Raw genomic sequence first — 144,179 nt, 5'->3', positions numbered from 1 at the left:
GGAAATTGAGACTCAGAAAGCAAATGACTTACTAAGAGCCTCCCAGATAGGAAATGACCAAGTCAAAGCTCAAACCCAGATCATCTTAACGTCAAGTAATTCACAAATGTACTCTACAAATACCCAGCACGGTGCCTAGTGTTGGGTGCCCAAGGGTAAGTAACTCATACCGTCTGCTTTAGGAAGCTCATGGCGATTAAGTAAATAAAACAATAGAATTGAGAACAATAGCTGACAATGTCTTCCTAAGCATCTTAACATTTGTAACTGTGATGAATGTGTATGAAATATATGAAAGCACCTTTCCAAAGTAAAAAGGTTAATTCAAACGCAGTTTATTTCATCCCTCACTTCATACATGACAGCAACTGAAAAGGGTCAGCTGCTCTTCCTACGGACTGGGACCAAAAAGCAATGAGTCTGATTTCTACAGTTTTCCAGGAAAATCATTCTCACCCCTTGAGTCGCTTCCTCACAAGTGAAGAAGGCAAGCACTGAATGATACCAACCTGCCACCTGCTGGAGCAGAGTAGAACTAACCCAACGTTCCAGGGCAGCTTGGTGACGGGTGTGGGCCAACAAACACCAGACAGCTCTTCCCTGCAAATCTTAGAGTGTGAACTGACACCTTGCAATGGCTCCCAGCCACTCCTTTTTTCAATAGACTAAGCTTGGTGAAAGAGAACACCAGGAAGCTTTCAGGAAAGGAAGTCATAAGAGATTTGCAAAGAGTGGAGTCAGACAGACCTAAGCACAAATCTAATTTCTCCGCTTACTAGTTGTGTCACTTTGAACATTATTCAGCCTCTCCAGACCTCATGTTCATTGTCTGTAAAATGAGATTACTGGCAATCAAATATATGTTGACTGAGAGAATGAATGAAGAGCATGCATGACTACATTTTTGTTGGCAGGATTAGAAAAAATATAGGTAAAGCACCTATTGTGTAATATAGCACCTGAGATATTATCAATACCGTAGACCTTACACCAAGGAAGAGAGACTGTTCTACCCACTTGACTGTATACATTTTGATAGGACTTTGCCATCCATTAGTGTGTGTCTATGAAATACTCAGAGACTTTAAAAACAAGTCTTGGGGGAATTTTTGGAGAAATAATCTATGGATTATTGTATTTAATCCTTATAACAACCCTGTAAACCAGATGCTATTATTCCCACATGTTGCAGATAAAGAAAATGAGGTTAAGGAAATTTAAGTGTAGTGGACACCAGTGGTTATTTACCCAATAACCTCCTTCCTTGTTGGCAGAGTTTAAATTTAATTCAAATGTTCATCCCTCCCCAGGTGGCTCTGGCTTGTACACAGATTCGAGAGGAACCCCATTCTCCTAGCTGGGGCTTGGCTTAGGTGGGAACAAGTGACCTAGTTATGTTCAATAATTCATGAGATGAGGTCTCCTGGGGGCTTCTGGGTAAGGATTACTAGCTAATAAAAAGAGATAAGCAGGAAGAAAATTTTCTTTTTCTTCCATTGGATGTTGTGTCTGGATGTGACTCAGGGAACCAAGAAAAGTAGCTAAAGATGATACTGATACATAAAGATGACAGAGTAGAAGGATGGAAAGAAGATAACATCTTCATGATGTTATGGAGACAATTAACCCACTCTAAAGACCTTGTAACTTGGACTTCTTATTATTTAACATGATAAGTTAGTCTTCTTGTTTAAGCCTTTGAGACTTGGTTTCCATTTACTTGCAATCAAAATCTTCGTAACAGATTCATTAAGTAACTTGGTGAAGGTCACAAGCCAGTAAATGACAAATCTAGCGCTTAAATTCCACACCCTCAGTCCAAGTCCCCTTGCTAAAAACAGGCCTGGGATCACAGGACTGGGAACCCTGAGTAGCATCAGGACCCTAGGTGCCTTGGGAGAGTCACTGAGTAGAAGGGGAGGAGACACAGAAAACTGGATTGTATCATCCCTGGGATGACTCTTATAGCCACTCCTGTTTCCTATATCAATGCTCTTCCAGATCTGAGAAACCCACCACCTTAAGAATTTCTTATCTACTCTTTTCCTTTCCACTTCACCCTCCCTACATTGCCCGTACAAACTTTCTTGCCATACCTCTGAGTTCTTAAGAGTTAATTGTTTTAAGTAACTTTTTTTTTTTTTTTTTTGCTGTACGCGGGCCTCTCACTGCTGTGGCCTCTCCCGTTGCAGAGCACAGGCTCCGGACACACAGGCCCCGCGGCCATGGCTCGCGGGCCCAGCCGCTCCGCGGCACGTGGGATCCTCCGGGATCGGGGCACGAACCCGCGTCCCCTGCATCGGCAGGCGGACTCCCAACCACTGCGCCACCAGGGAGGCCCTGTTTTAAGTAACTTTTATCTGAAAGTTTTAGGTCAGTTATGGTTATATGTGCTTTTCCTTTTAACCCCCGTTGAACCCTGTGAATTTGCCCAACTAAAGTCATGACAAGTTATGGGTTTTTTTAGTTTTTATATTTTTATTTTATTTTATTTTTTTGTTTGTTTTTTGTGGTACGTGGGCCTCTCACTGCTGTGGCCTCTCCTGTTGTGGAGCACAGGCTCCGGATGCACAGGCTCAGCGGCCATGGCTCACGGGCCCAGCCGCTCCGCGGCATGTGGGATCTTCCCAGACCGGGGCACGAACCTGTGTCCCCTGCATCGGCAGGCGGACTCTCAACCACTGCGCCACCAGGGAAGCACACAAGTTATGTTTTAAAATAATTTTCAGCAGAAAGTGCTGGAGCCACATGTGGTTTCATGTTTTTCCCTTTGAAAATGAATATGAAGAAGCATGAGTTTGATTCATTGTTATCAGGGTTAATCCTTTAAATTTAATTTTCATAATGTTTTCAAAGGTTAGAAAGTCATTTATGTACTGCTTAAGCTTCATCCTGAATGAATACTAATTTATCTTTTCTTCTTTCCCCTTACGTCCCACCCTAACCTCAGATCTTAGATGAGCTGATAAATCTGAAAAAAGGATTTAGGGCAATTTTTGTTATATTTTTCCATAAAAATAGTCCTGCAATACACAGCCATGGTGGAATAGCTGACATCATACTAACCCTGACTTCAAAAACAACTTTAAGTGTCAGACAAAATACATAAAACAATTGTCTGAAGGCATTGGAGACAACAAACACAGACAAGACTTGAAGGAAAGGCCACATTTATCTGAGATATTTCCCTGAAGACATTTATACATTGGAAAATGGGGGTATAGAAAACGACAGTCTTACTGGGCTGAAGAGGCAGCGGTCAGAGTTTGGAGTAGTTTAGAGTTTGCTACTAGAGAGCAAAGCCCTGGAACAATGAGAACATCAGAGAAGGAACCTAAAATTCTGCATACACATTTCCCTCAAATGATGGATTCCTAAGTTGAGCTTGCACAGGGTGAAACTAAAAGGCGGGGTGGGGGGGGGGGCGGGACGGGAAGAGAAGAAAGCACCTGGATAGCTAAAGAGCTGATCCAAGATTTCAGTAGTACCAGGGAAGCAGAAGTCATAATTAAAGCCTTGCTAAGGGGTAAGTATTTTGGTAAATATCCCAGGCTTTGAACTGAAATCTCAGAAGGGTCATGCCCTAAGAGTAAGAGCCATTCCTTAGGAATAAAAACCAATCTATAAAATTAGGGGAAAATTGAAATAAATTAGCCCAAAAAAAGCATAAAACCAAGTTTTCACAAGACTTGTCTATTTGCCTACAAGAAGAAAGCAACCTTGGAAGAAAGAAAACATCATCTCAAGTCTCTATAATTTTTCATTTATGACATCTGGCATTTAACCAAAATTTTCAATGCATGCAAAAAGATAATAAAACATTTAAAAACTGAATTACTGAAACCCAAATGAAAAATATATTTAACGGAGAAAGATTTATAGGCAAGTTAAATATTGACATGAACTGACAGGGAGTTTAAAATAACCATGATTAATATGTTCAAGAAAATGTAGGAAATGTTAGTCAAAATAGAAGAAAAGTTGAAGAATTTCAACAGAGAAATAACTCTATTTTTGAAAAAGCAGGCCTAACACAACATTGTAAATCAACTATACTCCAATAAAAATTTTTTTAAAAAAGAAAAAGCAAGCAACTAGATAGTAAAATTTTGAAAGCACCAAAAGCATCAATTATGTCGAATAAATCAAATGAAAGATGACCAGAAATTCTACACTGAAATATACAGAAAATTGCTGAGGAAAGTAAAAGAAAACCTAAATAAATGAAGGAATATACCATGAACATGGAATTCAAAGATGTAAGATTTTTAAGATATCAGTTTTCTCCAATTCATCTATAAATTCAAAGCAATCCCAATAAAGATCTCAGCAGTTTTTTTTAATTGGTGGAAATTGACAAGCTATTTGTAAAATTTATATGGAAGTACAAAGGACCTATTATAACTAAGGCAATCTTTTTTTTTTATTTAACAAATTTAATCAGTTATACATATACATATGTTCTCATATCCCCTCCCTTTTGCGACTAAGGCAATCTTGAAGAGGAAAAACAAACCAAATACCAAAGCTAGACTAATTTTAAAGTGTGGTCTTGGTACAAGAATAGACAATAGACCATGGAATAGAATAGAGTTTAGAAACAGATCCATACGTATATGATCAATCACTTGATTTACGACGAAGACATTACAGAAATTCAGCGGAAGAAGGATGGTCTTTTCAATAAATTGTGCTGGCTCAAATGGATAGCCATATGGAAAAAAAAGGAAACTTGACCCTTTTTCACACCATACACAAAAATTAACTCAAGATGGATCATATACTTAAAAGTATAAAGTAAAACAATAAAGATTCTAGAAGAAAACACAGGAAATATTTTCAGGACTTTGGGGTAGGCCACAGTTTCTTAAACAGAACACAACAAAATATCGATAAGTTGGATTTAATTGATAAATTAAGAAACTCCATTCAATGAACGACACTATTAAGAGAAAAGAAAAAGAAAACTTGAGACTGGTGCATGTGCATGTGCACACACACACACACATATACATACACATACCTGGCAAAGCATTTATATCTAGAAAATACTCTTCTTCAGAAATTCTACACAATTTTTTAAATTGGGCAAGAATCCTGAGCAGGTACTTCACAAAAGAGGATACCAAAATGGTCAGCATACAACTGAAAAGATTCTTGGCAACATTACTTATGAGGGAACTGCAAAGTAAACCACATCTTGATACCATATGTTGCTTGTAGTCCAGAAACATCAGTATTTCTCCTAGAGAAAGCAATTGCAAAACCACAGCTCTGAATACCAGAAAGTGAGTTAGAGTAGGTGTCAATAATTATAAACAGCCTAGTTTAATTTGAAGAGTGAGGTTTCTGTTAAAGATTTTCATCATGCAGTGTAATGAATTTTAATTCCCCATTGTCATTATGTCAGTTACACTTGCCAGCCTAGTACAAAATGTGAAAAGCTATAACAGAAACCTCACTGTTGGAATTAAACATTACTGTTCACAATTATTGAAATATGTCCAAATTCACTTTTTGATATTCAAAGTTGTGGTTTTACCATTGCTTTTTCGTGAAGGAATATTAGAGAGACAAGGCCACACAATCTTGCAAAATAACCTCTCCAAGATGCAGGAATTTAGTCTCATTAGATGTGATAACATTGAAAGAATGTGTCTATTTAGTGAGCAATGAGAGAGTCTATTTCTTACAGAGCAACAAGAAGAACTAGTATGTGGAAATACATAGCACAATGAAAATACATATGGAGGTTCCTTAAAAAACTAAAAATAAAACTACCATGTGACCCAGCAATCCCACTACTGGGCATATACCCTGATAAAACCATAATTCAAAAAGACACATGCACCTCAATGTTCACTGCAGCTCTATTTACAATAGCCAGGACATAGAAGCAACCTAAATGTCCATCAACAGAGGAATGGATAAAGAAGATGCGGTACGTATATACAATGGACTATTACTCAGCCATAAAAAGGAACAAAATTGGGTCATTTGTAGAGATGTGGATGGACCTAGAGTCTGTCATACAAAGTGAAGTAAGTCAGAAACTGAAAAACAAATATTGTATATTAATGCATATATGTGGAATCTAGAAAAATGGTACAGATGAACCTATTTGCAAGGCAGGAATAGAGACGCAGACATAGAGAATGGACATGGGGGGGAAGGGGAGGGTGGGATGAATTGGGAGATTAGGATTGACATATATACTACCATGTGTAAAATAGATAGCTAGCTAGTGGGAACCTGCTGAATAGCACAGGGAGCTCAGCATGGTGCTCTGTGGTGACCTAGAGGGGTGGGATGGCAGAGGGTGTTGGGAGGGATGTCCAAGAGGGAGGGGTTATATGTATACGTATAGCTGATTCACTTCATTATACAGCAGAAACTAACACAACATTGTAAAGCAATTACACTCCAATTAGAAAGAAAATGCGTAACATTTACACTCTCTGGGACTGAGACATTGGGTTTGGAGAGCTCTGGAAATGAAAAGCAGTTTGCACTTACATCCACTTGGTTTCATACAACTCTGGCCCCTCTGTGCCCACTGAACTTCTCCTCCATTGTCACTGGTTCTCAAAGTGGCAATCTCTATGATGTCTTATGACCTGTTAACTTCAGAAAGAGACTTCTTCCATTACCATATAGCTGGAGACTACTTTCCAAGTTCATTAGTACTGTATAAGGGAACATGCATGGGACTGAGAAACTGAAGAGCCAGCAGAAGCATGGGTTAAATCATTGTGCATCATTTAGCAAGCCATTACTCTCTGCCTAACTGTAAAATGGCTTAAAAATATCTGCTCCATCCTGTCACGTGCTACAACATGGTGAACTGTGAGGAAATTATGCTAAGGGAAATAAGACAAATATTGCATTATTCCACTTTTACAACATACTTAAAGTGGTTATATTTATAGGAAAAGAAAGCAGAATGGTGATTGCCAAGGACTGAGAGGAAGGGGAAGTGGGAGTTAATGTTTAATGGATATAGAGTTTAAGTTTTGCAAGATGAAAAAGTCCTGGAGATCTGATACACAGCAGTGTGAGTATGCTTAACACTACTGAATTTTACACTTAAAAATGGCTAAGATAGGGCTTCCCTGGTGGCGCGGTGGTTGGGAGTCCACCTGCCGATGCAGGGGACACGGGTTCGTGCCCCGGTCTGGGAGGATCCCGCATGCCGTGGAGCGGCTGGGCCCGTGAGCCATGGCTGCTGAGCCTGCGCATCCAGAGCCTGTGTTCCGCAACGGGAGAGGCCACAACAGTGAGAGGCCCGCGTACCGCAAAAAAAAAAAAAAAAAAAAAAAAAAAGGTTAAGATAGTAAACTTTATATGTTTTTACTGCAATTAAAAATAAAAGAAAAATGTGATAAAAATATAATATCTGCTCCCTGGGGTCTCCAGACCACAAGTGATTGTTCCTTCCTTTAAACAACTTGAGTTCTTAACTTGGGGCTCAGGATCCCCTTAGGTGTTTTGAGGAGATGCTTGAAACTTGAATGGAAAACTATTTTCACTAACCTCTAACTGAATGTAGCATTTACTTCAGTCACAAATCACAGTGGCAGTAGATGTAATGTGACTGTCACCAATAGAAATCACAAATATTTTCATATCATGTTTCTTATAGATATCTCATAATACTGTTCATGCTCAGCCCTATTTCAAAATTACTGTAGTTATCAAAGCTCCCACTAAATCATGCTATGTAATGTTTTAATACAGACGCTTATACACTACCATATTACAACATTTTAAAACTTTTTTTTTTACTATATTGCTATATAATAGGTTTTCTTTGCAATTGTACACTTGTTCTTTTATGCATTTATCCTAATAAGGAGTCTACAGGTTTTACTAGATTGCCAAAGAGTTCCCTGGCACAAAAAAAAAAAAAGAAAGAAAGAAAGAAAAGACTAAGACTCTCACCATAGCCTATTATTGACTTATTGTTTTGTCATGCTCATCATACAATGTGTCGCCAACATGTGTTATGTAAATGTCCAGACACCTCATCTAGACTGGAAGCCCCATCCTTCATAGAGCCTGGATGAATGTCTTGCATATAGTCAATGCTCAAAGTGTTTTTGTTGATTTATTAATAGTGCGATTCAGAGCTTAGGTCTGGAGATAGGCTACCTCTGTTCAAACTCTGACTCCTGAACCTTGGGCAAGTGACTTAACCCTTCCAAGCCTTAATATCCCCATCTGAAAATGGAGCTATTAATGCTACCTGTCTCCTTGGGTTCTTGTGAGAATTACATGAAACAATACTCATAAAGAGTCTAGCATAGCCTCTGTCCCATCATAAACTCTTAATACAAATTATCTGTTCTTTATAAACATATTATTATCCATGGGAGTTGTGAGTGAAATCATGAAAGCAAGATAGCAAGGAGGGATCATGGACATTAAAGGGAGGTAAAAGGTAGGGGAGAGGCAAAGATTTGGGTTGGCTCCTTCAGAGATTATTCAGACTTAGGGGGCCAAGCAGAGCAATCAATGCTTATAAGGGTGACTCGCACCTGGTGGTAAACAGATCTGTGTGTTCAAAAGTGTAATAAGTGATTTGTGTCCCCTCCTATTGCCTGGCTCTTAAAGTCACAGGTCCTTGTCTAAGGTATTATCCCCAGAAGTCACCTGTGATAATAAACTAATGTTGATTTCCACTCACAGAGCAAGAGGCCATAGGGAGCAGTGGAGAAAGCACTCACCTGGGTCAACACACCTCTGTGGTCTTGGTTTTCTCCCTTCTCAGAATGTGGGACTGTTTGCCCTTGAAGTTCTTTCTGCTCTAAACCTCTGTAATCCTCTGAAGGAATCTGTGCTTATTTGAGAGGATGATTGTATCTACAGAGCTGGGTCTTAGAATACCTGACCACTGCCATCTGACTCACAGGTGCTGGCCTTGAAGGGTAAGTATACCTGTCTAAGGGGCAGGAAGGCTTCTGAGCACACAGGACTTGTTCTGGAAAAGTGGTCCAGGGAGGTCAGAATGTGAGACTCATGAGCCAGCAGAAGAGGTGAATAAAATTGAAAATAGGACATCAGAAGATGAAAGATGGACAGGGGGTGACCAGAGACAGATGTATACTTAATTTATACCTATCCATGCATACAAAATTGGATTTTTAAAAAGAAAAAATATTTCTCATTTATGATTATTGGGGGAGTTAGGGGTGTAGTAGCTCATAGAATAGCTCATTTACAAAGCACGTTGGGATAGTGAATCAGGCCACGCACTCAACGAGTGCCCGATACCCATTTATTGATCAGTAGTCAATGAATGATCTTCTCCAAGTCAGTTATTTGGTTTTTCACTAAGAGAAGAACTTAAGAATTCTGATTTGGATCTCTATTTGCACATGGCAAGCATAGAATTTAATGCACATGAGTCTGTCTCATGCAAACAGAATTATGTAAATAGCACTTAATAGAGGCTGATTTCCTCTTGTGGAAATCTTCTCTCACTGCCAGAAGGGGATTCAGAAATCACCAAAGCCACCTCTTGTTCCCATCAAATATTATTGGTAGGCTAATAATGAAAATCGCTTCTCTCATATCTCAGCCTATCAAGCAGATAGCTAAAGGCTTTCCCAGTGTGTTTTTTGTATCTTGAATTATAACAGAGAGAATATGACAATGATACTCCTATGCCCGTAGAATTTCAGTTTGTTTATTTAACTGGGTGAAGGAAAGCTTTAGCCTGTTACCTGGAGAGTCAGAGATGAATTCAGATGTAGCCCTTGAAAACAATTGTTTTGTCTCCCTAAACCTAGCCGTGCCCCAAACTGCATGCTGCAAATGGAGTTCTCCTTTCCTCCTCATATCTCAGTTTTGGTTTCAATACAGTTTCTTTCCCTGAGGGAAAGAGAGGGAAATGTCAGAGTATAAGCTCTGGAAGCTTAAATCCTGATGATAGGTGAAATATTCCATCAAGCTAAACTTGCCTAAAGGCTGATCTATTGCTGCATGTATAACTCCTTCAGCAAATTTCTCACAGACAAATGGGACAAATTAGGCCAAGGAAGGATTCAGGCATTGTTTCACCCAGAAACATATGAGTTGGGTCTGCATGATACCAAAAAGATGGTCATGTTAGGGACCCAAAAGCCTGTCATCAAACAAGCTGTTTAACATAATGTAGATCTAATAAAATACACAATGGCTGACTAAAATTTTAATTTCCTGCTCTGTAAGCTTAATATAAATCTGTTCACCCCAGCACTATTTTCAGGGGGAAGAAAATAAGATTTCTTAAAAGTTGTGTCTTACAAAAAGACTGTGAAATCAAAAAAGGGATTGCTGTTAACACACAGCATTGCAAAACTTATCTGGCAAAACCTCATGTGAAAACATCCTTTTGGACAGGATATAAAGGAAACCGCCAAACCCTTGATGTCATTAAATTGTTGATGCTGTATTCATGCACCGCAGTGTCGCCTCAGCCAGCCAGGCAATAATCCAAACTTCCTTATTTTTCTTCCTACAAATAAAAGAAAAATGTTTTCTCTGATGATTACTGGTTTAGTTATCAACTCTCTGGTTCTGTTTGTAAAAGAAGGATGGTTAAGATAGCTTTTTGTTCTAACCTGGTTTATGCTTCTCTGGACAGTGGGATTTCTTTTTTTCAAGACATATGACAGGAAGAATTCAAGAGTTAAATTTCTCCCGAGAGGAAAAGGAGATTAGAGGCAGAGTTAAAGAGAGAAGAGATATATAAATGATACCTGAGAAATGCCAGACCGGCTTCAAGTAGGAGAGGATTCCAGCTGAACCCCATTTCTCTATTTAAGGGTGGAATCTGGGTCCTGTGGCCAACTTCATCAGCACCTCATCTCCCTGCCTTAATCTCCTTCAGAGAGAAACTCCTTTTAAAGCCCCTGGGTGTATTCATCCCGGCACGTAGAGGCCTGAGTTACAGGTCCAGACATCCAACCTCCGTTCAAGCTCTGTCAAGAGTCAGACCCAACCTGGACAGCTGGTGTATTAGCATAAAAATAACAAGGCAAGAGTCCTGAGTGATTTGCTGAGCAAATAATTCATTTCAGTTAAGTACTGACAGAGTATCTGCCATGTGTACAGAAGAAGGAGAACTTGAGCCCAGGTCTTGTGACAGCAAAATTCACCATTATTTCCACCATACAACATTGCCACGGCTAAACTGCCAAGGTCCCACCTCCACCCCTAAAATAATGCTGATGCTTAAGTGGTAAAAGCCCTGAGATTTGAGGAAAATATTATTTGAGCCTATATGTTTTTCATAGCAGATGTTCTCAATCAACTCCCCCAGCTATTGAAAACCTAAGTGTGGTCACTGGTGAAGTAGATCCTAACAGGTCCATCAGAACAAGTGCTTATCAGTGCTTATCTGTGCAGCAGTGCCTGCCCTCAGCAGCTATGGAGCTGAAATTGGACCAAGGAGAGATAGGGTAGTCAGGAAGGAAAGAGCAAATGTAGGCTTTTTTTTTTTTTCCTAAAAGTACATCAGGAAAGAAAGAATAGACCTGTTTGAAGAAACATCACAGTTTTGTTTTATATTGTATTTGTTTTTAAGAATTGAAAGATATGAGCATACATATAGGCTAGGAAAAAGAATCTTGAGAGAAAAGGATGAAGTTGCAAAAGAGGTGGAATAATTGATGGAAATAATAATAGTAAATGTACAAGAGAATTACTATGGGTAAAGCATTGCTCTCAGAGCTTGACATATTTAAATCAATTTAAATCAATTTAATTCACTCCAAAATTTTATGAGAAACTTGCTAGTAGTATTCTGATTTTACAGCTGAGGAAAATAAGGCATAGCTTGAACAGTGTCAAGTTACAAGATGGGTTTAAACCTAGCATTCAGGCTCTAGAGTCCATACTCTTAATGGTTGTGCAAATCTGCTTCTCTAGGGAAAGTTTTTATGTAGGTTGAGGTGAACTAATGGTAGCCTAGCAGAAGGAAATAAGAAGAGGCTAGGGGAAGGAACAGAGAAATTTAGAAGCATAGGAGAGAAAAGTTGAGGGCATTCACATTAGATGGCTATGCTGATTCTTAAGGTCCCTTATGTTCAAAATCAGGCTGTCAGCACAAACACACAGAAGGAAATCACCTCCTCACCTACTATGACAGGGTTCATTTTCCAATTAATCTACCAGCTACAATTATTTAGACAAATGTGTGAAAACTTGTGACTGGGCCACAAATCTAGTCTATAGAACTCATATATATTCTGTTCCTACCTGTTCTGATTCAGGCATACTTATCATTGGACATATTTTGGAAAGACATTAATATCCTGGGATCTATCCTGAGATTGTTCAGTTTGTTCTCTGATGTTTCCTGTGGAGAGGATCAAAGCTGTTAGAGCTATGTATTCCCCAAATTCTGAAAGTATGCTCAGTGTTTTCCTTGGAGAGGTGAAAGAGCAAGGCATTGATGAATCATGGGATGTGGCAGAATATGGTCACACCTTTGAGAGACTCTAACTCTTGAGAAGAACTCAGTTACAGAATTTTTTAAAGAAGGAGGCTGGCATGGAATATCCAGTGCTAAATGATGTGTTTCAAATGACAAGTGCTGGAGTAATTCAGAAAAGGTAGCTAAGAAGGTAGTAACTTACATTTATTGAGCTCTTTTAGGTACTTTACACAGAGTGATATGCTGGTAAATCAGTGCTCAAAAAAAAAAAGGGGGGGGGCCCAACTTGTAGCATTTGCCAGTTCCCATGGTGTAAATACTCCTGCCACAGCCAATTTCAAGCCATAGAATTCCTGACTGTCTTTCAGTCAGCCGGTAGGAGCCGGTAGGAGCTGACTCCAGCACTCCATCATTTTGTTATCCCATTTCATCCTCACAGCAACCTGTTAAGGTGGGTACCATTATCATCTCCAGTGTACATATTAGGAAAAATATTCAGAGGTTTCATAATTTGCACAGGTGCGCAGAGCTACAACGAAGCAGAGCTCTGAGGGCAGCTCAGACTGTGTGACTCTAATAACATCTGGCCATAGGCCTACCCCTTCTTTACCCTAAAAATAGCCATGGAGATTCAAGTCATTAACCAATCTCCACCTCTGGCTCACTTCTGTTACAGGTAGATTTTCTGAGAACCCCTGGGGACTGAGTTTATATTTCTAGGGTTTTACTGTTCAGTAGAGAATCTCTGGGTAAAAGCCCATAAGTGTGTATTTTACTTAATATTTGAAAACTATTCTAGGCCCTTGCTACACAAAGGATGAACCAACTACCAGCATCATCTGGGTACTTGCTAGAAATCCAGAGTCTCTGGCTCCTACCTAGATCTACTAAATCAGAACTTGTATCTTAAGACAATCCCCAGGTGATATGTGTGCCTGTTAAAATTTAAGAAACTTTAGCCTACAGGATCATACTGGGGCTTTCATGTACCAAGAGTGTCTCACATTGTATGCTGTTCTTCTTGCAGTTGGCAGGGGCTGGCACTGATACAACAGTACACTCGATCTTGTCCTGTCCCTTTTGTGGCTGTTAAGGGTACAGTCTATGGTCATAAAACAGAGTGACTCTATCGAGTGAGACTTTGGCCTCCTTAGCAACATTTCCAAGCAAACAGCTAGAGGTTTCTCTTCCATTAACCTGCTTAGTAACCTCAAATTTTGTTTTTCTAACTGTACAAGAAACTTTGGAGAGCCAAGTTCAACTAGATTTCTCACAAGGATTTCCTCTCAGAAAAATTAATGCAATGAAAATTATCTTCTGAACCCTCCAGAGTCTGCCAGGAAGGGGAGGAGGAGAGCAGTGAGATTGCTGGAGCCAGGCCTCTATGACATGTGCCAATTTAATTCAAACCACAGGGCTTCATTTGAACTTGGCCAATAATTCATGAGTTGAAAATAGAAGGAAAGGGTATGTGGCCAAAGTTAGAACTTTTTAAAAATACTTTTGAGATGTTCAGCAAATTCATCATCCACAGATATTTAAAAGCACTGTGGGTTGGGCTTGTATCAGATTTTCTTTTCTGTATTTTCCCAAATCCATTGCATTACTGAGGGAGTGGCCACAATCCAGATGCAATTGAATGTAAATCCTCACTCTTTCCAGTTGAGGTGGAAATCTAAAAACAAAACAAATACAGTTCAGAGAATGAAAAAATTTCAAAAATATCAACTCTAGATTTCAAAAGTAAATACCAAAATTATTCTAATGGGTGGACACCTATGGTAAGAGCATGTCTACCAGCTAATACTAGCTTAAATACATTCAACTGGAATAACAGGGTGAAGAACCCCTTTACATTTTTCATCTGGGCAAGGTAGGCAAGAAAACCTGCCTCTTAGAGAGGCAGGGAAGAGGGATAGAAGGAAGAGCATTCTCTCTGCCCAGTTATGGGGAGGGTCTTAACAGACGTTGGTCATTCAGAGATATTTCCTCAGGCTTCCGGTGAGCAAGAATAACATCCAAGGACTCTGAGATGCCAGAAGACCACATAAGAAGGCCTCCTAAATCATCCCTAAACTGAAAGCTTCTCATGAATGGGGATCACATCTCTATTTTGGTTACCACCATATCCCCAGCACCACGACCATTGCCTGATACACAGTCAGTGCTCATTAAATATTTATCATATGACTGATAAATAAAGTCATTGCTACAGATTAACCTGAGCATGCTAGAAATGCCTGATACTCACCAAATTCCCATCATGATATGCATGAAAATAAAAGTTTATAGTAGCCTAAAAGCTAAAACTAAAAGGAAAACATAGGACAAAGTCAGAAATGGGGGTGTCTGCACTAACCAGGAATGGGATTGTGTAGACTGGGAAGGGGAGGGGGAAAGGAATACTCACTGTGTAGTCAGAAGGCTTCCATCACCTACTTTGCCATTTTGCCAAAAGTTGGATTTGTCCATTTGGGCACTTGACATTTAGTGTTTAACAAACCAGTATCTGTTACTGGCTACTGACTATATGAGTAGCACTGTTTTGGCACTGTGAGAGACAGAAGACCTATCTTTCAGATCATACTTTCTGGGAACCTAAAACTTGGTGTTGGACTCCTGGGTTATATAACAATGATGGTAACAATGAAAATAGTGATAATGGCTTCTCTGAGTGCTTCAGTATTCCATGCTCTTCAGTGTGGCCATGCTTCCTTTCCTCCTTCTCTACCCTCTTTCAAACTGTGCCCCATCAATCCTGCTGAAAGTAAGGAATATGGCTCAGCCAGTCAGCTAAACAGCCTTTCCTAAAGATCACTCCAAGATCCTATAAAATAGCACGGTCCAATAGAAATAAAATGCAGGTCATGTGTGTAGTATTAATTTTTCTAGTAATCATATTCAAAAATAAGTAGAAAGAAACAGGTAAAATTAATTTTAGTGATATACTGTATTTAACACAATGTCTAAAATATTATCATATAATTAACATAAAATTTATTAAGGGAACATTTTGTATTATTTTTTTCATACTAAGTCTTCAAAATCCAGTATGTATTTTACACTTAAACACACCTCAGTTTGGACTAACCACATTTTAGATGCTCAGTAGTTGCATATATTAGCTGATAGCTACCTTATTGAACAGTACAGCTCTAGAAGCTCTGAAATGACCACTTAAAAGGATCCAATTAAAATCTCAAAAAAAAAAAGTCTTTGTAAGAGCACTAATCCTATTTATGAGGGCTCCACCCTCATGACCTAATTACCTCCGAAAGGCCACACCTCCAAATACCATTATACAGGGGACTAGGTATCAACATACAAATTTTGGGGGAACACAGACATTCAGTCTATAGCAAGCACTGTGGAAACTTGAAAAAACCTGAATTATTTAAGTTGGTATTGATTAAAATGATAATTGAAATTAACGTATCATGAATCTTAATGAAAAGTTTTAAATAAAGAAAATATTGACCAAACTACTTTGAGAATACAAAGTATTGTTTGTTATTGGCCTTTACGTCAATTTTAAAATAAGAAGGTTCAAAAAAATTATGTGCCAGTTACCATAAAATTTAAATTTAATCTAAATTTAATCTTAAATTTAATCTTAAATTTAATCTACACTTACCTGTCACCTTAGCATTATAGAGTCTGCTTAATAATGGGAAAAGTGATAGAATATTGAAAGTTTTATTTTGATAGATCCAAGAACTTCTGACTTTACAACCTTTTATTTGTTATAAGAATTTACAGATTTTAGAAAGTTTGTGGTAGAGAACTATATTTGTTCACTTAAAGTTGTAACCATGTTTGTTTTAAGAGATTGGTTTTTCTCGTGAGTCTTATGAATAATTAACCTACTAACCGATTTCTTTGGTCTACTTTTAATTAACCAAGGAGAAAGACTATGCATATCCTTCTAAAATCAGAAACAAATCTAAAGGCATTTTTCAGTAAAATAGTTAAGAGACTTCAACAGATTGCTTTAAAACCAATGCATAATCTCAGTTTTTCACAATAGCACTTTACATATATTACTGGGTTTTAACTCTTACAACAACCCTTCGAGATTAGTATTTTTTATCCTCGTTTATAACTGTGGTTAAGTAATTTGCTCAGTATCACAAAGCTAGAAATGTGCTGAGCTGGAACTTAAACTCAGGGCTGTGTCATGTCCAAGCCCCCATCACTGCCTACATAGCCGCCATTATAGTTCCCACTTCTGTAACTTGAGCACGTTGCGGAGAAGCCTCTGGTTTCACCCGAATAAAATGTAGGACTACCTAAAACCTCTCTGTAAGTGTATGCTAGGTTTACAACACTATCAGAATATCATTAAAACATAGCAGCACATCTGAAATTCTCAAATATATGGTTTCTTATTTACATGGGAAAATGTCAAGGTCATCAGAAGTCCTCACCAGAAAGTTCTTAATAAGGAATTACCCCAATAAGCGATGGTTAATTAGGTCCTAATGCAACATTGTCAGTGAACAAGTCATCAACTTTGGCAAGGAACGTCCTCCAGTGAAGTCCTTCATTCACTAAATATTTATTGGCACTTCCTCTGTGCTTCACTCTGAACTGGACTGGGGTCACAGAGTGGGCAAAGCAGACAAGGGCCCTGTCCGTAGGAAGTTTACCCTCTACTGGAGAAGTGTCTTAATTTGAGTTTTCCCAGAAGAAGATCCTGGGACAATGATTCCAATGCAAGTAGCTTACTGAGAAGTGCAGGAAATACCATGGGGTAGGAAAGGTGGGTGGGGAGATGTCATACAGGTAGGGAATGGCAGCCCATAAAAAGTGTGTTATTAAACCAGTTATCACAGGTGGTAGTGGAACTTATTTCTTAAAGGATAACATTGGGAAATGGTGTAAAACAGCACACCTCAGAATCATTACATCTAAAAGCAAGGCAGCTGGTGTGTATAGGCCAGCTCCCAAGGGTCACTGGTTGAGGGTTGCTGTGGGTCGGGGAACGGGGTGATTAGCTCCCTGGCACTTCTGGGCTAGCCCCCAGAGCTGGCAAAGTGATCTTCTGTATTCTGGAAAAATGCCCTCAGACCAAGACACAGACACAGATATTTGAAAGTCAGCTGAAGCGCATTGAAAAGTCTGGGGAACAACAGCAGAGACTACAGGGAGACAGATAATGAAGATATAATGAAGTACAAGTTAATTACAGAGAGTGACAGTTACAAGAAGGGAAAAATGAGGACATTTTATTAACTGTAATTAGGGTTGGGCAGGGAGGCAACTGCTGCTTTACATGGAATATGGAGGTTGGGTAAGGCCTCTCTGAGCCAAGACCTGGATGGTAGGAAGAAGCCCGCCATGGGAAGAGTCAAAGGAAGAGGGATTTAAACCAGCCCTATGCAAGGTGTGGGCCACAGCTGGTGCCAATCCAGGAACTGCTTGTCACCAGTTCGAGACAAGGTATGTTAAAAAACTGAGAGTACTTCTAAACATAACCATTTAGAAATTGTTACAGCAATTAGACATTGCCACACCTCCAAGCCTGTGGTAATGGACTTGTCTCTGTGAACGTGGTGTAGACCACTTTGGGTGCTGTCAAACTTGTGTGGAAAGCCACGCACAGTGGGATAGTGTTAAATACATGATAGTTTAAGGTTAGTTCATGCACTGTAATCTAATTGTGTATACAGATCTCAGAAAAATAAGCACTTATTTATTTTTCTTCTTTCCTTCCCCAAGCCCCTTCCCTCTGGCAACCACCTGTTTGTTCTCTGTATCTGTGTCTGTTTCTATTTTTTTATGTTTGTTCATTTGTTTTTTAGGTTCCATAGATAAGTGAAATCAATACAGTATTTGTCTTTCTCTGTATGACTTATTTCACTTAACATAATACCCTCCAGGACCATCGTGTTGTCTCAAATAGCAAGAGTTTTTTGTTTTTTTTAAATTTATTTTTGACTGCGTTGGGTCTTCGTTGCTGCACTTAGCCTTTCTCTAGTTGCAGTGAATGGGGGCTACTCTTTGTTGCGGTGCACAGGCTCTAGGCACGTGGGCTCAGTAGTTGTGGCTTGTGGGTTAGTTGCTCTGCGGCATGTGGGATCTTCCTGGACCAGGGCTCAAACCTGTGTCCCCTGCATTGGCAGGAGGATTCTTAACCACTGCACCACAAGGGAAGTCCTCAAATGACAAAAGTTCATTTTTATGGCTGGGTAATACTTCATTCTATAAATACCACATCTTCTTTATCCATTCATCTATTGATGGGCACTTAGGTAGTTTCCATATCTTGGCTATTGTAAATAATGCAGCAATGAACATAGGGGTACATGTATCTTTTCGAATTAGTGGGTTTTTTTTTCCTTCAGATAAATACGCAGGAGTGGAATTCCTGGATCATATGGTAGCTCTATTTTTAATTTTTTGAGGAATGTCCATACTGTTTTCCACAGTAGCTGTACCAATTAACATTCCCACCAATAGTGTACAAGCATTTCCTTTTCTCCACATCCTTCCCAACACTTATTATCTGATGTCTTTTGGATAATAGCCACTCTGACAGGTGTGAGGTAATATCTCATTGTGGTTTTGATTTGCATTTCCCTGATGATTAGTTACGTTGTGCATCTTTTCATGTGGCTGTTGGCTATCTGTATATCTTCTTTGGGAAAATGCCTATTCAGATCCTCTGCCATTTTTTAAATAGGTTGTGTGATTTTTTTTGATGTTAATTGAGTTGTATGAGTTCTTTGTATATTTTGGATATTAGCCACTTATTAGATATATCATTTGCAAGTATCTTCTCCCATACAGTAGGTGACCTTTTCCTTTTATAGATAGTTTCCTTCACTGTGCAAAAAAATTTTTAGTTTGATATAGTCACATTTGTTTATCTTTGCTTTGGTTTCCCTTGCCTGAGGAGAGATAGCCAAAAAAAATTACTACAACCTTTGTCAAAGAGAGTACTACCTATGTTTTCTTCACACTTATTTATTTTTAAAACTTGCTATTTTCAATCATTTTAATTTTTAACAAGTGTGTTTTAAAACATATTTTAGGATAATATTATTAGTTAAATTATAGAAGTAAAATTTATATTGTTTGTTCTTTCAGGTTTATTGAGGTATGATTTAGTAATCTTCTCCTTTTGGAGGGGTTTTAGTTCTCTGAGTTTGTCAAGTAAATAGAAAGTGTATAACCATCTCCACAATCAAGATAGAGAGTATTTCCATCACTCCAGAAGTTCTCTCTGGCCTCTTTGTAGTTTATTCCCTCCCTGCTGGAAAGCACTCCTCTGGTTTCTATCTCTGTATCTTTTGCCAGGATGCCTTATAAAGAGAATCATGCAGTATGTAGTCTTTTGTGTCTGGCTTCTTTCACTCAGTCAAGTGCATTTAAGATCCACTCATTTCTTGCATGTATCAGTGCTGCATTCCTTTTCATTGCCAAGTAGTATTCCATCATATAGATGTACCACAGTTTGTTCATTCATTTACCGGTTGATGAACATTTGGGTTGTTTCCAGTTTTGGGTGATAATAAAGTTGCTATAAACATTCACATATAGGTATTTGTGAAAACATATGTTTTCATTTCTCTTAAGTAAATGCCAGGGAGTTGGATTGCTGGGCCATATTTATGTTTAACTTTATAAGAAACAGCCAAACTGTTTTCCAAAATAGCTGGGTTATTTTGCATTCCCATCAGCAATGTGTCAGAGTTCTATCATCATCACCAGCACACAGTGTGTTTTTAGCTTCTTTAAAGCCATTCCAATAGGTACGTAGTGGTATTTCATTGTGATTTTAATTTATACTTTCCAATGAGTAATAATGCTGAGCATCTTTTCATAGACCTATTTGCCATCTATATCTTTTCTTTGGTGACATGTCTGTTCAAATCTTTGTCCTTTTTTAAATTTGGGTTTTTTTATTACCAGGTTTTGATAATTCTTTGTGTATTCTGGATACCAATCCTTTATCAGATATGTTTTACAAATATTTTCTTCCTGTCTGTGGTTTGTCTTTTTTTTTTCTCACCAGCATCTCTTAAAGAACAAAAAGTTTTTAATTATGACAAAATACAATCACAGTAGCTGCTGTGATTGAGGAAATAAATTTTTTATGTTATTAAATTTTAACTTAAATAGCAATATGTAGCTAGTGATTACCATATTGGACAGCACAATATATTAATGCCTAAATGTACTTTCAATGAACAATGTGTACATTTAAAAAATTCTTTGATTATTCTACATTTTGATTACATTTTTTGATGTAACTTTATGCTTGTTTGAATCTAATAATAAAGATTGGGGGTTGCATTCTGTAAATCTTATTTTTTCTTTTTCAATTATTAATTTTCATTATGTTTTATTAATGTATCAGTTCCATGATGCTTTGGAAATTTAAAACCCTGGTCCTTCACCACAGGTAGTCTGAGAAGCCCTGAACTAGACAGATGTTGTACATGGGCAAAGGCCTGTCTCCCTGACAGGGATATTCCTCTAACCCACAAAGTGGCATTCTAGAGAAGGAAGTGACAGATGGGGTAAAGGAATGAAAGACTATTTTAGAAAATGTGGTCAGAGAAAGCCTCTGTGAAATGGTGACATTTGAACTGGGGAAAGAGCATTCCAAGTGGTGGGATAAAATAGCAAAGTTTTGGGAGTTTGGGAAAGGGCATGGCATGTTCGAGGAACAGAAAGGAGACCATTGTGGCCGGATGTGAGAACAGAGGGAGGGTGGTGAGAGATGAGCTGGAGAGGCAGCACAGAGCCAGATTTTGCAGTCACACAGACCTTCTCCTCTCTTCCCCTCCTACGTTGTAGATAAGAATTAATGAACCACAGGCACCTGGGATGTGTGAAAATTGTGTGAATATGTCTGAATAAGGGCCTTATTCAAAACGCACTTGAAAAAAACAACCAAATGTTATCTTACACTTGGCTTTGGTTGTATAGAAAGAATTATCTCTATGTTTGCAGCCCGGGAAGTGGACTGAACAATAATAACTCTCACAAGAATTTAGGGGGTGGGGTCCCCATACTGCAGATTAAGACACTGAGGCTCAAAAAGTTATATAATTTGCCCAAATCACACAGTTAACAAGAAATAGACTCAAACTCATGTCCTTTCCACTCTATTTGACTGCCTTTTTTCAAAATGGGTCCAAAACAGCCCTTTTACAAATGTGAAACTGTCTACATTTTAATCTGGTTTTGGTAACGATATAAATGGGCACAGAAATATAACAATTATAGAGACTGCATCTATTTTGAGAAGTCCTCTATGTTAGTTTCTTGAAGCTTCTGTTACAAATTAGCACAAACTTGGTGGCTGAGAGCACAGAAATTTATTTTCTCACAATTCTGGAAACCAGAAGTTCAAAATCAAGGTGTCAACAGCACCATACTATCTCTGAAGGCTCAAGGGGCAATCTGTTCCTTGCCTCTTCCAGCTTCTAGTGGCTCCAAGTGTACCTTGGCTTGTGGCTGCATCATTCCAATCTCCGGTCACATGAACTCCACTTCACTATGTACGTCTCTTATAAGGACACTTGTCATTGAATTTAGGGCCCACTCAGATGATCTAGGATGAGTTCAACTTGAGATCCTTAATTTGATTACATAGGCAAAGACCCCTCTTCCAAATAAGGTCACGTTCACATGTTCTGAAAATTAAGATGTGGATGCATCTTTGGGGTGGAAGGGCACCACTGAACCCACCAGACCCTCCCTGTGCTTCAGCCTGGAAACTCTCCCCAAGCAATCAGTTGGGGACTCATCAGGCTCAGCTCTCTTGTTTCTCTTCTCCCAGGGATCTCTGGCCTGCACTGCCTGCTGTCTGAAAAATATCATTTCAAATATTTTGCTTAGTTTTCTAGCTGTTTAAGCACGAGGGTAAATCCAGTCCCTATTACTCCAGCATAGCCAGAAGCAGAAGCTGCACCAAAGTGAAGTTCATTGAGCATAGAGACGTTTCCTGTCTTACTGACGGCTGCATCATCAGTGCCTATCAAAATGATTGGAGCATAGTGATCTTTCCATAGCAACTGATGAATTAATGAACAAATGAATTAAAAGGAGGTTAATCTATTCAGTTGGCGGGAAAGTGCCTTTGGTTTTTAAGTAAAAATAAGAGACACATTTTTCATGTTCATCAAGAATTTCATTGAACGGCGTATTCACCCTTTTGTTCCACTACCTTCTGCCATTTTTCAGGCAACTTCATAATTCCATCTTCCCAAAACTTTTTATCTTTTTTGAGCAAAGAACTGTTCCAGCTGCCTTTTACAGTCTTCCAGGGAATTGAAAATTTTTCCATTAATAGAATTTTGTAAAGAGCGAAATAAATGGAAATCCAAAGGTGCAACGTTTGGTGAATACGGCGGATGAATCAGAACTTCCCAGCCAAGCTGTAACAGTTTTTGCCCGGTCATCAAAGAAACATGCGGTCTTGCGTTATCCTGATGGAAGATTATGCATTTTCTGTTGACTAATTCTGGATGCTTTTCTTCGAGTGCTGCTTTCAGTTGGTCTAATTGGGAGCAGCACTTGTTGGAATTAATTGTTTAGTTTTCCGGAAGGAGCTCACAATAGAGGACGCCCTTCCAACCCCACCATATATACAACATCACCTTTGGATGAAGACCAGCCTTTGGTGTGGTTGGTGGTGGCTCATTTCTCTTGCCCCATGATCTCTTCTGCTCCACATTATTGTACAGTATCCACTTTTCATCACCCATGACAATATGTTTCAAAAACAGAACGTTTTCGTTACGTTTCAGTAGAGAATTGCATGCGGAAATATGGTCAAGAAGGTTTTTCTCGCTTGACTTAGGTGGAACCCAAACATCAAAGCAACTTACATAACCAAGCTGGGGCAAATGATTTTCAGCACTTGATTTGGGTATTTTGAGGACGTCGGCTATCTCCCATGTGGTGTAACACTGATTGTTCTCAATTAATGTCTCAACTTGATCGCTATAAACTTCAATTGGTCTACCCAACCCTGGAGCATCGTCCAGCAAGAAATCTCCAGCACGAAACTTCGCAAACCACTTTTGACATGTTTGGCCAGTCACAGCACCTTCTCCACACACTGCACAAATCTTTTTTTCCCTTTTTTCCTCCGTTTTTACCTTTCTTGAAATAATAAAGCATAATATGCCGAAAATGTTGCTTTTTTTCTTCCATCTTCAATATTAAAATGGCTACACAAAAATTCACCAACTTTGAGAGAGTGGCATGGACATGTATACAGTACCAAATGTAAAACAGATAGCTAGTGGGAAGCAGCCGCATAGCAGAGGGGGATCAGCTCGGTGCTTTGTGACCACCTAGAGGGGTGGGATAGGGAAGGTGGGAGGGAGATGCAAGAGGGAGGGGATATGGGGATATATGTATATGTATAGCTGATTCACTTTGTTATACAGCAGAAATTAACACACCACTGTAAAGCAATTATACTCCAATAAAGATGTTAAAAAAAATTCACCAACTTTGATAAGTCTTTTTTTTAAATGCACGCTGATAATGACAGCTGTCACAATACAATCTAACAAAATTGTTTCAAATGAAGTTAAAGACAACTAAGTGCTGCTAGAGCCATCTTATGGGAAAAAACGAATGAACCTTTTGGCCAACCCAATAAATCCTTAACTTTGCTCAAATCCTTGATTTTGCTCATGTTTGGGACCAAGTGACCACAGCTCCTTTTACCTGAGTCAGTTGGGTGAGCTTAAGCCATCTCTCCTTAACTGAATATCTGCTAGTGTAAGCCAAGGTGTCTTCACCAATTCATTCTCGGCCTCCAAAGTCTGGCTTTCATGGTTAATGCAAAAAACAAATAAACAAACAAACAAAAAACACAGCACTGGGAAATTTAAAAAATTTATCTATGGAGCACATTTTGCGTAATGATTTATAAGAAGTAGGTTCTGCCCATATTTTAAATAAAATGAACACAGGGTGTTTGTAGGGGAAAGGCTGATGTCAGGAAGGTAAGTGGGTCCTAGTATTGTCACAGGGAACTGAGGCCAGCCAGTCTGTTGATGGGGAAAATATGAGAGGCAAGAGATAAGAAAGAAGCCTGTCTATTGAAAAACACAGTCCATATCAGTAGATCAAAACAAATGTGGCCATATACGAAGAAAAATGGTTTCTGCTTTTATTTCCATAGTCACACACTAATTTAGTTTAAAAAAGTTATTATCATTATCAACAGCATTTACAAGATCATCTTCTATATGACTCTTTGACTTATCCAAAAACCTGATTGTCTTGATTGTAGAGCTTTATTTTGAATTTATTATACCAGATTTTTAATAACAAATATAAAACAACAGGCTTGTTATAATAAGCCTAAAAATACAGAGGTAGATAAAGAACAAGATAGAAATCTACTTTAATTGCAATCCCCTGAGGTAACCAATATTAACAATATATCTTCATACATCTTCCTCTGTTCCTATGAACATACATGAACATGTTTACATATACAGTGGGTGGTTGCTGGTTTTATAAAGATGTGAACAAATGAAATATATAACTTTTCTCATTTAATAATAGATTAGAGTCATCCTACCAGATAAATTCATATAGATTTACTTCAGAGTTTTAAATCTAGAGTATGAGTTTACTACCATTTATTCAACTGCTCCTCAAATGATATACATTTGGTTGATTTGAGGTTTTTCCACCACATATAATACTTCACTAAACACCCTTGTGATTGTACACTGTTTTAATTTTATCGCCATGGATATCTGAGCCCTGAAATGCAACCTTTCAAACGCTACTTCCTTCCCCCCGTCCTCCCTGTCATTTGGAGAACAGAGCTGAAGGGAGACTAAAGATGAGCTGTGAAAGCCGGTAATTACTCCATACAGCACATGGCCAGCAGCCTCCTGCTACAATATTTACGTGCTATTCCATTGAGATGGCACTCTGCTCACATGACCCAAATGCAGTTCTCACTCCACCAAGAACACAGCTGAATCCAAACTGCATTGGCAGCTTTGCACATGCTCCGTCTGGCCCTGTGAATCCTCACTCACCCATTGAGATTTCTTTTGGTTTAAAACAACACACCAGCTGCTGAGGCTCCGTTACCTCCAGTATTTTCCTGGCCCAGATCCAAGGCAGGTGGCCCTCTATGAAAACCATTTTTCAAGGTTTGAGCTTTTTTTTTCTGTATTTGTTGGAGGAGAGAGGGTGTGTAATATTTACACGTGGGTATAGCTGATGAGTGAGACCATAGGAAGTAACTCTTTTTCCTGTTAGGTATTACAGGAATAACATTTACCTATTTCCATCATTTGCCTTGACAAAGACTGCAGCTCTAATGCACATTTAATTCTCAAACAGAGAGGCAAGGGATGCTGTAGCTGACTGTTGTGTTGACTGTAACGTGTAAGATGGTGTTTTCTCCTCTCTAGAGACCTGGATGCTTTTTGCCATTCTGATGGTAAATGATGAGACAGGCAACCATGGATTTCAGCACTCCATCTGTGTTTGATCAGCAAAAAGGTAAAAACGCTGCTTTAACTCACCCTTTGGTTCTTTGCATCTTTAGTCCAACGGTAGGGATTTGCAGTTGTACGGGGAGAGAGAGTAATGTGTGTGTGTGGTGGAGGGGTGTGGGTGTGTGGGTGTAATGTGGGAAGAGGATTTCACATAGGAAACAAACCTGTTCTAAATGTTCACTTCTCATCTGATAAGCATTTAGAAGGGAAAAATAAGCTTATGGTCTATTAGTCTTGCTAAAGTGCTCCTACCTACAAATTTTAAAAATTGGGTTTCAAGCACACCAGCTATTTCAGATAGTATCATCTTTATTCTCATTAGCTTTTTGTTCAAATCTTTAAAATATATACATTATAATAAGTAACATAAACCCAATATCTCATTGCTATAGTTTCATAAATATCTCTTGATTCCCTTCAGGAATATATGTTGCCCAGATTCATGCTGTAGTTGATATATTATCTCATCCGAGGTTGTGTAATGACTTATCACTATGTTATTATTTGCAATGAAAGGATATATCTTTCTTACTCATAATTCCCAGTGTGGAAGTAATTTTCCACACAAAACAATTGCTGTGAAATTGATCCATCCTTATAAAAAACATGTATTCAGCCATTCAGTCTGTGCATGTACATTTTGCATATGAAGTGTGTGCGTGTATGCATATATATACCTATGTGTAATTATGCATCTTTTCTCTGTAAGTACAGAAAATTTCCATTCTTTAAATGTAAGTAATATTTTAGAAGATTTTTTAAAAAAATATCTGATATCTAAACCACTTTCAATACCCTCTGAGTATTCCTCTGAATCCTAAGATCCTTTGGTCATTTACCTGTTTTGGCTACACCGTGAAAATGGTGGTCTGTGAAAGCCTCATTAAGAAAATTCATTGCTTCTTTCCTTTTCCCTTTTCCTGCTCTAGGCCATAGTGTGTTTACTACCTACCCTTCAAGCTACATCTGGTTTCATGGGTGAATTATTTCAGTTCAGTGCTTTGTAGTTACAGACTTACATTTAGATTTCTGAGTAACTACTGTGTGTGTGTGTGTGTGTGTGTGTGTGCATCTTCAGGATGTGCCAGTTTACACAGCATTGGGCTAGGAACACCATAGAGAAAGTGATTGTTACAGTTGTGCCCACATCCTTTGTACAGTTTGTATCACTGACGGCAATCAGCAAAAGTGACAATATGCTTAGATCCAAAGACCTCATACTGGCTAAAAAATGACATTATTGAGCTATGCAATTCAAAGAGAAACACAATGGGTTTATTTTTTAAGACTAATTTGAGGGAATTAGAACTGACTGCAGAACACTAGCCCCTCGTAATGAATCCATCTGTTCCAGTGTTGTGTCTCCTAACAGGACTGAGCCCAAAACATAGTTAAAATATTAATTTATAATATTTATTTTCTTATAGCACTTTTCATGTGAGCAATTCACAGCTATTTCTCCACCCTAGACCTGATTCTTCCCCTTGTAAGTTAACCCTCTCCCTGATACCTCCATCTCTATTTCTCAATCATTTCTCTCTAGAGGTGCTGTGGTATGGTGGAAATAGCATGGGCGACGTAGGTTAGAATGGCAGAATAACTACTTCTTAGCTGTGTGACCTTAGCAAGTTACCTGACCTCTCTGGGCCTTAATTGCCTCAGCGTTAAAATAAAGGAAACGATGCTCACCTAGCAAGGTTGTTGTGAGAATCTAAAATAATGTACAAAAAGCACCTGTCACATTGCCTGATATGCATTAACTACTTTCAAACTGTGGTTGCTTTTGTTATTATCGTTGCTGTTATAATTATTACCACCCTCGACTGTGAGTTCCTCAAATGTGAAAGACTATTCACCTCTCTATCTCTAGCTTGAATTTAGCAGTCCTCAGAACAAATGAGGGTTTAGTTAAGGCCAGTTGACTATACTACATTAATTATTTTCTTTAGAACTCCAGGGTACCATTTAGAGCAACCCCTAGAACAACAGTTAACTAAATGATACCTGAATAGTTCTATTATCACATTAACCCCTCCACCTTCTTAAAAGCATGAAAGGCCATAATAGGTTTAGACCATTGCATAGATTCTAAATACCATATTGCTGGGCAAAACCATGGTGAAGTGACTTTCTCTTGAAAAGTTGAGTATGGGTAGGGCTTTAGTAGAGGATTTTCCTTGAATTCCTAATATCTGGGGAATCAAAACTCTAGTGTCCACTAGCTTTACATGCAGATGTTGACAAAAGACATTACATCTGGAAAGATCTTAGAAGTCTTGTAAGACTGCTGCGATGGCATCGCCTTTATGGAATGTAGACATCAGCATTTAGGTACGACTTTGTGTCCTATTTTATTTTACCTTCAAAAGAAAAACACTATCAAAAACCAAGGAAGTCCATGGTGTTCTCCACAACTGGTTGGCATTTGACTACTTGTTTGAATTATGTATGGAAAGTCATTGACAGTATGGATTGTTCCTGAGGTTGGCTTGATTTTTGTTTTTGTTTTTATTTTTATTTTATTTATTTATTTATTTTTTGCTGTACATGGGCCTGTCACTGTTGTGGCCTCTCCCATTGCAGAGCACAGGCTCCGGACGCACAGGCTCAGCGGCCATGGCTCACGGGCCCAACCGCTCCGCAGCATGTGGGATCTTCCCGGACCGGGGCACGAACCCGTGTCCCCTGCATCAGCAGGCAGACTCCAACCACTGCACCACCAGGGAAGCCCCTTGTTTTTATTTTTGATTCTGAGTCACTGCATCCTCTACCAGCTGTTAATTCATCATGGGGTTGGGGGGGAAGGAAATGTTGCATTGCTGTTCGTAAGCTTTTTTATTATTTTTTTATTATAATTATTAAAGACTTGGCTTTCTCCTCTCATCACTGTGAGATTACAGATCTACCTGAATGAAATGTAACATTGAAAAGAAAAGAAAAACTTGGCCACATATAAAAGTCACCTAGACAGTTTTTGAAAATCCTGTTGCCCGGATTCCACCACTGGATATTCCATTTTATTTGGTGAGGGGCATGGCCAGACAAAGCTCCCCAGGAAGTTCTAATGTACAACAAAGATTGAGAACCACTCATTCCATCCATCCCCCTAAGATCTCAGATGGGAAAAGTGAAGCACTGAGAGGTTAAAATGGGGGCCAATTTGGGGCTTCCCTGGTGGCGCAGTGATTGAGAGTCTGCCTGCCAATGCATGGGGCACGGGTTCGTGCCCCGGTCTGGGAGGATCCCACATGCCGCGGAGCGGCTGGACCCGTGAGCCATGGCCGCTGAGCCTGCGCATCCGGAGCCTGTGCTCCGCAACGCGAGAGGCCACAACAGTAAGAGGCCCGCGTACCGCAAAAAAAAAAAAAGGAGGGGGGCAATTTATGATCATAACACACAGCTAATTAGTAACAGAGGGGACTGAGACCCAGGTGTTCGCTATCCAGACAGCAGACTAAGAAGTTTCTTTCCAAGGGCAATCTCTGGTCTTAACAGCTACTTTGAGGTGGAGGTAGGGCTCAGGCAGCTTTGGCTTATGGTTGCCCAGAGAATGGTCAGCAATGTGCACTTGGAAACTATGATGAATAATGACCTTCAGTTTGGCTCAAACCAAACCCAGGTGGATTTGGTAAGTCTGAGTCCCTCTAATTGCATTTTTCTATTTTTCTCTTTAGCAGAGGTAATAAGACAACTCCATGCCAGGGGCTTGGGGACAGATGGACATTTGCTCTAGTCCAGTCTCAGTCCTCATCCCAGTTGCATGGACTTGGACAAACTGGTTGATCTTCTCATCTGTGAAATGTGGATAATATTATACATTCACAGGGTTGCTAGGAGGCTTAAAGATTGTGTTATCTTCCTGGCCAAGGGGATTTGGGGCCGTGTCTCTGGCTTGCCCTGTGAAGCTGTGAGGGAGGAAGCCTGGGTCTTCAGAGCTCTCCACTCCGGCTTTGTGCTTCTTACTTTCACCACGGCAATATCTCTCTGGTCCCACGTGTTCTCCCTGGCTGTCTTCCCTCTCAAAGCCCACACGCAGAAAAGGACCTGTAGTAAAATCATTTACTACAGAACACAGAGGTTCCTACTGAAGTTGAGACTTCAGTTATGTAACCAAAGATCCCTGCATGAGGAGGAACCCAGGCCTCAGAGAGAAAATAGAAATGACAAGGGAGATCCCAAGGGCCTCACCCAGCCCAGCCCTGCCCCAGCTCTGTAAGAAAGAGGCTTACTGAGGAGGCTGAACAGTGTGTCTGCAGGCACCTCTGGGGGGTGTGGCCCACCCTCACAGGTTTTTCTCTGGTAGAGCTGTTGCGAGAATTCGAGAAGGGGCTGGGCCCTCCAGCCCAGATTTATACAGAGCATCGTGTCCTAGGGCTGCTCTAACAAATTACCATAAACTGAGTGGCTTCAGACAAGAGAAATGCAATCTCTCACAGCTCTGGAAGCCAGAAGTATGAAATCAAGATGTCAGCAGGGCGTGTGCTCCTTCCGAAGGCTCTAGGGAAGAGTCCTTCCTTGTCTCCTCCAGCTTCTAACTGCTGTGGCTTCATCACCCCAATCCGCCTGCATCTTCACATGGCCTTTCCCTCTGCATGTGTGTCTGAGAACTCCCTCTGCCTCTCTCTTATAACAATACATGTGCTTGCATTTAGGGCCCACCCAGATACGCCAGGATAAGCTTCTACTCTCAAAATCCTTAACTCAGTCTTTCAACGTGTGAGGTGACATGCACTCTTTTGCCATATGAGGTCATAGTCACAGGTCCCAGGGACTAGGACATGGATATACCTTCAAGGCCACCATTCAGCCTGCTACTTGGCATGAAAAAAGGTCAGATCTCAAGTTCCTTCTCAGAGGTATACAGCCTCATCGCTGGGTTTCTGGTAAAATCCATTCTCATTTAAGTCGGAAGAAGGGTTGGCATTTGGGAGGTGGGATGGAAAGGGCATAAGATAAAATGACAAAACTGAGGTTCAAGCCTAAACCTGCCTGACTTCAAAACCCATCTTTTTTTTTTACTGCAATACTCTTCCTTTTTTTTTTTTTTTTTTTTTTTTTTTTTTTGGCGGTACGCGGGCCTCTCACTGTTGTGGCATCTCCCGTTGCGGAGCACAGGCTCCGGACGCGCAGGCTCAGCAGCCATGGCTCACGGGCCCAGCTGCTCCGTGGCATGTGGGATCTTCCCAGACTAGGGCACGAACCCGTGTCCCCTGCATCGGCAGGCGGACTCTCAACCACTGCACCACCAGGGAAGCCCCGTATTGTGGATTTTTAAAGCTCCCACATGCAGATATGCTGGTTTTAATTTCCAACTTTTCATCCAAAATGGGAACGCCAAACAAAAAGTATTTAGAGTGCACAGATATGCACTTTGCTGAAAAAACCAAAGTTAAAATTCTGATGTGACAAAGGAAGAATGCCTCCAAAGGAAGAATAAGCAAATTTTCAAAGGGGTTTGGGAAGAAAGTAGAGAAAAGGCAGGCAAAGGAGACAGGAAAGAGAGGGGATGATTTGGGCTCAGCTGACTTTAGGCACAGACCTTGAATGGGATGAAACCCAGGAACACTGAGGAGAATTCTGTGATTGATTTTCAGATTGATGGTCCAGATACAGGAAGATTAGCTGCAGGTGACCATTCCAGAGGTTCAGAAGCAGATTATCTGTTGCCTGTGAGAAAATGCGCAGCCTTCTCCCTCTCTTGGTCAAGAAAGAGGAACAGAGGGAAGAAGTAACAGGAGAATTCTTTTTCCAATTTTCTTGCCCACTCAAGACCTAACCCGGGCAAACACGTTGACTGGAAGCCTGCCCCTCCCCCTCCTCTGCCTCCTTCTTTGTGCTCTTTGTCCTCTTTCCAGCACACAGGAACTTCCCTTCCATCAGCCAACTCCTGGGAAAGCTTGTGACATGCCAATCCACTCCCAGCCCCTCTTCTGGACCCAGCTAGAGGGAAGCCCCTGACTGATCTTATCCAAACAATTACCATTCACTGCCTTAGAGAACCATGAAACCGAAAGTGATTCATTGGATTGGGGTTGAGGGGAGTGGTGTCGTTGTCAGCATTCTCCACCATAGGACCACCATAGTGTCCTCGGGAATGGGGCCTCTTGCCTGACTATGCATCGAAAGAAGGAGAATCTGGGAGTGGTACGCAGAGGGAATGAAGGCCCACCTGGTGAGCCAGATCTCCTGAATCAACCCTGATGTTATGTCCCACAACTTGGCTAGATCAACTTCAGAAGGCAAATCCTCAGCTTAGCCCCTTGTCTGGAAGTCAGCTGGGTCACCACACTGAGCTTTTCCTACCATCTCTATTCATTAACTCCATATTTCTTTAGAATTATTAAACAACTGTGTTGATTAGCTGATATCCATAGATTTTCGCTTTGAGGCAACCATTTGGATGCAAGGATATTTTAATGGAGCCTAAGGAAGAACCACTAAACTTGTAGCTATTTTTATTCCCAAACAAGTAGAAAAAAACAAACCTCTCACCCATCGCAAATACAGGACACGGTGAGGAGGTAAGGGTCTAGATGCACTGAGGCCCAAGGTTGGTGTAAAAGATGGGTATGGGCTAGACACTGTATTGCAGAAAGACCACATCCACCCAGGAGTCATGTTTAGCACACTTGTAAGCCTAATAAATAGGTCCGTGTGCTTAATAAGGGCCCTAAATTAGTTTTCTCTATGTAAAATTTTAAAATGTCAGTTGCTTATTGATGAGGCCACTCTTGTTTTATTGGGTCCATTGGGGGAAGAAGTGAAGGGACAATGTTCCAGTCTACATGGGAACTATTTCCATTTCTAAAAGTATCCTCAGAATTTAAAAATATACACATATAACATTTAATAGCATTCTAATGCTTTTTTTAACTTTTTGTTTGAAAATCATTTCAAACTTGAAGAAACATTGTAAGATTAGTATAAAGAACACTGTCTTTGGGGCTTCCCTGGTGGTGCAGTGGTTGAGAGTCCACCTGCTGATGCAGGGGACACGGGTTCATGCCCCGGTCCGGGAAGATCCCACATGCCGTGGAGCGGCTGGGCCCGTGAGCCATGGCCGCTGAGCCTGCGCGTCCAGAGCCTGTGCTCCACAACGGGAGAGGCCACAACAGTGAGAGGCCCGCGTACAGCAAAAAAAAAAGAACACTGTCTTTTACCCAGATTCACCTGATAACGTTTTACCCCATTTGCTTTATTGTTAGCTCTTTCTGTGTGTCCATCTCTACATCTCTGTATCTCTCTTTCTCTCTCTCTCTCTCTGCCTCTTTCTCTATATGTATGTATGTATATGCTTATTTGTGTTAGTGTGTATGTGCGCATACATGTGTATGTACTTTTATCTCATCTGCCTGCATTCCAATTTTGTCTATTGATCCAATAATGTCTTTTATAGCATTTTACCCCCAGTACAGGATCCAGTCTAGGATTAGGTACTACAGTTAGTTATCGGGCCTCTTTAGTCTCCTTTAACCTGGAACATTTCTTTAGACTTTCTTTGTCTTTTATGACATTGACATTTTTGAACTTACAGTCTTTCTCTTATTTTAACACCAAGTTCCTCCTTATGGGTTTGTCTGACGCTCCCTCACAACTAGATTTAGATTATGCATTCCCAGCCAGAACATCACATGGGCGATGTATCCATCTCAGGTTATCACAATATGGTTTAAATTCTTTTAGATGGTAATTTGATGTTACAGGTGTTGCACTATTAGATATCAACTGGTTCTTACAGAGTTTTTTAAGTACTGGTGTTTCTTTCTAAATGTAAAATTAGCATCACCTTCTTCAAAATATTCAAGCAATACAAAAAAGAATTCAGTATAGAAAGTGTTGTATTCTCTTAACTAGCAAAGGGCTCTGTTCAGAGTCTCTTAGCCCCAGCCTGTTCCCAGCTTCTCAGCTGCCAAGATAGACCCTAGCAACTCAACCTCCATGCGGGGATGGGGAGTAGCTTCCAAATGGAGACAGAGGAGATCAGGCCAAGAATATTAACCAGTAGTAATAATCAGAAGAAGAGCGATAACTCTGGTATATTAAGCAGCTCCCATTTATTAAACCAGACACTGTGCAAAACTTTCATTCCTATCATCTCACTGGATCCTCAACACAGCCTGTGAGATAGATTCCATTTCTAGTCCATCTGAGGTTACATGACTTATCCAAGGCCACACAGGACAAAGGCAAAGCTCCCATTTTTAACTCTGGTTTCTGACCCCCAAGCCCTCCTCACACTCTTGTTCACCATGAAGTTATACTTTCTGGATTCTTATAACCCACCTCATCAATCCCTTCATGACTCCTAGCACAAAAGAAAATAAAGGTGATGGCAGCTAGGTTTGCTCAAGTCTCCCCAGGGCTGAGCTTCCATTTGCAATGAGTTCTGCCCAGTAGGCTCAGCTTAGTGACAGGCCGACCTCTTCCATGGTAGGAGTGGATCCAGTCTCCATGGCAACCTGCCTTTAAAGCAAAGAAAGACACCAGAATCCTAGGAGGAGGCTAAAGGGGTAGGATTCACTGGAATTTGACCTGTGGAACTGATGTGATGGGAATTGGGAATTTTTAAGGTCAGGTCTTGGCTTCCACCCCAGAAGCTTCTGAAGCCAGGTTCTTTATCATTTTCCTACTCAACCTATTTGTTCTGTGCAGCAACAGGTTAACATTTCTCCAAGAGACATTTCAGAGGGCCCTGACCCTGTAATCAAGGTCACGAATAAATAGCAACCGATAAAGAGGAAAGAGAATTATTTTAACCTTGACATCCTAAGCTTTGATCCTGGGTGACCCCAAGATCATTCCTCTGTACTCTAACTCACAACAGTAAATCAGAACACAGTTTTGTGTTAAAAAAAAAAAAAACCAAAATCAACAACAACAACGAAAACACCTTACTTTTAAGAATCATGAGAGGAACACCTGAAATTCATCTGAAAGGACATTTTAATCCTTCTTACTTAGTGCTATTCAAGTCAGCTGACTCAGCATGACCACTATGCAGAGGTCTGGGGATGGGCTCGCACTGTCTGCTTTCTGGTGGTCACTGCAGAAACCAGTCCAGATCCTGGAGGTGTTTTGTCTTAGAATGGTAACTTGTAGAATTGAAAGGAACTCAGTGAATGTGTAATCCAGCTCCCTCTCTTTTTACATGTGAACACTGAAACAGAGGGGTTAGCAGTGGTACAGTGTACTGGACTGTAATGGCCACCGGAGTCAAACCAAACAATTCAAGTCCCAGTGCTACCACTCTTTTTACCGACCCTTTCCAGTCAGGCCCCAGCAACGGTCCTTCTGCCGGTGTCATTGGAGCCAACAGAATGAGCCTGAGTTTGGTTCAGAAGTAAAGGGGAGGGCTTCCCTGGTGGCACAGTGGTTGGGAGTCCGCCTGCCGATGCAGGGGACACGGGTTCGTGCCCCGGTCCGGGAAGATCCCGCATGCCGCGGAGCGGCTGAGCCTGTGAGCCATGGCCGCTGAGCCTGCGCATCCGGAGCCTGTGCTCCGCAACGGGAGAGGCCACAACAGTGAGAGGCCCGCGTACCGCAAAAAAAAAAAAAAAAAAAAAAAAAAAAAGTAAAGGGAAGTTTTCTTCTTTGCTCAAAGAATGGAGAAAGGCGAACTCACTCTCTAGAGGACACGCTATCCCTACAGGCTGTGGGCGGGGCTGCTTTATAGGATCTCCTCAGCGCGGGGTGGGGGGGCGGGGGGGCGGAGCTCTCCCAGGGCAGGCGCAGCCGTACCGCTCAGGCTCCAGAGCGCAGGCTCCGGAGCAGCGTCTCTGCCCACGGCCCGCGGCCATCTTGAATTGAGGTGGTGTGTGCAACCGCGCTTCTGCCCACGCCCGGAGCTGAGGTGTCTCGCGCGGGCACTTCCCCCGAGGAGGAACTCTGGTCTGAAGTGCCACGTACCAGTACGAGGCCTCTGCACGCGGCTCCCTGTGAGCAAGTGAAACCAGACTAATCACAAAGGAAAAAGAAAAAAGGTTAGACTGTATTTTATTACCCAGATTCTATTTTTCCATGAATTGTTAGTGGGCTATGCTGGTGACACTTACTGTGTGACCCAGCTGTTTAACATCTCTATACCTCACTTTCCTACCTTGTAAATTAAGATGGTGCTATTACAAAGGATTGTTTATAAAGATTGAATTAAGGAATACATGCAAGGTACCTGCAACCACTGCTGGCCCATAGTAATCACTCAGTAACTGCTAGAGGGTGTAACGGGTTTGTTATAAAGATGGTTATAGGGCATCTCAGGTGGCGCAGTGGTTGGGAGTCCGCCTGCTGATGCGGGGGACGCGGGTTCGTGCCCTGGTCCGGGAAGGTCCCGCGTGCCGCGGAGCGGCTGGGCCCGTGAGCCAGGGTCGCTGGGCCTGTGCGTCCAGAGCCTGTGCTCCGCGGCGGGGGAGGCCACGGCAGTGGGAGGCCCGTGTACTGCAAGAAAAAAAAAAAAAAGATGGTTATAACAATCTTCAGAGGATTGTTAGAAAGATTCAATGACATAATACATACAAAGCCCTTGGAACCATGCCTGGCCCAGAGTAACCACTTAGCAAGTGCTAATGATTCTTATAGATGACTTACCTAAGGTCATATGGACAACTGGTCTTCCCTGGTCAAGAGAACATCCATCTCTCAAGTTACCTCCCCCTCTGTAATGAATTCATAGCATAGCACTCCTTTTTTAAATTTTATTTTTTAATTTTTTATACAATTTTTAAAGGCTAATTTCCATTTACATTTATTACAAAATATTGTCTATATTCCCCATGTGTACAGTATATCCTTGAGCCTATCTTATATCAATAGTTTGTACCTCCTACTGCTCCCCTCCTCCCCCCCACCCCCCCCCCCGTTAATCACTAGTTTGTTCTCTATATCTGTGAGTCTGCTTCTTTTTTGTTGTATTCATTAGTTTGTTGTATTTTTTAGATTCTACATATAAGTGATATCATACAGTCTTTCTCTGTCTGACTTATTTCACTTAGCATAATGCCCTCCAACTCCATCCATGTTGCTGCAAATGTCAACATTTCATTCCTTTTTATGGCTGAGTAGTATTCCATTGTATATATACACATCTTCTTTATCCATTCATCTGTTGACAGACACTTAGGTTGCTTCTATATCTTGGCAATTGTAAAAAATGCTGCTATGAACATTGGGGTACATGTAGCTTTTTTTTTTTTTTTTTTTTCTTTTTGCGGTATGCGGGCCTCTCACTGTTGTGGCCTCTCCCGTTGCGGAGCACAGGCTCCGGATGCGCAGGCCCAGCGGCCATGGCTCACGGGCCCAGCCGCTCCGCGGCATATGGGATCCTCCCAGACCGGGGCACGAACCCGTATCCCCTGCATCGGCAGGCGGACTCTTAACCACTGCGCCACCAGGGAGGCCCTACATGTAGCTTTTTGAATGAGTGTTTTTGTTATATTCGGATATAAACCCAGGAGTGGAATTGCTCAGTCATATGGTAACCCTGTTTTTAGTTTTTTGAGAAACCTCCATACTGTTTTCCACAGTGGCTGCACCAATTTACATTCCCACCAACAGTGTAGGTGGGTTGCCTTTTCTCTACATCCTTGACAACGTTTGTTACTTGTGTTCTTTTTGACGATGGCCATTCTGGCAGGTGTGAGGTGATGTCTCATTGTGGTTTTGATTTGCATTCCCAGATGATTAGCAATGTTGAGCATCTTTTCTTTTGTGTGTGTGTGTGTGTGTGTGTGTGTGTGCAATTGCTTTTATAAACAAATTTTAGGCTGGAATAAGGAGCTCCTAGTTCATCATGTTGGAGATTGTCCTTGCTGCTATAGGCTGTTGAAGTGTGCCTCCCTTATGATCTGGTTGATGTGGGAATAAGGACCTTGGCATACCGCATACTCCTCATATAAGGACTGAGGGGTACTCTTGTTGAGTTCAGCAATGATCTGGTTTAAGCTGCTTTCTGATACAATTACTCTCTCTGGGGAATTAACACTGCTGCTCCTGTCATTATCATTGCTTGAACATGCACACACTTTGGTTCCTCTTAGTGCTTCCTTCCTTATTGTTTTTCGTTGCATCCTGAGACTCCTGAAAAACAGGGTTTCTCTTACTCCTTTTGGACTGGGGAGAATGGTGATTGTCCTCTTTATTATCATTCCTTCTTCTTTTCTGCTTATTGTTCACTGACTGTGTTTCTGATTCCAACAGCGTGTCGGTAATTGGGTCTACATTCATATTTAGGACAGAGAATACATTAGTACTGGCCGAAGTGGCCCTGGCAATATTGGCCGAAGACGCAAAGCAGGATGATGGTGAGGACCAGAGATGGACCTAGTACAGGCCAAAGTTGCCCTGTAAAAACATTCTGTCATGGCATACCTCCCTAGTCCTGGCCCCCAAACCCTAGAAACCTTGAGTATCTTTTCATGTACCTGTTGGCCGTCTGCATTTCCTTTTTGGAAAAATGTCTATTCAGTTCTTCTGCTCTTTTTTTTTTGACTGCATTGGGTCTTTGTTGCTGCGTGTGGCTTTCTCTAGTTGCAGTGAGCGGGGGCTACTCTTCATTGCAGTGCACGTGCTTCTCATTGCGGTGGCTTCTCTCATTGTAGAGCACAGGCTCTAGGCACTTGGGCTTCAGTAGTTATGGCTCACGGGCTTAGTTGCTCCGCAGCATGCGGAATCTTCCCGGACCAGGTCTCAAACCCATGTCCCCTGCATTGGCAGGCGGATTCTTAACCACTGTGCCACTAAGGAAGTCCCTTCTGCCCAGTTTTTAATCAGGTTTTTTTTTTTATGTTGAGTTATATGAACTGTTTATATATGTTGGATATTAATCCTTTATCAGTCATATCATTTGCAAATATTGTCTCCCATTCAGTAGGTTGTCTTCATTTTGTCGATGGTTTCCTTTGCTATGCAAAGCTTTGGAGTTTATTTTTGCTTTTATTTCCTTTACTTTAAGAGACAGATCCAAAAAAATATTGCTGTGATTTATGTCAAAGAGTGTTCTGCCTATGTTTTCCTCTAGGAGTTTTATAGTATCCAGTCTCACATTTAGGTCTTTAATCCATTTTGAGTTTACTTTTGTATATGGTGTTAGAGAATGTTCTGATTTCATTCTTTTACATGTAGCTGTCCAGTTTTCCCAGCACCACTTATTGAAGAGGCTGTCTTTTCTCCATTGTATATTCTTACCTCCTTTGTCATAGATTAATTGACCATAAGTGTCTGGGTTTATTTCTGAGCTCTATATTCTTTTTTTTTTTTTTTTTTTTTTTTGGCTGCATTGGGTCTTTGTTGCTGCATGCGGGCCTTCTGTAGTTGCAGTGACTGGGGGCTACTCTTGGTTGTGGTGCACAGGCTTCTCATTGCAGTGGCTTCTCTTGTTGTAGAGCATGGGCTCTAGGCATGCAGGCTTCAGTAGTTGTGGCACGTGGGCTCAGTAGTTGTGGCTCACGGGCTGTAGAACACAGGCTCAGTAGTTGTGGTGCATGGGCTTAGTTGCTCCGCAGCATGTGGGATCTTCCCAGACCAGGACTCAAACCCGTGTCCCCTGCATTGGCAGGTGGATTCTTAACCACTGTGCCACCAGGGAAGTCCCATCTGGGCTTTGTATTCTGTTCCATTGATCTAGGTGTCTGTTTTTGATAGCACTGCTTTTTGTTTGGAAATTGGAAGGAGTAGAATTTGCCTAGCAAGAAAACCACATTAGAAAGAAAATAATTCCCAGAAAAGCTCACAGGTCTTGGAGAACTTCTACTTTCCCTTTCCTCTTTTTCTGGAGTTCTATCCTCTCAGTCTAAGACTTGCCTTCTAGATATAACTCATTCCATTGCTTAAAAGCCAGCCTACCTGTTAGCTTCCACTTTCCATGCTAGTGCCAGGCAGGTTTCTAGACTTTCTATGCTGTTCTAGGAATCGATCTAGTCTTGAAGCACAGTCTTACTTTTTAAATTATTATAGTTTCATAATGTTTTACGATTTGATAGAAAAATCCTCCTTCAATACTTTTTTCAAATTTTTTTTTTCAATTTTTTTTTTGTTTTCCTCTTTTTGTTTGTTTTTGCTTTTGGTGTAGTAATACATTCACACAATTTCAAGGTATAAAACAATGTACAGTGAAAAATCTCCCTTCACACCAACCCCTCCAGCCATCCAAATCCCCTCCTGGAAGCAAAACAATGTAAGCAGTTTCTTATATATCCTGACAAAGAGACTCTATGTATAGATAAGTAAATACTTAAGTATATTCTTTTTTTTCTTCTTTAAAGCATAAGTTTATTCATTTGTTTTTACAAATGAAAGTCAATATCATTTTTCTGAGCCCTCCCCCCCAAAAAACTGTTGGAACTTTCACTGAAATGACATTAAACTTAAAAATGAATCTGTATAATAATTAAAATTAGTTATACTATTTAGTTCAACTATCTGGAAACATGGCATGTATCTTCATGAATCCAACTCTTTTCTTAGTTCCTTATTTAGATTCTGAATATTTATTACTGGGTATTTTATATTTTCATTTTAGTGAGTTATTTTCAATGTAAGGAGGAGTTAGTTTCCTCATATTATTTAATATAGAAAAACTATTTAGTTTCATATTTATTTTTAAATCTGGCTAACTTATTAATTCTAATGGTTCTGTGGTTAATTCTCTTGTGTCATCCTGGTGCACAGGATGAAACCAGAAGGACTGGTTTCAGATCCTGCTCTGCCATTTAATAGCTGTACAACTTAGGGGAAATTATTAAACCTCTGTGTGCTTCAATTCCCTCATCTGTAAATAGGGTAAAGATACTACCTACTTCATAAAGTTGTTGAAATAAATAAATAGCTTAATTCAAAGGAAACTGTTAGGACAGTGCAAAGAACATGAGTAAAAGTTAGCTTTGATTAAACTTTGATAATTTTGCTCTTCCTTTATGATTATTATCTCATTTCTTTTTGCTTCATATATTACTGCATTAGATAAAATTTGTCTTCTTTCTTTCCCTATTTTTTCACTATTAGGTGTGGTGTTTGAAATTGGTTAGAAATAAATGTAGTTAATCATATTGATAATCAAATCTTTTATTCCTAGTTGTTAAGCTTTTTTAAGGAACAGATATCAAATTTTATTAAATGCCTTTCTATTCTTTATTCATATAATCATATATTTCCCCTTTGTTCTACTGATGTGATATATTTTATTAATAGACACTGGAAAATCAAAACATCTATATTCTAGAATAAACTCTGTTCAGTCATGGTGTATTATTCTTTCTACATCCAACTTAATCTGATCTCGCAGAATTTAATTTAAAACTTAAAACCCTGAGTTTACAAATTGGGTCCATCTGTAGGTGCCTGTATGCACATTTCTTTAGCAGTTTATGCTAGCCTTAGAAAATAAATTAGAAAAATTTCATTCTCTTTCTATGCTTCAGTATGAGAACTATTTGTTCCTTGGTTATTTGACATTTATCTTAATATTTTAAAAGAATTCGCTCAACCTCATATTAGAATCCTTATGCTATTACCACTAACTCTAATTCTCCCCTTGGTGTACAAACAGCTCCTCATAGATGCATTCCCAATTTTCAATTAATGTGTAGATTTTATTTTTGCTACAAGTGAGTATAAACTCTAGCACAATGATGTCTCTCCAGCAGAATGCTGAGCTGCACAGCTTGTGGAGAGTAGGATTATAGGCTGCTGTGAGTAAGAGAGAATGGAATGTGGAATATTGTCCAGCACCAAGAAAGGTCACAGGTTCACTGGAATATATGAGGGCTTCGCCACCTGAGTGAATGGGCAGCGAAAGACAGTAGTGCACATTGGTCAGAGGGTTGAGTCTGAGGCCTGACAGCCTGCAGCCTTATCTGAGTTTCACCACTTACTAACTGTGTGACTTTGAGTAAGTCACTTTCCTGCCCTATGCCTCAGTTTCCCCATCCATAAAGTGGGAATAATTCTCATAAGGTGAGAGGTAAATGAGTTGATTTCTAAAAAAGGTTTAGCACAGTACCTGGTACATAATAAGCATGGCATAATTGTTGACCATAATTATGATTGTTATTCTGACAGTGACAGAGACCCCTCAGAGCAGTGGATGCTTTCATAGCTACTGGGAGACATTGTTGTGCCGTCAAAATGGTTGTATGGAGGGCTTCCCTGGTGGCGCAGTGGTTGAGAGTCTGCCTGCCGATGCAGGGGATACGGGTTCGTGCCCCGGTCTGGGAGGATCCCACATGCCGCGGAGCGGCTGGGCCCGTGAGCCATGGCCGCTGGGCCTGTGCGTCCGGAGCCTGTGCTCCGCAACGGGAGAGGCCACAGCAGTGAGAAGCCCGCGTACCGCAAAAAAAAAAAAAAAAAAAAAAAAAAAATGGTTGTATCGAACTTTTTGCTAACTTTAGGATTGTTCTGAGTTTAATTCCTTCAGATATGCTACCAAAAATTCTAGAATTCAAAACTGTGCAGGAAACACAAAAAAGCTAAGAACCTTGACTGTAGACAGACCACAAGACTCTACGGAATGTGATTGAGATGCACTTTGGCCACATTCCCACATTCATGCATATACCGCTGCAGAGAAGTTAGTTCTGGGATCTATGCTTTCCAAGCCACAGTTCCAGTGAATGGGCTGTAGGAGGAGCCTCCTCCAAGGTGTTATTGAGTTAGCACTATATGATAAGGTTGCCCTTACAAATTAGTGAAGAAAAGGAGAATTATACAGTATTTGGGGAAAAAAAGTAATTGTGGCATACAAATATAAAGTTTAAAATTTCCATATTAATTACAGCTAAATGTTAACACATAAGTATAACGTTCCACGGGCAATGAATCATAAGTGCAATATCCATAGATTTTGTTGGTTTATTTTTCAAAAACCAACAAAACAAACTGAGAACTTAAGTGGCAAACAGGGAAAAATAACTGCAGCATAGATAGCAGATGAAGAGTTAGTGTCCTTAATGTGTATAGAGCTCTTTCAAATCAATTAGATAACGACAAATGCCTTGAAATAATATGTAAAGGATACCAACAAGTAATTCATGAAATGGCCATAAACATGTGAAAAAACTTCCCTCTTAGGAATAATAAAAGAAATGACCATTGGAAATGATATACTCTTTTCCTTCTTTCACATCAACATTATTTTTTAAAAAAACAATAAATCACAGTGTCATTAAGAATGAGGTAAATGTATGCTCTCAAGCCCTGCTTGGGGAGGGTGTGTTGGGTCAACCTTTCTGGAGGGCAATTTGACAAAGAGTCAAATCTATTGATTCCCAAGTTCATTTCTAGGAATGTGTCCAAAGGAAATAAAGATGCACAGAAACGCATATATGCAAGAATGTTATAGCATTATTTGGAATAGCTACAAAATTAATTATTCCCCCCAAAAGAGAAACAATTTAAATGTTCAATAGTAAGAGAATGATTAAATCAATTGTGCTAATTCCAGTCAATGGGATTTTATGCCACATTTTATAAATAACATTTTCAAATCTTACCTTATGGCATAGGAAAATATTTGTGATCCAATATTAAGTGTTTGAAAAAGAGCAACAATCAAAATTATATGTACAGCATGATCTTTTTTTTGTAAAATGTAACTCCAGCACCATGCTAAGAACTATTAGTCACTGGTTGTTACAATATTAAAATACCTCTGTATCCTCAGATCAATAGAGATTATTCCCAGCCATTTCCCAGGAACACACACAGCCCACAGTCCAACAGCTAAAAAGTTATCAACCCTGCTCCAGCTGTTAGACCTGCCTCCAGTTTGATGGGGGACCTGACAAGCCAGTCATTAGATCCTTTTAATATTACCCTTCATCTGGTCCCTTATTGTGGGAGGGGAATTTGGAGTGGGAGGAGAAACAGAGATTCACTTAATAAATGAGTAGCAAAATGGCCTTAGTGTTAGCCAAACTCACATTGGATCTCAGAAAATTTCAGTCATTTTCTTCAAGTTCTATGATTGTATTCTCATCCATAGAAGATCACAGTGTAGGAGATTTGAGATTTGCATTGCTACCTTGGTCAATGAATCCTGCCCCCCCAGCAGCCACTGCCCCCAAGCTTCAGCCACAGGAAGGAGTCCACTGTCCTAGGGCGCTACCCACCCTAAGCTACAGCACCTTCCAGAACTCTCTCCCTCCTGTTCTATGCCTCCTGACCTCACAGCTTTTTGTGCCTTTTAACCATTATGCTTGCTCCTTAGGAACTGGCCTTCTCTTTTATACAGCCTTTGGGTTGGGTTACCACTTATTTTCAGCCACGTCCATTTTGAGTGCAGGATAGGGGACAGGAGACAGTTTAGATTTTAGAGGGGGAAGATGGAAAGGGCAGAGGCTCACAACTGCACATTCTGAAGCAACTAGATCTTTCGGGTTTCCAAGCTTCCCCTCCTGCTAGCACTTCTCCCCACTCCCATATTTACATTACACAGGTAGGTGGAGGAATGAGGGCTCCAGGATGGGTGGGAAACAAGCCTATAAATCAAGTATATACAACATACCAACATCTTAATAGTGATTATCTTTGAGTATATATTTTCTTCTTATCTGTATCTTCATAATTTTTGTAATCCAAAATGAAATAACATAAGAAATGATGGATCAATTAAATCAAAATATCTGGGGTTAGCACTTAGGTATCAGGGGTTTGTTTTTTCTTTTTGGTTTTTGGTTTTTATCTCCCCAGATGGTTCTAATGTTTAGCCAGTGTTGAGACCCAGGGATGTAGTCAACCTTATTTTACAAAATAGAGAACTGAATCCAGAGTGGTTCATAGTAATACTCTTGGCTAATATTTCTGTTGTTCAAAAAGAAAGTTCTTTATGAGATTCAGATTTAATTGAGAAGTCATTTCTATTGTCACCTTTTTTTTGCATTTTTTAAATTGAAGTATAGTTGATTTACAGTGTTGTGTTCATTTCTGCTGTACAGCAAAGAGACTCAGTTACACATACATATACGTTCTTTTTTATATTATTTTCCATTATGGTTTATCTCAGGATATTGAATATAGTTCCCTGTGCTATACAGTAGGACCTTGTTGTTATCCATTCTATATGCAATAGGTTTATCCACTAACCCCAAACTCCCAGTCCATCCCTGCCCCTCTCCCCCACCCCCCTTGGCAACCACAAGTGTGTTCTCTATGTCTGTGAGTCTGTTTCTGTTTTATAGGTAAGTTCATTTGTGTCATATTTTAGATTCCACATATAAGTAATATCATATGGTATTTGTCTTTCTCTTTCTGACTTACTTCACTTAGTATGATAATCTCTAGTTGCATCTGTGTTGCTGCAAATAGCATCTTTATCCATTCATCTGTCCATGGACATTTAAGTTGTTTCCATGTCTTGGCTATTGTGAAAAGTGCTGCTATGAACATAGGGGTGAATATATCTTTTTGAATTATAGTTTTGTCCAGATATATGCCCAGGAGTGGGATTGTTGGATCCTATGGTAATTCTATGTTTAGTTTTCTGAGGAACCTCCATACTGTTTTCCATAGTGGCTCCATCAATTTACATTCCCACCAACAGTATAGGAGGCTTTCCTTTCCTCCACACCCTCTCCTGCAATTGTTATTTGTAGACTTTCTAATGATGGCCATTCTGATCAGTGTGAGGTGGTACCTCATAGTTTTGATTTGCATTTCTCTAATAATTAGCGATGTTGAGCATCTTTTCATGTGCCTATTGGCCATCTGTATGTCTTCTTCAGAGAAATGTCTATTTAGGTGTTCAGCCCACTTTTTGGTTGGGTTGTTTTTTTGTTGTTGATTTGTGTGAGCTGTTTGTATATTTTGGAAATTAAGCCCTTGTCGGTTGCACTGTTTGCAAATATGTTCTCCCATTCCGTAGGTTGTCTTCTCATTTTGTTTATGGTTTCCTTTGCTGTGTTGTCACTGTTTTAGACCTCACAATATTACCTACTCACAGCTCTGATGATACAGTTTAAATCAGCCTTACTTAACCATATATCCATAATCTATGAGAGTTGAGGGAAGCTATTCATTTACTTCAACTCTTCTTGAAATGCTAGTGATATGCCTTATGAAATTATTTAAAGGAACAGAAGACTCCTTCTATCACTTTTCCTAATTCTATTCCCAAGGATTGGAAAGAATGAGACTTCCTTTCATATATGTACTCTTCAATTTGCCAGTTGGAAAACAATATGCTAATTAAATCAATAGACATATTTATCAAGTATCTACAATGTATCCAACACTACTCTAACTTCTATCTCATGTTCAAGGTTTTTTTTTTCTGCAAAAAAAGCAAAGCCATACTGCCAAAATTCTAGTGGGGTCATATGAAGGGTGATTATTCACCAGGTTGGGTTTTATTCTGTACCTTTTATAAAGCAACAACTCCAATATAGTAAGAAGGGATTCCATTTCAGTTACCTTAAGGAACCCATGAGACAGTCATGAAGAGGGAGAAAACACAGTCAAGACAATGAAGACAGCCGTGGAAGCCCAGCTGACAGGATGACTACAAAAGGAGAGGTGCAAATCTAAAGGACTACAGAGAGACAGATTGGTTCAATCTCTGACACTTGGACAAGCCACCCAAATTGCATTTGTTTTCTTAAACTATTTTTAGGTGATCAAGGCACTTGGGGCAGTTTTACAAGTGGCCACAGTGGAGGGCCACTAGGAAGGATACCTTTCAAAGGACTCAAGGAAAACCCACTTCTCCAAAACCTTTTCAGCACAACAGTCATTGTTCATCAACAATAGGTGATTCATTACTTGGTTCTACACAGATATGAGAAAGACACATAGAATATTAATCACAGAAGGAACCTTAGAGGTCAACCTTCTACTCAATATAGACATCTCCTCAAGAGCATCCCAAGATATGCTTGATCAGAACCTGCTTAGACATGGGTAGTAATGAGGAGCACACAGCTCACAATATAATCCCTTCTAGTTCTGAATGGCTCTAGTTATTAAAAATCTTAATTATTTTAATTTCTACCCACCAATACTAGTTCTTCCCTCTGGATCTACAGAAAACAATCCTAAACTCTCTTCCAGCTTTTCCAACAGCTGTCATGTCCAACTAAGTCTGCTCTTCTGCAAACTAAACAAACCCCGCTTCTTCACCTATTCCTCTCCTTCCAGAGTCCCCAGTTAAAATGGCAAATTCCTGACGTGAACACTTCCCATTTCTTAAAAGTGAAAGAGGTGGGTGGTGTCATGCATTTGATCAAGAAGAAAGTAAGGAAGATCAAAGGAACAGTGTTCAAAATAACACTTGGCTTACTTTTTAATTTCCAAAGACTGGCTAGGCTAGCATAGTCCTTTGTAAAATCATTTAAGATTTATACTTGCCTACTTACCAAAGAACTTCTTGACACAATATTTTTAACATCAAGGAGATTTCCACAAGAAAACAAACCCCGCTTCTTCACCTATCTTCACCACTCATTTCCAATGAGTGAGAAAGCTATTGAACATGAATACTACATCAATCAGTCAGTCCATTTATTGCACACATACTAAAGGTCCTATGCATTGAAGATTGAGTTCTTTTTAAGAATTAGTAGCGGGCCTCCCTGGTGGCGCAGTGGTTGAGAGTCCGCCTGCCGATGCAGGGGATACGGGTTCGTGCCCCGGTCTGGGAGGATCCCATATGCCGCGGAGCGGCTGGGCCCGTGAGCCATGGCCTCTGGGCCTGCGCATCCGGAGCCTGTGCTCCGCAACGGGAGAGGCCACAACAGTGAGAGGCCCGCATACCGCAAAAAGAAAAAAAGAAAAAAAAAAAAAAAAAGAATTAGTAGCATTAAAATGAAAGTTCATTTTATGAAAATGCACTGTAGCGAGGCATCATCACTGAAGTTTAACGCAGACATGTTTCTTAGAACAACAAATTCCATTTCCCAGCACTATCCCCCACCCCATGTCCAGCAGAGATGCGAGCCATGGAATGGCATTCACAGGCCAGAGGAGTCACCCCGAGGAACAACACAGTGACGCTGAGATTCAAAGAAATACGGCATGTGTTGCATCACAAGTTTGGTTATGAAGAAAGGTCTGATTGTGGCCAGATACTTACCCTTGAGATAATATAGTTGCAAGACTTCGTCCCCACAGAATGAAATCCCTTCTTTTCCACTCCCACGGCATGAAGGTTGCTTTGAGTATTTGTTCTCAGCTGGCACATGCAGAAAGCTTGCAGCTATTTTTCTCTTTAAAATGTTAGAAAGGGGCCTCCCTGGTGGCGCAAGTGGTTGAGAGTCCGCCTGCCGATGCAGGGGATACGGGTTCGTGCCCCGGTCTGGGAGGATCCCATATGCCGCGGAGCGGCTGGGCCCGTGAGCCATGGCCGCTGAGCCTGTGCGTCCGGAGCCTGCGCGTCCGGAGCCTGTGCTCCGCAACGGGGGAGGCCACAACAGTGAGAGGCCCGCATACCGCAAAAAAAAAAAAAAAAAAAGAAAAATGTTAGAAAGAAACTCCTTTTCCTCCTCCCATATGACTGGCACTTTATAAAATACTCTTAAAGCCTCAGCCAGTACACCCTGAGGGACTGTAGGAGAAAACGCGAGAAATAGCAAAATGTTTCAGCTCACAAAATCTCTACAGCCTGCTGAGCAAGGCAGAGGGTCTCTTTAAGGGGAAAGAAGACAGAGGTTCCTATCTATGTCAGCGTAGTAATGGTGATAATATATTATTGTTGACATACTTTGAATACTTTGTGCCAGGCATTGCACTTTATGTGGATGAACTCATTTAGCTCTCAGAACAACCCTGTAATGTAAATACTATTCTTACCCATTTGACAAGAGAGGAATGAGAATAAAGAGGTTAAGTAATTTGCCCAAGATCACACAGCTATCAGGAAATTGGCAGTGCTAGGATTCACACTCTGGAGGCTGGGCTCTTACTGTTTTTCTATATTGCTTGCATGTATGCATGCTGTGTATCATATGATGTATATGATGAGTCACATGACACTAATTTGCTTTCAATGCCAGCCAACTGTATCAATGACCTTAAACTTGTTCCTACATGGCCAGAGTGTTCCAAACTGGCTTTTTTAAAAATTTTATTTATTTATTTAATTTTTGGCTGCATTGGGTCTTCGCTGCTGCACGCGGGCTTTCTCTAGTTGCAGTGAGCGGGGGCTACTCTTTGTTGCGGTGCGCGGGCTTCTCATTGCGGTGGCTTCTCTTGTTGCAGAGCACAGGCTCTAGGCGTGCGGGCTTCAGTAGTTGCGGCACACGGGCTTCAGTAGTTGTGGCTCGTGGGCTCTAGAGCGCAGGCTCAGTAGTTGTGGCGCACGGGCTTAGTTGCTCCGCGGCACGTGGGATCTTCCCGGACCAGGGCTCGAACCCGTGTCCCCTGCATTGGTAGGCAGATTCTTAACCAGTGCGCCACCAGGGAAGCCCCCAAACTGGCTTTTAATTCTGTCCAGCAGAACTGGCACCATCCTGGCTCAGGGCCCAGGTCAAGGCCCAGAGAGACTCTTTATCACCAGTGGGTGGCAATATTGTTACATGGAGCCATCAGGGTGCAGTGAAGGCCTGGCATCTTCCCTAAAAGTGAAAAGACCTCCCCACCTTATGGATAGATCATTCCAGGCAGCTCCCAAAACACAATTTCTTTACTGTTCCCAAAGCACCCAAGATAATCCTGAGGGAGGATAGAGTGATCTGGATTAGGAGGATGCCCAGGAAACTATTTGCATAAATCATTCTTCCTCCTGTCCTGCCATAACATCCCTGGTATATCTCAATCATAAATTACACACTTCCTTTCCCATTAGGGCATGTTTTTCTTAGGAACAGAGAGACTCTACAACGTTTGTACCTGCAATTTCACTAGCCCATGGTAGATGTTAAGTAACTGGATGAATGAATAAATTTCAGTTCTTCAGATGCAATCAGTTCCACTCCAAAAAACAATCTAAGAAATATCTGTGGAATCTTCTGTAGTTGCCCAAAAATGAATTCAGACTTCACTAGTGACTCTAGGCTGCATTCAGCCACCCAAGGATTCTCAGAATAGAATGAACCAAAGAAATCCTCCCAAGACCCTCTGGCCTGGACTCTTGAAACTGCAGTACCCAATCTATCCTTACATTGACCTGGCTGTTCCACGAAACGGTCTCAACTTAAGCAGAACAAATGCCAAGCTGACCTCTGGGTAATTTCAACAAAGTAGGCCCAGTAATTGATGCAGTCAAGGGTTTTCCCAAGGAACTCTGCAATAACCCAGAGACAGAATCACTATGTGAAGGAACCCATATTTGTGTAAAATTTGAGAAGCTTTGAAGAAGGTCCTCTAATCTAAAACATTTCTAGCAGCCTGTCATATTTCTGCAATCCTACTATTAAAAAGTTGGGCCCTTGGAATTAAGTTGATAATTTATGACACATCCAGAAAACTGTTTACAAGGTTTCTAACCATGAAAAATGAGGGAAACAGATGATTTCCAAAAAGCCTATCCTTCCAATTTTAGGTAAAAATTAATAAAAATTTAAAACATGTACCTGTTTTTAAAAAAATCTAGGGTATTTATAAAGGTCAGAATTTTTTAAATATATGTATGTTTTTCCTTTTTCAGCACTTTGTCAAATATCAAGGACTTGTTTTCTCTATTACAGACACACAAGGCTCTGTCTACCCTTCTAGTAGTAACACATTAATGTAAAGCTAGTAACACACACTCCTCTCTCACCACTTAAAACGTGATTTATTTTGATGATTATATTATTATTATTATTATTTTTTTGCGGTATGTGGGCCTCTCACTGTTGTGGCCTCTCCCATTGCAGAGCACAAGCTCCGGACGCCCAGGCTCAGCGGCCATGGCTCACGGGCCCAGCCGCTCCGCGGCATGTGGGATCTTCCCAGACCGGGGCACGAACCTGTTTCCCCTGCATCGGCAGGCGGACTCTCAACCACTGCGCCACCAGGGAAGCCCTATTTTGATGATTATAAATGATATAATGATTATAAATTCGTTGTAGAGAATTGGGAAATATAGAAAGTACTGAATAATATCTAAAACTTATCTCTATTGATGTTTGATGCATCATCTTCTTGTCTTTTATATTTTTCATGTATACATAGATAACTTTTTATAAAATATAATCTGCATCTGTTCACATGCTTCTTTCTTCCTGTTTCCTTTATGTCTGTTTTCCATTCTCTCTACTTTCAGTCTCTCTCCCTTGGTGAATTTTAGAATTTTTCTTTATGCATCCATATTTAAGTCTATCTGTTTAATTTTCACACAGTTAGGCAAAAGCCATTCAAACCATGCTCCTCCTCTAAAGCTGAATGGAAAGAAAGATAAATAGATGATAAATAGATGGTAGATAGATGCTACCAGATAGATGGATAGGTAGACAAAAAAATAGACAGATAATAGATAGTGAGATGGATAAGTAAAGAAGGAAGGAGAGAAGAAAGAATTTATATATTGTTTGTTTATGTAGATCTTCTGCATACCTTAAATGATTTTGTGACCTTTGATAGAAAAAAAATTTTCTTGCCTCTATTTTAGATTCCCCCAGGACCATCAGTTATCCTTCTCCTCATTCTTGTTACTTCTACTTCACCCTTCATCATTTCTACAGAAATTCTTTGTACTATCTTAGGCCTAATTATTTGCATTGACTACAATTTAAATTGACTGTTTCTATACAGCGTCTATGGAAGCTCCTTCATTTCCTATTTCCTAATCACTCTGTAGTTTAGTATGGTATCTTAGGGTTAGAAGAAACCCTGAAATACATTCTGTTTTGCCTCACACATCTTCCCTTCCCCATACCTTGTGCTTCACTCTGTGTCTGAATTCCTTCTGCAACACACTCCCTTGGTGACCACCTAGCCAAGACTGACATCTTATTTTTTTTTTAAGATTTTTTTTTGAGGTGGACTATTTTTAAAGTCTTTATTGAATTTGTTACAATAGTGCTTCTGTTTTATGTTTTGTTTTTATGGCCGCGAGGCATGTGGGATCTTGGCACCCTGACCAGGGATCGAACCCACAACCCCTGAATTGGAAGGCAAAGTCTTAACCACTGGACCACCAGGGAAGTCCCAAGATTGACATCTTTAATTACAGAAAGTTCACTACCTCTTGAGGAGACCTAGGATATTTTTACAGTTCTCTGACCATTAAAATACTCTTCTGTCATTCTCACCCACTGCTATTTCTAACTGCTGGAATTTCACATAAAAGTTTAACCATAAACTTGACTAAAAGCTCTTTGAAAAATAATCCTGTTTACAGTAGCATCAAAAAGAATAAAATACTTAGGAATAAAATTAACCAAGAAGGCAAAAGACTTATACACTGAAAACTATATTGTTGAAAGAAATTAGACACCAATAAATGGAAAGATGTCTTGTGTTTCATGGATTGAAAGACAATATTGTTAAGATGTCACTACTACCCAAAGAGATTTACAGATTTGATGCAATCCCTAACAAAATCCCAATGATGTTTTTGCAGAAATATAAAAATCCATCCTAAAATTCATATGGAATTTCAAGGGACCGAGATAGCCAAGAAAAATCTTACAAAAGAAGAACAAAGTTGGAGGTCTCACACTTCCTGATTTCAAACCATACTACAAAGCTACAGCAATCAAAACAGTGTAGTACTGGCATAAAGACAAACATATAGCTCCATGGAATAGAACTGGGAGTCTAGAAATAACCTCATATATCTATGGTCAACTTAGGGGTCAACTGAGGAGCCAACAAGGGTGCCAAGACCATTCAATGGGGGAAGAATTGTCTTTTCAGCAATAGTGCAGAAACAACTGGACAGCCACATGCAAAATGATGAAGTCAGACCCTTACCTTAACACCATCTACAAAAAATAACTCAAAATGGATCAACAATCTAATCATAAGACCTAAAACTATAAAACTCTTAGAAGAAAACATAGGGGGAAAGCTTCATGACATTGAATTTGTCAATAGAGTAAGTCCCCTACATACGAACCTTCAAGTTGCAAACTTACAAAAATGCAAATGTGAGTTTGCATGTCCAATCACGTAAGTTAGTTCACATGCCTGGCTCACATTGTCACGTGTGTGCATCCTCTACAAGTGGTTGTGCTTTTGTGTACCATACGGTACTGTATAAAGTTCAGTAGTACAGCATCCTTATTGCAAGCCCAGGATGTCTGGAAGCAAGCATAAAAGCAGTGGTGATGTAGCTGGTACTACTGTACTTTTCAAGGTACTGTACAGTAAGATTAAAAATGTTTTCATTATTTTTTGTTTGTTTTTTATGTATTATTTGTGTGAAAAGTACTGTAAACCTATTACAGTACAGTACCATATAGCCAATTGTGTTTGTTGGGTACCTAGGCTCATTTTGTTGGACTTACAAACACACTCTCAGAACAAAACTTGTTCATATGTAGGGGACTTACTGTAATTTCTTAGATGTGATGTCAAAAGCACAGACAACAGAAGGTAGACAAATTGAACTCCATCAAAGTTAAATGCTTTTATACATCAATACTATCAACAGAGCAATAAGGCAACAGAATGGGAGAAAATGTATACAAATTATATATCTAATATAGAGTTAATATCCAGAATATATAAAGAATTTCTACCACTTAACAGAAAAACAAACAACCCCAGTTAAAAATGGGCAAAGGACTTAGACATTTCTCCAAAGAAGATATACAGATGGCCAAAAAGCACATGAAAAGATGCTCAGCATCACTAATCATAGGGAAATGCAAATCAAGACCATAAGATATCACTTCACACCCATTAGCCTAGCTATTATTACAACAAACAAACACAAGAAGCAAAAACAGGAAATAAAAGTGTTGGTAAGGACATGGGGAAATTGGAACCCTTGTGCATTGTTGGTGAGAATATAAAATGTTGCAGCCACATTGGAAAACAGTACAGTGGTTCCTTAAAAAATTAAAAATAGAATTATCATGTGATCCAGCAATTTCACTTCTAAGTATATACTCGAAAGAGTCTGAAAGAGTTATTTGTATACTGATGTTTGCAGCAGCATTAGTCACAATAGCCAAAAGGTGGAAACAACCCAAGTGTCCACCAGTAGATGAATGAATAAACAAAATGTGGTACATACGTACAACAGATTATCATTCAACCTTTAAAAAGAAGGAAATTCTGACACATACTACAATGTGGGTGAATCTCGAGGACATTATGCTAAGTGAAATAAGCCAGTAACGAAAGGACAAATACTATTGATTCCACTTAAATGAGATATCTAGAGTGGTCAAATTCATAGAGACAGAAAATGGAATGGTGGTTTCCAGGAGATGGAGGGGAGGGAGGAATGGGGAGTTTTTTGTCTAAAGGATACAGAGTTTGAGTTTTAGAAGCTGAAAAGAGTTCTGGAGATGAATAGTGGTGATGGTTGCACAACAATGTGAATGTACATCAAGCCACTGAACTCTACACTTAAATATGGTTAAAATGGCATATGTTATGTATATTTACCACGGTTTTTTTAATTTAAAAAACAAAACAAAACAAACCTCTTCAAATATCCAAAGGCAACCATCATGACCACACAGAGTAATCTTCACAGAGTAAACAGATCTGTTTCCTTCCACTGTTCATCAGGTGACATGAAGTCCAGTCATACTCTGGTCACTCTCCTCGGAATGTTCTCCAGCTACCTATAGCCCATTTAATCCATGGGCCATAGACCTCAACATGACACTGACCAGTTAAGAATAGAAAAAAAGCTCTTTCCGTGCCTAGCACAGCCATGGTTCATGGTCCCAAGAAGCACCTGAAGCGCGTAGCAGCTCCAAAGCATTGGATGCTGGATAAACTGACTGGTATGTTTGCTCCTCGTCCATCTACCAGTCCCCACAAGCTGAGGGAATGTCTCCCCCTAATTATTTTCCTAAGGAACAGACTTAAATATGCCCTGACAGGAGATGAAGTAAAGAAGATCTGCATGCAGTGTTTCATTAAGATTGATAGCAAGGTCCGCGCTGATATAACCTACCCTGCTGGTATTATGGATGTCATCAGCATTGACAAGACTGGAGAGACAGTCTGTGACACCAAGGGTCGCTTTGCTCTTAATCATATTACACCTGAGGAGGCCAAGTATAAGTTATGCAAAGTGAGAAAGATCTTTGTGGGGACAAAAGGAATCCCTCATCTGGTAACCCATGATGCTCGCACCATCCGCTACCCTGATCCCCTCATCAAGGTGAATGACACCATTCAGATTGATTTGGAGACTGGCAAGATTACTGATTTCATCAAATTTGACACTGGTGACCTGTGCATGGTGACTGGAGGTGCTAACCTGGGAAGAATTGATGTGATCACTAACCAGGAGAGACATCCTGGTTCTTTTGATGTAGTTCACGTGAAAGATGCCAATGGCAATAGCTTTGCCACCCGGCTCTCCAACATCTTCGCTATTGGCAAAGGCAACAAACCATGGATCTCTCCTCCTCATGGAAAGGGTGTCCGCCTTACCATTGCTGAGGAGAGAAACAAGAGACTGGCAGCCAAATAGAGCAGTGGATAAAATGATCTCTAAGTGACGTGATTGGGAAAGTCTTTGTACTTAGAGATAATACTACATAATTAAAAGCCTCTTTAGTGTTAAAAAAAATGGAAAAAGCCTATTATCTCCCTCAGTCTCATTACTAGACTATTATCACTGCAGCCAGAGATCTACTAGTTTACTGTCACACTGTTAATTCCTATCGTGTTAATTGCCCAACTAAATCCCTAAATGCTTTTTTAGTGTGCCACCACTAAAACCTTCTGTTAGTTAGAACTCTTGCAGTGATTAAAAAGAAAAACAAACACATAAAATCTATGCAGACTGACTTAAGCAAAAAAAGAAATTTATTGGGACATGTAAATGTTCCAGAAATGGTGCTGGCTTAAGGTATGGCTTGATTCAGAAATTAAAATGATGTCATCAGGTCTCAATTATTTCTTTCTCTTAGCCCAGCTCTGCTCTTCTTCTGTTGTCTTCATTCATAAGCTCTCCACCCATAAGATGCACCCCCCATAACTCCCAGTTTCATGGGTGGTAGAACAAAACTTGTTCCCAGCAACCCCAAAATATCCAAAATATCATTGCCTTTTATGGGCTCTGATTGAGGCACATCCCTGAACCAGTATCTGTGGCCACGATAATGCTGGTGCCGAATGGCTAGTTCTAGGTCACATGTTCTGGCCCTGAGCAGGAATGTAGTCAACCCCCTGTGCTGAAAGTGGAGAGGAAGTGGTCCCTAGAGAATAATCAGGTTAAGGTCACCAGCAGGGTGAGGGGATATTGAGGAACAAAAACTACAGGTTCAACCGCCCTTCACTTAGTTCAACTGGGTATTTCACAGACTAAATGTTTATCCCTATTAAATACAATGTTATTAGAATCCTTCTGGCAAGTTGTTTGGAATTCTAATTCTATCAGGCAATGCATTCCTTGTTTCTCTCAGCTGTATGTACTCTACAGTCTGATGAATGTGCCTTACAGATTTTATTGCATTCAGTGATGAACAGGTTATAAACACGTTTATATATGTTATATGAACACATTGTATAAGATATAAACAGGCTATAAACACAGCATACCTTGTACCTCAGCATACCTCGTACCACAGCATACCTCAGTACCTCACTTCAGTACTTCTGAGGTGACATCACCAGCATCTATGGATGTGGTCATACAACCAGATACTAGGCCCACCTTTGTGCTTGGGTCTGGGCCCTATTTCTTGTGTCCAAAGACATTGTGAGCAATATTCACAAAATGTCTATAGACTCCTGGGGGAGTTTCTAATAGAGAGTGAATGTTCTATACAATCTATGGATCTTTTAGCTAGCCATCATCAGAGAGACCTTTTTCTCCACATGTCCCAGATTTCAAATGCTCTCTAAATTTGCACACTATCAGAAAAAAAAAAAGGTAACAGTAGTAGTACCAAAGTATATATAGCATTTACTACACACTATACCCTGTCCTAAGAGCACATAGGATTAAATATTAACTCATTTACGCCTCACAGCAACCTTATGAGATGCATGGTTGTCATCATCATCATCTCCATTTTAAAGACAAGGAAACTAAGGCCCAGAGAGGGTAACTGGCCCAAATTTACACAGCTAGTTAGTACAAACTAGGAATTGAACCCCAGTGGTATGGCTCCAGGATCCTTACACTCACGCAGAAGTGGCATCTGCCTTTCACATCCCTCACTGCTCACTTCCAGCCCTCAGACAAATGTAAAGGTGAGAAGGCTTTAAAAGCAACAGCTACAGTAACAAACCTATCATGGATAAATTAACGAGCAGCTACTCACTTTACAACGGAGTTTGTTGTTGTAAGTGAATCATTTTTAATGACAAGCTTCTCCTGGGACAGTTCAACTGGTTAAAAAGTCATTGGTGACTTCCCAGAAATACTGGGACTGAAAAACAAAGCCCAATCCTTCCCAACCAAAGGGTTAGGACCACTGCCAACTAAAGATCAATTAGAACTGTAAAGTATCTCTAGCATAATGCCTACACTAGTAGAAAAACGCAATTTTAAAAACTTTTCTTGTACACATGTATTTTCCCTGAACCATGGCCATGTGTGGGAGAAATTAAGTAGAGGGGCTCAGCCCAGCACCTCACAAGGGGTGTTTCTGTAAACAAAACTTGTCTCCCAGCCCTTCCATTACTACCCTGGGGTCACTTGACCCACAGTTCTCTTGTCACCTTTGATAATACTATTAGTTGGTTCAGTCATGCACAAAGGTATGATTCAGGTGGCTACCAAATTCAAAGGACTTGCATACAGCTGTTTCTTCTGGGAACACCATGTCATGAAACCTCAGATGGTTCAGATGAAGGGCTTCTGTGAAGGGACTACATACAGAGATGAGGCAGGGTTGAAAGGACAATGTTTGTTACCACAGGGAGCCCAGTGAGGGCTGGTTCTGGGGAGGAGGACCCTCCTGGTGGGAGAGCTACTGCTAGACCCTGAACTAGGGGAAAGCAGGAGGAAATGCCGCATCTCTCTTCTCCTCACCACTCTCCTACCAGTGCCTCCCATGGACACTGAGGGCCAGGGGGCCTGGGTGATGTGGTCATCAAGGTTAGCCTTCAGGGTTCAGAGCAAGAGGAAAAGGGTAGAGAGTCCAACTAGAGAACAGAGAATAAGGAACATAATATCTCCTTCAAAGGTGGGTAAACTGAGTCATTGAAAGGGAAAGTAACATATTTCAGATCAAAAAGGAAACCCGGAACCAAGATAAGGGCTCCACTTCCCAATCTGGTCTCACTGATTTCAAGTAGTCCAAATACTTGGAGAGAATCATTAAATCTCAGAGGACACCTAATCCCTCAGGCTCCTTCCCAATATATGGTGATGTTACAACACAGCCCACAGTGGGCCACCTTTCTTCACAAGTGGTAAGGTGCATGTGATCAGGATGACTCAGCCTTCTGCCTGGATTCACCAGAGAGATTTTTATGAATCACTTGTGTGGGTGATGCTTTGGGTGTTGTTATTCTTTCAGTGAATTATCTCCACACAGTAAGTTTGTCTCTGTTTGATTCATGAAGGTGATTCATCTGAAGAAGTTGACCTGACCATGGTTTATCAGGCAGCATCTAATGGAGATGTCAATGCTTTGACTGCTGTGATTCGGGAAGACCCTTCCATCCTAGAATGCTGTGACAGTGAAGGTGAGCTATTTATGCATTTTGAATCCTGCAGAATGTTCTGATTTATCCTTTTAGAGATGGCCTCCAGAGGTGAACAATGTTAATAAAATTATATTTGACAAGCTACTTTGATACTGGAGGGTCAAGGAATAACCTGCCTGTAGCCGTGTGCAGGTTCCTCAGTATTTTATTTAATGAGAGTCATGGACACAAATCTTCAAATTCTTTTACATCACCTCTTCTCATGAAGTTGTTTGGTTTGAGTTTGTCTTCAACTTCTTTGTATGAGTGACTAAAGTAGATAGGCCAATTAGTTGAAGTTAGAAAATGGGTATGAAAAGAGGAGGCTATTTTTGGTAGCAGTAGATGTTGGGAAAGTGCGGCTATTAAAGCCAGAGAGCAAGGGCTTCTGCTTCTGGGAAGATGGAGTAGAAGTAGTTTTTGCTTTATTCCTTCTGCTAAATACAGCTAAAACTCCTGGACATTGTATATAGCATAAACATAAGAACACTCTGGAAGGTGGAGAGAAAATGACAGACTAGCTAGGACCATGGGACCCAAGGAATGACATAGTGGTGAGTTTCCTGGGCTTCCTTTTTGCCTCATACTTCCCAGACTTGGAGCTGAAGAAGCTGACAACATAGGAATGCCAGTGGACAGAGGTCAAAAAAGCCCCCAACAAAAGCCTTCTCTCTAGCCAAAGAACAAAAAAGGGACTGCATAACAAGACAGAAAACTTTTAGACAATAATGAGTCTACTCCATCAAACACTACCACCAAAAAAACAAAAAACAAAAAACTATGACCCCAACCCCACTCATTCCAGCAAAGACCAAGCGTGGAGCCTGGGCCTCCACCTTCACATAGTAATGAAGTCTCCATATCCCCACTGCTGAGGCAGTGTCAGAGGAATCCTTCTTGAGAATTAGGACTCTCACCACAATGCAGTAATGAAGAGTCTTCTCCCTTAGATGTCAATGAAGACTAAGTAGGGGACTTAGACTTCTAATCCCACCTGGCAATAATGAAGTGGCACACCCCCCTTCACTTACCCTTTGGAGCAGTATCAGAGAAAACCAGCTAAAATAGAGGATTTAAGTAAGATTTAGGCAGCTTATAATTCAATACCCCAAATGTCCAAGTTTCGGTAGAAAATCACTTGACATACCAAGTATCAGTAAGACCTCAAACTGAATGGAAAAAGACAATCAATAGATGCCAACACTGAGATGACAGATGTTAGAATTATCTGGCAAAGATCTTCAAGTAGCCGTGAAAAAAATGCTTCAATGAGCAATTACAAATATGCTCGAAACAAATGAAAAAATAGAAAGGCTCAGCAAAGAAATACAGATATAAAGAACCAAATGGAAAATTTTTAAACTTAAAAATACAATAATTACAATTAAAAACTCTATGGCTAAGCTCAGCAGCAGAATGAGGAAGCAGAGGAAAGGATCAATGAACTTGAAAATAGAACAATAGAAATGAAACAAATCTGAACAACTGAAAGAAAACGGGGTTAAAAAATGAAGATGAAGACAAAGAAGAACCAGGAGGAGAAGAAAAAGGGGGAGGAGAAGAAGAAGAAGTGGCAGCCTCAAGGACCTATGGAACTATAACAAAGGATTTAGCATTGGTTTCTCTATCCTAGTATTTCTAGGAAGTCATTAATGATTTTTAACCAGTTGACCTGTCCCAAGAGGAGCTTGGGATTCCCTTATCATGACAATAAAATGTTTTGTAAAGTGTGTGGGTGCTCCCTAATTTATCCATGGTAGTTTTTTGTTTGTTCGTTTTTTAAAGCAGAATTACTTGTACATCTGCCTTGGGGTTAGAAGTTGGGAATGAGAAGAGTCAAAGGTTAAACACCACTTGTGTGATAAATACAAGAGTCAGACTGATTGCTTTCAATCCTGGCTTGTACTAACTGATTATGAATGGAAACAAAGATACAACATATCAAAATATGTGGCACCTAGCTAAAGCAATGCTAAGAGGGAAATTTATGGCACTAAATACATTAGAAAAGAGGAAAAGTATTGGTCATAATCTAAGTTCTCACCTCAAGAACCTAGAAAAAGTGGAGTAAAATAAGCCCAAAGCAAATGAAAAGAAAGAAGTAATAGGGCCTCCCTGGTGGCGCAGTGGTTGAGAGTCCGCCTGCCGATGCAGGGGACACGGGTTCGTGCCCCGATCCCGGAGGATCCCACGTGCCGCGGAGCGGCTGGGCCCGCGAGCCATGGCCGCGGGGCCTGTGTGTCCGGAGCCTGTGCTCCGCAACGGGAGAGGCCACAGCAGTGAGAGGCCTAATTCTTTGAAAAGATCAATAAAATTGACAAACCTCTAGCAATAATGACAAAAAGAAAATGTAAGAAGACACAAATTATCACTATCAGGAATGACCCTGCAGATAATAAGAAAATACAACAAGCCACTCTGCACACATAATTTGAGTATTTAGATGAAATGGATCAATTCCTCAAAAAAGATAAACTACCACAGTTCATCCAATAGGAAACATTATTTGAATAGTCCTATAACTATTCAGGAACTTAAATTCATAATTTAAAAATTCTCACAAAAAGACATCATCAGGCCTAGATGATTCCACTGGAAACTTCTACAAACTTTTAAATAAAATTCATATCAACTCTGCATAATCTCTTCCAGAAAAGATAAGAGGAGGAAACTTTTCCTGGTTATGATTATGAAGCTAGTATTACTCTGATATCAAAATGTGACAAAGATGATACAAAAAATAAACCTACAGACCAATACTCCACATGAATACGGATACAGACAGACATCCTTAGCAAAATATCAGCAAATAGAATTTAGTAATATATAAAATTAATTATATACCATGACCAAGTGTGGTTTGTTCTAGGAATATAAGTCTGTTTCAATACTTGAAACTCAATCTATGTAATCCATCATATTAACCAGCTACAGAAGAAAAATCACATGATCATATCAATGGATGCAGAAAAAGCATTTGACAAAACTTAGCACACATTCATGATTTAAAACTCTCAGAAAATAGGAATAGAGGGGAACTTCCTCAATTTGATAAAGGGTATCTACAAAAAAACTCTAGAGCTAACATTTTACTTACTGGTGAAAGACTGAATGCTTTGCCCCTAAGATGGGCAACAAAGCAAAAATGCCCTCTGTCTCTCATATTCAGCATAGTACTTAGCCAGTGCAAAAAGGCAAGAAAAGGAGGTAAAAAATGAAAAGCATACATATTGAAAAAGAAAAATAAAACTGTTCATTTTTTTGCACAGCTTGATTGTCTACATAGAATATCCTAAGGAACCTACCAAAACTCCTGCAACTAGTGAGTTGAGCAAGGTCACAGGACACAAGATCAATACACAAAAATAAATTTATATCTATATATTAGAAATGAACACATGGACCCCAAAATTAAAACCACAATACCAAGTAAAATCACTCAATAAAGAATATTTCGGTGTGAATAAAACAAAATACATACAAGACTTGTATACTGTAAACTATAAAATGCTGATGAAAGAAATCAAAGATCTAAATAAATGGAGAGACATACCATGTTCATGGATTAGAAGATTCAATATAGTAAACATGCAGTGCTCCCCAAATTCTTATACAGGTTTAATGCAGTTTCTTTCAGACTCCAGCAAGATTTTTTTTTGTGGATATAGACAAGACTATCTAAAATTTATATAGAAAGCAAAGAAACTAAGATAGTTAAAACAATTTTGAAAAAGAAGAATAAAGTGGAAGAGAATCAGTGTACCCAATTTCAAGACTCACTATATAGCTACAGAAATCAAGCCTATGTAGTATGGGCTGACGGATAGACATATAGATCAATGGGAAAGAACAGAGAACTCAGACTCACACAAATATGCTCAACTGATACTTGACAAAGGTGCAAATGTAATTTAGTGGAAGAAAGCCTCTTCAACAAATGGTGCTGGAGCAATTCAACACCCATAAGCAAAAAATAAATAAATAAAGAGGAAGGGAGGGAAGGAGGGAGGGAGGGAAGGAAGGAAGGGAGGGAGGGAGGGAGAGAGGGAGGGAGGAAGGGGGAGGGAGGGAGGGAGAGAGGGAGGGAGGAAGGGGGAGGGAGGGAGGGAAATAAGGGAAAAGAGGGAGAGGGAAAGAGGGAAGAGAAGAAAGAGGAGGGGAGAGAGAGAGAGACATTTTGCCACTATTTAAGACAGAGCAGTTCATTGCTGCTTTTACCCAGTACAGACGCCTGGAAGAATATTAGAAGGGAGAAATTTGGAGAGAAACTGGGTTGCTGGCTGCAGTCTTTCAATAAGAACAGTAGTCCTGGAATTTATCCATTCTCAGGGATCACTGAGGTCATAGTTTGCAGTTCATCTGGAGAAGAATTATAACCGCTACATGAATCTCCAATCAAAAGACATCTAAACAAGTCTCAGCTGGGAAAGGGATATGTCTGACATTGGTTTCTTCACCTGAAGGAGTGTGAAGCACCTACCTGGATTCTGCCTCACCAGCATGGCTTGTTCCAACAGCCCTGCGAAGTTAATCAGAATGTGTAATTTCATCTCTGTTTTTATTCAGGAAGAAAACACACGAAACCAAATGTGGCCTGTATTGATTCCAAAAACAGAAAAGTATTTCAGTAAAAGTGGCCCCTTTTAGCAAGAATTTGTACAACCCAAGGCTAGGCTACCATCACTGCCCTATATCACTTACCACCTCCAATAAATGTGTGCTGCACCTGTCTGCCTGGCTGGCATTGCTTTTCAAAGATACTTCCAGATTCTGCATTGTTCAAACCAAGTCAGGATAAACCTGCCTGTTATGTCCCAAATTATGCTGATTCCCAAGGTAGTAATAAGCAAATTTTATCATCTGCACAAAATGTTTTAATCAACCAATTACAGCAAAATTACAAAAGATTTAATAGGGTGTGAAAAATACATTGTTTATATAAATATAGCAACAATCATCATCTCTCTTCAGCTCAACAGCTGAGTTTGTGTTGAGGGTAGTTCATCTGCAAAGAGCATAATAAAGGAACAGGCAAATAAAGTCTACTCATAAATTTCACAAGTCAAACATTTTTTTTCATAACATGTTATATTTATTTTTTAAACATCTTTATTGGAGTATAATTGCTTTACAGTGGTGTGTTACTTTCTGCTGTATAACAAAGTGAATCAGCTGTACATATACATATATCCCCATATCCCCTCCCTCTTCCATCTCCCTCCCACCCTCCCTATTCCACCCCTCTAGGTGGTCACAAAGCACCGAGCTGATCACCCTGTGCTATGCGGCTGCTTCCCACTAGCTATCTGTTTGACATTTGGTAGTGTATATATGTCCATGCCACTCTCTCACTTCATCCCAGCTTACCCTTCCCCTTCCCCGTGTCCTCACATCCATTCTCTACGTCTGTGTCTTTATTCCTGTCCTGCCCCTAGGTTCATCAGAACCCTTCTTTTTTTTAGTTTCCATATATATGTGTTAGCATATGGTATTTGTTTTTCTCTTTCTGACTTACTTTATTCTGTATGACAGACTCTAGGTCCATCCACCTCACTACAAATAACTCAATTTCATTTCTTTTCATGGCTGAGTAATATTCCATTGTATATATGTGCCACATCTTCTTTATCCATTCATCTGTCGATGGACACTTAGGTTGCTTCCATGACCTGGCTATTGTAAATAGTGCTGCAATGAACATTGTGGTACATGACTCTTTTTGAATTATGGTTTTCTCAGGGTATATGCCCAGTAGTGGGATTGCTGGGTCGTATGATAGTTCTATTTTTAGTTTTTTAAGGAACCTCCAAACTGTTCTCCATAGTGGCTGTATCAATTTACATTCCCACCAACAGTGCAAGAGGGTTCCCTTTTCTCCACACCCTCTCCAGCATTCATTGTTTCTAGATTTTTTGATGATGGCCATTCTGACCGGTGTGAGGTGATATCTCATTGTAGTTTTGATTTGCATTTCTCTAATGATTAATGTTGTTGAGCATTCTTTCATGTGTTTGTTAGCAATCTGTATATCTTCTTTGGAGAAAGGTCTATTTAGGTCTTCTGCCCATTTTTTGATTGGGTTTGTTTTGTTATTGAGTTGCATGAGCTGCTTGTAAATCTTGAAGATTAATCCTTTGTCAGTTGCTTCATTTGCAAATATTTTCTCCCATTCTGAGGGTTGTCTTTTCATCTTGTTTATGGTTTCCTTTGCTGTGCAAAATCTTTTAAGTCTCATTAGGTCCCATTTGTTTATTTTTGTTTTTATTTCCATTACTCTAAGAGTTGGGTCAAAAAGGATCTTGCTGTGATTTATGTCAAAGAGTGTTCTTCCTATGTTTTCCTCTAAGAGTTTTATAGTGTCTGGCCTTACATTTAGGTCTTTAATCCATTTTGAGTTTATTTTTGTGTATGGTGTTAAGAAGTGTTCTAATTTCACTCTTTTACATGTAGCTGTCCAGTTTTCCCAGCACCACTTATTGAAGAGGCTGTCTTTTCTCCATTGTATATTCTTGCCTCTTTATCAAAGGTAAGGTGACCATATGTGCATGGGTTTATCTCTGGACTTTCTATCCTGTTCCACTGATCTATATTTCTGTTTTTGTGCCAGTACCATGCTGTCTTGATTACTGTAGCTTTGTAGTATTGTCAGAAGTCACAAGTCAAACATTCTTAAAAGCTGTTGAAATGTCTCGTTCTAGGATGCACACCCTTAATGCATGCGGTTTCTGGACGTCAAGTGGACACAGTGAAGCTGCTGTTGAAGATGGGAGCCAATATTAACATGCAGGACGCTTATGGCCGAACAAGTCTATGCCTGGCAACCTATCTGGTACCAACTGTGTCTGTGGTGGCTGTCAAAGAGTGGGGTGGACTAAATGTGTTGTTATGGGGCCCCACTTGCAGAAGAGTGTTCTTGGATTTGTGCAGCTGGCCAACAGAAATAGAACTTAAAAGTTTTGCTTTAATTATGTCCAACATTTATATAACGACTTAGAGTTGGTTTCATGGATTTAAGTCATTTTGGATCTTCCTAACAATCCTCTAAGTTAGAGGTGATATTGCCATGAGAGAAATATTCTTTTCCATCTTAATTGCATCAGAATTTCCCTTGGGGCATTTCTCAACACACTTGGTACTCCTTCTAAGAATGCCCTCTGTTAATACCCTCAGTGGGTGGTAACACTTGAAGCTGCAGTTAACCTCTTTGGGGTAGGATTAGTTGAGTAGAAACTGAAGGATGAGCAAAGTAGAGAACAATGAGAACTGGGAAGAGTGTTGGGTAGGCAGTAGGGGAGAAATACCAGTCTCTTAAGGGACAACACCAAGCATAGGATTCAACCCACAATCAGTGCCTAACTTAAAAATTATATAGAGCCAGTCCTCAACACGAGATTTCAGTCTGGCATTTCCCAATATTAGCACAAGCTTGGTAAAGCCTTACTGAAAATCTTCAAACCTCTCTCCTCTCAAATCTTCCCTGTAATCCTTTCGGGAGACTCCAGGGCTATCTTGAGTCCACGTCAAACAAGTCTTCCTTGGTGCCACACAAAGGTCATCATTCTCCCTCCTCTCCAACGTGGCTCCTGCAAATCTTCATCATAACCACTGTTGCTGCCTATGCAGCTTCTTGCATTTGCTGTTGCTGCCCATTGGCAGTGGTAGATTCACCCACGGTGTCCTGAAGCTGCCCTGGACAAGTAGAACACTTCCCTTCCCCAAACACCACACCTTCCTGCTTGCAATAAAGCATTGCCCAATCCTCACAGAGATTTTTTTTAGACACTACTCTTTCATTTCTTATTTGCATGCCCTCTTTCTCTAGGACTCACACATGAAACTGGGAAGAATTTTTCAAAGTGTTGGGGTGCTTGTTTCAAATGTGGGTTGACACTCTGGGAGCAGGACAGGGGTTATGGGTGGAGAGAGAAGTGCCTGCACGTTAAACAAATCTCCCCAACAATTTTTATGCCCATTCAAGTTTGAAACACACCGATCTGTGAGTACTAGGTGAAGTCCAGTGTCTCAGACAGACTTATGATGGCCTTCCCGGTCCTCCTCCCTTCTGACACATGCCCTAGTAACTGCTCTTGGTGTAGGGATTTTTGGTGTCTGAGATGAGGAAAAGAGAAAATTTGGATCAGGGGATGGAGGAAGGAAATAGAGATGATTTCTAAATTTAACTGCCACTAGCATACAGAATAGAGTGAAACCAAGCTACACTTCTTTCAAAATTCTAAAATTCAAAATTTCAAATTTCTTGGGCTAGGTAGCACTTAAGGGACTGGGAAGAAGTTCTCCTCTAGATCACAGTGAACAGTGAGCCTAGCGAGGTGCCACCGTTGCATACAACTCTTTCTAGGGACACATTCTAAGGAGCTGCATAGGGAAGTACGCTGGCATGAGAGCATGGGCATTACCCTCTTACTGTTGACCCCACCTCTGTCTGGCAGCCCAAAGCAGGGCCCCTCACTGGCTCTCCTGAGGATCCCTGGGAAGGTGAGAGTAGGTGGTATCTTAGTGATTACACAGCGAAGCCCACCACTCCCTCTGGCAATGTTTGAATTCAAGTATTAAAGAGGAACTAGGCAAAGGGAGCACTCAGAAACTGTCTCAGTCACAGCTTCAAGCTCAGCATACAGATAAACTTACCATAGACGTGTGATCCTAGGCAAATTTCTTCACCTCCTTACGCCTCTTTCCTCATTTATAAAATGTAGTAAAAATAATACCCTAAGTTTATCACTGTTGAAGGAGAACCACATGCAGAATCACCCAGAACATAGTAGGTCCAAAACATATTTGTTGGTTCTGATTAGTGACCATGGGTTTCAGATGTAGTCATTGGTTTTCTGATTTCTCTTCTGAAGAGAAAAAACCACATACACACATAGTTCCAGGAAATGTTGCAAAATGATAAAAATGTTTCAAACCCTTCCCCATCAGAAGATTTGTTTTTCAAAACTGTAAAACTTTGGCCACTCAGAAAGTTGGCAACTCTGAAATTTGTCCAGCATGCCTTTCTTTTGGGTCTCCTGGCCATATTTTTCCCTTTTAATCAGAAAACTTGATGACGGGCATTAGGAACTAAAACCAGATTTAATACATTAGTAAACTTTGAAAATTATTTGCTTCTACTTAAGACAGATATTATTGGTCAGTTCTACAAAGCCATATTCAATTTTAGAACCTATGAATTTTAATGTGCTTTTGTAGAAAGATTTTTTTTTGCAGACTTTTCAGAACCAAAAGGTCTTTTCTGATGATTATCTTTTTTTCTCCTCCATCCATTTAGTAACATTTTTATTGCTTCCAGTTCTGCATGGGAAAATCTTCAGTAATCTTTCCCTTGTTACTGGGTAATCTTGAGGCTTAACTATACAGGAATGGAAGAAGGCAGGAAAAAATAGAGCTTTAGTATATTATTCTTCATAATAATAACTTCAGTTACTCATAAGTTATTATTATACTCATATACTTCATATACTTATAAGTATACTTATATACTTCATTTACTTATAAGTTTACTTTTAATTAGGTGAGTAACCCAAATGATTCTGGATGAATGTAGGAGGTGTTCTTCTTGGCATGTGGACCAAACTCAGTTATCAGCAGGGGTGGGTCAGTTACTTAAAGTATTAACAAACAGAAAGGGAAGACTAGCCTGCAGTTATATTTTCCCTTTGAAATAGGAGGGACAGTGGAGAAATGACCCAGCTGTAAGTGCTAACCAAGGAGGCAGAAGCATCAGATGTGGCAATATCAGGTCTCAATCTGGTGAATTAGTAGACAACAGAGAGTTCAAAGGAAGTTTCTTGGGGAATTCATAGGGGGATAAAACACAACAATGGGGAGCCCTTAGAGGGTGCTGGTGATAGCCCCATATTCAGCATCAGAAAGATCAGTCAACAGGGTGGCAGGGTCCCAGCCATTGGAGTAGGGCTTAGTTTAGAATTCCAGGCATCAGGAAGGGGACTGACTAGAATAAGCAAGATATTATCTTTGTGGTTACGAGAAAAAGAACTTGGAAAAGAGGACGAAGGACCATTTATCAGATATAGATGAACTGAGGCATAGAGTGGAGGCTGGGACTCAAGAATGACGTAGGATCCCAGTTTTGGAATTGGACAGTGACATCCAGGTCAGACCATTGACGAGCATGATTTTGGAGCTAAGCCCATAGAATAAGGGTCTAGAGCTGATTAATCACCCCCATCACATGCCACATTTGGCTCTAGGAACTGGGTATAAAAGTGGAATGCCAGCAAATGGCCCTAGAAATGGGGAGGCAGACACAGAAGAGTCTAGGAATCAGTCTGCTTCTTACAGGGTAAAGGTCCCAGAAAACTCAGGAATCCACACCTCAAGACCTTCAGCCCTCTGTTGTCTAAATGGGAGTTATGGTCCTTAACCAACCACTTCAGGTCCAGTAGAACATGTTTTTAGCCAAACCAAAGAAGAAAGGGAAAGAAAACTGGAGAAAGTTTGTTGGACTCTGTTACTATGTTATGTGAGATTGTGTTATATAATGATGCTCTTGCTCTTCCAGGGTTGGCTGGAGGGCTGTGTGAGTCTACTAAGAAATGGTGCCAAGCACAATATCCCTGATAAAAATGGCCGTCTGCCACTGCACGCTGCCACCGCTGAGCCCGATGTGAGGTACGTAGCCAGGTTCACACGACGCTCAAGTTGGGAGGCACCCAACTTGGATTAGAAGGTCATCTAATCCAATCCATGTGGCAACTAAAAACAAAATCCATCCATTTTTTTTGGTATTTGCAGCAGACAGGACCCCATCTCAGTGAATCAAAATATCCTGGAACAATCTCAACTCTAGTCTCAATCTCAATTTTACTTGGATAAAACCCTTTTCTCCTAGTCTCTGATTTAAGAAGAAATGCTGTTTGTCATCATCTGAATTTCTTATATTCATTCATTCAATTAATCAGTCAATTATTAACTCAGTAACTATATTGAGTGCTTATTATGGACCAACCACCGCTCTAGGCCCTAGAGCTCCCCAGTGAGCAAGACAGTGTCTCTGACCTCACAGAGCTTACTGTCTAGTGAAGGAGTTAAGTGGCACACTAGTAAACAAATAAATAGGATAATCTCAAATAGTGACGAGTGCTGTGATGGAAACCAAACAGGGTGAGGGAAGGTTAATGTATGAACCCAGAGTCATGCCAACATTTATGGGCTGGAAGGAGGCAAAGACCCAGCAAAGGAGACTGAAACAGGGGGACCAGTGGGTGAGAAGGAAAACCAGAAGTGTGTGCTGCTGGAGACCATGCAAAGAAAGCCCTCAAATAGTTGGATGATTGAGGTCACCTTTTTGTAAGACGATTGAGCAACAAAGGAAAATGCTTCGCCCAGACCAAGTGTAGCTACCCCAGGCCTCTGTATCCAAGTGGCCTGGGTCCCCAGTCTTTCGAAAGCCCCTCCTGGCAGCTTGATGACAGCACACTTCCCACTGTGGAATCAGCAAGGTTCCGTTCCAGGCACTTCCTGAACCTCTGCTGACAGAGCAGGCCTCTGACAGGAACTTCACACTCCCCAGAGCTAGGCTGCAGGCCAGCAGCACGGTGGGTGCATTCTGCTGCCTCCTTCAGACCCTGTGTTCAGGAGTAAACTGAAGCCATGCGGGGGGTTGAGGAGACCAAGGCCCCTTCCAGGTTGAGAGGTAATAGGATTTCTTCATTTCAGTCTGTTTACACTAAAGTTAAAGGACTTGGGAAATTCCAAGACTATTCCCAACCAAGCCTTGCCTCTTATTATCATTGGATCGTATCCAGGAATAATAGAAAACTAGGATTTACTCAAAGCCCAACAAAACAAGGAAGTTTAGAGAAGAAACAGCAAGCCCAGAGCTAACAATCAGTAGACATCATAAAAAGATGACTACCTTTTGATGCAAAAAGAGTGACTTTTCTAGACAACCCACAAAAATATTTAGTCACAAAATCATACTGTCTTCCCAAGAGTAATCTTTAGAAAATACATTTTAAACGTACCTTTTAAGACTATTCTGCCCCAATTTACTCCACTCAGATGATTTTTACCTACCTCACTCAGAGTAGTCATTTCAAAATCTACCTGATTCTGGAAAATGAACACCTGCTTTAGTTATGGTAATCATAGCTGTTGTAACAAATAAAACCCAAAGCTTCAGCATTTTAACATAATAAAAGTTTAGTCCAGTGTAGGTTTCCTGGATGGGGGCAGGGCGCCTCCCCTCCACAGGTAATTCTGGGATGCAAGCTTGTGGCTTCATCATCTCCTAGCATCACAGAATCCTTTTTGTTCGGCCTGCAGATAGGCTAAGAGGAGCTTAGATAAGCCTCACTTATTTCTTTAAAATCTCAGCCTGTAAATGACACAATTCATTTCTGCTCACATTCCATTAATAAGGATGAGTCATTTGGCCATAATGAGTGATGGGGAATATAGTCCCTGACCAAGAATCCACCTCCTGGTGACGACTCCAATCCAAGAAAGGGGGGCAAGAATTTTGGTGAAAACCTGGCTCTGCCATTAAACCATTGCACCTGAGGGGTGAACTAAGCCTTGGCAGTCAAAATCACACTCAAGATCAATTTGGTCAATAGATTAGGCTCATCATCTGAAATCACTACAATAATATATTAAAAACTAAGTGTACTTCCTCTTTCGTGGACTTATTAATCTATTTCTTATTATGCCCAGCAGTGCCCCTAGACTCTCTAGGATTTACATTAGATCACTATAACCGAGATAACACAGAGCTGTGGCTTCCCCTTCTCCTGAAATTGTCCCAAATGACCCAGTCACCACCTTAGGAAGAGCTGAAACCAGAAAAATAAACATCCTCTGTGTGCTGATGATATAGTTTTATTGTCCTAAATGGACAGTTAGCTGATTCTGCAAGATAAAATCTGCTTTAGTTATGGTAATGCTAGCTGCTGTAACTAGTAAAACCCAAAGGTTAAGATTAAATATTCCAAAATCAAAATTATCATACCTGTTAAATGTTCTCCAAAAATGAATTGGGTTAAACCTTAACAACTGTCGACTGAAAAAAAAAAATGCACAACGTGAGAGTTGTGAGTTAAGTTTTTTGGGGGCAAAATGAGGATTTATAGCCCAGGAGAGAGCATTTCAGATAGCTCTGAGAAACTGCTGCAAAGGGGTAGGGGGGAAGGTCAGTATATATGTGATTTTAGTGAAGCGGGAGTACGTGCAGTCAAGCACGTTTTTGCAGAAGGTTCCTGCTGGTCACGAGGAGCAGACGTCACCATGAAAGATTTTAGTGCTTTTCTAGATATAAGGAGATGCAGGAATTGGGCTCATAAAATCTTCTCCTGAAAATATCTAACTATCTGAAGGCCAGTTCTGCCAGTTTTTCCCACAGCACAGAGTGCCTCACTCCTGATCTCCACCCTGAACTCCTTTCAGGGGGTGTTGAAGTCTCAGCAGCTTGTGATTTAATCCTTGTAGGGGTAGATGGTAAGTGCCAACCTTTAGTTTGACACAACCCATGTAGCAAATCAACTGGCTTTGTTACCTAGAGAACATTTCAAAACTAGCTCGACTGAAAGGATTCCTTATGGAATTACATTGCTTAAAATTAGATATTTTATCATTGTTTTACTGAGAAATTTTATGGCCGTGGCAGAGTTTGATAACATCTGCATTAAATCCTTCAAGCCGAAACTAACCGCACCAGAGAAGTTGGACTTCAGTTGCCCATTTGTTTGTGTGTCTGCATGAACTCAGAATCGTTTTCTGAGAAAAAAAAATCTTGGTCTGTCTTATGGGCACTTTCTAATCCTAAAATCATAACGCAGAAGGGAGTGACCTTCCATTAGGCCATGCATACCTGTTTGACTATTTAATTTTCCTAAGTGGATACAACTTTAGGCCAGCTTGTCTGACCATTAAAGCATATAGGTCTGTAGTTACAAAAAGGATGATGATGACAAACAGCACTGATTATTTATTATGTTCTGAGCAAAGTTCTTAGTGCTTTCCATGTACTATCTCATCTAATCTTTACCACACCTCTATGTGATAGGTTATATTTCTGTCCCCATTTTATAGACGAGAAAACTAAGGCACACATGTCTACTGCATGTGTGAAGATAAGTAATCTGCCCAGTGGGTCTGCTGTGCTCCTGGAGTCCACTGCTGTGGACCCTGTTGAATTTATTCTAATGGCCACATTTTATCATTAAGCCCTCAGTCTACACTGAGAGGCCTTATAAGAAACAGCCATACAAAACTCCTTATTGTCTGATTGTCAGGAAATTTTTTTTTTTGTTACAGTGTCCAAAAAAATCTTTTCTGAAAAACCACAAGAAAAATGTCTACTAAAGGAGGAATTCCTGTGCTTCTCCTGATAAATTATTTTTTATTTTCACTATGTGGACACTGTGACTTATGATCATGTTTCTCTCTTTGCATATTTAGAAAACTCAAAGCCCAATTTGTGTCTCACCTCTGGCATAGACATAGGACCATAATTATGTGTTCTTTATCCTGCCCTCATTTTCTCTTTGCCTGGTTTTTTCGCTTGTGATCTTGTTTTACTATATGTATCTGAAAACCACCTAAAATCCTGTTTTTGGATTGAGGTAAAGGGTGGCCAGGAGTGCCAGCACAGGAGTCAGACTGCCTGAGTAAGAATCTGGCTCCATATCTTACAGACCATATTATCTTGGGCAAGTTAACATGTCAAGGTTCGGCTAGCTTTCTTTTCTAGAAAGTAGGAATAGTACAGTACTTACCTCATAGGTAAGTAGGCAAAAGTAAATGAGAAAATATGTGGAAAGCACTGAACACTGTCAATTGTCCATGTTCAGTGAGTGTTAGTGGTGATGATGAGGGTGATGATATCGATGATGATGATGATGATGGAAGATAGAAATAAAGTACCGTAGATCAGCACTGAAGAATGAAACCCTGCTACGGCCACCCACCAGCTCTCACCCTGGCCTCCTTCACCTTAGCACACACAGGTCCACAAAAAATATATCTGCACACACAGGTGCATGCCCACACAGTCCTGCACCCACTGACATGAGCACACGTTTACTGCGAAGGTCATCAGGGTATGAACAGCGCTCCCATTTGTATTAACCTTGGGACATTGTAGAGCATTGCAAGATTTTAGAACCCAGTGAACATTAGACTCAACCATTCAGTGTACATGCATCTATATTTTTCCTCTAATCATAAGCATAGGTACCAGCCACATTGTGGCCTTGTACTCAGGTATTCATACTCCTTTTAAAATCCACTAACTCCCATATTTCCAAACAGCACACTCCTTCCACTTGGTGCTTGCTGGAGACTATTTAGGGTGAAGTCTCAAACTGAAGCTGCTTATAAGCAAGCCAAGGGGACACTTGACTTAGCCCTTTGCCTCCAGAGAAATTTTGGTTCTCTGATGGAAACAACTCACTAGCAAACCAACCAGTGGCAATATACAGCCTTAGCTAAGCTACATCTCTGTGGGAAATCTAAGCTGCTGCCGGGATGAAGGACCTATAATTAAGAACACGAAGGCAAGCTGGATGTACAAAAAGCAAAGGAGCACAGGTTTCATCTCACGAGTCCCCTTCCTGCTTTGAATGCTCTGCTTCTCAGCAGGTCCGAGTTTTCTCCCTTTCAGCTCCCCATTGCTTTTCTTGCTTCCTTGGCTGGGACATTCAGAGGGCATCCATGTGAAAGAGGGGGCACAATCATTAAGACAAAGCTCCAAAGAGCACGCAGTTGTGTTTGTACAACACTGCGCATGCTAGAGTTGCAAGGCAAGCAGCGATTTCCTCTGAAAGCAGCCACAGGGCTCTCTGAAAGTCTTTTTTACGGTCTCCATGGTTACCAGCAGATTTTTTTTTTTTTTTCCTGCCAGAGTGCCAGCAGCTCTGCCTCTTTTCATTGCCCTTGACTACAGCCAGAGGGAGGAAGGAAATCATTTCTTTGGGGTCCTGTTCTCTAGTTTCCAGGTGGTGCATCCTAACCTGCAGTGGATGTTTCAGGCAGCTTCAGGGACAGGAGAGCAGATGACTGGCTTGGGGACCCTTTTTCCCAGCCATCCCTGGGCTGAGCCCCCTCCAGGACTGTGAGCCCAAGGGGCCAGCAAAACAGAGAAGCTCAAGGAGACAACCCTCCCCCCTTTCCTGGGTACATCTAGCTGAGCCCTCTCTGGCCTACCAATCACCTAACGGCAATCACGAGACCCCAGAATATAAAGGGTGGGAGCCTTTTAAGAAATTAAGCATTATATAGAATTTATTATAGTATGTAAAGTCCATGTTAAGTGCTTTATATGCTTTGACCCATTTAAAGTTACAACAAATCTTTAAGAAGTAGGGTTGTTGTTATGTTTATTTTACAGATAAGAAAATGTAGGCACTGAGAGTTTTATAACTTGTCCAAGGTCTGGCTGATTGGTGAGGGAGCAGGACTTCTCATAGAGGCAGTCTGGCTCTGGCCTCCGTGCTCTTATCACTCACCACTCTGCCTGTCTGGGAAAGCTCCTGCTGGGGACCTGTGCCTGCTGTCCTGGCAGCTGGGATGAGGTGAGCCTTATGCTGTGGCCTGGAGATCTGAGAGCAGAGTTTCAGCTGGTGCTAATAGGAAATTGGGCTGGGGGGTTATGGAAGAAATACTCCAGAGTCACCTTAGCACAAAACAGGAGCTCTGAGAAAACAAAACTAAGAGGTCTGCAAGTCCGCTGTTAATTAAGACAGATGTGGGACAAGTCTCTTGCAGATTACCTCTGAACCACGGAACAGTATAGAAGCACAAGGCTGGAAAGCAGACACCTGGTTTCTAGATCAGGCTGGACAACCAAGGCAACGTGTGATGGCCTTGGCAAGCAGTGTAGTGCAGCAGGTCATTTGCTTTCAGAAAATAAGAGAAAGAGAGAGAATACTCATCTGTAAATTTGTACCAGCTTTAAAGATCGATGAGTCTCAGTGACTTAGGAATCAAATGGAGGCAAGCAATATAGATTGGCATATATCACTCAGGGTCGTGACAGGGAAGACATGAAATAGTAAAAGAGATGACTAAGAAAGTTTAATGAAAGACTATTTGAAATTAACCGGCAAGAGATGGTGACAATCTGCCACCCCCACTCCCCTCCAAAAGCAGGAAAATGTTCCTCCCCTAGGCCACGAGAAGTGAGGAAGGAAGCTGTTACTGGAAGCCTGCTGAGAGCTGGGCGGTAATTGTCATTGTAGTGTAGGAGAGGGGCCACCTGGCAGGAGCCAAGGCCTTTAGTAGAGGAAAAAAATCATTGTCAGAAAGGGAAGTGGCTTCTCTCCTTCCTCCTGCTGGTTCTCCCACTGACCAAACCCAGTGGGAGGTCAGAGGGCAAGGGACCTGGATGATGAATTATTGGAGGTCAGCCTCAGAGTAGGACACTGCAGGGCAGAGACTGGATCTGAGAGACAAACAGAGGACTATCCAGCACAGGGCTCACCCTGTGACCCTTGGAGGCTCACCCAGGATGTGAGAAGAGGTCTTGATCTCCCCACCCCCATTCTCATCTGGTTAGAGCCAACTTCCCCCAGTGTGATCACGCTGCTCTGGAGGAGCCCCAGAAGATCCTGTCCGACTACAGCTGATCTCAGTCTGCTCAGGGTTAGCCGAAGATAACCGGATTGGACCACCACTGACCTCTGCTCACTCTCCCTCCCCCAGCACTTAGGACCACATGTGCCCTAGAGATTAGACAATGGCCATTAATGGGTGGAGGGAGAGAGAGAAAGGAAAGGGAAGGGAAGGGAAGAGTAGAGGGCAGGGTAGGGGAGGAGAGGAGAGAGAGAGAGAGAAGGAAAGAGAGAAGAAAGATAGTCACCCGTTACCCTCCCCCCGATAAAGCAGCTATAAGGGAAAATATAAAAAATAGCATGAACCAAAATACAATTATTTTTGTAGCATCTTCCCACCTGACGGAGAAATTCTAGAATTCAGAAAGGATAAAGAGATGTGCTGTTTACAGTCATAGCCACTGTTCCTTTAAAATCTGTATACTAGGAGTTTTACACCTGTTATGTTATTTAACCCTCACCACCACCACCGCTGTTATTATCCTTGTTAGAGAAGTGAGGATACAGAAGCTCAGAGAGGTCATGCAGTGGTGAGGCCCGAATTAAATCACAGCAGTATCCTGGCTCCCCAAAAAACAGTGATAAGACTAGATTTAAAACCTAGGCTTCCTGGTTATATTCCTCCCACTGAAGAAGTCCACCCCCATTTAAGTTCTCTTTGTAACACAGTATGATCAATCCCTCTGATTAATACTAAGCAATTTACTGCTCAGGACTTTAGATGTCATCTCAGCTGAGAGACAGTGAAAATCTGATTCAGGAGGAGGCTAAGCCATTTTATTTTTCAAATAATTCTCCCAAAATAATTGCCGAATTTTTTCATTGTCTGCCCATAGACAATCCTTTATCATCTTGGTGAGTATATTAGTTTGCTGGGGTGACTGTAACAAAATACCACAGGCTGGATGGCTTAAACAGCAGAAATTTATTTTTTCACAGTTCTGAAGGCTGCTGCTGGAAGGCCAACATGAAGGTGCCAGCAGGGTTGGTTTCCTCTGAGACTCTCTCCTTGGCTTGCAGATTGCCATCCTCTTGCTGCCTCTTCACATGGTCTTTCCACTGTAAGCGTGTGCCTCTGGTGTCACTCTGTGTGTCCTAATCTCCTCTTTTTATGAGAACACCAGTCAAATGGGATTAAGGCCCGCTGTAATCCTCCATTTTAACTCAATTACCTCTTTAAAGGCTCTATCTCCAAATATAGTCACATTCTAAGGCATTGGGGGGTTAGAGCTTCAACATATAGATTTGGGAGGGACACAGTTCCTTCTATAACAATGAGTATCCATTGATTTATTCATTCAGCACCTTTCTCAGTGGTTTCCAAATCTGATTGTTTACCAGAATTTTCTGAACAGCTTATTTAAACGGGAGAAGCTACGCTTCTCTGCAGACCTCCTGCGTCAGAAACCTTGAATGTACAGCCCAGGTAAAAAAAAAAAAAAAAAAAAAAAAAATCTCCCCAGGGAATTCTGAGATGGAGCCAGGGTTAAAACTAGGGTCAAGTATTCTAGAAATAACACTTACTGTGTTCTAGGCATGCTTTAAATGCTGTATGCATATTAACTCATTTAATCCTCACACGGACTGATCTGTAAGAGATCTGTAAGGTAGGCACTTTTTATTACCCCCATTTTATAGATGAGGATGCATAGGTACAGAGAAGTGAAGTTACTTGCCTGTGGTCACAGAGCTGGTCAGTGACAGGACTGGGATGTGAACCCAGGTAGTCTGGCTCCAGAGTCTGGGCTCCTAACCACTATACTCAACTGCTTCTCTCCCACACATGGAGTACTGACCTCAGTCAACCAAGTATTGGGCCCAAGTGGGATAAGAACTTGAACTTGAGAATCATTGGCAGTTGTTTCACACTGATAACTGCCATTGCATGCTTAGGTATTTGTGTGTTTTAGAAAGAATAAGCGGAACTTGTAAACGCTGACTGCCTCCAGGTATAACCTGTACACTTAGAAGGCATGACACATGTACCTAGTGGTGAAGCAATTTGAAAGCACTCTATAAGTTTATGGAAAATGAATAAAAAATAAGCACTGGAGGACTTTGCTTCTTAGAGTGAACACAAAGGGATACAGTTCTGGTGAGTAATAAGTGTGAGGATTCGCTTTCTCCCTTCTCTTTGGCTGCTCCAGAAGCACTAAGATAGAGAGGAGGTGGGAGAAGAGATAGAGGTCTTCCTCCTACCTGCCTTCTTGTGCCTTCTTACCTATCACACTGGCTTTTTTTCCGTGGATCTTTCCCCTAGTAAATGCAAAGGGCATATGGTCATTTGGAGGCCTTCAACAGACTGTATTTCTAATGTCATGTTCGCATTCAGACTCTGCTCTTTTAAGCCACTTCTTCTGTTTTTCTTTACAGGCTCCTAACAGTCCTGGTACAACAGTCAAGCCTCAATGAGATTAATCAGCAGGACAGTGAGGTGAGCCTGCCCTCTCAAGGAACAGTTGGCATTGTGCATGTTAGGGTGGGAATAAGGGCTTTTCTGAACCACAGTGCTTCCTCTCTTCAAGGTGCAAGGAGGGGATGGAGTAGTTTTGTGTTCCTGCCCTGAGAGGGAAGCCTGTGTCTCCACTATTAATTATCAGGCAGAAATTTATCCCTCTGTGTGTGTGGGTAGCTTTTAATAGGGAAGGCTTTATTGCATTAAGTATTTAAGCATTTATCATACCACTGAAATTTTGTAATTTCCCTTTGGACATTGAGAAATAAACATTGCTCTTTCCTGTCTTCTCGAGTACCAGAAACTTCGATGGCTGCCTATGCTCTCTCTTTGAGTGAAAGATGACAGATAGATAATAATTCTAGGCTCCCTGCTCCAGAAGCTACATTATTAATGCCAATGATCACAACTGCTGTTTGCTTTACGTTGCAAGGCAATCCTGTACAAGGCTTCCAACAAGACAGCACAGCACTCCCAACTAAGTTCCTGAGGGAGGGTGGATCAGACCAGGCAGAGCCGCCCCAAAGCAGCTGAGGATCTTTTATCAAACCAGGTCTGGGCTTCCCTGGTGGCGCAGTGGTTGGGAGTCCGCCTGCCGATGTGGGGGACGCGGGTTCGTGCCCCGGTCCGGGAGGATCCCACATGCTGTGGAGTGGCTGGGCCCGTGAGCCATAGCCGCTGGGCCTGTGCGTCCGGAGCCTGTGCTCCACGGCGGGAGAGGCCACAGCGGTGAGAGGCCCGCGTACTGCAAAAAAAAAAAAAAAAAAAAAAGGTCTGACTTTTATTAACCAGCCTGATTTCTTTAATAGTTTCTTAAAACTGATTTAAATACCCTATATTTCTCCTGGGCTGTGCTCTCCATCTTTCTTGAGCCTTCTGAACAAAGGCCTCCTTCCAACGGGCTTGGCAGTAACGACCATACCAAAAAGCCCCTACATCACAGCCTGGGTCTGAGGTTGGACACCTCCCTGACTCGGTGGGCACATGCTGCTTTCACCCCCCATGGTCCTCAGTGGTTTAAAGCAAAACCTCAGATGAGAGAATATGGCACTGTTTTAAACTTCTGCTTTAAAAACGAGAACCAGAGATGAGAAAGTACACTCTGATCACTCTGCCCATGGTGTGAACTCAGGGAGCTTGGGGGCTTGCAGTTTATGTCAGCGGATCAAGAACTTCTAGATTTTGGGCAACTTGCCAACCACTTCTTCCACCTCCAACTCCTACCTTCACTCCCCCCACTAACTGGGACTTACTAGAAAGGGCGCAAGTTCAGTCATTCACACCCTAAAGCTAAATTCCTCTTCCAGACATCCAGCTCTGTCCCCTCCTCAGTGGAGCTGAACCTCCCCTAGCAAAGTGACAGTTCCCTATTTTTTCCCACCCTGGGAGGTGCCTGGCTGGTGGAGACAATGAATGTAGACAAAAATCTTTCTAACGGTGGTAATTGTAACACTTTTCAGATAATATGTGGTAAATATTGGAAACTAGTTCCTTCTCATGCAAAGCAACCTCTAGGAGAAGATTCCTCCTGCTCTTACACCAGCCTTCTGACCTGTTGGCATTTTTGAGCAGGAGCCTCAAAAAGGACACTTCCCCCCCAATGTCACAGCTTCCTCTTCCCACCATGTCACAGCATGTTTGAAATCCATCTGAAGCCAACTACTAAGTCTTGCCTGTGTGTTTCATTAACATATATATTGCTGGTGTGAGCCAATCCACATAAATTTGCAAGGGCTAATTTGCTCTTTGCCACTGGACAAAGGACAGTTCTGAAATGGGAAGAACACGGCCCAGGCTTTGTCATTTGTTACCTTGGAGGGGTTCCTGCATTTGGCTTCTCGGTGTTCTGAATAAGCAGTCGCTTACTGAACCCCGCCCCTCCCACAATCACTTTTCCAGTGACTTCCAAGCACAGTGTAGTCTCCATCATATATGAGGGGGTAACAGTTAAAGCACACACACACTCTACATCTGCTAAATAACAGGAAGCAAAAAACAGCAAAGGCAAAAGAAATCAGGGAAAAGGTAAGCTATTGCTGGCAGAACATTATGGTTTCCTAATGACAAGAGGAAAGAGCAAGACATAACCCCTCATAGTGTGAATAAAATTATTTTCCAATAACTGAAGGACTCCCAAGCTTATCCCAATAATGGTTAAAGGTTAAATGATCAATTAATAGAAATCTAACTTCATTAAGAGACATATTAGATTGTTAACTGAAACTAAAGAATGGAGAGAGGGAGAGAGGAAGGAAAAAATCTGTTTCTGAAGCCAACTTCTAACTGCTTACGTAAAAAAAACCATGACAATGTGCCACTTTTGTGTGTGTGTGTGTGGTACGCGGGCCTCTCACTGTTGTGGCCTCTTCTGTCGCAGAGCACAGGCTCCGGACGTGCAGGCTCAGCGGCCATGGCTCACGGGCCCAGCCGCCCCACGGCATGTGGGATCTTCCCGGACCGGGGCACGAACCCGTGTCCCCCTGCATCGGCAGGCGGACTCTCAACCACTGCGCCACCAGGGGAGCCCGATATGTGGCACTTTATATCAGAGAGATGAATATCACTCTAGAGGCTGTCCTGATCTGAGCTCAGTGACTTAAAACATTTTTTGTGTTGTTAGTTTTTACTTGTATAAGTAACACATGAACACATTTGCTTCTTTAAAAATTTAAATATTACAAGTAATACTAGAAGTCCATGATTACTTCCACCCCACCACCTTGGCCCCCAATTGCTATTTGATGTGTCTCTTTCCCAGTCTTTTGTCTTTTTTACACTGTGTGTGTATATATATATATAGACATATAGGCACTATGGAGTATAACATGAAAGATATCTCATGTTATATGTTGTTCTGCAACTTTGATTTTCACTCAAGAGTATGTCTTAGAGTGTCTTGGATATGTTGATGCATATAAATCTGGCTCATTCCTTTTAATGGCTTCATAATGTTTCACACTATGAAAATACGTCCTTATATTTTCTGTTCCCCTATGAATGAATATTAAGGTTGTCTCCAATTTTTCACTATCACAAACACTACTCTGAAGGGTGTTTGTATAGCCTCCTTGAGTATTTTATACGAGCATTTCTCTAGAAGAAAAACTGTTGGGCAGTAGAGAGTGTACATTTATATGTGGGGGAGGGGTTCTATTTTTTTTAATTGAAATATAGTTGATGAACCGTATTGTGTTAGTTTTGGGTATATAGCATAGTGATTCAGTACTTTTGCAGATTATATTCCATTATAGGTTACTACAAGGGTATAATCCCCTATGCTATATAGTATATCCTTGTTGCTTATCTATTTTTTATATAGTAGTTTGTATCTGTTAATCCTGTACCCCTGATTTGTCCCTCTCCCCCCCCCACTGGTAACTGCAAATTTGTTTTCTATATCTGTGAGTCTGTTTCTGTTTTGTATATATATTCTTTTCTATTATTTTTTAGATTCCACATATAAGTGATATCACATAGTATTTGTCTTTCTCTGTCTGACTTATTTCACTAAGTTTAATATTCTGTAGGTTCATCCACATTGCTGCAAATGGCAATATTTTATTCTTTTTATGGCTGAGTAATATTCCATTGTGTGTGTGTGTATATATATATATATATATATATACACACACACACACCACATCATTTTAATCCAACCATCTATTGATAGGAACTTGGGTAGCTTCCATGTCTTGGCTGTTGTAAATAGTGCTGCTATGAACATTGGGGTGCATGTGTCATTTCAAATAAGTGTTTTCATTTTTTATGGATATATACCCAGGAATGGAACTGCTGGATCATATGGTAGTTCTATTTTTAGTTTTTTAAGGGACCTCCATACTGTTTTCCACAGTAGCTGCACCAGTTTACATTCCCACCAACATTGCATGATGATTCCCCATTTTTATTTTTAATATGCATGCCTGGTTGTTCTTCAGAACGACTGCATCAATTTATAGCTCTACCCATAGTGTAAAAGGGTGTTTATCACTGTTTTCCTATTGTTGGATTTTCTGGTTATTGTTTTAATTTGCATTTCCCTTATAGCCAGTGAGATCGAGCATAATTTCATAGGTGCAATAGTCATTTTTAGATCTCCTGTGACTTGCCTGTTTAGGTCCTTTGTCCATCCATCTGTTGTGTTACTTGTAATTTTTTTACAGATTCATAGGAGTTTATTTTATATTCTGAACACTAATCCTTTGCTGTTGGATTGCAAATATTTTTTCATAGTCTGTTCCTTATTTTAGAACTGTTTATGATGTCTTTTCATGTACAGAAATTTTAAAATATGATATAATCAAAATGATCATTTTTGTCCATTGTTGCTTTTGCTTTTGGTATCTTTTTAAAGAAGGCCTTCCCTACCCCTAGGGACATAGCTACGCTATGCTAAATTTTCTTTTAGTTTGTTACAAGATTTTTTTTAAATATATGGTTCCATTTCTGAACTCTTTGTTCTCATTCCAGTGATCTGTTTGTTTTTCCTGTTTCATTAACCACACTGCTTAGTTATAAACTGACTTATTTAGAAGCCATTCACACTGTAAAGTTTAACACTGTGGGAAAGGCAAGATGGATCAGATGGGTCAGATGGTCCTTTGTGCCTTTGTTCTTCTGGACCTCAGGGGAATCACTGACAAAGAGAGAGGCTTGTCTGTTACAGCTACAGAGAGTTAAGTTGCTAAATTCCTGGAACCTAACCTCCCCTGCTTTCATTTTAGCTTTGACACGAAGAGCACCCCATCAAAAATGGCTATGAAATGTTGGCATCTGGGTTAGAACTTTGAATGCATTTATCCAGAAAAGCACTGTTATGCATGGTATTTAGGATAGATGGCTGACCCTATATTAAATGCACGTTCTGATATAAGTAGATTTTTGTGAGTGGCCTGACACTCCAAACTTCCATTACAACAGCACTCTCAGAAAATAAATCCAAGTGGCAAAAACAGATGCGAATCTTTGGATATAATTCTTAGCACTAAAATCCACTTACAACATTCCTAAGATACAAGCATAAGCAGAGATTGTGCACTATAAAGGCAAAATCAATAGAAATAGTCCCTGACCCTAGAAATCTTTTTATTTTACACTTGGCAAAAGGTGAAGTAATAAAGCAAAAGAACTATAATGGGGCCTCCCTGGTGGCGCAGTGGTTGAGAGTCCGCCTGCCGATGCAGGGGATGCGGGTTCGTGCCCCGGTCTGGGAGGATCCCATATGCCGCGGAGCGGCTGGGCCCGTGAGCCATGGCCGCTGAGCCTGCGCATCCGGAGCCTGTGCTCCGCAACGGGAGAGGCCACAACAGTGAGAGGCCCGCATACCGCAAAAAGAAAAAAAAAAAAAAAAAAAAAAAAAGAACTATAATGCACCAGAATTTTTATCCTACAAATGAACACCTTAACACATGGAGCAGAGTCACTACTACCTAGGAGCCCTCGCTGCCCTCTGTCCCCCAGCCCTCCTTTCCCCGTAATTTTCTAGGGGCAGTATTTTTTATCTCTGTGTCCCTAGAATCTAGTTCAGTAACTTGCACATAGTAGAGTCCCCCCAAAAATACATGTTTAGATAAAGAGAGAATTACATTATTAAATTCAAGAAAAAGTCATATAATTTTATTTTATTGACCTTTTCTCTCTTTGTTTTGTTGACCCAACTCAGGGACCCATTTTATGTACCAGGCTTGACTCCAGGTGACTTTTAATTACTTCCAAAATCTCCTCTCAAAAAAAAATAAGATTTTATATTATTCTGGATCTTCAAAAATGTACTGTAGATTCTAGGGCAGGGGTCCTTGTCCATTTTCATGACATGGACACATCTGGTATGTTGGGGAAGCCTATGGATCCCTTCTCAGAAAAATGTTTCAAATTACATAAAATAAAATATATAGAATTTTAAAAATTATACTGAATAACAGATATCAAACTATTTTAAAGAACAAATTTGCAATATTAATATGCAAGCTTTTTTTGCTAATGCACTACTAATCTTTGTGATCTGTAATTGTAAGGTTTGTCCCAAATAAATTTGAAGAAAATGGCTTTCATTACAGCACTTCCAACCATCTAGTTTTTTTTAGAATCTTTTAAGGTACATCATTTATTCCAATCTTTTGTACACAGAAGACTCTCTATAACTTTTGTGAGAGGTAGTCACAAAATTAATAATGTGTGGATATTAAAATGTCAAACAGAGCCAGACTGGACTTCTGTGAAACTCTAGATCTTTCAGATGATCTAGAATTGTTTTGCTGATCTTTCAAACACCTGCTAAAATTCTGCCCCCAGTGCACCAAGGCGAGGGATGAACCAAGCACCCAGCCACATCACACATTTCTCTCTCTGTGTCTTTCAGCATCTGCAAGAGCTGGTCTAAAAGTGCAGTTCTGAAACATGAAAACTGCTAAGCACTTCATCAGATTTCTGCTTCATAAAACATAAAAGTTACACTGGTTTTGGAAAAAAAGAAAAAAGGTCTGAGAAGCTAATAGGACTTGAAAGCCCTTAACTGAAATGTTGGTAGCACAGGCTCAAGGCACAGAATTACTCATCTGTACAAGAGCATGTTCCAAAACAGCCCCGCTATGCACCCAACAGTCACCACACACAGTCCTACCAGCTATCTCGAGATGGATCCTAAGTCAACCAAAACTTAACATTTCCCTCCAAAGCATTCTAGAGAGCTATGTTCTTAAATGAATGTAAGTTACTCTTCACTGTTTGAGCCAATACTCCTTCTGTTTTAAAGAAAGTGGAATTCTATTGTTACAAGAGTCATCTGGGTGTTTGTTGTAATATATCTTCAGGTAGCTCCTAGATTTTCAGCCCTTAGATTCTCTGAAGGCCCAGTTGAGTCCTCAGTGACTCAATGAGGAGACTCACAGTTTGGACACAGGTGACTGGCTTGCGTTTGACAGACTCTAGTATCTTACACTCCCCATGAATTCAAGGAAGCCTGGATAACCTGCAATTCACTAATTAATTCTTCCTAAGAACACTTCTTGAACACCTAATGTGTACTTGGGCATATCACAGTGAATGAGCCACAGCCTCTGCCTTTAAGTGCATCACAGCTTAATCTTAGTCCCTATCACAGCTCAGTGCAAATGCCAATTGCCAAGCCTGAAGTCTGCCCCTTAAATGGCCACCAGAGTCTTAACATAACACAACTAGGATGTGTTAGCTGTGTGAATAGAAGCTGAAGGAAGGAGGAGGCAGTTGTAGGAAAAAGTTCCTAAACGAAGTGTGTTGCGCAATACGAAGGGCTGCACTTGAGCTGATTCTAAAAGTTTTGGTTTTCATATTACTAACTCTAAGAGGATGTGTTTGTATTTCTTATTAGCCCAATTGAAAAAAATAGCAACAGGAAGTCTCCCTTGACTTGAGTGAACATTTGAAACCTGTTTATATTGTAATATAAATATACAACTTTATATTATATAACATTATTATTTAGAGAAGTAATAGAATGTTTCAAGTCTTGATTTGGGGCCACTCAGAGGATCAACAGTTATTTATAACACTGATCCCAAATTCCAGGGTAGGCGAGGAGTGGGGGGGAGAATATGTATATTTCAATACCTTACAAAAATAAGTATTTGCCAGCTGCACTTTTAGAAGAAAACCAGAGGTGATGCCAAATGAAACAAATAATAATAAAGGGTGGCAACCCTTATGCTACTGAGAATCACCATTCTAGAAAGTGAGAAGACCCTGAATCTAGCTAAAATCACAAAGAAAAAAATTGTCCAGCAGCTGAGCTCATTTCCAAAATGAAAGTCTACTAGCTTGATGTGTGGAAGGAGCATTTTCCTCCAGAGTTGGAGAGACCTGGATTTGAATCCCACCTTTGCCTTGTACCCAGTCAGTGGCCTTAGGGAAATTATTGGTTTGGCCAAAATGTTCATTCGGGTTTGTCCATAACCCAAACGAACTTTTTGGCCAACCCAATATTTAACCTGTGTTTCAGTTTCCTCACCTGTAAAATGGGTCTAAAAATACCTATCTCTTAGGATTGTTGTAAAGATTCAGTGAAGTGAATAAAGTTCTTGGCACCAAGTAGGTATATGAAAAATGGTAGTGTTCCTCCCCACCATTTACCAAAGTGTGCAGGAGGTGGGGGGTTTGTTTTGTTTTGTTTTGTTTTGTTTTTTCCAGCAGGGGGTTGGAGAGAGGTGGTGGTTGTTTTAAGAGAATAACTTTTAAAGCCTAGAAGCTGTATTTAGGAGACAATGATTAACAGTGCATAATGACAGTTTAATTCACAATTTCACACTGAATTCTCATATTGCTAAATCTGTCTCTCTGCATATAGTGATATAGCTATCTACTTCATTTGGAGCGCTCATCAAGAATTCTAACAGGTTTCAATTGAACAGTTGGTAACAATGATCATATCAGACAAATTCATTTTCTATAAAGAAGTCATGTTCTGTCTTTCTTCTGTGAATGATTTTAGAAAGCAAAGCCAAATTTTACAAAAGCAAAAAATTCAATCAAGAACAGTAAGAAGTCAGTCAGTCATTTAATAAGCCTTTACTTAGCATCCGCAATGTGCCTGGCACTGTTCTAGGCTCCAGGGATTCAGGCAGGCAGACAAGGGCCCTGCCTTCTTTTTTTTTTTTTTTTTTTTTGCAGTATTTGGGCCTCTCACTGTTGTGGCCTCTCCCGTTGCGGAGCACAGGCTCCGGATGCGCAGGCTCAGCGGCCATGGCTCATGGGCCCAGCAGCTCTGTGGCATGTGGGATCTTCCCAGTCCGGGGCACGAACCCGTGTCCCCTGCATCAGCAGGCGGACTCTCAACCACTGCGCCACCAGGGAAGCCCGGGCCCTGCCTTCTTGAAGCTTAACACCCCAGTGACTTAAAAATTGTCTCCAATGTCTTTAACCCTGGATACAGGTGGCACTTCATAAGGAAGCCAATGATTCTGAAGCACATGGGACTCAGCACTGGGAATAATCGTTGCACAGTAAAAAGAATCTGATTCCCTGGAGTCCAGATGTCTAATTCCAGTGGGCCAAATTAAAAAATGAAGAGGACCCATTGAAATGCTTTGAGCTATTCTGAATCCCAAGTAATATTCAGCTGTTGGAATAAGAACAAGACGTTCCACTGTTTTTAGACCAGCATTCTTTTCCATATGGAACCAATTTCTTGAAATATCCTTAAGAGTATCTGGAGGCTCAGTGTTATGTGACATTTGAAACTTGAAAGCAGACCATAGTGTAATGATTTAGAATATGGAACAGGTCAAGGGGGTTTAACGTTCTAATCTCATGGCCCCACAAACATCACACCCTAGATTCAGCTCAACCATAGACTTGTGAACTTCCCTAGAGCTCAGCTTCCTCTTCCACAAAACGGGAAGGACAGTGGCACCTGTCAGAGTTGGCTAGCTGCTATAGCAAACAATTCAAAATCTCAGTGGCCTGACATAATAAAAGCTTAATTCCTGCTTGCTTCATAGCCCAGTGCTGGTTGATGAGGTGACCCTGTCCTACCTCATCAGGTCCTGAGTTGATTAATCACATGATTCCAGCACATTCTTGAGCCTTGTCCTCCTCCACATTCCGTTGTCAGGTGAGGAGAAGAAAATAGGTCAAAGACGACATAGGTTTTGTTTTCTGGACAGACCTTGGATGGGTAGGGGCTTCCATCCTTCCATCCTTTCCACACTGCAATGTTCAGGACTCAGTCTTGTGGCTACATGTATCTGCTGGGAGGCTGGGGAGTGTAGACTGACTATGCGCCCGGGAGGGAGAGGAAGTAGAGTTTGGTGAGCACGTAGTGGACTTCACTACAATGCTAAATCCAAAAAGCTCTTTGGAGGATTAAGTGAGATAATATACACAAGAACTCATAAAGATCTCTAGATTAATACATATTAATTCTGGAATAATATTAGTTCTGCACTCCTAGCTAGGCTGAGGCCCATCTCCTCCACTCAGCTCATCTTGGATGAGCAGAGAAGGGCAAGGCGGTGACATTATCTTTATGTTTCCTGCAGAGACAGCTCCAAAAAAGAGAAAGCTACCTGTGTCCTTTGCTCCCTTTACCAGGCATCTTAATCTAGAATCATTTTAGATACATTTCATATTATTGAGAGCCATAGTCAAGGAGAAGAGGCCATCTTTTCATAGTACACTCCCAAATAATACTGGTTCTTTTTGGCAAATGTTTCCCAGAAGAAGCTTATCTTATTATTAAACGATCCCTATAGTGTGTGACCTTAAGCTCTGAAAGAAGGTGGGATTCACCAGATTGACTCATCCAGATCTGTTCTCCAAGCTGCCACAGAGTGATTTCTTCTAAACAATGTAAATCAGATCCTGTCAACATCTGCTTAAAATCCCCCACTGTCTTTCTATTGAGTTTAGAATAAAATCCAAAGGCCTTATACAGGGTATTCCGCATCCCACGCTCCCAGGATCAGCCCTGCCTCTCTCCAGCCTCATCTCACTTCTTTCTCCTCCTCTCCCTGTTCATTCATTCTTTCATTCGTTCATTCAACAGCTGTTTATTTAGCCTTGGTTCAGTCCCTGGGGATACCGTAGTAAAATAGACAGTGCCCCTGCCCTGGTGGCGGGAGATGGCATCCCAGCATGACTGATCACGGGTGCCGGCCTCAGTGACTTGTTGCTCGCTGGTCTCTTCCCACAGTTCACCCCGGCTCACAGAGGCCTGTGTAGAACAGTTCCTACCCTGTGGTGGTTACTCTCTCACAGCACCCCAAGTACATTCTTTATAGCATTCAACAATCTGGAAAATCCTTTTGCTTGTTTGCGTGCATTTATTATCTATCTTCCTCTACCACAGTGTAATTCCCACGAGGACAGGATGTTATTTATCTTATTCACTGTAGTATCCTTAACACCTGTTTGCCTGGCACCAAGTAGAAGCCCAATAAATATCTGTTGAATGAATGGCTCAAGGAACGAATGAATGGACAGGCGGCAACCAGCACATCTGGTGACGCCCTCAGGTTCCTTCCTGATATCCTGTGCTCATCTGTGTCCCTCTGATTGTGGTTTTGTAGGGAATGACACCACTCCACTGGGCAGCTTTCCACAACCGGCCTCAACACACCCAAATGCTGCTGAAGAAGGGGGCAGACCCCACCCTTGTGGATAAAGACTTTAAAACGGCTCTCCACTGGGCTGTGCAGGTGAGAAGTTAGCCAGTGGGCTTGTCTCAAGTATAAATGGTGTAAAGCAATGTTAACAGTTCTGAGTATGTCAGACCTGAAAGATGGAATTTTCAAAGGTACAGTCCCAGCATTGATGTGGACTTTATATGTACAACAGAGCAAGTAAGATACATGCTGCCCTCTTCCCTTCATTCATATCCAGAGCAGCAGCAGCAAACCTGTCACTTTGGAGGATTTGGGTACATCAGTTGCTGAGAAGAAATCCTGCCAAGGTAAAGAGGGGGAGGAGTTACAGACTGTCACCCACCTCGGCTGTTACACACACGCGCACACACACACACACACACACACACACACACCACCACCACCACCACCACCACCCCACCCCCTCTCTCACTCTCTGTTTCTCCACCTCAGTGATTGCTGCTGGCGCACAGTGTACCAGGATAACCCTTCAAAGAATTATTAGGAAAGTCCCTTCCAAGTCTTTGGACCATGACTCTTCTTCCTTCCAAATCCTCTGAAGCCAAGTAATTCCAGGTGACCCTGAACAATGGTACTCTGACCAGTGAAAACTGTGGCTCATAACCCTACCTCACTATCCCAAAAGGGAGTCTGTATCAGTACACATGACCAGAGAAATCAGAAATCTACAGTCCAAGGCGGGGAAAACTGGGCCTTCCCGGTGGTCCAGTAGTTAAGACTCCACCTTCCAATGAGGGGGGTACGGGTTTGATCCCTGGTCTGGGGTTCCACATGCTGTGTGGTGCAGTGCAGCCAAAAATTTAAAAAAAACACAAAACCCAAAGAGGGGAAAGCTGAGACTAAGGTGAAAGTATGACCATAGCTAACATTTATGGAAGTGTCTTCTAAGGAAATCATTCAAAGGGAATGATTAACTAAGAGTTATCTATTCTGTCCTTGAGAGGAGAGCGATACTATGCATCCTTTCAACAAACTTGCTAGCCCATTCTGTCTTTTCATGCCTAACCTAGACATCCCCACTGTTTATTTCTATCAGCCCAATAAGGGCACCCTTGCTGAACTGCCAGGATCCCCGTGATTCTGCACGCCCTGATGGTGGTTTCACTCAGGTGTTTTCACATGCCACACACAGCAGAGAAGGGCACCTGGCACTTTCAGGGTCGACATGTGTGCCTGAGATAAGGGCAAAACAGAAGTGATTTGGAAACTACCCTGTTTTTGTTCCTACAAATTTGGCTTCAGTTACCCTGTAGCAGGCCCAGCCCTGCAAAACTGTGAAGTGAACAAAGCATGTTTTTGTCATCCTCACCTGCCCTTAGCACCCTCCTCCATACTTTCAGTATCTAATCAGCTGCCCTGTTCCCCTCATGCCAGTCCCTGCCCAGAGCCCAGTCCTCTGGCTGGTCAAGGGTCACTATTGGAGCAGTGGCCCCAGGGCAGCCTGGCTGGGCAGCCAAGATGTATCCCACACGTGTTGGCTCTCAGCTGAGGTGAGAGTGGTATCAGAATCAAGCATTTTCTGTATATTCACTCCCATCACTCCTGTTCTCTGATGTCCTAGATCTGGGATGGGGCTCATGCATGTGCATTTTGAAAAACCTCCCCGGGTAATTCTGACCGATATGCCTCCTGTGCTCCACCTTCCTCTACCACAGCCCAGTTCAGAGCTGCTGCTTGGGAGATGGCTTTGCAATCGAACCATCAGCAGTGCTTGTAAAACAACAGATTCCCAGACCCCACTCCAGACCTTCTGAGTTGAGCTCTTCATGGGTGCGAACCCTTGCTTTGATCCTCCAAGAGGCAATTTGGCAAAATCCAAAGAAAAATGCACTCAACTCAGAAGATCTGAGTTTGCATTAACAGACCTGGCTTTGTTCTGAGAAGAGTCACCTAAACCTGCTTGGCTTAACTATAGGTGTATCTTTGGGGCACGAATGAGACCATGTGCATGACAGTGATGTGTAATATTCTTTGTAATTGGAAGAGATTATCATTTTTATTATGGCTCCCAATTTCCTCCATGAAAGCTTAGTTATCATACCCACATCTACATACTGTATTCTTTCTCTCTACTAAATGTTATAGCTTTTAACCTGCTACATTGACTTCAGTCGTGTCTGCACATTAGAATCATCTGAAGAGCTTTTAGACAATACTGATACCCAAGCCCCACATCCTTAGTTTTTCAGTCAGTTTGTCTGGGGTGGAGCCTCGGTGTCAGTAACTTTTAAAGTTTTCCCTTCCTCCAGGAGATTGTAATGTCCAGCTGGGGTTGAAAACCACTGTGATAAATGAATTCATATTAATGGGTTCTAAAACCTTAGCTACTCCTACCTAAGATATTTACATTTTGACCATGATTTTGTATAATAAGCATAATGCCTCACACATTTATATACTCAATAGCTTAATAAATATTTCATGAGAGAAGAAAAAATTTCATGAGCACCTATTCTGCATCTGGCATTGTGGGGGGAAAGATTAAGAAGACAGGTTCCTTCTAGGACCCCTCCAATTGTACGTAATATTGCATGTGCTTATGTGTGAGGATGTTAGCGTACAATTTTCTGAGGAAGGTGTTCACAGTTTCTTCAACTCTTCAATGAGGATCTGTAACTACCCCCCCCCAAAAAAAGTTAAGAGTCACCCTCTGGAGGAACTGTACACCCTCTCCCTCCCTGCAGTTAGCAGTAAAATTCAGAAGTGGTGTGTTCTGCCCTTTACTCTGCAAAGAAGACTGAGGGTAATTCCACATGTCAGCTGCAACCGGGATTATACTTGCCTCCGTTAACCTTCTTCTTCATTTATAACTCAGTGCCAGCACTGTGTTCCTCATAAAGTTTTTCCACATGAATGAGTCTACTTCCCATTGTCATTCATTCTTTTCACTGAACTTCCTGCTTTTCTCTTGGACTATATGATGCCATATTTAAAGCTATAGCACTTTGAACTAATAAAGCTTCTGTATTTGACCCAGGCAACCAAAGCAGTAAAGATTTGAAACACTGGGCCCAAAAAGTAAACCAAGTTTGACTTCTGCCCCCATTTCTTGGGTCCCTTGGTAGCTGGTGGTGCCCTCCTGTGGGCCCATTGCCCTCGTTCACCTCCCCCCTCTGCCCAGGAGACCCGATTGATTGTGTGGCTCTCTCTGGGCGAACACTGAGCAGAACGCTGTCCCTATCTGCATCCAGTCTCCCTTGATGGAATCTCAGTCCCTTCGGGGCATGTTCTTGCCCATCTGTGATGACACTAGCTCATCAAGAGTCTACACAGGTATCTCTCGGACTCATCTTCCTCTCACTCCTCAACACTGCAGAAATGTAGTCATTAATCTTTTTCTCATTCTCCTTTCCTCAGAAAGCCCATCGGTTCCTAAGGCTTCAACTATCATTCTACTCAGAATTTCCTCAGATCAGAATCCAGCTCTGACCTCTCTCTTGAACGTTAAACTCACATTTCCAGCTCTACCAGGCATCTTCCCATAATTTCCCATGGACACGTCAAACTCAGCATGTTCAAACTGAATCCATGATCTCTCCTTCCCGTCACATTCCCATCCACCCAGTAGCCCAAGCCAAAGGCCATCATGTGACCCATGGACACTTCTTCCTTATCATCCTTCACGTGTAATTGGTTATCAAAACCTCTCGATGCCACCTCCTCAGGTCTCACATCTCTGTGTACTCCTTTCTGTCCCCACTGTGTAGATCAGGGCCCCAGCAGGAAACGACCCACTCAGCTGGGATTATTTGAGCATAGATTCATAAAGAGGCTATTTACACACAACAGCAGGTTGCCATTAGGGCATCTGGGAGGGCATGGGAGGGAACGGTTACTAAGACACAGCAAAAGCTGTAGCTGTAGGAAAGGGCCTAGGACGGAAACTGTAGCCTTTGATGGAATCGTCAAACTGTGGCCTAGCAGGGGGGGAACTGGAGGATAAATGCCCCAGTCACTCTTTCCTCCTACATCCATCTCCTGTCAGTACCACTCACTGGCCAATCCCAACCAGAAGCCAAAGGGCAAAGGGGCCCATTTGATGCAATTCGTACATGCTAAAGGGTGGAGAGCAGGATGAAAAAAGATGGAGAGTTAACCGGGAAGAACAAATGGAGACAATTTAGTACACCTGCCATCAGTGCCTTAGATCAAGCTTCCCCTGTCTCTCACCTGAACAGTTTCAGTATCTGTATTCCTACTTTCAGCCCTTTCCTTCTCCAGTCTATTCTCACATTGCACCAAGTGCTCTTTCTACAAATCACAAAGGAATGCACTAACATAACTGTTACTACACCAAAACAATTATGGTCACTGCTGGTTCTTGGCTCAAAAACCTTCACCAAGTGCCATTTTCTGGTAAAGAACAAACTCCTTGACTTGCACTTACTGCCATGAACAACCTCTCTGCAACCCACCCCACTCCCTGCTCTTTCCTCTTCAAGCCATGTAGGCTTTACTCCAATCATACTAGAATATTAATAATCTCCTCAATACATCGTAAAGATTTATCCTGTCTTCCCCTTGGTCATGCTCTTCCCTTTTGGTGAAATACTTCTTTCTTCTTGCACTCCCTGCATCATCCCTTCTAACTGCAGAATTTATACTTGTTCTTCCTTATTTCTCAAGGCCCAACTAAGTTCACCCTCTTTGTTGAGCTCCCTTTCAGAATTTTTCCCTCCGTCTAGCACTTCCTTACTTCTTTTACTGGTGTTACAATCAGTGGGGTGCCTGTGTCTCCTCTTCTAGACTATGTGCTTAAGGGCAATGTGCCTTACTCATCCAGATGTCTCTCAAGACCCAGAACAGATCTTTGTGAATCTTCGTGAACACCAAAAAGGTGTTCACTCAATTCAGTTCAATAAGCTTATCCATCCCAAGCCAGTGGGAATAGCGGCTTACTGGGTTCTTTCTGTGAAATACCATTTTCAGCTTAACCAAAACTTCTAGGAATGCAATACCTTAGTATCTTTTTTTTTTTTTGGCTGCATTGGATCTTTGTTGCTGCATGTGGGCTTTCTCTAGCTGTGGCAAGTGGGGGGATACTCTTCATTGCGGTGCGGTGGCTTCTCTTGCTGCAGAGCACGGGATCTAGGCACATGGGCTTCAGTAGTTGTGGCGCACAGGCTCGGGAGTTGTGGCTCGCGGGCCCTAGAGCACAGGCTCAGTAGTTGTGGCGCATGGGCTTAGTTGTTCTGCCTCGTGGGATCTTCCCAGACCAGGGATCGAACCTGTGTCCCCTGCATTGGCAGCCGCCTTAACCAGTGTTCCACCAGGGAAGTCCACGTGCCTTAGTCCGTGTGGCTTAGTATCAAGGTGTTTTTTCTAATGATAGGAATTCTAAGATAGATATGATGGCAGGTCAGTGAGAAGGGCAAGTATCTACTGCCCCTCATATCTCACCTCTAGCTCCTTCCTCCTAAACCTAGAAAATGTGTTTATCTGGAATCTTCCTCAGCAGTACTCTTCTTTCAGTGCATTTTTCAAGGGAGGTTAGAAAGAAAAGAACTGCAGTAATATAAAACTATTTCATGTTTGTTCATTCAGTATCTGGTTATGTGGTTAAGGAAATTATGCACACACACATACACATACCCTTGGAGCTCTTGAATATAACCATCAACCCCAGCGCCTGAGACTGATTTGGTCCAGCTTGGAATCATCCTCCTTCCCATGGTGGCCAAGATCTGTGGTCAACTGTTTGAACTGTATCAAAATCCTGTAAGTATACTTTAAATATATTCAGAATGCCAAAGGATAATTACAAATGTCATAGACCAGTGGATCCGGGTCATAGATGGAAGAGCCTTAGAACTGGAAAGGACCACACAAGTCATTTAGTCCATCCCCTCAGTTCACCGGTGGCGAAACTAGGGCACAGGAAGGTTATCATTACCCAAACACACCCCACGCCCACAGAGACTCAGGCCACACAACTCCCAGTGCTTGATAAGGGGAAAACTACAAAGCCACAGAGCCCAGAGTAAACAAAGAGAAAGTCAAATTTACTAAATCAACCCCATTACCCTGGGAGCAAAGACTGAGCTGTCTTGAAGGATAGCCTAAGTTAAAGTGGCCTGCATGTGTCAGCTCCCCAGGGCTTGGTTGCAGAGAAGAAGGGGATGAGGTAGACAGAGAAAAAACAGTAACTCACCTAGGAGTAAACACAAGTGAGGAAAGAAACAAAAAGAGAGTGAAAGGCGGGAGATAGTGAGAAAAAGAGAGGGAAGCTAAGAAAAGGATGAGTAAAATTCTGTTTCGTTTGGCTTTGCCCATAGGTGGTAAGGCTTGTTTTTACTTATTTATTTATTTATTTATGCATTGTTCAGCAAATATTTATTATGAGTTACTCTTTGCTAGACTCCATTTCAGCAGAAAGATTCCCAGTCATAGGTGTGGCAAGGGCAATGCAGAGATGTCCTAGAGACTGTCACCTTGCCAGACAGCTGGAAGCAGAAGCTAGACGTTGTCTGCACACCAACACAGCAGGGAAGGAGGTTTCGTGGGGGGCTTTTCCATATTAATCATTAGAGCACCTGTGAAATGAAGTAGTTCAGCAGCTGAGGGTCACCATGCCTCACTGCCCCACACCCCCATTTCTACCTTGCACTACCTCTCCAGGAGAGTCAGCCCCAGGCTTTGGGATACAGCAGCCTCTGGAGTCAGGCCAAGCAGAAAGCCTGGGTCCAAAGGGGCTAACCGTGAAGATGGTCCTGACTCCAAGCCAGGATATTGGGCCCCTTTGTCCTCTAGTTAGCCCCAAACCCTCAACTCTCAAGTGTTCACGCTGTACAAACTAGTAAAACTTCCCCTCCAGCTCCATTCCAGTCTAACACACCTGACTCCAGCTGAACTTACGGGCCAGTGTTCTCATAGTACAAAACCACCCAGCCCTTTAAAAGGGCCATGTGACCTAAAACCCTTACGTCCGCTTTGTACAGTCACTGTCATGTGACAAACAGACCGCTACCTCCAAGAGAAGGATGGAGATTGGAGTTCCCTCCCTGAAGAACCCACCATAGAATTAATGCCGCCAACACATTAACAAATAAACAACTAGTCCTAAATCTTGTATTAAGACTCCTTGGGAGACCACCAAAATAAAAAGAGTCTTCAATTGGGACTTCCCTGGTGGTGCAGTGGTTAAGAATCCACCTGCCAATGCAGGGGACACAGGTTCGAGCCCTGGTCTGGGAAGATCCCACCTGCCTCAGAGCAACTATAAGCCCGTGCGCCACAACTACTGAGCCTGCGCTCTACAGCCTGTGAGCCACAACTACTGAGCCCGCGTGTCACAAGTACTGAAGCCCGCACGCCTAGAGCCCGTGCTCCACCGCAATGAGAAGCCCACTCACCGCAACAAAGAGTAGCCCCACTCGCTGCAACTAGAGAAAGCCCGTGCGCAGCAACGAAGATCCAACGCAGCCAAAAATAAATAAATGAATAAGAGTCTACATTAAGATACTGGAATCTTGTTTTTTATCAGTCTCCTATAGCAAAATTACTGTACGTTAATTCAACTTCCTTCTTGGCAAGACTTCTTGCAAATTCCCCTCCCTCATGAGGTATAAAGAGAAAATGACTAGGACTCAGTAGTTCCCAGCAGTTTTCAGAGTACATGAGGCACTTTATGGATTACCCTTGGACAAAAAGAACAAAAATGCAGCAAAAATAAGTAAATCTACAATCTCATTTGGCCACCCAATTCTAGAGCTCCATAGTAAGATCTATACAATATTCTTCCCCTATTGAATGATACTCCCACCAAACAGAAACCTACCCTCCATTCTTCCTAAGGGCCCTTCTGGGCAACATCCCATTTCTTCTCTCCTGGTGCTTCCTGGTGTCTGTGACCAAGGCTTCCCAGGCCTGGAGACTCCCTTTGACTGACAGTCAGCCCATTTTGCCAAGAAGGGAATGCTGTTACCAGGAGACCCCTGCGCCAGGGCCTCAGCTCACAAACTAGTACTCTCCAGTGCTCTCTCAAATTCTTGTCAGGGTGCACCGTGGCAACCCTCCTAGGAGAGGATTTTAAAGCACCTAATGTTGGAAGAAGGTCTCAGTTGGCAACGCGCACTTTATTGCTACCTGATGTTGCTGATCCCAATAGCAGTGTTCACTTAAATTCCTCCCATATGAACATGCAGGATCAAATAAATAGACCGTACTTGTCACGGGAGACAAAATGGTGTAGTGGTGAAGTACAAGGGCTCTGCAGATAGTCAGTCCGGGCTTTGCCACCTCTTGGCTGTGACAATGGGCACCTTAATCCCTCTGTGCCTCCAATTTCTCCTCTACAATATGGGGATGATAAGAGTACCTACCTCATGAAGTTGTTGTCAGGATTAAATGAGTTAGAACGTGGAAATGCAGTGCTGGGCACAGAACGTTCACTCGATAGACATTGCTATTACCATTACTCCAGGAAGGATATCCTTATAAAGAAAAAAAAAAAAGGCAGTGATAATGTTGTAAGTAAGGGCCAGGTTTAGAGACAAAGGAATTGTCTGGAAGATTCAGGACAAAAGGCATTTTGGAGGAAAAGTGTAAGGGGGTGGAATTTCTCTTATCCAGAAAAGCCGTGTAAGACTCCAGCTTGCAAGGGAGATACTGACTGGGACTGTCTGGTCAGGAACTCAGAAGAGGCCCACTGAGATGTGCTGGGCCGCAGCCTCTATCTCAGCTGGCTGTTTCCAGAATGGCTCCTCTGTGGGTCAGGCAAGGAGAGAGGAAGACAGTGTGTAAGAAGTGGTTTTTGTTTTTTCCATCTGTGCTTGACACTCCATCCCACACAGAAGGAGAACCGTGACAGAGTGTTTTGCTGTTTGAATCACTGTGGCAACCTGAATTCCTTTGCTCTTCCAGGAAACCATAAACAAAATCAGTTCATTGAGTGGACACTCTTTTTTGCTTCTGTTTTCCTTCTCCAATGGCTAGTGCTTCTTAAAAGGGGAGAGGGGTCTCTTGAGTGTTTTAAATATACCATATTTCAGACCCCTCAAAATATGTTTACGTATCATCAGGGGAAAGAACCTTAGAAAAGCTGATAAAGCAGGCACGAAAGCTTGGATGTGTTCACTGTAGCCACCTTTTGATGACAGGCATGCCATAGAACTAAGGTCATTGATCTGAATTATTTAAAAGTCATTGTGAGACAAAGGAAGAATGGAGGGAGAAAGAGGATGTAAGAGGGAAGGTGAGAAGGAAAAAAGGAAAAAGGTTGCAGGCAGGGCCCACTTTATGGGCGTGTGACGTAAAGCCACAGATGCCCCACACTCAGCAGGGAGCTCTGTGCTCGGGGTATAATGCTCTGTGGCCATCTGAAAATTCTCAGTAATTCTGTAGTTGAATTTGTGTTTTGTATGTTAAGTCTAATAGGACACTGGAGCCTCAGCTTACACAGTCCCATCTCCCTGCTGCCCTGGAACAGATGCTCAGGCCCCAGCTCCTCAGTCCCCTGGCAGGGGTCTGAGCACAGACTCAGGGAGGGTCAGGATTGAGCATGTGCTGAGTTGCAAGATGGGGCCCTAGGCACCTGTGAGGGTTTGCACTCACCTTGAGAATGCCCAGCCCAAGGGAGTGTGACACTAAATAGCAAATAAAAATCGCAATGACAGGGCTTCCCTGGTGGCGCAGTGGTTGAGAGTCTGCCTGCCGATGCAGGGGACACGGGTTCGTGCCCCGGTCCGGGAAGATCTCACATGCCACGGAGCGGCTAGGTCCGTGGGCCATGGCCGCTGAGCCTGCGCGTCCGGAGCCTGTGCTCCGCAACGGGAGAGGCCACAGCGGTGAGAGGCCCGCCCGCGTACCGCAAAAAAAAAAAAAAAAATCGCAATGACAGGTCCAGAGAGACACCATGGAAGAAGGGAATACATTATTCCTCTGCCATGTGAGCAGGGGGCTCCACATTTTCCCTGGGCCCCATAAATTATGTAGCTGGCCCTGGTTGTAACATTTAAAACCCACTCAGCACTCTTTCTGGGGCTCAAAGTTGAGAGCTTTGAGTGCCCTGAGCCTTTGGTCCTGCAAGAGGTTGCAGAACTTGTATCAGCTGCGGTCTCCTGATACAGTGGGAGCACACTCGGTTCACTGTGTAATGGTTCCCTGTGAAGCCACGCTGAGTAACGGGATATCCGGAGAGTCCTCAGTGCAAACAGGGAGAGGGGAGGGAAAGGGAGAGGAAAAGCAAAAACAAAAGGGTGCTGTTCCACAGAATTGTGCAAACTGACTCAGAGGTTCTAAAAGATAACCCTAGGGTCAAATAAACTGGAATAATAAAATGGGAGGAATGCCAAAAGAAATGTTACATGGGAAAATTTATTAGGAGGTGGCTGTGGAATAGCACTTGGAATGTATTAGAATTGCAGCTTTAAAAAAGTTCGGCACTCTCAGCTGATTCACTTTGTTATAAAGCAGACACTAACACACCATTGTAAAGCAAATATACTGCAATAAAGATGCTAAAAAAAAAATGTTCAACACTTTCTGCCCAGGACCCTGAGCCTGGCACGTGACCTGGCTCCTGGCCCCCAGAACTAGAGCATGTCTCTGCCGTTTCTTTAACCTGCTCCTCACGCCTCCTAGAGACCTCCATTTTTCCTGTAAGACCTTCTGCGTGGAGATGGAGTGTCTCTATGGATTCACTGAGAAAATTAAAATGCTGACGAATTATTTGGACTGTTTTATAATCTTTACACAGATATCAGGAGAAATCTGAAAGAGAAGACTTTCCACTGTGTGAGATAAAACTAGAATTTACTGGCCATTGAGGATTTATTGTCATCTAAAATTGCAAATACTTATGCAGTGTTTTTTGTATTTTTCAGTCCAATGAAAGGTAACATGCACAGCATTTACTTACTCATTTGTTCAAGCTGAAGAGATGTAGGACACTCTCAAGAAAGAGCTGGTGACTTTTAAGGCTGGGACAGGTTGCTAAAAAGAGTGTAGAATAGCCTCCCTTCAAAGATAAGATAAGGGCTTCCCTGGTGGTGCAGTGGTTGAGAATCCGCCTGCCAATGCAGGGGACATGGGTTCGATCCCTGGCCCTGGAAGGTCCCACATGCCACAGAGCAACTAAGCCTGTGCGCCACAACTACTGAAGCCTGTGCGCCCTACAGCCCGTGCTCCGCAACAAGAGAAGCCACCGCTATGAGAACCCTGCGCACCGCAAGGAAGAGTAGCCCCCGCTCGCCGAAACTAGAGGAGGCCCACGCAAGGCCCACGCAAGGCCCACGCGCAGCAATGAAGACTCACAGAGCAAAAAGAAAAAAAAAATGATAAGATAAAAACTTATTATACACCTACACAGAAAGAGGGACCCAGTTTAGATGGTTGCCTAAAGTTTTTTCCTTTTCATACTTATTTGTTTTTATTTCTTTTTATCGATTAGCTACTAAATTATGACACACTTCTTTTCACAAAGGATTTTTGACAATTAAATTACATGCAATTTATAGCAATTTGACCATTATCAGATCATTCTGATCATCATTATGTCACTAGTCAGTACTCGTCATAGTCATTTTGTTAACATTAAAATTAACTCTGCCAGCTTCTCAGGGGTTAACCTCTACAGCAAGTGGGGGAAACAAAACGAATATATTTAATGAGGAAGTAATCTAGGTGGCCCACCCATTGTGCTAGCTCTGATGTCAGTCAATTACACCTGTATTTAAGTCCTCCTTAGTTCACTGATTATGGAAGACAATTTAGCTCTTACAGGAGACAAAAATCCCTGCAGTGACTTGAGACAAGTGGAAATTTGTGGGTTTGATAAAATGAATTTTATTTTTTTGTTGTTTTGAATTTTTATCTTAATTTGCATCGACAGGGAAGAGCACTGGATTGTACCTAATGAGCTTTCTTTGACTCTGTTTTCCAGAGTGGAAATAGAATTCTGTGTTCCATCATTCTGAGCCATCACCAGGGTCCGTCCATAATCAACTACGACGATGAGAGTGGGAAGACGTGTGTGCACATCGCCGCAGCAGCAGGTTTCAGTGACATCATCAACGAGCTGGCAAGATTCCCGGAGTGCAACCTGCAGGCTCTGGATGTGGACGACAGGTATCCATGGCAACTCAGAAATGTGGGGAACTACCAGTCATCTTTTCCAAATTTTAATCTCAAAGAAGATGCTTAAGGAGTTATCCTATATGACTATATCCTTACTGGCAGTAATATTTATACATGTGCTTGTGACAATAAAAGCTGCTCTATTTTAGTCAGGGCAGGAAAAATCATTGTTATGAAGAGAAACGCCATGACTGTACAGTACTGTCAGACTTTCCACTTTTTGCTAACCATTCTCAGTGTTCTCAGAAGGCCTTCTGTATATCAGCTTCCTGCTATAGGCGCTTTTTGTTCTTAACAGTAAGTCTTAATTCTTTTCTTTCGTTCCTGGATTATGTCATAAAGTCAACAAGCTCTTGTTATCCAGAGAAGAGCATAATAGAGGCTTTGTGTTCAGAACTAGATGTGACCTTATCAGGGTTCTGTTTTGGGTTTCTTAAGTCATTAAAGATGTATTTGCATAGAAAAGGAAGCTGAGTCCAGAAAGGTAAAGAGACTTGCCTCAGAGGTATTTAGCAACTAAATGAAAACCTGTACCCTTGACTTCTAAACAGAACTTTTTACCTACATGCCCTTCATCCATAAACAGCTATTAGAACTTTTCAATTACAATGTATATCTAACCTTTCTTTCAGTTAGGCATAGACTCAATGGAAATATAAGAATAATATAACAACAAATAAGACTATTGAAAATGGGTATAAGGCTTGTACACTACGTGTAGTTTTGCTTACCTTTTTCTATTGAAGTGCAAATCTAGCCACCTACTTGTCATGATTTTAGATGCCCCAAGAAGCACTTCCTACTTCCTGATACCTGAAATCCTTATAACACAGGGGGAAAAAAATCTTGGGTTCCATGTAAGTCTCAGAAGCTGGAGATGGTTAACATGATGACTTTAATTAAAATTAAGGTATAAATCATTGAAAGTAGACCTTTTCCTAAGAGCAGATGTTGAACTTGAGTAGGTAAGAAAGTAATAGGACTTAGTTACATGAGGAGAAAAGGTGAATGATCCAAAAAGAGAAGAAAAGAACACATCTAGGAAAAGAGGGCTAAAAAAAAGTTTGCCTACCTCAAAATACTTGTAGAACCAGCTCTGAATAGAGTATTTCCCACTTTACATTATCACATGCTTAGCAGAGAAAATTTAGTTCCCCCAGCCTCAGGGAAGAAAGAAAAACCAAGGGCAGAAAGAAAATGCAAAAGATTGGGTCCTACAAGGGTTCAAAGTGAAGTAAAATCTCAAGCAAGGTCTAGTTCCTCCTCCAAAGTTCAGCTCATGTGTTGCATGCACTAATCAAATCCTGCTCTTCATTTTGTTTCAGTTTCTGCATCCTGCATTGTGTAGCTGTGCCTTCACATTGAAACTGTAAGCTTGCATTAGTATAGAATTTTTCAAAATTTTCATAGGTTTAAGTACTTAACGCATTTGCAACAATTGTGACTTTGCTTTCCTTCTTCCCCCCCGCCCCAGTGGAGAGAAAGTTTTTGAGGAAAGAGAAGAAAAATAAGGCAATGATTTGAAAAAAAAAAAAAAAAAAAAAACGAGGATGAGGGAAAATATGGGGAAACTAGGCCTCCTAGATATTAAAACACATCATAAATCTATGACATTTAAAACACGATGGTACTATCCGAAGATTGATGGCACAGAACACATAACTCATAAATAGCCTGTGTAGCTTAAATGTCCCAAATTTCATCAGTCTATGAGGTCATACTTTCCTTTAATAACCAAGTCATTTATTTTCAGGAGGGAGAGTCTTTTATCAAACTCTCCTACCTACACATATCTGGGAATTATCTAGAGAATGTTTGCATGTTCCATAAATCGTTCCTTGGCTTCTGACACTCCAGCCAACACTGCATTCTTGTACCCGTCATCTCCTGCCCTTCAGAGACCACCTCATCGCCCACTGCTTGTCTCTGATGAATTTCTTCTGAATCATGGGCCCTGATTCTCCAGCTCTTCACTGTGATAGCTGAGTCCAGTCTGCTATGTTTGTAGGACTATCCTGAAGCTTAGAGATAAGAAAGGAACTACAGCTTAGATAACCTGAAATTGGATGCTACACATTGCCCATGAAGGCTCTATGTGTATTAGTTAGAAGTTATCTATGCTTCTCCTGTTTCTCTGCAAAATAATTTTTTTCCCTGTGTCCTTCTGGACCTCTTCCATGTTGATGGCCAGAAGAATTAAAACAGTCACTCTTAGCAATTGTTGTGAAGGAGTATTTCACAATGCTCCAGAGAGAACTGTCACGTGTTGGTGAACCTGACTACATTGATATCCAGCCCTCCATCTACTGAATTTATGGGCAATATATTCTCTAAGCAGGAAGGCATAATATGGCTGGTGCCTCATCTTGTTTCATAATAAATATTGTTTGGAGACCTCACTCACACAAAATGGAATGAATCATAGCTGCTACATGTTCAAATAGGCAGTGTGATTGATGACTGTGTTGAAAAAATATACGCTCCTATTAAGGGTTCTCAAATTTCTGCCCATATCATAACATGAGGAAAAGGATGCTTGACTGACAGAGGACACGATTTACCATGGGGACTGTGGTCACACTGTGGACATGGCTACTTTCCGAATACTAAGGCCCAAGCCCCTTCACAGATGCCCGGCCCGCAAGCTGCCTCCATATCTGAGAGACCTCTTGGCTCTCCCAGGGGTGGCCTTCTGCCAGCGGTCAAGCCCCAGAGTAAAGCCAAGAAGAGGCCTTCCATGCCCTCCTTTCCTGCCTCAGGACTGATCCTTTCCCAGAGTGACTGACAGGAAGAGTAGCCACTCTCTTCACGGGAAACCCCATTCACAGGCATGTCCTCTTTCACTGTGCCCCTCCTTAGCCTCCCAGGGTCCCACTGCCCAAGCACACCACACAGACATCCCCCACCACCCATTTCCCAGCATCTTTGCCAAGGAAGCAAGGTTCGGGTCCCCTTTGCTCTTGGGTCCAGTGGTCCTTTATGTTCTTATCACCTTCTTGTCCCATCTGCCTTGATAGTTCTTTCTACAGCTGGGGAGCTAATTTGCTCCAAATCTGCTCTCAGTTCTGGGCTTGGCTTTTGGAAAGAGAAAGACACTGACTATTTCTCTTATCCACCCTGCTATATCCCTCCTCTGAGGTTGAGCATAAAATCAACCATATCCTTAAATGAGGAAAGAGGAAGGGTAGAAAAGTACGTATATAGGTCAGGATCTCAAAATATGATCCCACTGCACTAATAAATGGTGTTGAGAAAAGTTGGCTATGTAACTGGAAAAATGGTCAGATTGGCTCCACGCCTCACCACACATATCAAAATACACATACAGACACACGTGTAGTTTTTTTTTTTAATCCAGATAAATCTAGAAGAAAATATTGTTTTCCTTTTTATTTACATTCAGTAAAATTTACTTTTTTTTTGATGTATAGTTCTATGAATTTTAACACATGCATAGATTCATGTAACCACCACAAGCAAGATTCAAGACAATTCTGTCACCTCCAGCATCAACTCAGGTTGTCCTTTTGTAGTCAAGGCCTCCCCCATCTCTAAGCTCTGGCAACCACTGATTAGTTCTGTCTCTTGGGTTTTGCCTTTTCCAGGATGTTATATAAATGGAAATATACAGTATGTAATCTTTTGAGATTGATTTATTTCACTTGGTAGAATGACTTGAGATTCATCTATGTTCCATATATCAGTAGGCTGTTCTTTTTATTGCTGAATAGGATTCAGTTTTGTGGATGAACTATAGTTTGTTTGTCTGTTCACCCATTGAAGGACACTGGGTTGTTTACAGTTTTGGGCAATTATGAATAACGCTGCTATAAACATTTGTGTATAAGTTTTTGTGTGAACATAAATTTTCATTTCTTTAGCTATATATCTAGAAGTGAGATTGCTTGGTCATATGGTAAGTATGTTTAACTTTAGAAGGAACTGACAAACTATTTTCTGGTGTGACTGTTTCCATTTTGTATTCCCACCAAAAATGTATAAAAGTTCAGGTTGCCCTGAATCTTTATCAGCCTTTGGTATTTCCAGGTTTGGGGGGTATTTTTTGTCAAAAAATTTTTTAAATTGAAGTACAGTTGATTTACAATGTTGTACCAATCTCTGCTGTACAGCAGTGACTCAGGTATACACACACACACACACACAGACACACACACAGACACATACTATATATACATTCTTTTAATTTTTTCTTAATTTTAGCCATTTAAATAAATATGTAGTTGTATCCCATTGTGTTTTAATTTGCATTTCTCTAATGACAAATATTTTTGAGCACCTTTTCATGTGCTTATTTACCATTTATGCATCTTCTTTGATAAAGTGTTCAGATCTTTTGCTAATTTATTTTAATTGGCGTGTGTATTTTTTTATTCAGTTTTGGAATACTTTACATATTCTGAATACAAATTCTTTGTTGAATGTGCAGTTTGCAAATATTTTCTCCCAGTCTCTGGCTTTTTTTTTTCTTCCTTAAGAAAATAATAGTTTTGCCATTTAACAAGGTTTAAATACTGATGAATATTCATCCACCTTCTGGCTGATGAAGGACTTTCTAAAACATAAAATCATGAAACAAACCAAAAATGAAGAGGTAAATAAATGTGATTATTCCTTAAAATTTTTTATGGAAAATCACTAAAAAATTAAAAGCTAAGGGCTTCCCTGGTGGCGCAGTGGTTGAGAGTCCGCCTGCTGATGCAGGGGACGCGGGTTCGTGCCCCGGTCCGGGAAGATCCCACATGCCACGGATTGGCTAGGCCCGTGAGCCATGACCGCTGAGCCTGTGCGTCCGGAGCCTGTGCTCCGCAACGGGAGAGGCCACAACAGTGAGAGGCCCGCGTACCGCAAAAAAAAAAAAAAAAAAATTAAAAGCTAAGTAACAAATTAGAGAAATGTTTTCATAAGCATAACCTAGAAAAAAATTGATACCTTAAATATTTTTAAAACCCATATAAATTAGTAAGAAAAACTAATAATCTAATAGAAAAATGGGCATAGGGCATTAAGAATCATTTCAATGAAGAAACTCAAATGGCACATAAACATATATTTCAAAAGTTCTTCCCCACTATTAATTAAAGAAATGCAGAAGAAAACAACACTGAAGTACCATTTTGCCTACCAAGTTGGCAAAGGTCTTTAAAGATGGTGATAATACAATATTGGGAAGGAGTAGGGACACAGCTGGTAGGAGGAGAGATTGAGCCAGTTTTTCTGGAAGGCAGTTTGGCACTATGTATACAGAGCCTTATGATTGTTCATACCCTTTGACCCACTACTTCCTCTTCTAGGAAATTCTCAGAAAGACCAAAGCAGGTGGAAGGCCACAGAATATCAGAACTAGAGGAGAGGCCCTTACACACATACACCATCATCCTGAAGCCCCATTTAATACATACCATTTCCACACTGTAAATAGCAACAAGTCTTTCCTGCCACGACCCAACTTCAAGCAGGAGCTGTTGCCAGCTAAGTAACCTGTACCATTCATGTGCTCAGACACTTATGCTGTTCCCCTGTGGTCCCCCAGGACACCTCTGCACTGGGCTGCAGCTGCAGGAAAGGCAGACTGTGTGCAGTCACTGCTGGAGCTGGGCATAGACAGCAACCTGCGAGACATCAGTGAGAGCACACCCCTGGCCTATGCCCTGTACTGCGGCCACACGGCCTGTGTCAAGCTCCTCTCCCAAGAGAGCAGGTGAGCGCACCAGGAGGCACTCATTTTTTCTTCCTTTCAAAGATTTATAAAATTGGGGGCTTCCCTGGTGGCGCGGTGGTTGGGAGTCCGCCTGCCAATGCAGGGGACACGGGTTCATGCCCCGGTCCGGGAGGATCCTGCATGCCGCGGAGCGGCTGGGCCCATGAGCCATGGCCACTGAGCCTACGCGTTCAGAGCCTGTGCTCCGCAACGGGAGAGGCCACAACAGTGTAGAGGCCTGCGTACAGAAGAAAAAAAAAGATTTATAAAATTGGATGAAATTGTTTAAACTGCCAAAACTAGCAGAAAATCAGCAATAACTTAATAATCGTGTTTGCCATTATCTAACATGTAATGACATGTCATTGACACTGTGGAACAAAATGATAGTAGTAAGCCTGAATCCATCAGCCTAATATTCACTGAACTCTAATCTCTTCTTTCCTTTTTCTCCCTTTCCTCGTCCCTTTATGCTATATACTAGTTATTTATTTATTTATTTATTTATTTATTTATTTATTTATTTATTTCTGGCTGCATTGAGTCTTCGTTGCTGCGCGTAGGCTTTCTGTAGTTGCAGCGAGTGGGGACTACTCTTCATTGCGGTGCGCGGGCTTCTCACTGCGGTGGCTTCTCTTGTTGCAGAGCATGGGTTCTAGGTGCGTGGGCGTCAGTAGTTGCAGCACATGGGCTCAGTAGTTGGCACGCAGGCCCTAGAGTATGCCATGTACCCTTAATTGCTCTTTTGCCTAAATCAACGTTTCTCCAACTTTTTGTTCTCAGGACCCTTTTACACTCTCAAAAATTATGGAGGACCCTAAAGAGCTTTTGTTTATGTGAGTTACACCTATCAATATTTATGGCATTAGAAATTAAAACTGAGAAACTTTTGAAAAAATATTTTGTTATTAAAGTAATAACCCATTACATTTACAAGTTAACATTAATACCATATTTTTAGTTAAAAAATAACCCATTCATCAAAACAAACCAAAAAAATGTAATGAGAAGAGCAGTTTTGTTCTACTTTGCTCTTTGAATCTCTTTGATATCTTTATAGAAGCTTAATAGAATACAGCTGCATTCCCACATCTGCTTCTGCATTCAGTCCATTGCAATATGGTTGTTTTGACTGAAGTGTATGAAAACAATTTGGCCTCACATAGATATGTAGGTGAAAAAGGAAGGAGTATTTCAAGAGCCTTTTTAGATAACTGTGGATACTTTTCCTTTGATACTACGCCAAAACTTGACAAGTAGTAGTTTCCTAAAGCTTAGTGGCAATGTGGACTCTGTCACCATATCAGTGAAGTTTTTGAATTCTGTTACATTAAAATCCATTCATCTCTCTAGCACTTTAAATGTGTCTTACATCTATGCATGATTTTATAATATCTTGCATTGGTCATTTGGAAAATATTGGTTTACTTAGTTATGAAGAGCTTCCAAATAGTACATTTCATTATACAATACCAGAAAAAAAATCACATTTGTTAATATCACCACTGATACCATCAGAAAAGCCTCTATGTATCAGGAAGCTGTCAAGCTCACAGTGTGCATACAAATTTTCCAAAATTCTAATTTTTGCTTGAAAGCTAGATTTTTGTCATTGGCAACAATTAATGTCAATTGTTTACCTTGAAATGACAGGCTCACTTTGTTTATTTTTGAGAAATCAAATGCCCAACTCCAAATAACCACAGCTTGTCTATAAGCCATAAAAATCATGTTTCATGAAAAAAGTGTCTAGTTCAGCTAGCAACTCAAACAACGGCACAAATATTTTACCTCAAAACAACCATTGTACTTCAGTATATAGTAGAATTGTTTGAGTACTTCCTATTTTATCGAAAAAATGTATCTCAAGGATCAATATTTAGTAAAATTAATAACATTTACTGGACATTATTAAGTTTAATGGCAATTATCTTAATGAAAGTCTGTTGTTGTTACTACCTTGATTTGTGCCAAGGAGCCCACAGTTTCACCCACTTGCTCTCTTGCACCCTTGGTGTAAAAAGCAGACCAGTGAAAAAAAATCTTGATATTATTATGAATATAGGTTAAACCTCATGAAACTTCTGAAGACTGTCAGGGCCTTCACCTCCAGGTTCAGTGGACCATACTTTGAGACCCACTGGCCAAAATCACAACGTTAAGAGGAGGAGGAGATTGTTTATAGAAGATGCTGAAGTAGCATCAGTTAGCACAGGGGCATATTCTATATGGGGAAAATTGAAAGAATGCTAGAGATCTCCTGGGGTTCTCTCTGGTAGTATCAGGAGTCCAGAAGTTGTGTTTAATATTTCAAAAAGCCTATTGGAAGGTGAAAGGAGGATAAAAATATATCACAGGAATAAAGATTCAATTATACACTGTGTGACCTGCAGAAAAAAAACAAAAACAAAAACCATTCATTATATGCAGCCAAAATGAGGGGTGAGTTTTTCAAATTACGTATTACAATATCTCACTCCAAAGAGTAATGTTGCAATCTGGCTTTTAGGGCATGAACACAGTCAGGTTTCATCTTTAACTCATACCACAGAAAGCATTAAATCAATTGTGGCCTCAGAAGAGAACAACACAGAATTTTCCAAGGAACAAAAACAGAATAGTGCCTCAGGGAAACTCTCCACAGGAAGAGCCAGCCGGACAGCTGCTGACCGTTTTTTCCTTTAGAAATTGCCTGCTCATTGGGCATTGCTCATTTTCTTCTGCTGCCACGCCCAACCTCTGGCATACACACTTCCTCTTCTGCAGCTGAAGCCCAGACAAAAACTTCTCTCCTCGGCTTCCTTTAGTACACGTTTTCTTTTTTTCTTTTTTTTTTTTTCAAATTTATTTTTTATTGAAGTATAGTTGATCACCAAGTTGTATATATATATATATTTTTTTTCCTGCTTTATAACAAATTTAATCAGTTATACATATACATATATTCCCATATCCCCTCCCTTTTGCGTCTCCCTCCCATCCTCCCTATCCCACCCCTCCAGGCGGTCACAAAGCACCGAGCTGATCTCCCTGTGCTATGCGGCTGCTTCCCACTAGCTATCTACCTTACGTTTGGTAGTGTATATATGTCCATGCCGCTCTTTCGCTTTGTCACAGCTTACCCTTCCCCCTCCCCGTATCCTCAAGTCCATTAGTACACGTTTTCAATAAGAAATTTAGTAAAAGCTCAACAAGAAACAACACACAAACAGCGTAAAATGGGCAGGCTTCCTAAGGTGGATACTATCAGAGCTCTGCCCAGATCTCCTGGGATCCCTTTCAGAGAAAGCCTAAAATCACACTCCCCCGACATCTGCAACCTCCACCCTACTGCTGCTAGTTGAAGCCTGAACTCCACATTTGGCCTTCATCGCTTTGACTTAAAGCTTGCACTCCTACTGACTGTCCTTAAGAAGTGAGAACAGTAATACTTTGAGGTATTTTCAGCTTACTTGATCCCTGGGAGAAAACAAATTTTGAAAGGATAGTTCCTGAGGGAGCAGGTGAAATCTAACTAAGAAATGTTCTAATTGGACAGAGAACTGACCATGGCAAGGAAGGGGATGGCCAAGGAGGTTGTGAGTAGCTCTTGCACATCCCCTTTGACTTGAGAGGGCTTCGGGTGTCTTTGGATGATCTCAGACAACCTGCTCAGGTGGATGGAATAGAGGGAGGTCTGTTGTGTGGTTACTGCTGGTGTCTCCACTTCCTGCCCTCACATAGCATCCTTGTTATTTTATATTCCCATAGAACAGAGCCTACTCGACCCCTTCCTTCCCAGAAGAGTAGACCCCAGAAGAAGGAGGGACGATTCAGCATGCTCAATCAAATCTTCTGCAGGAACAAAAAAGAAGAGCAGAGGGCCTATCAGAAAGATCACAGCAGGGACTGGCACAGGGGGGAGGCCACCTCGGAAGTTGATGACATCATCACCACCTTTGACAGCAACATGGATACCAACTGCCAAGAACAGCCTGGTGATCAGGTGGCTACGGTTGACTTTAAGAAGAGGACCTCAGAGAATTCAAAATATCACTTGCCAGAAAAAAAGCCTCTGGCCCATAAAGGACTTCCACCAATCAGAACGCAGAGTCTCCCACCCATCACCCTAGGCCATAACTTCCTGACAGCCACCCAGAGGGCCACTTCCCATGCTGGCCTGAGCTCTGGTACTCAACATGCTGCCCAGCAATCTCAGAAAAGCCGAAGTGAGCAGGATTTATTGAATAACAGAACTGGCTGCCAGGTATTGCTAGATAACCAGGTGTTCTATAAAGCTTGGACTGTGTCTTCTTCTGATAAGCTGCTAGACAGGTTGCTTACCAGCAGATCCCGTCACCAGGAGGTATCAGGGCCGCCACATCTTCCTCGTCTACAGAATCCTTCATCAGGTAATGTCCCTGCTTCCTTCTTTCTCATTTCTGACAGATCCTATACAAGAAATGTGTCATGCAGTCCTGGGTTAGGAACTGGAGTGACAGTACGTAGCCTAGAGGACAGGGTCAGAATGGAAGTGGGTGATTAGGCTACCTTTTTCCCTTGAGTCTACTGGATTCAGGATTTCCAGGCTATGGAAACAGTCTGCTTTTCCACCTTGAGAGCAATCATCAAGTAAAAGTATGTGCCTTCTCATCTTATCTCATCGCAGCAGATATGTGTGGTGACTGGCAGATTAGAGCAGGAATATTACTATTTCCACTAGCAAGTATTCTTAAGCAGGGATACTTCGTAATATCACCTACAAAGGGTTGATTTTTTGTGTGTGATTGTTTGTTTTTAAATCATGTGTTCAGTGACCGCTCCAGGACTCCTGAACCAGGATCTTGGTGAGGCAAAAGGGAAAATGGCAATGCCTTCCATGTATACGTGTAGAAAGAGAACACATTCACACATGTGTGGCTCAGGTCTCCATACACACCAAAGGGTTACATGGCAATTCTCCCTCCTGCCTCTTGCCCCAGCTACCGAGTGCCCCTCATCCAAAGCTATGTTATTAATTTTTTGTTTACCTTCCAGAGATATTTTATACATATTTAAATATATATGTATATATACATTTTAAATAAGTGTATCACACTAAAGAATCTATATTTTTATACACATGCAAGCAATATATACATACCTATTTTCCCATTTAACATTTGTGTTAAACAAATGTATCACACTAAAATTTTTGTTTATTTTTTAACGGCCCCCAGGTGATTCTGATGTATACCAGAGACTAAGAACTATCGTTCTAAAGCAGAGGCTGCAAAACAGCTTCCAAAATCAGTTCATTACTAATTCAGTAATCAAGCGAATGAATTGCTAATATTTAAAAATCATGAAGTTTTACATACAAATTTTAAACTCTAACTTCTCTTGAGAAATTGAAAGTCTGGCAACACTGAACCCAAATTTCACTTGGCACAATTGCCTGGATCTGAGTAACCGCTATCCCCATAGACATCACTTGGACATCACTGTCCCCAGTTCAACCCAGTCTGCACCACTCGCCAATATCTCTCCGTGGAGTGTCAGTTGTTCTTTATCAACAAGTTTCTGTTGTTGTTTTTCTTATAGTAGGGTTAAGAGGAAAAATGATATATTGCTTGAACCCATATTTCTTTCAGAAGTAGAAACATGAAAGCCCAAGAGGGCTATGTATATTTTAAGAAATAGAGGAGCACAGTATATCTTTGGAAATAAGGACTATTCCTTCCCGTTCAATACGCAGCATGAGTCTGGCTCTCCTTACTCCTCTTCATGTGCCTGATGTCTGAAACCTGTGAGGTAGAGTATGGCTTCCCTCATACATATTTATATGTTTTTAAGCACAGGATAGATAGGAATAAACACATGAAGGCTATTTCCTGAGAAAAACTTCCCTCAAGATTTTACTTCCTCCACTAAGCACTGAAGCATGGGTAGTTTTTCCTTGTGTTCTGCGGAAGGGTGAGGAAGAAAAAATATTGATCTGCTGTCTTTGACACTTTGGTGGCCTCCAGGGCCTTGACTCAGCCTGCTTTCTGGAGTTAGTCCTGTCTTGGCTAATATCTTCTTTTTGAAAATTTTTCAAAATTTGTGAAAGTCTTGTTCTTTTTCTGTTCCCAGGACAGCCTTGGGCTGTCTTTTCTATATCAGTTGGGATTGGGTTTATCTGCCTGTAACAGAAATCCAAAGTAACAGTGGCTTAAACAGCATAGAAGTTTATTGCTCTCATATGAAAGTAGTCAAAGGTGATGGTTCCCGTGTGCTTGGTGAATCCATGATCACCAGAGACCCAGGCTTCTTCCATCTGTATGCTCTACAACTTAACCTATGCCTTTCATCCTTTGGATCATTTCACATTTCATAATGTCTGACAGAGCAGGAAGAAGGAAGGAGGGGGGGTGGAAATGGATGTCCGCCAGCTGAATTAGCTCCCATTAATAAGTTATCTCCCATAAATTCCACAGTCTGCTTCCATTTCGTTGGCCAGAACTTTAGTCACATGATCATGCCTATCTGCATGGGAGACTGGGAATTGGATCCTCTTAACTGGGCACATGACCGTCCCTCCAAAATTGGATTTTTGTTTCTAGGAGGAAAAAGAGAATAGATATTGGATAGAGAACTAGTAGATTCTGTCACATGTGCCATCTAAAACCTTCTATATTATTTAATAAAAGGAAATTCAATAAATTGGTTTGAGGATTTGTTTCACTTTTCCAATGAAGTAACTTGAAAAGTCCTATGGGGCAGAAAAGGAGAAACAGAATTCTCCAAGGGAATGTCAACTAATTAGCCATGCCTGTACCAAAGCATTTATTTTATTTGAATGTTTTTGAATGCTGGTAATAACTAGGTAACTGAGTCATGGCATGACAAGATAAACTCCCAAGAATCTTCAGCCTATAAATGAACTTTAAGGTACATGGATTTGCTAAACTGATTATACAACTCACTTTAAATTGATATTCTTCTCATGTTTAGATACAAAATCATAAGAGTTTTAAACAGAAAGGACCTTAGTTCTTTCACTCATTCTTTAATGGATAATGTCTTTAAAGGATAATGTCTGTTATCCTGATTTATGAATTTATGAAGAGGCAGCACATCCAGTGGTTAAAAAAGGGATTCTTTTTTTTTTTTTTTTTTTTTTTTTGGCCGCACCACACGGCTTATGGGATTTAGTTCCCTGACCAGGAATCAAACCTGGGACCACGGCAGTGAAAGAGCCAGCTCCTAACCACTGGACTGCCAGGGAATTGCCCCAAGAGAGGGATTCGAAAGTCACACTATCTGGGTTCAAATTCTGACTCTCTCATTTACTTGCTGTTACTGAATCTCTCTGAGCCGTTGTTTCTTCATGTCAAAAATGGGAGGAAATACCTAACATGTAGGGCTGTGAGTTGCTGTTAAGATTAAACAAATTGATACATATAAAATACTTAGAACAGTGATTGAGCATAGTACTATACACACATACACATTTGTGGGGTTTTTTTTTTAACTATGTGCCAGGCCCTATGCTAAGCACTATGCCTTAGAGACAAGCTACAGATGACCTTTGTTTAAAAGATGATGACATTTAAGTAAATGTGCTAATCAGCTGCCTTTTTGCTCTCAGATCTAGTCTCTTCCCTCCAGCTCTACTTTGTATCTCAGGAAACTACACTTCCCAGGCTCCCTTGCAGCTGCTTCCAGGTACTTCTGGCCAAGTACCAAGAGGCACTGGCAAAAGAGTAAGAGCAGGAGAAAGAGGAAAACAAGTGTAGTTCTACACAGTGTCCCTCTGCTTCCTATGGATTCTCCAACAGGGGTTCCACTTCCTCCCACTTCCTCCACAAAACCCCTCACTCTGTGGTTCTGGCTCCCACTAGCTTCTGAGCCTTGGTGATACCAGCTCTTCCCCTTATCACTCCAGCCTAGAAGTGGTTGCATCTTCCTGCTGTGGTTAATCTCTGGATTGTCCTTCTACCCTGTCCTCTGGCTTCTTACCTTTTCCACCAACCAGTATAACCACCTTTCTGTATGAAATTCCCTCTGTTTCAAGGCCTAAAGAAGTCTCTCTTTTCCTGAATGAGCCCTGATTGATAAGGCAAGACATGTCATCTCTCTCGGCTACAGTCTTCCTACCCTCTGGATACAGAGTCTGGGACCATTTTGTTTCATGAGGCCCTTTCCAGTTATAATTTACATGGCCTAGAATCTGCTCAGTCTTACAACTAATTGTTCTGAATATGTCACTGAGGACATATTCAGAACTTGAACCCAGACCTCCTAAATGGGAAGTTATCCCATGGCAATGTACATATTTCTCTAAGTCTCAAAGTCCACGTTGTTAGTATGCTTACCAAATTACCTACAATGTGATTTTCTTAGAAATTACACTGTACTCCCCAAAATAAAAAGATTTCTCTCTGCCTTATAGATTTTATTTTTGTGAATATTTTTAACCCAATTTGAGGTGTTGTTTTTAGAACTACTGAAGGTTCCAGAGCACACTTGGGAGGGTTCACTTAAGGGGTTTAAGTTGTTAGTCTAGACAGGTTGAAACTCAGTAGATTTCTACACTGAGCTCCCATACTTGATTTGAAACCTAAAGTAGCAAAGCAATTGGATACTATAAATCATACCACAGCACCACCGGCTTGAACTTGGATGGTCCCTTTACTCTGGATTTTCTCTTTTCCCGCCCTGGGTTTAGTAGAAATAATATGGGCTAGCAGTGATTGCTACCGTTTGAATTCCTGGCAGCTAATGTCCTGTGCTTACATCAGCAGCCCTGAACATTTAGCTCTAATGATTATTGCTTAACATTTATTGAGACCTGTCAGTGGGCTAGATGGAGAGAGATGCGGGATGAGGCACTTAACTTAATGAGGGAATTTGGAGCACATCACCTTAATTCATTGAGAGCAGCTTTCAGAGAAAATTGAACTGAAAGCTCTGTGGTGTTTGCTACCAGCCTGGTTATTTGCAGGCTATCACAAGGAAGCTAAGAAAGTGTTTGCTTCCTTTCTCCCTCAAGAGAGAACTTACTTCTCCAGAATTTTCTAGAGTATCCCAGCAACAACGCACTCTCCTCCTCAGGTCTGATAGTAGGTAGGTCTGATGCTGTGACCACCTCTGTTTAAACCAGTCAGAAGCTTTGCATCTTAACAGGACGAAGGCCAGATTCTTTAGCTGGCAAACAAAGTCCTCCCAACATGGCTTGGCCTCACTTCCCATTCTCAACTTCTGCACCTCCCGTCTCAAATCCTTTCCTCCCACCCCCCACCCCCTTGAACAGTTCCTTGAATATCTCTCAGTTCCTATACAACTACATACCTTTTTACCCTATGACATCTTTGCCCATGGTATTTTTACTTTCCATCCACTATGTGCTTGACAGATTCCTACAATCTCTTAAGAACCAGCCCCAAACTTGCCTCCTATGTAGAAGTTACCCTGACTGCTGTAGGAGGTGTGACCCATTTTTACTATCCATCATAAAAGAATATCGGTGCCTTGTTAAGCCTCCTCTGGGGCAGTGAACCACATACTTCCCCTTCAACAGCACTGCAGGAGAGGAATTTTTTTTTTTTTTTTTTTTTTGTGGTACGCGGGCCTCTCACTGTTGTGGCCTATCCCGTTGCGGAGCACAGGCTCCGGACGCGCAGGCTCAGCGGCCACGGCTCATGGGCCCAGCCGCTCCGCGGCATGTGGGATCTTCCCGGACTGGGGCACGAACCCGTGTCCCCTGCGTTGGCAGGCGGACTCTCAACCACTGCGCCACCAGGGAAGCCCCAGGAGAGGAATTTTTATCCCCATTTTAGAGATGAAGAAATTGAGAAGTAGAGTGGTTAGCCCCCCAGCCTCAGGTCACAGAGGTAGCTGGGAAGTAGCAGAGCAGATGTTTAAGCGAGGACTGTGGGATTCAAGACACATTGACCTCTGGACCCTTCTTTCTTCTTTGATACCCTCACAGCACTACTCATGGCCTTCAAAAGTACAACTTTACCTGTCTCTCTTCCCATCAGGCCCTCCTGAGCACCTTGCCTTCTGTTTGTACTCTAGGCTCTGGAATACAGTGAGTTTGCAATAGATGAGTGCTGAATTATTATTAATCTTCATTCACTTCTGTTTCCTCATTTAACAATGAAAATGTTTCCTGCCTTTTTATTCTAAGACAGTGGTCCTCAACCCTGTCCCCGCAGGCTGGACACTCCCTGAAGGTACCTACGGCACAGATAAGAGAACTTTGGACTATGCACATTCTGCCTTGTCCTTCAAAACTGAGTAAAATGCCAGTGTGGGAAGAAAGTTTAATTCTCCTCCTACCTCCTCCCAAATCACTGCTGAAGTCCTTCTCTGCCACTTCTCCCATCCTATCAATATTGCTTTGGCCCCTAAGGAGGCAGGATAGTGTGGATTTTAGGTCCAGAGCCTGAGTGACACTTCCCATCATGTGATCTTGCAGACAATTTAGAACTTCTCCAAGCCACAGTGTCCTCATTTGTAAAATGGGGATGATAATAGCCTCTATCTCACAAGGGAAGGTGATTGTTAGGATTAAATGAGATTATGCCTACAGCAGTTAGTCCAGTCCTTGACGATAGTAAGTGCTCAATATGCATTATCCATAATTATCACTATCTCATTTTTGGTTTTGCAAATTGCTGCTCAAGTGTTCATGGATGAATAATCAGGTATGAGCTGATACGGGTTTTATTGTAATTCTACTTAGGAATGTTTTCTTTTTAAATAATGGCTTGTGAGGTTATTTAACCTTCAAAGTTCAAAGGAATAAAAATATAATGGCAAAATGTCCACCAAGGAGACTAGAAATTTTGCTTACTATTCATCAAATGACACTGCTCAGATGACTGCCCCTACAAATCTACCACTGGACTCACCGAAGCAGATGGGAGGTGGATCATGGCTAATGCTTTTTTTCCCCTATTCTAAGGACCGCTTTACCCAAATGGAAGACTTAAACCCTATGAGTGTTGCTGTAGTGATTCTGGTTCCTACTAGACTACTAAACAAAAGATCAAATGAATACATGCCCCACTGTCCAGGAGATCATGTTAAACATGCCACAGAATAACACTGTGATAATTGCTAATGTTTACTGTTTACTCTATAAGCTAAATGCTTTACCTTTGTTCTCCTAATCTTTATGACAACTGAAAAAGACAGATAAAATTATTTTCAGCATTTTACATATGAGGAAATTGAGATTTAGAGACAGAACATCACTTGCCCAAGTTGGGAATTAAGCCTAATCCTGTCTGACCCCAGAGCCCAAACTCCTATTATTATACCATTTGGTCAACTTGTTAAATGGACTTAACTTTTGTGTCGTCCCTTCTATTTTCAGGTGTTTGGAACATCCATCTCTTGTAATCAGTCATGTGCTAATAAATGTTTAATAGGTGGCTCTTCAGAGAAAAATCAGTACTTGCTGATTTCCCTGATGTAAATACTCCCACCATGGCTGATGTCAAGCCACCAAGTATGATGTCAACCAACTCACAAAATTCCTGAAAATTTAAGAGCTGTTATGCATAGCTCCAGCATAACTCTACTGGTCATCTAAATTAGATCATCCAGATCTCCCAAGTGCTTTCACTCAGCTCCCATCTTCTAGATCAGTGAGTCTCAATCCTGGATCCACATCAGAATCACCTGGGAGCTGACAAAAATCTGCCATCCTATCCCAGCCCCAGAGAAACTCATTTATTTGGTGTGGTGTTTAGCCAGAGTAGCATCTTTTTTTTTTTAACTCCTCAGATCCTTTCTCTGTGCAGCCAGGAGTAAGAAACACAGCTCTAGAAGAATATATCCTACTCATCACCCACTCATTCAACCCAGATTGACCAATATGTGATACACTAATACCCTATGTTATTTTTCAGACTTTAAGTTTTGTAGAGTACATGGCCAACTGTGTTGTTCATAAAATTTTATTTAAATAGTTTACTCAAGAAATGATTTCTGATACCTTTTCCTTTCATTTAAACGGTGACTGGCATGTGACAGAAACTGAATATGGTATAGCGATTAGTATTTTTTTGTTGTTGTTAACATCATAAATTTCATGATCTATAACAACTTTTATGATTATTTTATCCATTGGATTTTATAATTTTCACTTGGTTGAGTCTCATATGATTGATGCAAATATGTTTGTCCCCAGGACAAAATTTTCAGCATCTCTCCCCAAACAGACCTAAAATCTGGGATCTTCCTTTCACCCAGAACAACTTGGCTCCCTTACCAGACCAAAAATGTAAGTATTTTGAAGCTTCCTCAGCTTCCTTTGCAAAGGTTAACACTGTTAACACGACTAGACAGGGCTAAATGTTATTTTGGTTTACTTTCATTTTTTTCAAGAGAACATCAGACGCCAAACCCTGTAAATTACAGGAAAATAAAATAGAGACAGTCTTTAAAGCTTCATCCAGCATGGTAATGCTTGTTTAAAAAAATACTCCCTCCCTTGAGGAATTTTTGTGTTTGGACTTTAAAAACAATAACAGAAGTTTATTTTGCTATGTACTATTTAATGTCTTTAGTGCTTTAAAAATTCTTCTCTTAAGACTGGCTTCCTGACATTGTTTTCCTTACTATGTTGGACAGATAGAAATGTGTCTTACCTCTGCACTCACAGGCTATGCATTCCTAAGCAGAAAGGAATAATCAAGTAGATGCTGTTCATCAGTTTTACTTTTAGCGTTATTTTATGCAAAACTTCTCACAATATAAACTGTTAATATATTCTATTCACCAAGTGATCAAGTTTGCCTGTGCCTAAGTATTATCTGGGGTGCTTGTTATTAAGGGGATTCCTGAGCCCCATGCCTAGAAATTTGGAGTTTGTAAATCCTTATATCTGTACTCTGAGGCAGTAGAGGTGAGAAAACTGAGTTCAGAGAGGTCACATAACGTGCCCATTATTTAGGTAGTAAGTAGCAGAGCCCGAAGCAAAATTACAGGATACCAAGTCAGCTGTCACATGAAACAGGTAATACTTATTGGATTTTTTTTTTTTTTTTTGGCTGAGTTGGGTCTTCGTTGCTGCACTCGGGCTTTTTCTCTGGTTGCGGCGAGCGGGGGCTACCCTTCATTGCGGTGCGTGGGCTTCTCATTGCAGTGGCTTCTCTTGTTGCAGAGCACAGGCTCTAGGCATGCGGGCTTCAGTAGTTGCGGCACGCGAGCTCAGTAGTTGTGGCTCGCGGGCTCTAGAGCGCAGGCTCAGCAGCTGTGGCACATGGGCCCAGTTGCTCCGCAGCATGTGGGATCCTCCCGGACCAGGGCTCGAACCCATGTCCCCTGCATTGGCAGGCAGCCTCTCAACCATTGCACCACCAGGGAAGCCCCTACTCACTGGATTTTAATTTCCTTCCTTCCTGTTCTTCCTATCCCAACCCACTCCTTTATAACATGTACTCAAGCACTTGTGTGCACATCCACACACACACACACACACACACTCTCTCTCTCTCTCTCTCTCTCTCTCTCTCTCTCTCCCTCTCTCTCCCTCCCTCCCTCCCTCCCTCCCCCCACATCTTCTTAATTGCAGAGGTTATATGATTTAGAAGCTGCCCTATTTAAAAACAAGTTCCTGGGCTTCCCTGGTGGCGCAGTGGTTGAGAGTCCGCCTGCCGATGCGGGGGACACGGGTTCGTGCCCCGATCCCGGAGGATCCCACATGCCGCGGAGCGGCTGGGCCCGCGAGCCATGGCCGCGGAGCCTGTGTGTCCGGAGCCTGTGCTCCGCAACGGGAGAGGCCACAGCAGTGAGAGGCCCGTGTACAGCAAAAAAAAAAAAAAAAAAAAAACAAGTTCCTTAACCTTTCTGTACTTCAGTTTCTTCACTTAGCTTATAAGAGTAGTGCAACCTGATAAGACTGTTGAGAGGATTAAATGAGATAATGTACATAAAACCCTTTGCAGCTGTTTGCACAGAGTAAATATCCAATGTATCTTTTCTGCCCCAGGCTACAGTTCAGATGGGACAAAGCAAGAGTTCTAGAACCCTTTAGGTAAAAACAAAGAACCCTGCGGTCTTAGTACAACTCTGTCTTCTTTCAGGTAAGGAAAGGGAGAGGTAGAGATTTGTCCAAGGTCACACACAGAGTTAGTAGCACAAACCAAGATCTCTGCCTTGACAGATTATTTCCTTTGCCCTTACTAATTTGTCTAAAGGGAGAGTTTTGGATGGTGTGAATTCAATCATTGAATGAAATTCAAGTCTGATCTTGTCTTTAAGCAGAAATGTAGTCACAAAGACATCTAATTAAGGGAAGAATCACTCAGCCTTGAATCCTGGTGTGGCTTGGGGAAGCCAAAGTAAGGGGATTTTCTTTGGCAGAACCCAGGGGCTTTGCTTTTCACAATTAAATTTAAGGAGATGGGAAGATAAAGATCTTGATCAATTGTAGCTCTATGAAACAGAAGTGGAAAGGTACAGTGCTTTTCCTAAAAGAAACCTGAGAACCTTTTGACTTTCGCATAAAAGCACAGTACAAATGTCTTGGGGCTTATTTAGAGCCTGTGCTGACCTGGCCATCAAGGGCTACGCCACCCAAGGAAAAGAAGGCTCTGCTAGGCACGAACAGCCTGATCATGTTTGGATCAAACTTGGCCCCGCCTTGTATTTGTGCATATTTGGCATCCCTGACTACATGTGGTAAGCCTGAATAGATAGATAGATAGATATGGCTTTCTCCTGCAGTTTAGCTCTCCCCAAGAAAAACTTCTTAGAAGGGCCTCCATTCCTTCAGAAATAACACAGTTCTCCTGCCAGCATTCCTTGTGAGACTCTGAGAGATGCAAACCTTGAAAGTTTTTCGTTCTATTCTTTCCTCCCAGTTCTATCTGGAGAACCTCTACGGACAAACCGAGTGCTTCCTGCTATTCCAAGCCAGCGGGGACACAGCCCACCGGCTGAAGAGAGTGAAAACTGCCAGTTCCACCAATGATGAAAATTAATCAGTGACTGTGGGTCACTGATTGTAAAAATATAGATTATATATATTTTCAACTGTCAAAGGATAAGATTACTTTGTAAGAACAAAGACTAATTTAGTAACTTGCATTCTATAAGCCATTCATAGTTTTACAACTCAAAATTCTTTGTTCCAAATAAGCACTTAGAATCTTTATGCATATATTGTAAGTCTGTGAGTTTCCATGACCTCTACATGCCAAAATAAAAAGTCACGACATGTTATCATCAGGGAAACTTAGCTGTGTTTGGTTTGCTTTGTGGCATGTTTGCTGGTTTTTTTGAATGATTTTATGTTTTTAAAAAATGTATGCTTTGCTGGATAAAAAAGAAAGCACATTCCATACATGTTTTTTACATTTATTGCAATTCTACTTTGGACTAACAAAACTTAATTAAAATTAAAATAGTAAATTTCTTTAATCAGTCAGTGTTTATGGCTTTTAAGTGTATAATCATCTGCAAAGTATTTTCTAACATTGTTAACTCCTGGCTAGAGCCCAAATCACTTAACAATGTTTATGTATCTTCTTTGTTATTTGATTATTTCCACCTATTGTCACTTTGAGATATGATTGATTGTTCTGATACTGAGAAGATCATGTGAGTTGGAAAGGTCTACATCCTGCCCTAACAGAATGAAATAGACACTCCTCACACATTCCTCAAATACTCCACGTATTTAATCATTCTTTTTTCTGTTTCAGAATAAAGGTCTCTGCCTACTCAAGACATTCCCATACTTATGACATAGCAAACTTTGAAAGACTACTACTAACTGCAGATCTCCTTACCAAGATGTTTGTGTATTGTTTGGATTGATTGAAAGTTCAAGGTTTAGCCATATACGATCATAGTCACTCCATGTTATTTCCAAGCCTGCATGTTATTCAGCAAATATCTCAAGTATAATGTTACCATTTTATGTTAGTATTATTTATTTAGGGAGGTCAGACTGAGCCATTAACTAAATAGAATCTCTTCTGAGGCCAAATCACTGTTATTTGGCTTTGCACTTCTAGAAATGTGTACAATACCTAGAACATACTTAGCCACTCATTCAGCTAATTTTTTTTTTTTTAGGAAAGAAGGAAGGGAAGGAAGTAGGGAGACAGGGAGTTGGCAAGGTAGAGAGATGGAAGAAGTGATAATGGAAGAAGTTACTAGTCCACAGTCTCATTTTGCTAATGATAGTTATCTGAATCGGGGATTATAACAGGGAACGCCTATGGATCAACCTCCCAAGCTAGACAGTAGCTAGAGGCAGAGCAGATCCTGGTGCAAATGGAAGAGCTCTCAGGACATAGATTCTGAAGGGTTTCTTTTCTTTTTTCTTTCTTCCTTTTTTTTTTTTTTTTGGTGGGCTATTTTTATCGTTGAAGAATCATTCTTTGTAAGTATCAGTTAGGCTGTTCAGTTGTGTCACCTAGCTACTTCTGAATTCATGTCCATCCATAAGTAGATACCTGGCCCTACACTGCCTAGACTAGCTGGGATAGCTTAGCCTCTGCTTCAGTAATAAACCCCAAAATCTCATTGGCTAACACAATTTTTTTTCTCATTCACGATACATGTCCCGTTTCCAACTGGCAGAGTTGGCTGATGTAGATTCCATTTCAACTTGTACTTCCTTGGTCACCAAAAGAGAGGCAATCAGAGGTGAGTCTCATTACTTCCTCTCACATTTTATTTGCCAAATTAAGTCATATGGACATGCCTAACTTCAAAGGGGATAGAGAAATGCAATCCTTCCGTTTGTGTCAGGAAAAAGGAGAATTAGAATATTTATGAATTATTCAGAAGATTACCACACTAACAAAAGCTCAGGCCCTAAGAGATCACCAAGTGGATAGCCAAGAGGTCAAAGCAATAAATCAAAACAAAACAAAACACCCCTGTATAAAACCCACTATTCCCCCAACACTTGCAGTTATATATACGCACACAGAATCATCTGATGTTGGGCCTTTCCATCCAAGTTGATTTAACAATCTTTGCTTAGCTACGAAAAAGTAATGTACTGCCCACTACCACCTCTTTAAATAGAGCAGCTATCCTTTTGTCTCTAGGTAAAGTTGCTTGTTTGGGGTAGAGTCTTCCTCAGCCAATATTTTACTAACCAAATCAGAGGTATTCACCAAGTTGTGCCCAACTTTAAAAAATTTTCAAGCAACTTTTTCTTCTAAAATGATTTTTTTTGTTGTTCTTTTACCACTTATATTTCCCTTCATTGCTAAAGATCATAACTTTGCATACATTATTTCATTTGGATCTTTACATCAACATATATCCCCCAAGTACAGACAAGGAACCAATGCAGAGAGTGATAAGTAATTTGCCCAATGCAACACAGCTAATACAGGCATACCTTGGTGATATTGCAGATCCAGCTCCAGACCACCACAATAAAGTGAATATTGCTCTCGTTTTTCCTAGTCTGTGGACCACTAGCAATTGCAAGGTGATTTACCATTCACTGTTAATAAAATTTTTGCTAGGGATTTATTAACAAGACATTTCCTGTTTTTTACATATTAATGTGATAGCTACTTTTGTCCTTCTGGTGACAGCTATGCCAGACGAACATGCTGACTGGAAACTCTTCGGCTTTTGATACAATTTTTTCATTGACTTCCCAGATTTGGCCTCTGGAGATGTCCTGGAACTCATTCAGCTGCCTGAAAGACCAAGGTTGAACTAAAACGGAGGTCAGAATGGGAAGGTATTCACTTTGAAGAACAGTAGTTTTGATAGCGACCTACAGTTTGTTGACAGTCTTCATCTACCGGTATTAATATTTCTATCCCAATGTCTAGGAAGTATGTGGTTCTGATAGAATTTCCTGATTTTAAAATATCATTTTCCCCTGAAAGCAATAAGAATGTCTAGCTACTGCATGTGAGAGCTGCTATCATGTTCCTTTAATTTAGTTTTTGACTTGAGTGTTGTATTTCATGCTAAGGTTAAATATGTTCCTTCTTAATTACCCCATTTAAGCCCATGGTGGATTCCAAAGGGTTGTTTTCAAAAGACCACTTTTAAAATGCCAGGATACACTTGCTTGGAGACATGCATCAGTACACTCAAAGAGTAGGGGCAAAATCAAAATCAATGGTTATGTTTGCCTTTCTGGGAGGCACTATATTTCTAATCAGTCACTTGGCATGGGTTTCTAAAATCATATGTCAAGCTGTGACCTAGTAGAGTTGGAAGGGATAATAAGCTGGAGTCACAGGAGTCTATTTATATCGGTTTAATTCTAGGAAGATGAGAGCCTTAGAGTTAAGTGTTTACCGGAAGAAATTACTGAAGGGAACTAAGGAAAATGAGGGGAAAAAACTGTACCTTCCAAAAACTCTGGTTTAGCACAGATTACTGGGTTGGTGGGCTCTTCCTACAAATATTAACTGTAGCTCCACTTTGCCTGGATGGCAGATAGTCTGAATAAATAAATCCAGAAAGGAGGCTATGCCAAAGGTATACCACACCTGTGAAATTTCTGGAGCAGGACTACAATTGTTGAGGAATTATGTATGTGGACCATGGGACTAGAGAGACTTCAATACTAAGCCCTGCTCTGCCATTTGTATTGTATTGAACCAAACACTAACTGTATTTGAAAGTATAACTTATTCAAGCTGCTGAGCTAGATGACAAGAGCAGTTTCTGAAAGTACGTAAGAAAAGAACAATAAACGGAAGGTGAAGCCAATCAACATTATAGTTTAAAGCTAGAAGAAAGCTATGAGAGGAGTTTTTGCAGATCTATATGATGAAACCAAGCAAGCCTTTGAATTCAAGAAAAGCTGAAAACCAAGGCACTGTTCTCACATGTCTAAGTAGTTTACTCTAAGATATCTATCCCAGTGTTCTCCGAACAAATGACTTGGGGCAAGGGGGAAGTGGGGAGCAAGGAGCATGTAATACAAAGAAAAAATGAATTGAAAACATTTAGGGTCTCTTCCCTCCCTTGAATCTCTAGTCCCTGAGAGCTAGCCCATTAAATCTCCATCATAGAGAGTTTAGCAATCACCGTCTTCCCTTTGCCACATCCTGTCTTCACCTATGGATGAAGATGCAAGCTTCCATAAAGCCCTTTGTATGATTCCAATAAAGGCTTATAAAGTGAATAAGATTTTGCTTTCATGGATGTGCTGGAGCTAGGTCTTACCTGCTTGCAAGATTTGATTATTGAATCTAATATTCAGGAGTTTTGTGAACATTGGTGGCTTGGTACTGGCCATGGTGGGAACATTTACACCATGAAAATTGGCAAACACTACATAGATCAGTGCTTTCTTTTATTTGAGATCTAGTTTACCAGCACACCAATAGATGTAACATTTGGGAGGCAAGCTTTCAGGATTAACAGCACTGAAAAAAATTTTTTTTCTGCAAAATGCTTTCTTGTTTCTGTTTGGTTCACGCCTTGGGAGAGAGCTTCATTGTGGTTTAAAAGCTGCCTACTGACTGCAGGGAAAGGCTCAGGCAGAAGATTTGACACCAGAGGAATGACAAAGGGGCCCCTCCAGAAGAAGGCCGCTGGGCTCCAGAGGCTCTAGTTGTATTTGAGGGTGAGCCTTTCCAAGAGACACTCATCCAGCCCAACCTGGGAGCTGGCCAGCCTGTGAGGTTAGTCAGGTGGTTGCCCACCTTCTTGATGAGTTTCCCCTCCTCATCTAGGAATCGGCTCTCCAGGGAGTCAGAGAGATGGGAGCAGATCCAAAAGGGCCTGCTTCATGTTCTTCTCCAGGACCACGGCAGCTTCCATGACGTCTAGGGTTTTACTCATCTGGGGATGGCTTCTGCACCTCCTGGAAGAGGGTGCGGCTGCGGTGTTGGTTTTGCATCCTCAGGAGATACTTGGAGGCCTCAGCTTTTCCTCAACCAACTCACAGAAGAAGTGGTCTCTAGAGCCACATAATTGCAGTCAAAATAGATGCCCAGAGAGAGGTAAGTGTAGGAGACCTGCAGATGCAGGTTGACCAGGCCATTGACGGCAGCCTCTAGCTCGGTGGAATAATTCTCACACATCTGGGAACTCATGGTTGATTCACATGCAATAAGAAACTAAGCTCAAAAAACAGCATTGGTTGACCTTGGAGGCAGAGGATGGCTGGCCAGGAAGATGGTTCAGAAGGTTGTAACTGGGAAAGAGGTTGGAGGGTGGTCAGAGGCTGGAACAAGGCACATCCCAAACACTGCTGAAGCAGGAGACAGGCTGCAGGACTGCACGGTGCATTGCAGTAATATTTTTTAAAGATACCCTTTTGCTAACACTGATTCTGAGGAACAGAACTCATGCCTGTCTCAAGAGTAACCATGACTTGCCTAGGTTTTACTATACTAAATTGTAACCTTTCATGAGATATAATTTAATCCAAGGGTTAATGAAACCAGGTCATATATGGATGCATGACTCAACACTGCAATCAGAATGGGATTCCTCTCAGAGTTCACCTTGAGCCAGATCACACCCAAATGTGTGCTCTTGGATGAATGCTGTTTCTCCCTGTTGCCTTGTGAGCCTAATTAACAGTTCACAGCTCAATTCAGTCAGTTTTTCTGTTCAGATGGCCCAGTCTTAATGTAGGCAGCACTCTCTGTGACTTCATGTCTGATCTTGTTACCACCCCACACCCTGTAACACTCAGGAAATGCATGTGTTCTCCTGAACTGCCCTCCTAGCTAAGAAATAAATATGAACCCATGGTAAGGGATGAAAGGCAGAAAATGGGTGTGACAGTGCCATTCCTTAGGCCAACTCTCCCAGAGTCAAGGGGATAAACAAGCCTTTATTTATTCATGAGCCAGGCAAAGTATGTATCTTTTGTGCAGGAACGGATAGATATGGGTTTGAGTTACTCGGCTAGTTGCATAACCAATCACTATTGGTTGGTAAGGAGAAAGGTTGCTTTAAACCACGTGACCCAAGAACTCAGACATCACTCAGATAGGCAGGAAGGCCCCTTAAGTATCCAGTTCTAATGTTGAGATCTGGAAACTATCTCCTTTTCTGGCATCTTCTCTCCATCCTTGCCTTAGCTTGTTGTGGATCAGCAGTCATTCATTCTTTCAACAAACATTCATTGATGCTTGTACTGGGGTAGATGTTGCAGGAAAAAAGAACATATAAAGGATATAACAAGTTTATATGAGGTTAAGTGATAAGGATTTTCCTATATTTCTTAGAGAAAAAAAGTCATTATTTAAGTTATATACTCTCTGTTTTGCCTCTTTATCTTTTTGTGATTTAAAGCCAGTAAATTATCTTTTAATAAAACAAAATATTAAGTCTCAAAATTATTTCTCTACTTTTATTCCTCCACTCTAAGTTGTAGTCCCAGAGTCACTCTCTCAGAGCCTAAAAGTAGATAAATAAAAAGACTCTAGACATGAACAAATTGGAAAAAAAAATTGAAATGATAATCCAGAGTGTCAACATTGTACCTCTTCAAGATCCTGACACTCAAAACCAGAGTCTTTTTGTAGGTGGTACAGGTCAGAGCAGGAGGAAATCTGGACTGGTTCTTATAAAATGGTAACCTTACTGGTTAGGCAAAAAGGAAATCTTAACATATTTGACAAACCTGCCCCAGTATCAAAAGTGTTAGCATCGCTTTTTCTTTCTCAAAATGATACTTCATGCTAATTTGGCCTCATGTCTTCATCAGTAGACCTATTCAGGAAAGGAGAGCCAACTTCTGAGACTCTGTAGGAAGTGGAGAAGAGGATGGGGGTGGGGCGTGATGAAGCTGATCCGTTCACCAGCCAGTCCCACAGCCAGTCAGGAGTGAAGATTACAGTTTCTCAGGGTGGAGAGGCAGGAGGAACATGATCCAGCAATTTTCCTTTATGGGAATGACACCAGCAGAAAGTGAGAGGCGTTGAGGGTGCTCCTGAGGCACAGCATTTTAATGGATTATCCATTACTTTCTCCTCACTCAAACCTTTTAACACAACTGCTCACAAGAAGCAAAACAAACTGATTTCTGTGTTCTCATTTCTCTTAACCATTTTCCCATCCTGTGGCTGTGCTCTTGAACTCTGGAAGGGGGAGAAGGAAGGAAAGAGGCCTGGACCTATCAACTTTCAAAGCAGTTCCCAATGAGAGAGAATTGGCTACGTGTAGCCCAGACCCAAATATGTGCACACACAGACATGGGGCATCAGGTAAAAAGAATCCACCTCTTGCTATGTTTTCAGTGAAATGCTCGTTCTTATAAGAAACTTAAAACAAAACATAGGGCTTCCCTGGTGACACAGTGGTTGAGAGTCCGCCTGCCTATGCAGGGGACGCGGGTTTGTGCCCCGGTCCGGGAGGATCCCACATGCCGCGGAGCAGCTGGGCCCATGAGCCATGGCTGCTGGGCCTGCGCGTCCAGAGCCTGTGCTCCACAATGGGAGAGGCCACAACAGTGAGAGGCCCGCATACCCCCCCAAAACAAACAAACAAAAAAAAACAAAACATAAAGAAGCTTCTCAGGTGTGTTTTATCTTTAACATTTGAAAGTTAGCTTTACAAACCATAATAATTTAATGGAATGTAATGTTTGGTTTTTGTTGTTGTTGTTGCTTTAAAATTTCACCAATGTGGGGAGATAGGGACTGACATATACACACTACTATATATAAAATAGATAACTAATAAGAACCTACTGTATAGCACAGGGAACTCTACTCAGTACTCTGTAATGACCTATATGGAAATAGAATCTAAAAGAGAATAGATATATGTATATGTATAACTGATTCACTTTGCTGTACAGTAGAAACTAACACAACATTGTAAATCAACTATACTCCAATAAAAATTAATTTTAAAAAAAGCAGGCAGATGGCGAGCATCAAGATATTTCAAAGCAAAACGAAATGAAACTAATAGGATTGTTGTGTTTGATTTGTATCAAGAGGACATTTATAATTGTAGAGGAGATTTGGGGGACTTAATCTGTGATAGGTACGTGGAAGACAAAGCAACTAAGAAAATGGGACAATAATTAACTCCAAGAAGGGGTGGGGTGTTGTTACAAGAAGTAGAATGTGATCATGGTCTACGCTTGACTTTGTGAATAATATTTATATTATTATAATGTAACAGTAAATATTGTTTTAACCAACTATTGTTTAATTACCATAAGGTGAGGATAGGAAACTATTGTGTAGAAAAGAGATAAATCCTCATCTTTCAGACTTGGAAGTCAATAGATAAGGTCTAAAATTGAAAATATCAAGAAATAGCAATGTAAGGTTTACATTTAGAAATATCATTAAATATTCATTAAATAGTAATGAAACCGTACAACTCAGGTTGGGACTTGAACCCATGGTCTTTTCATTGAGATCACACACCTGGTCTCAGGACTTAATGAAGCTCAGGTTCTTAATGTCTCATTACAGAAAGAATTCAGTGAGAGACAAAGTGATAGGTAAGAAGTGGATTTATTTAGAGAGGAACACACTCCACAGACACATCTCAGAAGGTGAGAGGCCCTGAAATATGGGGTGGTTAGTTTTTATGAGCTGGGTAATTTCATAGGCTAACCAGTGGGAGCATTATTCCAACTATTTTGGGGAAGGGGTGGGGATTTCCAGGAATTCGGCCACTGCCTATTTTTTGACCTTTTATGGTTGGCCTCAGAACTGTCATGGCGCTGGTGGGTGTGTCATTTAGCATGCTAATGTGTTACAATAAGCGTAAAATGAGGCTCAAGGTCCACTGGAAGTGGAACCTTCCGCCATCTTGGACCTAGTTGGTTCTAATCAGTTTTTGTCATGTCCTATGGCTATGTCATTCTTTTTTTTTTTTTCTTTGCGGCCTCTCACTGTTGTGGCCTCTCCCACTGCGGAGCACAGGCCCTGGATGCGCAGGCCCAGCGGCCATGGCTCACGGGCCCAGCCAGTCCGCGGCATGTGGGATCTTCCTGGACCGGGGCACGAACCCGTGTCCCCTGCATCGGCAGGTGGACTCTCAACCACTGCGCCACCAGGGAAGCCCTACTAGGTCATTCTTTTAAAGGTTGTGCCCTAACCCCTTCCCTCCTGTTTCAGTAACAGCAAAACCTAAAATAATTGAAAGTGGCTGCCTTTGGGGTGTGAGAATTCAGTGTGTGTGTGTAAGAGTGTGACATTGGGCTTCATTTGAAGCTTTGAGGTATTATATGACATTTTAAGTTATGTACATGATTAAAACTTTTTCATATATTAAAGTTCTTCTAAAAGATCTTTTACAAGCTCTGAGGATGGGAAACCTAGATTTGAATACAGTCCCACACTTAACCAGCTCTGTGAATGGGGATGGTTGTTACTTAATCTCACTGCTCTGATTTCTTCTTCGGTGGAGATAAAAATAGTAGCTACCTCACGGCATTATTATGTATGAGATAAAATTAGTTAATGCATGTAAAGCACTTAACAGTGCATGGAACAAAGAAAACAACTAATAAATGCTGGATACTACTATCTTATTCCAGCTGTAGTGCCTTGGGTTCCACTTAGTAAAGCTTTATATTGTATTTAATACAGGTTGGGCAAATTAACCGTCATTATTTTTCTGTTTTTTTGTGTGCTAAATTTCATGAGTTTTTTTCTTCTAAATAATTTAAGAATCATTTTATCTTCCCCACAAGAAAAAAATTTTTTCACCAATGTGCACATATGAGTAATTGCCTTTTTTAAATTAAACTGAATCTGAAGAATGTGTCTTCTTGACAATTTTTAAAAGAAAATGAATAATATGATGAAGAAGACTGGCCATTTGGATCTAAGACATATGCTTTTATAAAATATGCTAGTCCTTCCAACATTGCTAGTGTCCTTTTTGGTGCAAAGAAAAATACTTATTAATAATGACTTTACTCTTTTAATTAAAAATCCATAAAAAGTAGTGGTAGAAAAAAAAAGTAGTCTTTAATAAATAAATGTTCCCTTGTTCTCACTTACCATTTACCCATTCCCTTCTGCTGCTAACACTTAGTTAAGCAAAAAAGTTGTGAACACCCATTATGTGCACTGTTCCAGGTGAGGGAGCTACAGCTACAAATAAAACAAAACACCTACTCTCATAAAGCTGTCTATGAGGATACCAACCAAAATTCTCCAGATTGCTTTTATACAGGTAAAGCAATTACGAAATCTGTCAATTATTTCAGGTTCTATTTTCTGACTTTGTCCTATCAGTATCCCAGAAACTCCATAAAATCTGATTCCCAATTACTGGCATGGCTGCTGCTAATAGCCCAGATACTGCTGGGTTTCATTTCCTATGAGAATTGATACAATAAAAGCAGGGGGAATAGAAAACCAGAGGGGACCACTCCACTTAATTTAGAGTCATTCTTTAAATGGGCAATAAAGACAAGGTTTCATTAGGAGGAACTTTTCAGGAGATGTTTGATGGCAGGCAGGGGACTGGAGGCCAGCGTGGGGCATAAATAAAGAAGACTTTTACAGCTTGAGCATACATGATGGAGGAGAAAGAAATAAAAATCAGGAACAGAAATAGCCACCCAAACTTGCAGCAAAGAAGAGAACAAAAAAGAAAAGGAGAAGCAGATGGAGGTCAGTAGAGGACTTTGAACGTGTTAGAAAATGACATTTGTAGTTGAAGTCACAGTAAGAGAAAGGAGAGGGCTTCCCTGGTGGCGCAGTGGTTGAGAGTCCGCCTGCCGATGCAGGGGACGCGGGTTCGTGCCCCGGTCTGGGAAGATCCCACATGCCGCAGAGCGGCTGGGCCCGTGAGCCATGACTGCTGAGCCTGCTCGTCCAGAGCCTGTTCTCCGCAACGGGAGAGGCCACAACAGTGAGAGGCCCGCATACCGCAAAAACAAAAAAAACAAAAAAAAAAAAAAGAGAGAGAAAGGAGAAACAGGACAGCTGATGTCCTCTTGCATCCTCTTATCAGACCTGGTCTAAGTGCTTCCCATTCATGACAAACATTGAATATTCCTCAGGCATTTACCATGTGCAGCCACTGTTCTAAGTTCAGTACGTACTTACAGGAGTCATCTCGTTTAACCCTCACCACAGCCCTAAAAGGTTAATACCATTATTATGCCCATTTGTCAAAGAAGGTCACACAGCTACAAGTGGCAGGGCCAGAATTCCGTTGCAGACAGTCTGGCTAGACTCTAGAACCTGGGGTCATAGTCCCCACACGCACTGCTTCCCGCAGGAGGATCCGTGGGCTGCTGCTGAGACTGCTGTGCTTACCAGGACCATAACCTCCTCTTCTTCCTGGGCACGTGCTGGACGACCTCTCCCAGCCCCTTGCAGTGGGGTGAGGCCGGGGCTGATCCTGAACGTGAATGGCTGTGATGTGTCGACTTCCCTAAAACCTCTCATAGGGTCACTCACGCTGGCTCTATTCCCTCGCCAGGAGAAAGATGCAGAAGACCCAGTGGAGAGCTCTGAGGCCCGGAAGATGGTGGAACCACTTGCTGGAAGTGATCTGACTCCAGTTGCCAAAGACCCAATTGCACTTTAATGTTTTCAAGAAATAACCTTTCGGGCCTCCCTGGTGGCGCAGTGGTTGAGAGTCCGCCTGCCGATGCAGGGGATACGGGTTCGTGCCCCGGTCTGGGAGGATCCCATATGCCGCAGAGCGGCTGGGCCCGTGGGCCATGGCCGCTGAGCCTGCGCATCCGGAGCCTGCGCGTCCGGAGCCTGTGCTCCGCAACGGGAGAGGCCACGACAGTGAGAGGCCCGCATACCGCAAAAAGAAAAAAAAAAAAAAAAGAAATAACCTTTCTAGTCTCAAATTACTGAGATTTAGGAGTTGTTTTAACAGTAGTTATTACCTACCCTGATTAATACAATACAATGGCCGAGGTCAGTAGTGATTCTATTAAAAGGTGATTTTATTAGTTTCCTTTAAAGCAAACAGGTAGTCATAAGAGAAAAAAATGGGAGATAATTAAAATACCAATGAGAATAAACTGATGGGCAGTCATTGAATTAATTCAGTCATTTTATTGTATCACGTTCTAAGGGCAGGAAGCTTTTTGCTGTTAAGATCTCTTTTTTCTGGAAAAGTTCCTCATCATCTAGAACTATAAAGGAAAATGTCAGCAAAACCACAGAGTGGTTATTGGCTTTGCTTATAGAGCTAAAGCTTCTTCAGAATTCTTGGTGACCAGCAACCTAAGCAGTGGGAACCTGTGTGCTCTTGCAGGTCAGGGAGGCTTATTAGCCCAGAGCTGGGACAAGCTGGGTCTCCTGCTAGAGTCAACCTGAAACTGTGCTGGGGGAATCCCCGAAGCTGAAACAGAGATCTTTGTGTTCAGGCCTGCTTCTCCTTCAATCCCCAGGCCATTGAGATGCTGAACTCCTGGGTTCTATCAATGCATATGGCGCAAGAGATTTCTCCAAGAAAGTTCCATACACTTGTCACTGCTCTCAGTGTCTGTCTGAATATGCAAGGCCCTGACACACACACAGCTCCAGGCAATGTCCTCTCTGCTCTGAGACTTCAACCACTCAGTCACTGCTGCTACTTCAAAATCACTGGAGGCCTAATAAGAGAAGGGGAGTGGTATTAGCATCTTTAGGGCTCTATCAACCATGGAATGCTTGACAAGCTGCAGTAGAAGTGCCCACCTCCTGCCAATCATATTCTACACAGGATAAGTGGTTCCTGAGTGGTAAGGGAGAGGAAATTTGGTGACGTTAAGTGGAGAACACAGAAGAAAATGAGATTAATGGACTGTGGCCATTGCCTACTCCTCTATTTTCCTGCCTAAAGCTCCTTGAAAGATCCCTCTGGATTTGTCTCTGCCATTGGGGTAGGGAGAAAAACCCAGGGATGCAGAGCCAAGGCTCTATGGAAAGACTGACATCTTGGAAGCCTACAAGCCCAAATCCCTGGACCAAGCATTCTGTGAAGGTGAATTGGAAAGATCTTGTCTAAAACAAGGGCAATCTTTGGACTCTGTGTCTTTGGCCTCCCAGGCTTGGCTCTTGGTCAAGTACTGCAGTTATTTAAGCTGGCAGATCCCCAGTCAAATATTTTTTAAAAAGCGGTCAGCCTTTTCTCTTCAGAAGCAATGAGCCAACTGGTATCCTGAGTTCCTCCCCAACACCAGAGGTTACTTCATTCTGCTTTACAATAGTCTAATGCATATCCCTAAGAGAAAAGTGTTATTTACTGCAATATCTTCCATGAGTAGCTGTCAATACCATAAAGTCATAGAGAACTTTAGAACTGAAAGAGATCCTAATGAAACAATTTCCCTCATTATGAGCTGAGTGTTTTGGACTAGAACATCTCTAAATATCCTTCCAACTGTACAAGTCTATGATTATGTGTCTATGATATGTGTGTATGGATGTACACACATACACATAAAAAGAGGTCATAAAGTATCAAGCTGAATTTTTTTTTTTAGCAAACATTCCAAAATGTATATGTGACCCATTTTTTGAAGAAACCAGTTTCAACAGAGGGTGAACATGAAAGCAGTTTTAATCTTGTCCACCACTCCATAGTAAACATGGACCATTTTTTCAGGCCCCAGATAAAATCTCAAGCAGGTCCCATAGGTGTTCAAGGACCAAGAACAGTCTGTCATTTTAAAAGTTCAGAACAGTTGATATTGAAACTCCAACCTAATTCTTTTTTCTTTTTCTTTTTTTTTTTTTTTTGCAGTACGCGGGCCTCTCACTGTTGTGGCCTCTCCCGTTGCGGAGCACAGGCTCCGGACGCGCAGGCTCAGCAGCCATGGCTCACGGGCCTAGCCGCTCCGCGGCATGTGGGATCTTCCCGGACCTGGGCACGAACCCGTGTCCCCTGCATCGGCAGGCGGACTCTCAACCACTGTGCCACCAGGGAAGCCCCAACCTAATTCTTAATCTGAATTTCTAGATCAAGTTGTCTTCAGGCTTGAAAGCCTGCAGCAGAGAACTGGCTGTCATTGACTACTTCTCTCCTCCTTTATCCAACTTCCTAGCAAATGTTTTAGACACCCCAGGGTCAGACCCAGGGAGAGAGAGTGGATGAGGGAACAAAGATGCAGTCTTTCAATGCTGATAGAGTTGTGCTCTGGCCTCTGCCCTCTGGGTGCTAGCTGTAGAATAGCTGCCTCTTCCCCCAATGGGATTTCTTAAAGTTTATCTCACTCAGTCTCCCTTGCTGTGTCTCCCCATCTGCCCCAAGATTCTGACTGTCTGCCTTTCTATTGGGGTCCTATCTCTACGCTAGGAAGTTCTCTTGGACAAGATCCATTTGTCTTGGTCCTTATGGACTGCTATAACAAAATGCCACAGACTAGGTGGCTTAGAAACCACAAAAATTTATTTCTCACAGTTTTGGAGGCTGGAAATCTGAAATCAAGGTGCCAGCATGGTTGGGTGAAGGCCCTCTTCTGGGTTGCAGCCTACTGACCTCTGACTGTGTCCTCACATGATGGAAGGAGGCAGGAGCTCTGTGGGATTTCTTTTACAAGAGCTCAAATCCCATGCATGAGGCTTCATTCTCCTGACCTAATTACTAATCACCTCCCAACGGCCCCACTTACTAATACCATCACCCTTGACTAGGTCATGGGAATGGAGCCCTCATGAATGGGATCAGTGCCCTTATAAAAGCAACTCCAGAGAGCTCCCTTGCCCCATCCACCATGTGAGGACACAGGGAGAAGATAGCCATCTGTGATCCGGGAAGCTGGCCCTCGCCAAAACTGTTGGCACCTTGATCTTGAACTTCCCAGCCTCATACCCGTGAGAAATAAATTTCTACTGTTATAAGCCACCCAGTCTATGGTACTTTTTATAGCAGCTCAAGTGGACTAAGACAACATTTTTCTCCCCAGTGTGAATGGTGGCTTGAGGGAGCATTAAATAATGCAATATTCTTCTCCATGAAGATGAAATGGAATAACTTAATCCAGGAATGCCTGGCTACTCCTATTAGGTCTTTGCAAACTGTTCTATGACAAATGTGAGTAAAGACTCCTGGGATGGCAACTGCAAGTTGATATGTAAGATACATTACATTTTTCAGCCCCTGCCAGATATGCTCAAAATCTCAGACATGTAAATATCTGTTTGCTCCAGGAAACCAACAAAAATTCCACTAATTCATTAATAATAACTTCATTGTGCCCCACAATGACCTCCTTTTTCCCAGTACATATTAACAATTGCATTCCTACAAGCAAACCAAAAGATAGCTTATTAGTTCACTATTCATTTAATTATCAGAGATGGGAAACATATGGTCCAGCTCAACAAGCTTAAAAAGAATCTCTAAACAAGCACATTTTTAAGCGGTGATGATTTGGCATTAATATTCCCAGGCATCTAATGAATGGCTATATGCATATGGTCAAAATATATCATGGACAATCTATCACCCTGAGGTCATTGTTGCTTAAAGTCAGTTAGTCCTTGGGGGGTTTATATGCTAGTCTCTATAAGAATGATCTCAGTTTTAATCACCAATGGACTAAAAGAAAAGAAAAAAGAAAGTGAGCTTATTTAAATGTCATTTCAGTGGAAGAATAAGGAGGTGGTTTGGCTTCTTTCCCTAACCCTGAAAAATTGCATGACACATGGTAAATGCTCAACGAATGTTATTCTTGTTGACGAAAGAAGCGTGAGGACAATCAATCATCTTAGTGTTCTCAGGACAGACCATGTCATTGAAACACTCTTGCCCACAAGCATTGGTTGGAATCACAGTCATTTATTCAGCAGCTATTTGTGCCAGCATTGTGCAAGGTGTTGGACATGGTACAGTTAACCAGACACAGTGCTGCCCTCAAGGTGCTTATAACAATTAGCGAAACAAGCAAGGAGACAGGCACTGACAGTAGAGTGTGGTAAGATTTTTGGTGGAGGTATTCTATTGGCTCTGGGAGCACCTGAAAATCAGAAAAGGCTTTAATTAGGGATTAAAGAGGCAAGAGACCAGAGAGGAGCACAAAGAACACAAGATGAAGGTCCTTGAAGGTCATGTGGAGAAATCTGGACTCTGTCCTAAGGATAATGAGGCACCATCAACGTGGTGTAACGTAAGGAAAGGAGGTTGCATGTGCCCTGATATGAAATGTGTAGAAAGAGCTCTGGCTGCAACATGAAGAATGGAAGAAAGAGGACAAAAATGGAGTCAGGGAGACTAGTTAGGAGGCTGCTGCATTAACCAGGTGAGAGATACAATAACTCAAATTAACAGAGACATTGGGAATAGAAAGCAATAAATGGATTTTAAATATTCAAGATGTAAAATTGATGGGTCTTGGTGATTGATGGATGTGGGGAATGTGACAGGAGGAGCCAAGGGTGACGGACGTCAGGATTCTGACTGGGCCAACTCCAGGATGACGTTGCTGTGCACTGAGAAAGGGAGCACAGAGGGGGAGCAGGCTAAGGGATGGAGATGATGAGTTCAGTTTAGGAAGTTCCCAGTTTAAAATGCTGGTAGGATATCCATGTGGAGATGACAAGTATAACATTGAATTTTCTATAGATTCTACATGAACAGATAAACAGAAATGGAACGCACAAAGGATTCTAAGAAACTGGTGGAAAAGATGAATATCACTAAAACCAAGAGAAGACAGTTTCAAGGAGATAGTGGTCACTAGTATCAGATGCTGCTTAAAACTCAAATCAGATAATGCTGGGAAAGCAGTCTTAAAATTTAGCAACAGGGTTGTTAGTGATCTTGGCAGGAACAGTAGCAGAGGAATGTGTGTCGGGACAGAGGCCAGATTTCAAGGAGAATTTCAGAGTGGAGGGTAAGGAAGTGGTGATGGTGAGTATAGGCACCTGTTTCAATACACTTGACTGAAAACAAAAGAAACCGATAAGGAAGTAGGTGGATGTTTTAAAATGTAAGTTTCGGGCTTCCCTGGTGGCGCAGTGGTTGAGAGTCCACCTGCCGATGCAGGGGACACAGGTTCATGCCCCGGTCCGGGAAGATCCCACATGCTGCGAAGTGGCTGGGCCTGTGAGCCATGGCTGCTGGGCCTGCGCGTCCGGAGCCTGTGCTCCGCAACGGGAGAGGCCACAACAGTGAGAGACCCGCGTACCGCAAAATAAATAAATAAATAAAATTTGAAAAACATGAAATTAAAAAAAAAAAAAATGTAAGTTTCATTATTATTCCAGTCATATGAGACCAACAGATCAGAAGAGACTGCCATTGAAAGGATAGTTTGCTACTCACTGTCTTCAAGAGGAGGGGGGCCAGGCCACGCAGGGTCCCACAGAGAAGCACCAGGAGGAGGAAAGAGAGGGGAAAACAGGGGCAGGAGATTTGATTATGGTTTTCACAGGAAGGCAAGGCAAGGCAGGGTAAGTAGGTTTAGGATTGGCTAGTTGGAATAATTTTAGCAGACTCTGCAGCATAGGGACTACTTCTAGTCCTCTGGTATCTGGCCCTGGGGTGATTAGGGCAGGAGGATAGTGGGCCAAGTGTAAGAACCCTGTGAGAGCCCATAAAGGAGGTAGTTGGGGTGTGGGCTCCAGAATTGGTTAGTTTGCATAGGAAAAATACACTCTCCGGTGAGTTGTGTTATATCTCTGGGAATTAGCTAACCCTGTGGGAGTGCAGGGGGGACAGGGGAGGCCTTCCCTGGCCAGCAAGGCTTCAAGTGCCAGAGCATCAAGAATACAGAAGTATGAAAATATTGTTAATACACTGGAAAAGAATGTAGAAGCTGGTGAGACTATTCTTTTTAGGACAGGAGATATTTGGACTTGTTTAACTGCTGATGAAATGAATTGGTAGCAAGTGAGGCAATAGGAGAGAGAAGGGACGTGCCATGGAGCAGAGTCCACCAGACTGTAAGAGAAATACAGAGCCTTACAGCTGACCTTGGCAATGAGCAGTCACTGCAACGATGAGGGAAGGAAAGGAGGAAACGATAGGCATCCCTGCAGGTAAGTGTGTGGCAGGAATTTGTCGGAGTTTCTCTCTGGTGGCTTTTATTTCCTCTCATAAAGTAGAAGAAAGATTCCCCAACAGAAGACTGATTTAACATATATGTACGTGGAGAGAGAGAGAGAGATGCCAACCTTACAGTCAAAATTTTTCTTTGATCGTGGTTTCACTTGTAAGTAAAAATGAACACAAAACAAAACTTTTCATTAAATGGTTCTCTTTTCTTTCTTTAACAGTTGGCTCTTAACTCCCAGCCTCCAACTGTAGCCCCAGGAGATGCCTTAGCCAAGCTCCAGTGAACAGAGTGGGGACCAACCCAGCTACTGACAACTCCTGGGCACCGCCTCCTTCATAGGTATGATTGCTGTGTGCCCAGTGAGCCTTCAATCACTGGACCATTGGGGAAGGACAGAGAAGTGAGGGTTTTCTGAAGCCCAAGAAGAACTGGTGCCCCAGGAAATGATTACTGAAGAAGTAGGGGCTGACCTCAGAGAAGCAAAGGCTAAAGAGAAGGAAAAAAAACCCTAAAGATAGAGGTCCAGAAAGGGCCAGTGCAATTCACTTAGACAACCAGATCAACGTCCTGACACTCACACAGCAGGTTATCCGGAACTGGAAGATGCTAACTCCCATCTCTCTACCTCCCTCTCCCCCCAGCCCCCTGTTTGTTTAACAAATCTTTAGACCATTTTCTGTATTCATTGGCTTCATATAAAGCATTAATCTGCTTTAAAGCCCAAGTGATGACTTCCTGTTACTTAGTTGGCTTCATAATATACTCCCAGAAAGCTGAAGCTGTTTCAGACTCCCAGACCTCACTTCCCACTGCGGCTTCACGCGGGAAGGGGGATTTCCACCCCACACAGCTGACCCCAGAAGGCTGTAGGGCCCTCTGCACACACAGGTGATCCAGATCCATCCCCGATTGTGCATTAGGAGGGCCCTCACGTGAAAACAATTTTCAAGGTTCCAGCTTTCCTTGCTGTTCTTCGGAATCTGCTTTCCAAATCAACCACATAACCAAGTGGAGGGCAAGTTATTTGCCAAAAAAGCCGGGCCTCCCACTGGATCTTGAGGAGGGAACACGGAAGTTTCTCCCACCCCTGCTCTCTGCCTACTCCGGGGATCGGGTTTCTTTGTACCACAAAGAGGGGAGTCCTTGAGAGGTTACCTGATCTCTCACCAACACCCTCCCCCCGAACCCACTCTCTCCCTAAGCTGTTGCAAAAAAGAGAGGCTGAGACCTGCTTTAGTAAAACCACTAGAGAAAAAGATTTCATACACTTCCGCAATGACTATTTCAAAACTTAATGTTCTGATTTTGCCAGAGAGTGGTGTGTGTGTGTGTGTGTGTTGGGGGGCGTGGGACAGGGAAGGGAGCATCACAGCAGAAAGGGAAACCAGGAAACAGAATTATGAAGAGGAACAGCCAGAAAACGAAAAGGTTTCACTGACCTTCAGATGGAGAATTTTGTGTAAAATTATAAAGTCCTCTCTTTCCTCCCCTTTGTTACCTATCAAGGATTTTACCACATTCAGGAAGAATAAAACGGGACCTACTCCACCACTAGAAATGTAGTTGTTGGAGAGTTTTTTCCTTATTAAAAAAATAAACACAACTAGAAACCCCATGAGCCAAAGTAAGCAGCTAGGTATTCATATCAGGCTGGCAGGAATTGTCCCTGTGGGGTTTCCAGCCCACACCCCCTGCTGCCATGACTCTCCTCCTCCATTTCTCTCTTCACCTAAAGAGGGATCAACATTTTCAGGAATCCTCTGTGTGCCTGAATTTTCATGTTCTCTGAGCGCCTGTGGCCTAGGGCCTCCAATTTAAACACACAGCTGTTCCCAGTCTCCCACCGACTCCATTCTCTCCCTACCCAAGCTGCCCACCACACCCACCTCCACCCCGCCCTCTGAAATGGAAAGTAGATCGTGCTCTTCCTGGGTGATTTGCTGGAGCATCTCAGCCAAGAAAACTCTCTAATGGCTTTATGGCAGAGACTAAATCCCTCACATTTCTCCGTCAAATCAGTGGAAACGTCTTTCTCTGTTGCCAGCAGGAGCAGCCAGTGTGAAAGATTTCCCGCCTGGAGACAGACCATCTGTCTGGGGCAAGAGAGTAGGGGTGACACTGCTGGACCTTACATCACTTAGAAAACAGGTTCTTTTTCTGGATGAATTTAAGAGGTTTATTGACTTCGCGGAAGTTGGAGGATAGAGTTTAACTTCACTCAAAAATGGTGGCTGGGCGCGGAGCGGCTGGGCCCGTGAGCCATGGCCGCTGAGCCTGCGCGTCCGGAGCCTGCGCGTCCGGAGCCTGTGCTCCGCGACGGGGGAGGCCACAACAGTGAGAGGCCCGCATACCGCAAAAAGGAAAAAAAAAATGGTGGCTGGGGCTTTCCTGGTGGCGCAGTGGTTGAGAGTCCGCCTGCCGATGCAGGGGACACGGGTTCGTGCCCCGGTCTGGGAAGATCACACATGCCGCGGAGCAGCTGGGCCCGTGAGCCATGGCCGCTGGGCCTGTGCGTCCGGAGCCTGTGCTCCGCAACGGGAGAGGCCACAACAGTGAGAGGCCTGCATAGCACCAAAAAAAAAAAAAAAAAAAAAATGGTGGCTGCTGGTTGCTGCTGCTAATAATGAAGACTCAGAGTCCCAAGATCAAAGGCTTTCTCCGCAGCATGTTTTATGGGAGCCAGGCTTTCAAGTGGTTGCTGGCAGCTGAAGGGAAAGCTGTGCAGGTCCCTGCTTTATTGGAAGGCTCACACCAGCTGACAGCAAGGACAGGAAAGGGACATCCAAGCAGAGGATGCAAGAGCCCAAGGTAAGTCTTGAGTCTTACTGTTCTAAGGATTTGGGCTTAGGTGATGAGAACAAAGAAGACAGTGGGACTGGAAGGTCCCTGACGCGGAGAAGACTCCTGCAGCGGTGGCTGTGATTCTTCCTTAGGTCAGCTCACCTCGGAAGTCTGGTAAAGTTAAACAGCACCATGAAAGTGGGACTTCCAATAGAATTGGCTGGATTTCTTTAACAAGTCAATAAACATGGGAAAGAGGGGAAGGGACTGTTGAAAGTTTAAAGAAATTTAGGGACATAACAATTGACTGTCTCCAATTGGTTGGTTAGGGACCTAACAACGTATAGTCCCTGAGTGGATTCTAGTTTGAATAAAGCAGTTGTAAAAAAAATTCTGGGGACAATGGTGATATTTGGCAACTATTGTTTATTTTATTAGGTGTGATAATATGAATATGTGTGATAATGGTATTGTACTTCATCCGAAAATGTCCTGGGAATTCCCTGGTGGTCCAGTGGTTAGGACTTTGCACTTTCACTGCTGAGGGCTTGGGTTCAATCCCTGGTTGGGGAACTAAGACCCCACAAGCCATGCAGCACGGCCAAAAAAAAAGTCTTTATTTTTAGAAGTGTATACATGAGTATTTAGGGGTAAAATGTTATTAAATCTGAAATTTACTTTGAAATAGTTGAGCAAAAAAGAGCAGGTGAAGTAAATATGGCAAGGTGTAAGCAATTAGTAAAACTAGGTAAATCTGGCTAAATGAGTATTCACTATGTACCGTACCATTTTTCTGTTCACATGAAGATGTATGAAAGTGTAAAAATGTGAAAGAGCTTAGGAAGATAAGAAGAGGAAAAGCTCCCCATGCAGGTCAATTATTCCCCAAAACACTGTTTGCAGGGACTGTGGGTAAGGATGAATGAAACCCAGTTGTTACGGTAACAGC

General features: G+C 41.5%; 3 protein-coding genes across 3 annotated transcripts; 2 read left to right on the top strand and 1 right to left on the bottom strand.

Annotated features, from left to right (window-relative positions):
• The first annotated feature begins 25,872 nt into the window (after positions 1 to 25,872).
• On the top strand, positions 25,873 to 122,524 carry ANKRD55 (ankyrin repeat domain 55). The gene is made up of 11 exons (XM_060091703.1): positions 25,873 to 25,930; positions 58,486 to 58,608; positions 65,307 to 65,437; positions 69,155 to 69,264; positions 78,579 to 78,639; positions 89,700 to 89,828; positions 101,677 to 101,861; positions 107,422 to 107,589; positions 111,340 to 111,980; positions 119,738 to 119,830; positions 122,415 to 122,524. The coding sequence occupies exons 1-11, from the start codon at positions 25,873 to 25,875 to the stop codon at positions 122,522 to 122,524; spliced, it is 1,809 nt and encodes a 602-aa protein (XP_059947686.1).
• LOC132485213 (protein FAM104A-like) lies at positions 37,734 to 41,935 on the bottom strand. Its single transcript, XM_060091704.1, has 3 exons — positions 41,918 to 41,935; positions 37,985 to 38,079; positions 37,734 to 37,938 (listed from the first exon to the last, which is right to left on the bottom strand). The coding sequence occupies exons 1-3, from the start codon at positions 41,933 to 41,935 to the stop codon at positions 37,734 to 37,736; spliced, it is 318 nt and encodes a 105-aa protein (XP_059947687.1).
• On the top strand, positions 54,663 to 55,435 carry LOC132485211 (small ribosomal subunit protein eS4, X isoform-like). Its single transcript, XM_060091702.1, has one exon. It carries the CDS (start codon positions 54,665 to 54,667, stop codon positions 55,433 to 55,435), a length of 771 nt encoding a protein of 256 aa, XP_059947685.1. The 5' UTR covers positions 54,663 to 54,664.
• Positions 122,525 to 144,179: the final 21,655 nt, after the last annotated feature.

The sequence above is a fragment of the Mesoplodon densirostris genome, chromosome 3 (assembly GCF_025265405.1).
Source record: "Mesoplodon densirostris isolate mMesDen1 chromosome 3, mMesDen1 primary haplotype, whole genome shotgun sequence".
Taxonomy (NCBI): domain Eukaryota; kingdom Metazoa; phylum Chordata; class Mammalia; order Artiodactyla; family Ziphiidae; genus Mesoplodon; species Mesoplodon densirostris.
The sequence above is the reverse complement of the archived record's forward strand: the minus strand, read 5'-3'. Positions and strand labels throughout refer to the sequence as shown.

What these genes read in the sequence shown, in the direction of transcription:
- ANKRD55 (XM_060091703.1), top strand. Translation starts at nt 25,873, where the DNA reads ATGATGAGACAGGCAACCATGGATTTCAGCACTCCATCTGTGTTTGAT. An exon ending in ACCGCTGAGCCCGATGTGAG is followed by an intron (nt 69,265 to 78,578) that starts GTACGTAGCCAG and finishes TTTTCTTTACAG; the next exon opens with GCTCCTAACAGTCCTGGTAC. An exon ending in GCTCTGGATGTGGACGACAG is followed by an intron (nt 101,862 to 107,421) that starts GTATCCATGGCA and finishes GTGGTCCCCCAG; the next exon opens with GACACCTCTGCACTGGGCTG.
- LOC132485213 (XM_060091704.1), bottom strand. An exon ending in TTTCAGGAGTCTCAGGATGC is followed by an intron (nt 37,939 to 37,984) that starts AACGAAAAACAA and finishes AACCAAAGTGTG; the next exon opens with TGCATGTTCAAGCAATGATA.
- LOC132485211 (XM_060091702.1), top strand. Translation starts at nt 54,665, where the DNA reads ATGGTTCATGGTCCCAAGAAGCACCTGAAGCGCGTAGCAGCTCCAAAG.